The 123,617-nt window shown below is 40.4% G+C and overlaps 4 protein-coding genes, 1 non-coding gene and 2 pseudogenes across 5 annotated transcripts; 3 read left to right on the top strand and 4 right to left on the bottom strand.

Annotated features, from left to right (window-relative positions):
* Positions 1-6,589: 6,589 nt before the first annotated feature.
* On the bottom strand, positions 6,590-24,150 carry LOC124258085 (annotated as a pseudogene).
* An 11,614-nt stretch (positions 24,151-35,764) lies between these two features.
* Positions 35,765-52,270, bottom strand: LOC124258086 (actin-3, muscle-specific-like). The gene is made up of 12 exons (XM_046692156.1): positions 52,244-52,270; positions 51,577-51,747; positions 51,063-51,302; positions 50,400-50,538; positions 50,157-50,264; positions 49,501-49,692; positions 49,243-49,305; positions 37,578-37,691; positions 37,335-37,442; positions 37,039-37,230; positions 36,701-36,820; positions 35,765-36,527 (listed from the first exon to the last, which is right to left on the bottom strand). The coding sequence occupies exons 2-12, from the start codon at positions 51,706-51,708 to the stop codon at positions 36,322-36,324; spliced, it is 1,614 nt and encodes a 537-aa protein (XP_046548112.1). The 5' UTR covers positions 51,709-51,747; positions 52,244-52,270; the 3' UTR covers positions 35,765-36,321.
* Positions 52,271-57,101: 4,831 nt separating this feature from the next.
* LOC124258073 (actin-3-like) lies at positions 57,102-60,729 on the bottom strand. Its single transcript, XM_046692147.1, has 8 exons — positions 60,706-60,729; positions 60,293-60,456; positions 59,782-60,019; positions 58,873-59,011; positions 58,629-58,736; positions 58,333-58,524; positions 57,993-58,112; positions 57,102-57,819 (listed from the first exon to the last, which is right to left on the bottom strand). The coding sequence occupies exons 2-8, from the start codon at positions 60,415-60,417 to the stop codon at positions 57,614-57,616; spliced, it is 1,128 nt and encodes a 375-aa protein (XP_046548103.1). The 5' UTR covers positions 60,418-60,456; positions 60,706-60,729; the 3' UTR covers positions 57,102-57,613.
* Positions 60,730-65,593: 4,864 nt separating this feature from the next.
* On the bottom strand, positions 65,594-68,549 carry LOC124258087 (annotated as a pseudogene).
* Positions 68,550-78,621: 10,072 nt separating this feature from the next.
* Positions 78,622-93,533, top strand: LOC124258080 (protein phosphatase 1 regulatory subunit 36-like). Its single transcript, XM_046692152.1, is given in 18 exon segments — positions 78,622-78,723; positions 78,906-78,985; positions 80,379-80,450; positions 80,641-80,728; positions 80,730-80,778; positions 82,664-82,733; positions 83,780-83,878; positions 84,649-84,789; positions 85,861-85,903; positions 86,432-86,514; positions 86,793-86,848; positions 87,561-87,669; positions 89,832-89,861; positions 90,110-90,199; positions 90,765-90,854; positions 91,839-91,949; positions 92,118-92,158; positions 93,122-93,533. Coding segments are annotated over 18 exon segments (1,353 nt in total). The 5' UTR covers positions 78,622-78,690; the 3' UTR covers positions 93,190-93,533.
* On the top strand, positions 79,027-79,099 carry Trnav-uac. The gene has a single exon. It is a non-coding gene; the product is annotated as a tRNA-Val (tRNA).
* A 19,878-nt stretch (positions 93,534-113,411) lies between the features above and the next one.
* On the top strand, positions 113,412-122,561 carry LOC124258072. Its single transcript, XM_046692146.1, has 8 exons — positions 113,412-113,619; positions 114,875-115,039; positions 116,558-116,763; positions 117,636-117,821; positions 118,263-118,430; positions 119,710-119,810; positions 121,377-121,464; positions 122,226-122,561. The coding sequence occupies exons 1-8, from the start codon at positions 113,535-113,537 to the stop codon at positions 122,559-122,561; spliced, it is 1,335 nt and encodes a 444-aa protein (XP_046548102.1). The 5' UTR covers positions 113,412-113,534.
* The last annotated feature ends 1,056 nt before the right edge of the window (positions 122,562-123,617 follow it).

The raw sequence follows: 123,617 nt of genomic DNA, 5'->3' as shown, positions 1-123,617 counted from the left end.
CTTCTAAAATGCTCATCAAAGAAGTCAAACGTCCTGACTTAGACTATGTACGTCACTCACAAATAATAAACAATGAAATAATGAGAGATTTCAGGGGAATGAGGCTCACATTGTGATGTACATTGTTAATATGTACTTAATGACAACATATGGTGATTTTTCTCCTAAAAGGTTTGTTGCGAACATACTTAATGTATATTTTAATAGAACAGTACTCTTTACCTATGGATTATTAACCCAGAACATTGATTATAGCTTTTGCATCGGTTAATTGTTTCATCTTAAGTTAGTAGGTTGTTCATCTGTGAAATGCCCCAATACATTTAGCTGAGGCCTCTTTTTCGGTCTCTGCTAACAATACTCTAACAGCAGATGCAATACATTATATTTTATCACTTTATTATTTTAAACGGGGGCGGTGGGATAGCCCTAGTGGTTAAAGGGATCGATTCCCAACATGGGTACAAGCCCATTTCCCCGCCGTGATATTCCTTGAATATTTCTAAAAGCGGCGCAAAAATACAACTCACTCACTAGTATTCTAAACACACGACACGACCTGGCTGCGAACGTTCAACAATATGGGCGGGGTGGGGTAGCCTAGTGGTTAAAGCGTTCGCTCGTCACGCCGAAGACCCGGGTTCGATTCCCGAAATGGGTACAATGTGTGAAGCCCATTTCTGGTATCCCCGCCGTGATATTGCTGGAATATTGCTAAAAGCGGCGTCAAACCAAACTCAGTCAATCAGTGAGTCAAAAATATGAATGTGTGTCACTAATGAATTATGTACAGGTTTAAACAAAATAAAACGATTATTTTCACTTTTGAAGAGTGTGAAACTGCATACCATATCAGTGAATGCTTATAATTCCGCATTACGTCAAGAAGCGGGTCACGAAACATGATTTAATTTCAGACCCTGTATCTACTCACGTGGACCTTAGGTCTACCAGCAACTGTTGGAAACACAGCACGTGGGTCTCATCTCCAGCAAAGCCGGCTTTACACGTCCCGGATCCGCTGTCAATGACAACAGCAGCCTTATCTGCGTCTAACTCAGACATGATGTATTGATGGCTGCACTAGATGGCTTGGTGAAACTTCTGAAATAAAGGATCGAGTTATTAGCTTACTTACGGTACGTAATTACAGGTTTTGAAATGACACCTGAATAAATCGCAAATAGGAATGAAATATACACACTATTGTCTGTCTATACTCCAGACAGTCAAAATCCAAACAAGAACGCTGGCTTGTCTTTAATGTACCACCCGTTGGTCTTCAACAACCCAGACTCGCTGACTTTGTTGATGCATGTCATCGTATCCAAATTGCTTAGATCGATGCTCATGCTGTTGATCACTGGATTGTCTGGTCCAGACTCGATTATTTACAGACCTCCGCCATATAACTGGAATATTACTGAGTATGGCATTAAACAAAAACCCCAAACAACCCCCAAAAACAACAACAACAAAACAACCCCCAAACCCCAAAGAACTTTAATGCAAAACAATGTAATCATAAACATAACACAAAAAGGCTAAAGAACATGAGAAAAATATACTACACAGATGCGAAGATGCAAATAGACCCATGGATAAACATCGGGTATGTCCAGGTCCGGATAAACATCGGTATTTCCGGGCCAGGATAAACATCGGGTATCTCCGGGTCAGGATATACTACTGGTATGTCCGGGTCAGGATAAACATCGGGTATGTCCGGTCAGGATAAACATCGGGTATCTCCAGGTCAGGATATACTACTGGCATGTCAGGTCAGGATATACTACTGGTATGTCCGGGTCGGGATAAACATCGGTATTTCCGGGCCAGGATAAACATCGGGTATCTCCGGGTCAGGATATACTACTGGTATGTCCGGGTCAGGATAAACATCGGCATGTCCGGGTCAGGATATACTACTGGTATGTCCGGGTCAGGATATACTACTGGCATGTCGGGTCGGGATAAACATCAGGTATGTCCGGGTCAGGATATACATCGGATATGTCCGGGCCAGGATATACTACTGGCATGTCCGGGTCAGGATATACTACTGGCATGTCCAGGTCAGAATATACTACTGGCATGTCCGGGTCAGGATAAACATCGGGTATGTCGGCCAGGATATACTACTGGCATGTCCGGGTTAGGATAAACATCGGGTATGTCCGGGTCAGGATATACTACTGGTATGTCCGGGTCAGGATAAACATCGGGTATGTCCGGGTCAGAATATACTACTGGCATGTCCGGGTCAGGATAAACATCGGGTATGTCCGGGTCAGGATATACTACTGGCATGTCCGGGTCAGGATAAACATCGGGTATGTCCGGTCAGGATATACTACTGGTATGTCCGGGTCAGGATAAACATCGGGTATGTCCGGGTCAGGATATACTACTGGCATGTCCGGGTCAGGATATACTACTGGTATGTCCGGGTCAGGATATACTACTGGCATGTCCGGGTCAGGATATACTACTGGCATGTCCGGGTCAGGATATACTACTGGCATGTCGGGTCAGGATATACTACTGGCATGTCCGGTCAGGATATACTACTGGCATGTCCGGTCAGGATATACCACTGGCATCGAGGTCAGGATATACTACTGGCATGTCCGGGTCAGGATATACTACTGGCATGTCCGGGTCAGGATATACTACTGGTATGTCCGGGTCAGGATATACTACTGGCATGTCCGGGTCAGGATATACTACTGGCATGTCCGGGTCAGGATATACCACTGGCATGTCCGGGTCAGGATATACTACTGGCATGTCCGGTCAGGATATACTACTGGTATGTCCGGGTCAGGATATACTACTGGTATGTCCGGGTCAGGATATACTACTGGCATGTCCGGGTCAGGATATACTACTGGTATGTCCGGGTCAGGATAAACATCGAGGGATTTCCGGGTCAGAAGTGACCACCTGTGCATCATACTCGAAACGGGTGGAGTAAATTAGGAGATAGGATGGGCTAAGCTGCACGGGTTTGGGTGGATTCAAGTAAAGGGTTTGGGACTAAACTAGGGTTCGGCCAGACTAAACAAGATGATCGAGTGAATCCTGAGCTATAAATAGATATGATTTGTCCCAGGTAGCAGGACGTTGCACATCACCCGCAGCGCGTGGGGTGTGTGAGAGACTTTATCTGTAGAGTCAACATCACCCTGGCCTATATTGGGCACATTACGTCAGTCACTCAAACTGTTACGGCGTTCGCATGTTGAGTGAGTGGTGAGTGAGTATGGTTTTACGCCGCTTTTAGCAATATTCCAGCAATATCATGACCGGGCACACCAGAAATGGGCTTCATACTTTGAGGCCATGTGGGGAATCGAACCTGGTCTTCGGTGTGACGAGCCAACGCTTTAACCATTAGGCTACCCCACCGCCCCTCGCATGTGGACATGGAATGCTCATCTGTCCCTTGCTATTCTGAGTTCATACATGTATGTTGATTTGTAAATATTTATAGGGGTGGAGACCTGGACTACCTCAAGTATAGTCGAACATTCAGGCATACATTTTGAATATAATATGCATTGTAGTGGAGTGAGTGAGTGAGTTTGGTTTTACGCCGCTTTAGCAATATTCCAGCAATATCACGGCGGGGGACACCAGAAATGAGCTTCACAATATGCATTGTAGACTTACATAGCTGAGATTACCAGTTATGAACAATTCACTCAGATGACTTACATGTCTTTCTGGATGTTTGAAATGTTATCTGTGTTTCGCACATAGCGGTTGCGAGAATTGATGCTCATGCTTTTGATCACTGGATTGACTCGATTAGTTACAGGTCACCACCGTATATACCGTTAAACAACAAACAAACAAAACATAACGGTTAAAACAGCCAATTATTCACTTCTTGTATTTGTAAACACGCCCCCAAACACGATACACGCACATATCATACTGTGTGTGAGACAACTATCATCAGTAAATAGCGCGTTATAATTACACGTTTCATTTGATCACATTCCAGACATTCCTACTGTGTCGAACTTCATATATCCTATTTTATTAGATTAGAATATTATGTGTTAGTTACGGGAAAAGTTCAGCATTATACTCACTGTAACGTTCACACTGGCTATGACACAATCCACGCAAGTTGCAACTGGCATAGGGAACAGGAAACGATAGGATAGTTGTACCTCGACCCATACAGGGACACTGCAAGTAGCCCGAGTAGCCTATTTGTAACCTACCAGGTAAGACAATTCAAACACAAACCAAATATTGTCGCCAGAGTACAGGTGTACAACTACAATCGTGACCCTCGTCATGAAAGGCATCCAGGAATGTGCCAGGAAGTGCAAGGTTGATAAAGATTACACGCGGAATATACAGGCCAGTTTGGTTGATATACGGCCCCTCATACTGCCTGTATGAAGCGCGTAGCTGATAAGGGTTAACATTAGTAAACAATACTGCATTGCGAAACAACCATATTAGGGTGACAACGAGAGCTACGCTTACAATGACAGCACTTCCAAATACGGATAACTTTAGGTACACAAGGTAATTAGTGAAGCGGGAGAATTTTCTAAAAAATCCATTTCTTCACCGATTCAAATTTGAAATAAAAGTAACTCATAACATATAAAAACAATATACGGTTGCAAAAATCTAGATGTTTATTTTAAAAAATTATTGTCCGAACAGTGATTCGAACCCCTGTGGTATCTGACTCATCACAAAACAGAGACCATCTAGATATCTTGTCTTACATCACAAACCCAGCATATCGTTCTTGATATACCTACTTTGTGAAACTTCATTTACACACGATTAAAAACCAATGCATTTATCTTTGCAAGGGTCTATATAAGATTGTACCATACATGTTTTATAGGACGTATATTTTGTATAGATTAGCAGAATTTTGAAAGGCGGGATCATTGTATTTCTGGTTCACATGATCCCATGCAAATTACCAGATGAAAGAAAATAACAGTGGGGATATTTCCCTCTTGAAGTTGTTGTTTTGAAAACATATCACAAATAGATTCCTTCTTCTGTAACAATTACTTCCATCTAGCAGATCACCTAAACCTGTTCGTGTACGTTTCTTTGTTAATTCTCTGTACTCCTCCCAAGCATATCTTAGTATTAACGACGCATTAAGTAAGAAGGAGATGCATTTCCTCTTGGTTGTGAGTTTCATGGTCACAGCTGAATGTGTTTAGTTGATAAGTTTCACTTACACGTTTTAATAATCATATGTGGAAGACATTTTGCAAAACACTGAGTAATAATAAGAATAAAACGATATGTGTTCACTTGTGTTAGTTTCATATTTTTCCACTTTTGAAAAAAGTGTTGTTGATGCAACAAAAAAGCGAATAATGGTTGAATCTTTGCATTAATGAGTCTATCTTTTAGCTTTAAACCAAAATGTTAATGTTGTGGATTAAGCTGTAAAACCCATGGTGCATATTGCTTCTATCAGTGACGCTTATAACTATAAATAGCAAGTGAAAACTCGTGTTAAGAGTTAAGCCCCTTGAGAAATCCTCGAAACGGGGACATTCTCAAACACAATTTGGCTTGGCTCCTACAATGCTACGTTAAATTAAGGACTCAAAGCTCTCTTTTAGGTACTGTGTATAATATACATGAAACACGGATCTGTGATATTTATGACGACTGTTCGTGCAGTAACAGGACATGGATGGTTGTCCCTAGATGAGATGTGAAGTTCTGAAACATAAAGTAGGATTTGGGAAGTTGGTGGAGTTTTGTCAGACACTCTTTGGCCCATTGATGCAGCTGCTGGTGCTATCAGCAAAAATGTGTTTGAATGAAGAAGAATCAACGCCAGCAATATGTATGCAGTTTTCATAAACTGTCTTGAACGCAATGGAAGTCATCTGTGACGTCAACAATGCAGACGCGTCACTGGTTATTGTGTCCGCACAAGTACTGACGTCACAGACTAAACACGTCAACAATCAGCTGACATAATAGATAATGGGTGTCGGCAGCGTGAGCAGCGACAGGCGAACGTTTTGCTCGTGATGATGTGTGCTACAAAAGGCAGTCAAGACTTGGTAGGTGAGTGTTTTTATCCTCTTATGTGAATTCGTTTTGCATCTAAATGACGCCAAGGGAAAAACACCGACATACTTGTGTACATATTGGACGACTGTGTAGATTTGGTAACTGCATCTTCTTTAATCTTTACCCTCAGCAGCTCATTTGTAGTAGTGAATGAATGAGTCAGTTACAAACAGTGTACTAGTTAGAACGACAGGTGTTTGCCTGTATCAGAAAACTGCAAAGAAAAAGAGATGGTCGATCCACATGCAGTGAGTTGGAAAATATACGACGGGTAAAGCGCAGCAGTCACAATAGTAGTTGTTAAATTGAAATTGTAAGTAAGATCAGTAAAATGTTAAAGTTAGTTCACATAAATATGGCATGTTGACATTTTCTTCTCAACCCAAAGAGCAAGGGACGGTGGGGTAGCCTAAAAGTAAGAGCGTTCACTCTTCAAGTCCTGAATTCGATTCCCAACATAGGTACAATGTTTGCTTCTAATGTTAACACTTGGATGTCAGGATATCAAAAAGGCAAAAGGACAAAACAAATCAGACTGAAACATTTATTTAAGTGACATAACCTATAAACATTGTTGATAGATGAGTAATATGTACAGATGAATTCATGTGATATGTACACATGGACTGGTGTATATGTGATATGTTGTACAGATGAATCGATAAATATATGGTATATACAGATGGAATCATGTACATGGATATATACACAATGTTTGATAAAATCAGAGCCCTTTCCGAATCATGTAAAACGTGACGCCTTTTACAAGGCACAGTAATGATTGAGATCATTAATGATATTGCACGATGTTCTCTACCAACATAACAAATAATACAATCCACCGATAACGCAGTGCGAGAACTTCAAGTCCAAATAACAACTTCTGTGTGTAATATTCTCTGTTAACATGTTGTATGGTTCTAGCGTTCACTTGCAACGTGAAGACATTGCTGTTACGGTTGAAATTTCAGACGTTGGGAAGGACACCTCATTCAAATTGAAAGGCTTATAACTTCACCCCTCGTTGTCAACCTTCTGTCATGATATGGCGCTCAGAAACATTTCCTGTGAACAATGCTTGGTCCAGATTCATCATACTCCTGCTTGGAGATCCACTGCTGTTGAAAGGTTGAAAGCGAGGCCAAGATGGAGCCGCCGATCCACACCGAGTACTTCCGCTCAGGTGGAGAAATAACCTTGACCTTGATTGTAGATTTGTATGATGGCGCTCAGTTCCTTCGCCATACGGTCTGCCAGACCTGTAAAATAACAGCGTTATTATTTGCACAAAATGTGACAATCACGAATGAGAACAATTTACAATGCAAAGGGGTGAAATGCTACAGAATCGATTACAGTGCATTTTGTCCATGAATAACCCTGTCTAATCCCAGACACGGCCATTGCCTTGGCAGCTACAGCAAGAGCTCACCTGGATACATTGTTGATCCTCCTGACAGAACCACGTTGCTGTACAGATCCTTCCTGATGTCAATGTCACAGTTCATCACCGAGCTGTTGACCATCTCGTGGATGCCTGTACTCTCCATACCTGGAGGGAGAACACATGGTTGAGAGAAAGTGTTGTGATTATATACTACTGTTTATTATACATCAAGGACCAGCATCAAGTATACATGTTTATCACTGAACGCGATCGGTTATCGCCAGTGTTCATAAAGATTCCATCACTATATATGTCTACTGTAAAACAGAAAATGAAAACATTTCCGTTAGAACTGGATTACCCCATCATCCTGTAACACTTACCCGTGAAGCTCGGCTGGAACAGACACTCGGAGCTCGGAACCCTCATTGCCGATAGTTATCACAGACCCGTCCGGCAGCTCGTATCCTTTCTCAATGGCGCTGGACTGTGTAGCTGACACCATCTCTGACTCGAAGTCCATGGAACATAGCAGAGCTTCTCCTTGATGTCTCGCACTATCTCCTTTCTCAGCTGCAAACACGACATTTCAACTTGTCACAAACACGATACACGTGCAAAATAAGTGTATGGGAAAGTGTTATTGATAAATATAGCTATAAACATATGGATCTTATACAGTGCAGATTGATCACTATTCCGCGACCGAAACAATTCGGTCATGAAGGCTGACAGAGATGATACAAAACGATGCTTTTGAGATTTACAATTCACACAGAAATTATTACTTTGAAAATAAAATAAATATTGAAATGGCCTTCTGGCTCAATTTCAGCTTATCTAAACCGAAGAATCATACATTACTCAAAAGAAAAGAGTTGCGCGATTATTAACTGTTAAAGAGTTGTCCTATAAGGTTTGCTCAAAGAATAAGCTGAGTGATTATCACAGTTTGACGAAAAACTATATCGTAAATGTGAGTCATGGTAAGGTAACGTATGGAATATAAGTAATATGAAGCCATGTGTGGACGACTCACATGATGTAGTAAAGTTGTATCCTCTCTCGTGTAGAATCCTGCTAAGGTAGGAGGTCAGGTGACGGCCAGCCAGGTCCATTCTCTGAACAGCGTGGGGCAGGGCGTAGCCTGAGATAATCACAAATTAGGGTTATACAATAAGTATCGTGTCACTGACAGAAAAACATGTTATGTGGAACTTCAAACCTTGAGAATATGAAATAACACTTTGAAGTCTATTTTGAAATACCCGGATTTGTGCTCACCTTCATATATATGGGCACGACGTGCGAGACGCCATCTCCCGAGTCGAGGACGACGCCAGTGGTTCTCCCGAGGCGTACAGCGACAACACCGCCTGGATGCTCACATAGAAGGCGGGAGTGTTGAATGTCTCAAACATGATCTGTAGTGAGGAAACAAGCATGAGTCACACTAAGATATAATTTAAGGGTACCCCATGTGTAAACATTTCCTATATGCTACAATTCTTCTGTTTTAAAAAGATGTACAATTTCAGCTTGATTGAAACACATCAAACACGTCGCCTCATTTAGTAACATGCAACCATGAACATATTCCCAGTGAATGTTGTTATATGCCGCTGTCAGCAATATTCCAGCTGCATCACGGAGCCTGTTCAAAATCGAGTCCAGTTAAACAAGTGGTTGACATCAAGAACAACTGTCAAAGGACGGTAACTCATGGACAGCCATGTGAATCATTGTCAATACAGGAACTGCATTAGACTGTTCAAATTTTGGAGAATGTATTATTTTGCTGATCGGTAGGAGAAGAAGTGTGCCCTTAAATCTCCACAATGGTAAAAATGTTTACATGTTTGATGCCAGTTTATAATTTGTATAATGTATATGATTTAACAGTGAGACCTCCCCCTTGTCTGGTCATTGTAACAACGTGACCCCTACCTGCACCATCTTCTCTCTGTTAGACTTGGGGTTGAGTGGTGCCTCCGTCAGAAGTACTGGGTGTTCCTCGGGTGCCACTCTCAGCTCGTTGTAGTAGGTGTGGTGCCACACACGTTCCATGTCGTCCCAGTTGTTGACGATGCCGTTCTCAACGGGATATTTCAGACTGAGGATACCTCTCTTACTCTGTGCCTCGTCCCCGATGTAGCAGTCCTTGGTTCCCATCCCGGCCATGTAGACCTGTAGGAGGGATTTCAGTGGATGAGGACCATTTAGTAATAGTAATTCATACCACCTTAGCTGCGAACGTTTAACATTCTAAATGAACGTCAGTCACAAATAATGAACTCGTATTACAAAAAATATAAATAACTGTTGTAATTTATTGCGACTTAACCATCTGTTTTGTTACATTAGCAAATATTCATATTTACTATCACGTCAAACCTAATCTTGTCGGAGCTAACGATACAAGGATGTAGTGAAACCTTATTTATTAAAATGACGACACTATCTACTCACGTCGTAATTGGGTCTACCAGTGATGGCTGGAAACACAGCACGTAAGCGCCATCCCCAGCAAAGCCGGCTTTATTAATATCCCAGATCCGTTGTCAATGACAACAGCAGCAATATCTGTATCGTACCTCAGACATGATGTATTGATGGGTTGTACTGTTTATCTTGGTGAACTTCTGAAATAAAGTGATCGAGTAACTAGCATTATCCTAAGACCGTGGAAACAACAGCAGTTTATTAGAGGACGCGGCATGCATTATTGTCAAGTATACCGTAACCAATATCCTCATAATATGATATCACAAAATGATTTCTAAAGTCTAAAAGTTGAAGGCATGCTATCTGTCGGTATATTATTGTAAATGTTTTTGCGATATCTGAAAACCGGATTAGTATTAAACGTTGAGTTGAATACATTCATTATATACCGATATAATGTGTCAGGTAGTCTCTCATAGCTAACTACATACCATCTGACACTTGAGTGTACCGTTACTGTCAAACACTCGTTTAATTAACGCCAACGAGTGATAAAGCTGGCATATTACACTCACTAACTGACCCAACAAGAGAAATCACATTCGCACGCTGTAAGTGTAGGAGTTTGCTACAATTATTCCGATTCCAATAATCTTAATTTCAGTGTATAACAAATAACGTTACGTTTCACCTACCTGTGGTAACTCCTTGCTGTTTCTAGTTCTCGATGTCTTTGATTCCTCCACTATAAACTGCTGGGTATTTATACACGGGTACTGACCTGTTTCCTGGAATTCTCATATCGATTATTCATGTTTTTTCTCCTTGTATGGAAGGAAATCCCCGATAAATATAGAAGTCGCCCAACTTCCAAGAAAACAGGTGAATCCTGATCTATAAATAGATGTGATTAGTCCCAGGTAGCAGGGCGTCGCATATCGCCGACAGTGTGTAGACAGTGAGATACTATATATATAGGTAAATGAGGTAAATATCACCCTGACCTATATTGGTCATAACACGTTAGTCACTCAAGATGATGATAGACTTTTGCGTATCGATAGTTGAACTGAATTTTGCAACATCACATGTCAGTGTTTGCATCTAGAAGAAAATATTCTAGAGGATCTCCTGTCCTTCAGAGGAATGTCTTCAGACTCCTTCTCTGGATCCATATCTGGACGACCTCTTTGAAAGGGCTAAGGAAAGTCGTTCGAGAAAAAAGTTTTGACCAATCCCTTCAATTTATTCAAAAGCGGATTCTGAATTCCATGGGGCCTCTATGTCACCTGTGGCATAACCTTGATAAGATCCGCAGAGGTGAATCCCCGCCGATTTAGACATCTTTGAGCTGTTGGAATTGGTAGAAAACCACCTGTCTTATCGGTCAGGCTAATGTCTCCATGAATTACAACAGAAGGCTAAACATTCTGGCTAAACTTTCTAAGGATGTCAAGAAGGCTAAACGTCTCATTCTCAAGCATGACACAGCTTTGTCAGAGGCTAAGGGCAGACTCTTCGGAGATGCCTTTTATGACGTCATGCTGAAGGAGGTAAAAGGCAATAAAACCAAAGCCAAATTGATATTTGATGCTTGAGACGTTCAGCTCGCAGACCCTACTTTCAGACACCAAAGGGCCCAGTCACCCTGATAGACAGCCCTTTCAGAGAATGCCCTCAGGAGGAAGACAGTCTACTGGGGGCACATTCCACATCAAGCCCTCCTTCAACAGAGGTTTCAGAGGCAACTCTTCCAGAGGCAGAGGAAGAGCCAGTCAGTCCGGTCGGAATCGCAGACTCTCTTATATCAGGTGGGTCAAATGTCAGCAACGCCTGTTCCCACAATGCTCCTCCTTCCTCAATGCCACATCTACAGGTTATCCCAGCAATTCCTAGAGCTAAACCTGGATCTTCTGTTTTACAAAGGAATCCCTCATAGGGGTCGTCTGGTACACTTTTAAAAACTGGCAAAAGATCACTTCAGATCCTTGGATGCTTCAGACAGTTTCGGGTTTCGAGATTCCTCTGTTGTCAAAACCAATTCAGAATCGCGTGTTTCAGCCAAAACTAAAGCTCACAAGACAGTTAGCCTTGAGCCAGGAGATCAATCAATGCTTTGCAAACATGTGATAGAGGTTGTTCCCCAGTCTGCTTCGATGGACTCGGATCAGTTTCTAAGTCCTATGTTCATGGTTCCCAAGAAGGATGGAGGGCAGAGGCCAATCATAAATCTCAAGGCCCTCAATGCTCACATTCCTTACAAACACTTCCAAGCTGGAAGGACTACACCTTCTAAGGGACTTGATCCGCAAAGGGGACTACCTTTGCAAGCTGGATCTGAAGGATGCTTACTTCAGCGTCCCAATGGCACCCCACATGAAAAAAGCTACTCCGCTTCTCTTGGAAGGGTGTTCTGTATCAGTTCCGATGCATGCCATTTGGACTTGCCCCAGCTCCAAGAGCATTCACAAAACTTCTTAAGCCCAGTGGTAAGTTTGGCACGGCGAGCAGGCATCCACTTGATTATATACCTGGACGATATCTTGTGTATAGCTAGGAATCGCCGACCCTGCTGAGTCAACACAGGGGACACCCTCATCTTTCTCCTCCAGTCCCTAGGCTTTGTCATAAACTGGAAGAAATCAGTTCTGTCACCAACCCAGTCGATCACTTTCCTGGGGTTTCAGATAAACACGGTGGATCGTTCTCTGATCTTACCAGAGGAGAAGGTAGAGAACATTGTAGCAACCTGTCGTCACATGATGAGAAAGAAACAGGTAAGGATTCGACAACTGGCAAGTTTGATAGGAAAACTGTCAGCTTCAATGAGAACAATCTTACCCGCTCAACTGCATTGTCGTTACCTGCAGATGCATTCGAGCAGGGAGCTTTTGCGTTCTCAGAGTTACGAGTCAATGATTACACTGCCTTCGGTTTGTCTGGAGGAACTGAAGTGGTGGATGACCAACCTCACCAATTTCAACGGGAAGCCAATCATGGCAGCTCATCCAGATGTAATTCTCAGACAGATGCATCAAAAAAGGGATGGGGAGCAATACACGGCCAGAGATCAACAGGAGGCCGCTGGTCAGAGATAGAGCAGAGTATGCACATAAATGTTCTAGAGCTGAAGGCAATTCATCTGGCACTCTTGACCTTTTGCAAGGGGATCAAAGATCAATCTATTTTGGTCCAAGTGGACAATCAGACAGCCATGGCTTATGTGAACCGATTTGGGGGGACAAAATCAGTCAGTCTGTTGCAGATCACAAAGCAGATATGGGGTTTCTGTCTCCAGAACCGTCTGTTCTTAACAGCAGTCTATCTGCCAGGGGTAGAGAACATTCATGCGGACTGGGAGTCTCGCCACTTCAACGACTCGAGCGATTGGATGCTCAATCCAATCATCTTTGCTCAATGCAACCAGATACTGGGTCCCTTCTCAATGGACCTTTTTGCATCGAGACTGACTTTCCAAATGAAGCGTTTCTGCAGCTGGAGGCCAGACCCCTTGCACAATCAACAGATGCGTTTCTAGTGAATTGGAACCAGGGATTCCTTATGCCTTTCCCCGTTCTCACTGATAGGCGGGTGTCTGTGGAAGAGATCAGAAAGGACAAAGCGGAGCTGGTCTTAATAACTCCAGTGTGGCAAGGTCAGTCCTGGTATCCACTCCTCTTGGAGATGGCGGTCACAAAGCCAATCCTCCTCCCACAGATGAGGGATCTGTTAAACTCCCCGCAAAACCTGCCTCATCCACTGATAGAAAACAACACTCTGAGGTGTTTAGCGGCATGGAAGGTTTCAGGCGTAGCATCAAGACCAGAGGAATTTCAGGGGCGACTACACAGCTGCTCTCCTGCCAATGGCGACCTGGCACACAAGGCGCTTACAATGCTTCCTGGAATAGGTGGACTGGCTGAGGTGCAATCAGCGGGGTTTTGATCCCTTTTCAGCCTCTGTGGAGTCTATCTTAGACTTTCTCACTCACTTGTACCACGAGAATAGTCAAGTACAGGACCATAAATACAGCTAGATCAGCTTTGTCTGCTTTTCACTTACTATCGAGGGGCTATAATGTGGGTCAGCACCCACTGGTCAGGAAATTAATGTCAGGGATTTTTAATCAGAATCCTCCTCAGCCCAGATACTCAGTGGCCTGGGATGTAGATTTAGTGCTGCAATATTTGAAAAAATTGAAAGATAATATATATTTGTCGGATAAAAACTTGTCTGGGAAGTTGACAATGCTTCTGATGCTAACCTCTGCTAGCAGGTCTTCAGAGTTATCTTCCCTGGATATCAGACACATGGTAGACAGGGGCACTGAAGTAGAATTTACCCTGATTAAACCAACCAAGGTGACTAAGACAGGAACAAAACCTCATCCCTTGAGTTTCAGTGCCTATAGAGAAGGACCCTGCACTCTGTAGTAGTTCGATGCCTTAGAGTGTACTTAGAACGCACAGAACCTTGGAGAGATGAATGTAGGTCTGGCCTTCTCTTGAGCTATGTGAAACCATAGAAGCCGGTTTCATCCCCAAGTATTGCAAAATGGGTGACAAATCTTATGAGAGGAGGCGGGTATTGACACTTCACACTACAAAGCTCATTCTGTCAGAGGAGCTAGTGCTTCAAAGGCATTTGCCAAAGGTGCTTCTCTGTCAAGAGACATTTTGAAGTTGGGAAACTGGACCAAGGCCTCTACTTTCAGAACCTTCTATCTAGAGAAATACTATCAGCAGTGGCAGCTGCTTGTCAAAGATACTTGACACTACCGGGCTTTGAACTACCAATATCACATCTACTATGTTTTATGACATGAGAGGTGGAAATTTCACAAGCACACGTAGTGTGTAAAGTGAAATTATAATTTCATTAGTAAACATAGTAGATGTGATATTCTACTCCTGTCTCCCACCCTGGATTGCCTAGATTGTTTGGCATTTCTCAGAGTTATTGCATTGCTAAGATTTAACTTCATTCCAGGAAATGTTTTGAATTTATGTCAATCTTAATGGATTTTAATATTTTACAGTTTTGGATTGATCTGAGGTGATTCAACAAGTCATAGCTGATGATGCTATGCTCTTTACTTACAGTTGAGTGCTGTGGGTCTGGACTACAGCGGAAGCTAGCCAGGAAGGAGGAGGGCGCTCCACTGGATGACTTGTGGCCACTGACCCCATCTAGGGTTTTCCGTTTGAAGTTCAAATTCAATAGATCTGTATGATCTGATTAAATGTTTTTCCTTTACTCTGTGTTCTTTCTAATTTCGTCCCTTATGAAGAAGGGTTTATGGGTAATTTGCCTCGTGAGATCTCGCACAGCGAGACTTCGCTAGCTTTAAATATGGCCTATTCGGATATCATGATGAAGATACCAATATCACATCTACTATGTTTACTAATGAAATTATAATTTCACTTTACACACTACGTGCTTGTGAAATTTCCAATCATATACACACTGTAAAGGATAATTGCTTTTATATTTCGCAGGAGTCTACATACGATTTCATCCTACGTGATTATATATAATGTATATCTTGTCTAGACAAGCAGAGTTCTGGAAATGCGGGAACGTTGTATTTCTTGATCACATGATCACATGCAAGTGTCGATGGAAGAAAATAAGTGTTGGAATATTTCCGTCTGGAAGTTGTGTTATGTTGAAAACATATCACAGACTAGATTCCTTGTTCTACTGCGATTACTCCATCTAGTTGATCACTTAAAACTGTTACTGTACGTTTCTCTGCTAATTCTCCGTTCTCCTCCCAAACTACCCGTGAAGGTCCGGGTTAGAATGAGCCTTCAGTAACTCATGCTTGTCGTAATAGGCGACTAACGGGATCGGGTGGTCAGGCTCACTGGCTTGGTTGACACATGTTATCGGTTCCCAGCTACGCAGATCGATGCTTATGCTGTTGATCACTGGATTGTCAGGTCCAGACTCGATTATTTATGGGTGTCCCATCCCCATCCGTTTCAAGCAGATAGTCATGAGTAATCCGACTGTGGCCAATACGACATCGTCGTAAAATTACATCATCACGTCTTGACTGACAGGTATTAGGTAAGGACCACGTGCATTTCTTCTTTTGTGTGTTAGGGAAGGAATTCGAATTTAGTTCTGAGTGACCCGAAATTTCAAAGCCACAACTGAATGTTTTTGGTTGAGTGGTATCACCTACAAATGTTTTGATCATCATATGTTATATAAATGACATAAATTTCTAAATCACTGAGTAATCTAAAAATAGAACAATATGTGTTCGCTTGTGTTAGATGCAACAAAAGGAATAATGGCTAAATCTCGCACCTCTTTGCATCGATGGGTCTTTTAGCGCTAAACCGGGGCGGTGGGGTAGCCTAGTGGTTAACGCGTTCGCTCGTCACGCCAAAGGCCCCGTCGTGATATTGCTGGAATATTGCTAAGAGCGAAACTAAACTCACTAGCGCTAAACCAAACTTTAAGGAGAACGCGTTGCAAATATTATTTTCTGCTTTTAAATGACAATGTAATGAATATATGTTTTTGAAATAAAACTCATTCCGAGTATGCACTTACAATGTTTATTAATGCAAACTTGTTCTCGTCACTATATGGCTGGAATAATGCCGATGTGACGCAAAACCCAATTCAACTCAACTCTATCAGTATTATAGTGCTGTATTAGATAGTGTATCTTGATATTTATCGTGACTATAGTATCTTGTGTAACATGTTTATATAATTGCCCTTTCTGGCGTATATGCACTTCTATACATGATTCTAACATGCTATAAGCTAGATTGTATATATATACTGAAAGAACTTAGTATGCACCCGCTGACATATCTCACGATTGAATGAGCCCCGATATTAACCTTCTAGAGAATATCGGGACATGATTGGTCGTCGTGCAACAAAGGGATCCTCCTGTACAGAACCTGGCCCAACTGGAAGCTGCTTTACACGAGGAATGGGCGTAGACTGCCCCTTCATGGGATCTGGAGGCTGACAGCGGGTATGAGGAGAGTGCTGTCTGTCATACAATCACATAGAGGTTACACTCGGTATTGACCTTGAATCGTGTAAGGCATGCAAAAGGTCATTTTGAATGTTCACATTCACCAATAAATTCAACATCCAACATTCCAGGGTGCCGTTCCACTAACCCATCTTACCTAAGATCAATCTTAGCAAGTTACGCCAATTTTACAATCGTCTTAGCTAAAAGTTACACCCGTTCCACTAACCGATAGTAGCCGGTGCCGATCTTACAATCCGATCAGCTTAGATCGAGACTCTTTCGATGCGAGAGACAGAGAAATGCGAGGCACGAGAGTATTCTCCTTTTGCATAGTCTAGCAGACGAAGGAAGTAGTTTTGGAACCAAGTGAAAACGTGGAAAGAAAAACCTCAAGAAAAAATATTAGGGTAGTGAGCACCTTGGTTTCAGGTGCAAGTGCGTGTGAATGCTGGGTATCAGGCATAATATGTGGCTGAACCTTGTCGATCAGAATAAACAAGGCGTGACGAGGCATCCTCTTTAAAGTATCTAGAATCTGTAAGTGGTCTTGAAACCCTCCACCAAATTAGCGCACATAATCAAACATATTTGTATCTTTTTGTTTCAGAACATTGTTCACTTCAAGACCCGTCCCTATGCTTAACCATGACGTTGCAATATTGTTGTACAAATGTATTACACCGACTCCCTCGGCTGTGTTCCCATGACGACAGTGGTCGGACTGGCCTCACATTTGTAAGGCTTCAGTGCAGTGTTTGTTTACATCACAGAAATAAACATTCATTTCTTGGGGGTTCTAGGGGACGCTCACAGTGAAATGGTCGCTCTTCTTCTTCACATAGAATATGAAAGCCACCATTTTGGTTTCTCTACGATTGATTTTAGCGATCCTGAGTTGGTCATGAGAAACTTAGACTTTGGATCTTAACTTTAGGATTGACTTGGGTACGATTGGTTAGTGGAACGGTATCCCAATCTTAACGTCACGCTAAGATTGGGATTTTAGGTGTTTACGATTGGCGTAGGGCTAAGATCGGTTAGTGGAACGGCACCCAGGGCCATACTTCTACATACATGGTTTATGTATGAAGATAAGTGTATTTTTTAAGATGAACAATTATCATAATAAGTTCAACATGGATTCCAATGACTTTGTCTTTTTTTATGAAAACTAGTTGTGAAAGCCTATCATTGGAAAAATACAGTGGGTGCTTAATTAAGTTATTTGTGTATATTCTAGAGAAGACTAATTATGTGGTTGACTCATAAACTGACGTTTTTTTTACTCAGATCTTGTGTTGTAAGGGTTGGTTGTGCATATTGGTACCTCTGCCTAGCAAGCTGATTCTCCAATACTGGCGTTTTCATAAAATAGAGGTACTTTGTATTGCACTGAACGATCGGAATGAGCGTAGCAGAAATAAGAGACAACGTTTACTATACTCTGTTGTTGTTCTTGTCTGGATAAGATATATAGTCCATGGACAATCGCTTCTGATAGTTATTTTTCTAATATTTACGGTCATATCTGGTACAACATTTCATGGGTTCACATTTGTGCAGCATATAACGTTCTATGAGGTATTGTGAGTAAAATGTATGAAACAGGGATATATGACATTCATGACGACTGTTGAATACAGTAACATGGCACAGACGTATGTCCCTAGATGAGAAGCGAAGTTCTAAAACAGAAAGAAGCACTTGTGAAGCGGGTGAAGTTTGGCCAAACACTCCGTTGCCCATTGATCAGTGAATAAATTTATTTGCTTGCCGGAAGAAGAATCGAATGAATGCAGGTCTAAACCGCGATGGAAGTCATCTGTGACGTCAACAATGGAGACGCGTCATTTTGATAATAATAATAAACACGTATGTCCCTGGATGAGATGCGAAGTTCTAAAACAGAAAGAAGCACTTGTGAAGCGGGTTGAAGTTTGGCCAAACAACCCGTTGCCCATTGATCAGTGAATATATTTATTTGCTTTCCGGATGAAGAACCGAATGAATGCAGGTCAATGGAGGTCATCTGTGCCGTCAACAATGGAGACGCGTCATTGCTTATTGCGTCCTCATAAGTACTGACGTCACAGACAAAACGCGTCAACAATCATCTGACGTCATAGATAATGAGTCTATCGGCAATGTCGGTATGGTAGGCGACTTGCAGACGTTTTGCTTCCCGAGTGTGCTACAAAAGTGTCAAGTCTTGGTAGGTGAGCGCTGTTAATCTTCTTATGTGAATTCATTTGCATTTAAAGAAAGCCTAGGGGGAAAAACACTGACATATGTATGTACATAGGTTTTCTTTCCTAAAACAGCTCATTAGTAGTAGTGAATGAATGAGGTTACTTTAGTTTGAACGAAAGGTGATTGTGTTAGCCGGTGTCAGAGAACTGCAGAGAAAAGAGACGGTCGCTCTTCATGCTCTGAGTCGGAAAACATACGACAGGTAAAGCGCAGTAGTAACAAAAGTAGATGTTAAATAGAAATTCTAAGTAAGATCAATATATGTGAAAAGTATGAAGAAAATATGTTTAACGAACGACGTAGGTATTATTTCGTTTGATATACGCATACACATTTTTGGAGGTGATCGGTCTCTTGATCACTTGTTTTACAAGTTCATATTTTCACTTTCACAGTTTTAATAATCAGACACATTATAGATATATATCTCTTTTGCGTCATGAAGTTGAAAGAAATGTCTTAAAAGTTAGTTCACATAAATCTATCATATTGACATTTTCTTCTCAACCCAAAGCGTGAGGGGCGGTGAGATAGCCTAATGGTTGAAACGTTCACTCTTCACGCCGACTAGCTGGATTTGATTCCCAACATAGGTACAATGTTTTCATCTAATGTTATTAAAATGTTAAAATAATTAGATGCCTGGATATTAACAGGCAAATGGACAAAACAAATCCGACTGAAACATTTATTCAAGTCACATAACCTATAAACATTGTTGATACACGAGTTAATTTCATGTAATATGTACACATGGACTGGTGTATATGTGATATGTTGTATATGTGATATGTTGTACAGATGAATTGATAAATATATGGTATATACAGATGGAATCATGTACAAGGATATATACACAATGTTTAATAACATCAGAGCCCTTTCAGAATCATGTAAAACATGACGCCTTTTACAAGGGACAGTACTGATTAAGATGAGTAATGATATTGCACGATGTTCTCTACCAACATTACAAACAAATAATTCAATCCACCGTTAACGCAGTGCGAGAAATGTATGTGTGCTATGTTCTGTGTTAACATGCTGGATGGTTTGTCCTTTCGCTTGCCACGTGAAGACGTTGATGTTACGGTTACAATTTCAGATCTCGTGAAGGACTCCTCATTCCCATTGAAAGACTTATAACTTCACCCCTCATTGTCAACTTTCTGTCATGATATGGCGCTCAGAAACATTTCCTGTGAACAATGCTTGGTCCAGATTCATCATACTCCTGCTTGGAGATCCACTGCTGTTGAAAGGTTGAAAGCGAGGCCAAGATGGAGCCGCCGATCCACACCGAGTACTTCCGTTCAGGTGGAGAAATAACCTTGACCTTGATTGTGGACGGTACAATGGCGCTCAGTTCCTTCGCCATCCGGTCTGCCAGACCTGTAAAATAACAGCGTTATTATTTGCACAAAATGTGACAATCATGAATGAGAACAATTTACAATGCAAAGGGGTGAAATGCTACAGAATCGATTACAGTGCATTTTGTCCATGAATAACCATGTCTAATCCCAGACACGGCCATTGCCTTGGCAGCTATAGCAAGAGCTAACCTGGATACATTGTTGATCCCCTGACAGAACCACATTGCTGTACAGATCCTTCCTGATGTCAATGTCACAGTTCATCACCGAGCTGTTGACCATCTCGTGGATGCCTGTACTCTCCATACCTGGAGGGAGAACACATGTATGAGAGAAAGTGTTGTGATTATATACTACTGTTTATTATACATCAAGGACCAGCATCAAGTATACATGTTTATCACTGAACGCGATCGGTTATCGCCAGTGTTCATAAAGATTCCATCACTATATATGTCTACTGTAAAACAGAAAATGAAAACATTTCCGTTAGAACTGGATTACCCATCATCCTGTAACACTTACCCGTGAAGCTCGGCTGGAACAGACACTCCGGAGCTCGGAACCTCTCATTGCCGATAGTTATCACAGACCCGTCCGGCAGCTCGTATCCTTTCTCAACGGCGCTGGACTGTGTAGCTGACACCATCTCTGTCTCGAAGTCCATGGGAACATAGCAGAGCTTCTCCTTGATGTCTCGCACTATCTCCTTCTCAGCTGCAAACACGACATTTCAACTTGTCACAAACACGATACACGTGCAAAATAAGTGTATGGGAAAGTGTTATTGATAAAAATAGCTATAAACATATGGATCTTATACAGTGCAGATTGATCACTATTCCGCGACCGAAACAATTCGGTCATGAAGGCTGACAGAGATAAAACAAAACGATGCTTTTGAGATTTACAATTCACACAGAAATTATTACTTTGAAAATAAAATAAATATTGAAATGGCCTTCTGGCTCAATTTCAGCTTATCTAAACCGAAGAATCATACATTACTCAAAAGAAAGGAGTTGCGCGATTATTAACTGTTAAAAGAGTTGTCTTCAAAGGTTTGTTCAAAGAATAACTGAGTGATTATCACAGTTTTACGAAATACTATCGTAAATGTGAGTCTATATCATGGTAAGGTAACGTATGGAATATAAGTAATATGAAGCCATGTGTGGACGACTCACATGATGTAGTAAAGTTGTATCCTCTCTCGTGGAGAATCCTGCTGAGGTAGGAGGTCAGGTGACGGCCAGCCAGGTCCATTCTCCGGACAGCGTGGGGCAGGGCGTAGCCTGAGATAATCACAAATTAGGTTATACAATAAGTATCGTGTCACTGACAGAAGAACATGTTATGTGGAACTTGGAAACCTTGAGAATATGAAATAACACTTTGAAGTCTATTTTGAAATACCCTGATTTGTCTCACCTTCATATATGGGCACGACGTGCGAGACGCCATCTCCCGAGTCGAGGACGACGCCAGTGGTTCTCCCCGAGGCGTACAGCGACAACACCGCCTGGATGCTCACATAGAAGGCGGGAGTGTTGAATGTCTCAAACATGATCTGTAGTGAGGGAAACAAGCATGAGTTACACTAAGATATAATTTAAGGGTACCCCCATGTTTAAACATTTCCTATATGCTACAATTCTTCTGTTTTAAAAAGATGTACAATTTCAGCTTGATTGAAACACATCAAACACGTCGCCTCATTTAGTAACATGCAACCATGAACATATTCCCAGTGAATGTTGTTATATGCCGCTGTCAGCAATATTCCAGCTGCATCACGGAGTCTGTTCAAAATCGAGTCCAGTTAAACATGTGGTTGACATCAAGAACAACTGTCAAAGGACGGTAACTCATGGACAGCCATGTGACTCATTGTAAATACAGGAACTGCATTGGGCTGTTCAAATTTTGGAGAATGTATTATTTTGCTGATTGGGAGGAGAAGAAGTGTGCCCTTAAATCTCCATAATGGTAAAAATAATTAGATGCCAGTATACAGCACGGTTTATAATGTGTATAATACCAGTGTATGAAATAAGCCAAAAACCCAGCCAGACAACTGGGCTGGTAACTTCAAAAGCTTACCAGCCCAGAAGAGATTTAACCAGTCCTTCTTAAATACTAAATAGACACTGCCAATGGACACGTTATCTTAATATATTTTTTCACCCGTCCATCGAGCTGGCTAGCTGTAAAATTAGACCGTCCGGGCAGAAATCTAGCCCGTCTCGGGCGGTCGGACGGGCCTTATTTCATACACTGATAATACATATGATTTTAACAATGAGACCTTCCCCTTGTCAGGCCATCTCAACAACGTGACCCCTACCTGCACCATCTTCTCTCTGTTAGACTTGGGGTTGAGTGGTGCCTCCGTCAGAAGTACTGGGTGCTCCTCGGGTGCTACTCTCAGCTCGTTGTAGTAGGTGTGGTGCCACACACGTTCCATGTCGTCCCAGTTGTTGACGATGCCGTTCTCAACGGGATATTTCAGACTGAGGATACCTCTCTTACTCTGTGCCTCGTCCCCGATGTAGCAGTCCTTGGTACCCATCCCGGCCATGTAGACCTGTAGGAGGGATTTTAGTGGATGAGGACCATTTAGTGATAGTAATTCATACGACCTAGCTGCGAACGTTTAACATTCTAAATGAACGTCGGTCACAAATAATGAACTCGTATTACAAAAAAATAGTACTTATTGTGACTTAACTATCTGTTTTGTTACATTAGCAAATATTCATATTTACTACCACTTCAAACCTAATCTTGTCGGAGCTAACGATACAAGGATGTAGTGAAACCTTATTTATTAAATCATGACACCATCTACTCACGTCGTACTTGGGTCTACCAGTGATGGCTGGAAACACAGCACGTGGGGCGTCATCCCCAGCAAAGCCGGCTTTACACATCCCAGATCCGTTGTCAATGACAACAGCAGCAATATCTGTATCGTACTCAGACATGATGTATTGATGGCTGTACTGTTTGTCTTGGTGAAACTTCTGAAATATAGTGATCGAGTAACTAGCATTATCCTGAGACCGAAATAACAGCAGTGTATTAGAGGACGCGGCATGCATTATTGTCAAGTATACCGTAACCAATATCCTCATAATATGATATCACAAAATGATTTCTAAAGTCTAAAAGTTGAAGGCATGCTATCTGTCGGTATATTATTGTAAATGTATTTGCGATATCTGAAAACAGGATTTAGTATTAAACGTTGAGTTGAATACATTCATTATATACCGAAATAATGTGTAAGGTAGACTCTCATAGCTAACCACATACCATCTGACACTTGAGTGGACCGTTACTGTCAAACACTGGTTTAATTAACGCCACCGAGTGATAAAGTTGGCATATTACACTCACTAACTGACCCAACAAGAGAAATGACATTCGCACACTGTAAGTGTAGGAGTTTGCTACAATTATTCCGATTCCAATAATCTTAATTTCAGTATATAACAAATAACGTTACGTTTCACCTACCTGTAGTAACTTGACTGTTTCCAGTTCTCAATGTCTTTGATTCCTCCACTATAAACTGCTGGGTATTTATACCCGGGTACTGACCTGTTTCCTGGAATTCTCATATCGATTATTCATATTTTTCTCCTTGTATGGAAGGAAATCCCGATAAATATAGAAGTCGCCCAACTTCCAAGAAAACAGGTGAACCCTGATCTATAAATAGATGTGATTAGTCCCAGGTAGCAGGGCGTCGCATGTCGTCGACTGTGTGTAGACAATGAGATACAATGGGTAAATATCACCCTGACCTATATTTGTCATAACTGACTCAAACTGATGATAGACTTTTACGTATCGATAATTGAACTGAATTTTGCAGCATCACATGTCATTGTTTGTATATTGACATGGAACATTCAGCCTTCCCTTGTTTTTACTTATTAATTCTCTATTTAAATGTGTAAATATTTTCAGGAATCACAATTTGAGCTCCTTGTACAGATCGAGAGCACTGCAATGATACATAAATTTGAAATATTCTAATTGAATTATGGAATGGAAAATCACAACATTGAAACTCACGCAAATAATTTAAAAAACATTTAGGAAAGATTCGTTCGTATGTATCACATCTGTCTGGGTTTCCTAAATTGTGTTAGGAATGTTTTAATACAAATATTAGTACTGTTTCGCACACTACCGTAATAAACAACGTCAATTTTCATTCGTCCTATTGGTAAACATACTACCCAATCATGATACATGTACATTCAAATGTCAAACTTGATGTGGGGACAAAATTCACCATAAGTGTAAGTGGGTGTTATATCCCGTGTTTCATTGTTTAAACGCTTTCACGGCTTTCCGGAAACTTTGAATATGAGAATATAGTTATGTAGAAATTTTGACTTGGTAATATGAAAAGTCTACGCAGACCGCAATAATGACACAAACCCACACAAATAGCAACTGACACAGTCTACCCATAAACGATATGAGAGTTACTTCCCTTGGTACTGTGGTCCTTGACGACACAGGGACACTCACAAAGAAACCACTGACTATTTGTAATCTGTGACGTAAGCCAGTTACACGTTTTGCCTTTCGATGTCGACAAAGTAGCTCATCATTTTAGAATATATTCAGGAATATGTCAGAAAATCAAGGCTTCAGAAATAAAACGTTGAGCATCACGGTAAATAAAGGCTACTTTAGTTGATATACGACCCCTCATATTGTTGCTGACTGTATAAGGAGCGTGGCTGCCACTGCTTGATATGGAAGTAAACACGCGGTGTCTCGGCAATCAGTACACCATCGCTAAACACCCATGTATGGATGCTAATGAGGGTTAAAGTTACAATGACAGCAATTCCAAATATGGATAGCATTAGCAGTATTTCACCCACATAGACATAGAGCATAACAGTGTATGGACTTGTCACAAACCAATACATTCAGCCAGGTTTACATTTACTCTGTGTATATCTTTACTATGTGTATATCTTTACTATGTGTATATAATCATATACACACTGTAAAGGATAATTGCTTTTATATTTCGCAGGGAGTCTACATACGATTACTTCCAACATGATTATATATAATGTATATCTTGTCTAGACAAGCGGAGTTCTGGAAACGTATTTTTTTAAGATTGCAACATAAAAAATATTCTGTCCTAAGAAAACAAACCGCTGTTTATTCAATGCAATAATGTAAGACCTAAGAGCTTGGTTTTTATAATCATAAGTCCACACGACCGAAACGAGCCTATTGTTTTGTGTGCCGTGTTACTGTACTCCCCTGGCCACATTAAAATGGAATCGTCTGACCTACTTATTTTCTTGGAAGTAGACAGTTACGCAACAGTTTGAAATGGCGGACGAGCCAGTGTTTACATTTTGCGAAAGGTTGAAATTCGAAGAGACAGTGGAAAATACTTGACTGACTGTCGAACCTGAACCCTGCAGAATCGAAGAATACATCCTTTTCTGATCGACCTATGACCTGTAACTCATCAAAGACTGTTGATTTTTATGACAGTCTTTGATGTCGATCATGATTTCACGTACGTGCCTCCACCCCGGCATGCGACGAAAGAGTGACAGTGCTGCTTTGTGTACATGCGACTAACTTGGGATTCCTTGGAACATTGTTCTCATCATTTTGGACTGGATTGTGGCCAAGCTTTTCAAAGTGTACGAACATAGCAGTGACAGCCTTGCGGGGAAGGTGGCAGAGAGCGGAATTCTCGTGGTTAAATTTTTTGATATTTTGAACGATGCAACAGGACATGATGGATTATGAGTGGCATAATGTTTTTGTTTCGCCTGACCGTTATCTTGCGAATTTCCCATTCTAAACGGAAACAAATATACCATTTACCAGGTAGGTTAATGTTTACGAACGTTTTGCCGCACAAATAGGGATAGACAGGGATGTATTTTTACAAGGTTTTCTGATTTATATGTTAGATATTGTTTGTATATGTTTGGAGCTGTGTATTGTAATTGAGTTTGAATATTTTTATAATAGAAGATAATAATTATGATAGTGAGGTTCCCTAATAATTGTGGAGGAGAAATCGTATAATTGTATTTTTCGAGTTTTAATAAATGTTTCATCACCATTTCCATCACGTCTGTTGTGTTGATATTAGTCATGTTGGTGGCCAAGCTGAAGTAGTGCGGCAGTGTTGTATACATGCGCAGTGAAGCGCCGTGAAATCATACGCATTTTCAATCCAAATTGATACCGTCTGATTTTATTGATTGACCAATCAAATTCGAGCATTTCACTTAGCCATGGTAGAATATGTGTTCACTTGTGTTAGATGCAACAAAAGGAATAATGGCTAAATCTTGCACCTCTTTGCATCGATGGGTCTTTTAGCGCTAAACCGGGGCGGTTGGGTAGCCTAGTGGTTAAAACGTTCGCTCGTCACGCCTAAGGCCCCGTCGTGATATTGCTGGAATATTGCTAAGAGCGAAACTAAACTCACTAGCGCTAAACCAAACTTTTAGGAGAAGGCGTGGCGAACATTGCTTCTATATAAGTATTTAACATTGCTTCTATCAGTATTATAGTGCTGTATTAGATAGTGTACTTTGATATTTATCGTGACTATAATATCTTGTGTAAGATGTATATATCATTGCCTTTCCTGGCGTATATGCACTTCTATACATGATTGTAACATGTCATAAGCTTGATTGTATATATATACTGAAAGAACTTAGTATACACCCCCTGACATATCAAAACCCTGGGTGGGTGCTGTATATTCTTGGGAAGACTAATTATGTATGATCACTCTGTGGCTGACTGATAAACTAACGTTTATTTACTTAGATCTTGTGTTATAAGGATTGGTTGTGCACATTGGTACCTCTGCCAAGCAAGCTGATTCTCCAATACTGGCGTTTTCATAAAATAGAGATACTTTGTATTGCCCTGAACGATCGGAATGAGCGTAGCAGTAATAAGAGACGACGTTTACTATACTATGTTGTTGTAGTAGTATGGTGACCGCACATATCCGAGGTGACGTAACGTGACGCAACCTCGAAAATATGCGGCCACACTGACGTCATACACGTATGACGTCACGACGATAGGTCTCGTGACGTCACGACCTACAAACGAAGGTAGTGACGTCACTTGATGGTGACGCAACCTCGAAAATATACTACCACACTGACGTCATACACGTATGACGTGTCACGACCTACAAACGAAGGTAGTGACGTCACTTGATGGTGACGCAACCTCCAAAATATACTACCACACTGACGTCACGCGCCCTACAGCGACGGTGTTGACGTCACGTGGTCATTGAACTGTCACAAATAAGGGTAATGGTTGTTTAGTACGTGTTCGTACATGTACGTGTGTGTGTGTGTGTGTGTGTGCGCGCGCGCATGTGACATCTACTAATGACGTCACACAGACCAAAATGATAACCATAAGAATCCATCCGTCAAGCTAAATTCTCAATTGCTCTCAGACGCGTTTTTACCTCTTAAATGCACCATTAGCGTGCCAATAATATTTGAGTTTTTGAAAGGAGGCTAGGGAATCTCGTGCTGTCTATGTAAAGCTCTCTACAATACTAGACCGCAAGAAACACCTAGACACTCTTAATCACACGACCACCCCGTCTGTGTAAAGCTCTCTACAATACAAGACGGTAAGACGGTGATATTCTACATGAAACAAAATGTGAGGTAGAAAACGGCAAAGCAGCAAGAGTGGTACTGAGTGTTACGTTCTTTACCTCGTATCGTAAACCCAAAGCGGGAATGAATAATAATTTTGAAGGAGGTCTGTAAATGTCGTACTGCCAATGTAAAGCTCTCTACAATACTAGGCAGCAAAACAAATGTAACAAGACACTCAAAAAATAACACACCCTCCAGTTTATGTAAAGCTCTCTACAATACAGCACGGGAGGGCGGTTATATTCTACCAAATACAACAAAGAAGATATTGAGTCGGACAGTCTATGTAAAGCTCTCTACAATACTAGACCGCGCGAACACCGTATCCCTCGTTGTTTAAACCACCCCAAAATATACCCACGAGGTAGACAACGTCAACACTTTTATATAAAACACAACAGAGACTAGTAAAAACAACATTTCACAAATTTTATTCGTAAATATGCACATCTACATTTCTACTCACAAATCAACTCAGTTTACAAAACAGTTCTCATGTCAGTATCAAACCTGACGGGGCACGTGATTTTGAGAAATGCGCACGACGGGCTGAACCTGTTGTGTTCAAAGTCTATGTCGTCTTCTGCACACCATTTCCATAGTCTTAATCCACACCATGCACATACGACCTTATCCGCCACGCCCGTATAAAAGAATCCTCTCCGGGCTAGCTGTCTCCCCTTTTGAACCATTTGTTCTGGCCAGTCCTGGAAAGAAACCATCCTGGCGTAGCCGCTGAGCATTGCTTCGTAACAGTAATTCTGACTTAAATCCGTCAGTAGCCTCCTAGATTCCCCCATGTGTCTCCAGCGTGTACCAAGAACTGTCTATCACCGTTTCTCCTCCATTCTCCCTGTTGCGAAACGGTAATTTTGAATCCACATCATCATCGCTGAAACGTTGGATACCATATTTCCCGTCCACAGACAAGGTGTCTTCGTTTCCAGAGTCCTTTGATGGCGATACTTCTCCCTTCTTATTGAAGAAAAGATTACATCTTTCTCCATCGCTCTGATCATTATACGAATCGGGAACGTAGCAGCAGGACATCGTTGTACGGAGCACTCAAAATATACAACCTCGCTCTCGGGCAGACGGCTTCCAACTACTTACTGCGTGCTGGGGTGCGTGATTCTCTCGACACCATCAGCGGTTACGTGCGAAAAGAATAGGGGGGGGGGTGTGACCTAAGGGCGCATCGTCCTACCATTGGACGGTAAGGGGTCAAATCCCGGCCCTGGACATAATTATACCTATTACATCAAACACAGTCGTTATCGCTGCGAGTACCTGTCAGCGTAAGCGCTAAAAGCCGGGCTTGACACCTCTTTGTATGGTTGCCTAGTAAGACCGGTTTTGCGACGAGATGACGGCGTGGGAAAAAAAAAATCGACAACATTCCTACAGCTCTATCAATAGTCAAAATCCATAGCTCTTAAAGTTCTCGAGTATATTCTTCTTGGCATTATCATACCATCTGAAAACCATGGAATCGTTTGCAAGCGCGTTACTTTTACTGAAATGACTAACTATATCGTGGTTAGAAATACCTCGAGATCGCCAGCTACCGAAATATAAACAATGGTGACCGCAAGCTACTGACGACAGACTTTGCACACGAACACTGTTGTAGGAATAATGCAAACGACCGTATTTTGTCACAAAATCGTGAAATTCGGGCCATATTCGCGTGTAATCTATACCGTACGAGTCGTGCATGTGTAATCTACCGGGTGCCTCTACGCTTAAAGCGAGCCAGTGACTTCCGGTTAGAACGACGGCGTGTTCCAAATAAGCTATGCCCTGACGAACGCCCTGTCACACGTCATGGTGGCTCTGCGTCTTAGTATACAATCATCCTCCAGCCTGTCACTTCAGGGGACCAAAGAGACCACACCACCACCAACAACAACGACGGCGCAGACCACCCGACCGACCAACAAGCGGCAGCAGCAATTCGCGAACACCACCACGAAAAAAACACACTCACGGCGACGACAACCACGAACCACCCGCCGAAGAAGCCAACCACGTACCAAAAGAGAAAACTCGGCGACGACGCAACGACGAAGAAGCAGAAGAAGAAGAAGAAGAAGAAGAAGAACCCTACAGCATCACCGTCGCCTATGCGCGACACCGAGGACGGCGAACAGCACCCGAGGGAGGGAGAAACCAACGTCGAGATAGACATCGAGTTGCAGAAGCTCGTGGCCGAGCTGATAGGCAGTGCAGCAGGCTCCGATACTGGTGCCTGAACAAGCGCACGCCCTCCCTTCTCGGCGTGTCGATTATAACAACGATGATGATAATAATATATTTTGTTTTAAAAAAAAAAAAAAATAAACGAACGGATCGCGTGTTCCGTTGGAAATGTATATTCCGCTATTTCTGTCATTATTCTCGCATACCCCCAACAGGGTATGTCGAGATCTGGATCTTTTTAGAACTTTCCCCCGTCATACTTTTAGATCAGTTAGTCGTACATTGCGTGCGACGATGGATACTTTTAGGAATAGCGTGTCATACTTTTGGAACGGCATGTCATACCTTTTGGTGCGATTATTCGTTCTACCCATGCTTTTAGTAGTAAAATCTATGGAACGGATCCACGGCTAATGACACGATTTTGGAAGGGGTCTGTCATACTTTTGGAACAGCGTGTGTGTAATTATTAGAACAACGCGTCATACTTTTGAAACGACGCGTCATACATTTGGAGCGGTAAGTCGTGCATTGGGAAGGACGTGTGACACTTTACGGACACTAGAAAACCATGGACAGTAATACCCGTTTTAACAAAGACGTCACGGTAATGCTTTGATAAGATTATTTATACGCACAATATTAGCGGTTAATTTACGCCATTCCTCCGTGGAGATAGAAATACCTAAAATTGTCTCTTTACCAGCTATAAATTGTCTGATATCTACGATGGGTAAATTTTCTTTCAAACAAACGGAAACACGTTTTGTTGTCGAAAGGCGTAGCTGATTTCGCATACACTCGTTATCCGTTAGATTCACACCTGTTCCCGCGACAAATGACCCGGGGGGTGTTGTTCCGTATGAGTGGAGCGGTAAAGCTATCAGCGTGCAGCACGCAATATATTATTATCATCATCGTTGTTATAATCGACACGCCGAGAAGGGAGGGCGTGCGCTTGTTCAGGCACCAGTATCGGAGCCTGCTGCACTGCCTATCAGCTCGGCCACGAGCTTCTGCAACTCGATGTCTATCTCGACGTTGGTTTCTCCCTCCCTCGGGTGCTGTTCGCCGTCCTCGGTGTCGCGCATAGGCGACGGTGATGCTGTAGGGTTCTTCTTCTTCTTCTTCTTCTTCTGCTTCTTCGTCGTTGCGTCGTCGCCGAGTTTTCTCTTTTGGTACGTGGTTGGCTTCTTCGGCGGGTGGTTCGTGGTTGTCGTCGCCGTGAGTGTGTTTTTTTCGTGGTGGTGTTCGGTGGTGCTGCTGCCGTTGTTGGTCGTGGTCGGGTGGTCTGCGTCGTCGTTGTTGTTGGTGGTGGTGTGGTCTCTTTTGGTCCCCTGAAGTGACAGGCTGGAGGATGATTGTATACTAAGACGCAGAGCCACCATGACGTGTGACAGGGCGTTCGTCAGGGCATAGCTTATTTGGAACACGTCGTCGTTCTAACCGGGAAGTCACTGGCTCGCTTTAAGCGTAGAGGCACCCGGTAGATTACACATGCACGACTCGTACGGTATAGATTACACGCGAATATGGCCCGAATTTCACGATTTTGTGACAAAATACGGTCGTTTGCATTATTCCTACAACAGTGTTCGTGTGCAAAGTCTGTCGTCAGTAGCTTGCGGTCACCATTGTTTATATTTCGGTAGCTGGCGATCTCGAGGTATTTCTAACCACGATATAGTTAGTCATTTCAGTAAAAGTAACGCGCTTGCAAACGATTCCATGGTTTTCAGATGGTATGATAATGCCAAGAAGAATATACTCGAGAACTTTAAGAGCTATGGATTTTGACTATTGATAGAGCTGTAGGAATGTTGTCGATTTTTTCCCACGCCGTCATCTCGTCGCAAAAACCGGTCTTACTAGGCAACCATACAAAGAGGTGTCAAGCCGGCTTTAGCGATTACGCTGACAGGTACTCGCAGCGATAACGACTGTGTTTGATGTAATAGGTATAATTATGTCCAGGGCCGGATTTGACCCTTACCGTCCAATGGTAGGACGATGCCGTATAGGTCACACCCCCTATTCTTTTCAGACGCGTAACCGCTGATGGTGTCGAGAGAATCACGCACCCCAGATGCGCAGTAAGTAGTTGGAAGCCGTCTGCCCGAGGCGAGGTTGTATATTTTGAGTGCTCCGTACAACGATGTCCTGCTGCTACGTTCCCGATTCGTATAATGATCAGAAGCGATGGAGAAAGATGTAATCTTTTCTTCAATAAGAAGGAGAAGTATCGCCATCAAAGGACTCTGGAAACGAAGACACCTTGTCTGTGGACGGAAATATGGTATCCAACGTTTCAGCGATGATGATGTGGATTCAAAATTACCGTTTCGCAACAGGGAGAATGGAGGAGAAACGGTGATAGACAGTTGCGGGTACACGCGGAGACACATGGGGGAATCTAGGAGGCTACTGACGGATTTAAGTCAGAATTACTGTTACGAAGCAATGCTCAGCGGCTACGCCAGGATGGTTTCTTTCCAGGACTGGCCAGAACAAATGGTTCAAAAGGGGAGACAGCTAGCCCGGAGAGGATTCTTTTATACGGGCGTGGCGGATAAGGTCGTATGTGCATGGTGTGGATTAAGACTATGGAAATGGTGTGCAGAAGACGACATAGACTTTGAACACAACAGGTTCAGCCGTCGTGCGCATTTCTCAAAATCACGTGCCCCGTCAGGTTTGATACTGACATGAGAACTGTTTTGTAAACTGAGTTGATTTGTGAGTAGAAATGTAGATGTGCATATTTACGAATAAAATTTGTGAAATGTTGTTTTTACTAGTCTCTGTTGTGTTTTATATAAAAGTGTTGACGTTGTCTACCTCGTGGGTATATTTTGGGGTGGTTTAAACAACGAGGGATACGGTGTTCGCGCGGTCTAGTATTGTAGAGATTTTACATAGACTGTCCGACTCAATATCTTCTTTGTTGTATTTGGTAGAATATAACCGCCCTCCCGTGCTGTATTGTAGAGAGCTTTACATAAACTGGAGGGTGTGTTATTTTTGAGTGTCTTGTTACATTTGTTTTGCTGCCTAGTATTGTAGAGAGCTTTACATTGGCAGTACGACATTTACAGACCTCCTTCAAAATTATTATTCATTCCCGCTTTGGGTTTACGATACGAGGTAAAGAACGTAACACTCAGTACCACTCTTGCTGCTTTGCCGTTTTCTACCTCACATTTTGTTTCATGTAGAATATCACCGTCTTACCGTCTTGTATTGTAGAGAGCTTTACACAGACGGGGTGGTCGTAATGATTAAGAGTGTCTAGGTGTTTCTTGCGGTCTAGTATTGTAGAGAGCTTTACATAGACAGCACGAGATTCCCTAGCCTCCTTTCAAAAACTCAAATATTATTGGCACGCTAATGGTGCATTTAAGAGGTAAAAACGCGTCTGAGAGCAATTGAGAATTTAGCTTGACGGATGGATTCTTATGGTTATCATTTTGGTCTGTGTGACGTCATTAGTAGATGTCACATGCGCGCGCGCACACACACACACACACACACACACACGTACATGTACGAACACGTACTAAACAACCATTACCCTTATTTGTGACAGTTCAATGACCACGTGACGTCAACACCGTCGCTGTAGGGCGCGTGACGTCAGTGTGGTAGTATATTTTGGAGGTTGCGTCACCATCAAGTGACGTCACTACCTTCGTTTGTAGGTCGTGACACGTCATACGTGTATGACGTCAGTGTGGTAGTATATTTTCGAGGTTGCGTCACCATCAAGTGACGTCACTACCTTCGTTTGTAGGTCGTGACGTCACGAGACCTATCGTCGTGACGTCATACGTGTATGACGTCAGTGTGGCCGCATATTTTCGAGGTTGCGTCACGTTACGTCACCTCGGATATGTGCGGTCACAATACTACTGTTGTGCTTGATTGTGAAGGTGATATGGACCATGGACAATCGCTTCTGAGAGACGACATTTTCTATACTCGGTTGTTGTTGTTGCCTGGATAAGATATATAGTCCATGGACAATCGCTTCTGATAGTTATTTTTCTGATGTTTACGGTCATATCTGGTACAACATTTCATGGGTTCACATTGGTGCAGCATATAACGTTCTATGAGGTATTGTGAGTAAAATGTATGAAACAGGGATATATCACATTTATGACGCCTGTTGAATACAGTAACATGGCACAGACGTATGTCCCTAGATAAGATGCGATGTTCTGAAACAGAAAGAAGCACTTGTGAAACGGGTGAAGTTTGGCCAAACACTCCGTTGTCCATTGATCAGCAAATAAATTTATTTGCTTGCCGGATGAAGAATCGAATGAATGCAGGTCTAGACCGCGATGGAAGTCATCTGTGAAGTCAACAATGGAGACGCGTCATTGCTTATTGTGTCCTCATAAGTACTGACGTCACAGACAAAACGCGTCAACAACCAGCTGACGTCATAGATAATGAGTCTATCGGTAATGTAGGTAGGGTAGGCGACCGGCAGACGTTTTGCTTCCGGAGTGTGCTACAAAAGTAGCCAAGTCTTGGTAGGTGAGCGCTTTTAATCTTCTTATGTGAATTCATTTGCATTTAAAGAAAGCCAAGGAGGAAAAACAATGACATATGTATGTACATAGGTTTTCGTTCCTAAAACAGCTCATTAGTAGTAGTGAATGAATGAGTGAGTTTTAAAACAGTTTACTTTAGTTTGAACGAAAGGTGATTGTGTTTGCCGGTGTCAGAGAACTGCAGAGAAAAGAGACGGTCGCTCCTCATGCACTGAGTCGGAAAACATGCGGCAGGTAAAGCGCAGTAGTAACAGAAGTAGATGTTAAATAGAAATTGTAAGTAAGATCAGTATATGTGAAAAGTATGAAGAAAATATGTTTAACGAACGACCTTGGTATTATTGGGTTTGATATACGCATACACATTTTTGGAGGTAATCGGTCTCTTGATCACTTGTTTTACAAGTTCATATTTTCACTTTCACAGTTTTAATAATCAGACACCGTACAGATATATATCTCCTATGCGTCATAAACTTTAAAGAAATGTTTTAAAAGTTAGTTCACATAAATCTATCATATTGACATTTTCTTCTCAACCCAAAGCGTGAGGGGCGGTGGGGTAGCCTAATGGTTGAAGCGTTCACTCTTCACGCCGACTAGCTGGATTCGATTCCAGACATAGGTACAATGTTTTCATCTAATGTTATCAAAATATTAACAATTAGATGTCAGGATGTTAACAGGCAAATGGACAAAACAAATCCGACTGAAATATTTATTCAAGTCACATAACCTATAAACATTGTTGATAGATGAGTGATATGTACAGATGGATTCATTACATGTGATATGTACAGATGAATTTATTACATGTGATATGTACCCATGGACTGGTGTATGTGTGATATGTTGTATGTGTGATATGTTGTACAGATGATTCGATAAATATATGGTATATACAGATGAAGTAATGTACATGGATATATACACAATGTTTGATAACACTAATGCCCTTTCAGAATCATGTAAAACATGACGCCTTTTACAAGGCACAGTACTGATTAAGATCATTAATGATATTGCACGATGTCCTCTACCAACATTACAAACAAATAATTCAATCCACCGTTAACGCAGTGCGAGAAATGTATGTGTGCTATGTTCTGTGTTAACATGCTGGATAGTTTGTGCTTTCACTTGCAACGTGAAGACGTTGCTGTTACGGTTGCAATTTCAGATCTCGTGAAGGACTCCTCATTCAAATTGAAAGGCTTATAACTTCACCCCTCATTGTCAACTTTCTCTCACGATGTGACGCTCAGAAACATTTCCTGTGAACAATGCTAGGTCCAGATTCATCATACTCCTGCTTGGAGATCCACTGCTGTTGAAAGGTTGAAAGCGAGGCCAAGATGGAGCCGCCGATCCACACCGAGTACTTCCGCTCAGGTGGAGAAATAACCTTGACCTTGATTGTGGACGGTACAATGGCGCTCAGTTCCTTCGCCATCCGGTCTGCCAGACCTGTAAAATAACAGCGTTCTTATTTGCACAAAATGTGACGATCATGAATGAGAACAATTTACAATGCAAAGGGGTGAAATGCTACAGAATCGATTACAGTGTATTTTGTCCATGAATAACCATGTCTAATCCCAGACACGGCCATTGCCTTGGCAGCTGCTGCAAGAGCTCACCTGGATACATTGTTGATCCTCCTGACAGAACCACGTTGCTGTACAGATCCTTCCTGATATCAATGTCACAGTTCATCACCGAGCTGTTGACCATCTCGTGGATGCCTGCACTCTCCATACCTGGAGGGAGAACACATGTATGAGCGAAGGTGTTGTGATTATATACTACTGTTTATTATATATCAAGGACCAGCATCAAGTATACATGTTTATCACTGAACACTGTCGGTCATCGCCAGTGTTCATAAAGATTCTATTACTATATATGTGTACTGATAAAACACAAAATGAAAACAGTTCCGTTAGAACTGAATCATCCATCATCCTGTAACACTCACCCGTGAAGCTCGGCTGGAACAGACACTCCGGAGCTCGGAACCTCTCATTGCCGATAGTTATCACAGCCCCGTCCGGCAGCTCGTATCCTTTCTCAATGGCGCTGGACTGTGTAGCTGACACCATCTCTGACTCGAAGTCCATGGGAACATAGCAGAGCTTCTCCTTGATGTCTCGCACTATCTCCTTCTCAGCTGCAAACACAACATTTCAACTTGTCACCAACATACTAAACCGGCAATCAATTCCTTTATCACAGGTTTGTTCAAAGAATAATTATGGTGTTCAGGAAACTCACAAGATGTAGTAAAGTTGTATCCTCTCTCGTGTAGAATCCTGCTAAGGTAGGAGGTCAGGTGACGGCCAGCCAGGTCCATTCTCCGGACAGCGTGGGGCAGGGCGTAGCCTGAGATAATCACAAATTAGGTTATACAATACGTATCGTGTCACTGACAGAAGCACGTGTTATGTGGAACTTCAAACCTTGAGAATATGAAATAACACTTTGAAGTCTATTTTGAAATACCCGGAATTGTCTCACCTTCATATATGGGCACGACGTGCGAGACGCCATCTCCCGAGTCGAGGACGACGCCAGTGGTTCTCCCCGAGGCGTACAGCGACAACACCGCCTGGATGCTGACATAGAAGGCGGGAGTGTTGAATGTCTCAAACATGATCTGTAATAAGGAAACAATCACGAGTCACACTAAGATATAATTTAAGGGCACCCCTATATGTAAAAATGTCCTATATGCTACAATTCTTCTGTTTTAAAAAGATGTACAATTTAGCTTGATTGAAACACATCAAACACATCGCCTCATTAGTAACATGCAACCATGAACATATTCCCAGTGAATGTTGTTATATGCCGCTGTCAGCAATATTCCAGCTGCATCACGGAGTCTGTTCAAAATCGAGCCCAGTTAAACATGTGGTTGACATCAAGAACAACTGTCAAAGGACGGTAACTCATGGACAGCCATGTGACTCATTGTAAATACAGGAACTGCATTGGGCTGTTCAAATTTTGGAGAATGTATTATTTTGCTGATCGGGAGGAGAAGAAGTGTGCCCTTAAATCTCCATAATGGTAAAAATAATTACATGTTTGATGCCAGTATACAGCACGGTTTATAATGTGTATAATACCAGTGTATGAAATAAGCCAAAAACCCAGCCACACATCTGGGCTGGTAACTTTAAAAGCTTACCAGCCCAGAAGAGAATTAACCAGTCCTTCTTAAATACTAAAAAGACAGTGCCAATGGACACGTTATCTGAATATATTTTTTCACCCGTCCATCGAGCTGGCTAGCTGTAAAATTAGACCGTCCGGCAGAAATCTAGCCCGTCTCGGGCGGTCGGACGGGCATTATTTCATGCACTGATAAAACATGATTTTAACAGTGAGACCTTCCCCTTGTCAGGCCATATCAACAACGTGACCCCTACCTGCACCATCTTCTCTCTGTTAGACTTGGGGTTGAGTGGTGCCTCCGTCAGAAGTACTGGGTGCTCCTCGGGTGCTACTCTCAGCTCGTTGTAGTATGTGTGGTGCCACACACGTTCCATGTCGTCCCAGTTGTTGACGATGCCGTTCTCAACGGGATATTTCAGACTGAGGATACCTCTCTTACTCTGTGCCTCGTCCCCGATGTAGCAGTCCTTGGTTCCCATCCCGGCCATGTAGACCTGTAGGAGGGATTGCAGTGGATGAGGACCATTTAGTGATAGTAATTCATACCACCTAGCTGCGAACGTTTAACATTCTAAATGAACGTCAGTCACAAATAATGAACTCGCATTACAAAAATATAAATAACTGTTGTACTTATTGCGACTTAGCCATCTATTTTGTTACATTAGGAAATGTTCATATTTACTACCACTTCAAACCTAATCTTGTTGGAGTTAAATATACAAGGATGTAGTAAAACCTTATTTATTAAATGACGACACTATCTACTTACGTCGTACTTGGGTCTACCAGTGATGGCTGGAAACACAGCACGTGGGGCGTCATCCCCAGCAAAGCCGGCTTTACACATCCCAGATCCGTTGTCAATGACAACAGCAGCAATATCTGTATCGTACTCAGACATGATGTATTGATGGTTGTACTGTTTGTCTTGGTGAAACTTCTGAAATATAGTGATCGAGTAAGTAGCATTATCCTAAGACCGAAACAACAGCAGTTTATTAAAGGACGCGGCATGCATTATTGTCAAGTATACCGTAACCAATATCCTCATAATATGATATCACAAAATGATATCTAAAGTCTAAAAGTTGAAGGCATGCTATCTGTCGGTATATTATTGTAAATGTATTTGCGATATCTGAAAACAGGATTTAGTATTAAACGTTGAGTTGAATACATTCATTATATACTGATATACCGTGTCAGGTAGACTCTCATAGCTAACTACATACCATCTGACACTTGAGTGGACCGTTACTGTCAAACACTGGTTTAATTAACGCCGCCGACTGATAAAGCTGGCATATTACACTCACTAACTGACCCAACAAGAGAAATCACATTCGCACACTGTAAGTGTAGGAGTTTGCTACAATTATTCCGATTCCAATAATCTTAATTTCAGTATATAACAAATAACGTTACGTTTCACCTACCTGTAGTAACTTGACTGTTTCAAGTTCTCAATGTCTTTGATTCCTCCACTATAACGTGCTGGGTATTTATACCCGGGTACTGACCTGTTTCCTGGAATACTCATATCGATTATTCATATTTTTCGCCTTGTATGGAAGGAAATCCCCGATAAATATAGAAGTCGCCCAACTTCCAAGAAAACAGGTGAACCCTAAGCTAAAAATAGATATGATCTGTCCAAGGTAGCAGGGCGTCGCATATCGCCGACAGTGTGTAGACAGTGAGATACTATATATATAGGTAAATATCACCTTGACCTACATTGGTCATAACACGTTAGTCACTCAAGCTGATCATAGACTTTTGCGTATCGATAATTGAACTGAATTTTGCAACATCACATGTCAGTGTTTGCATGTTGACATGGAATATTCAGCTAACTCGTGTTGTTTGTTATTAATTCTCTATTTTAATGTTTAAATATTTTCAGGAATCACAATTTGAGCTCCTTGTACAGATCGAGTGCACTGCAATGATACATAAATTTGAAATATTCTAACTGAATTATGAAATGGAAAATCACAACACTGAAACTCACGCAAATAATTTAAAAAACATTTAGAAATATCCATTCGTATGTATCACATCTGTCTGGGTTTCCTAAATTGTGTTATAAATGTTTTAATACAAATATTAGTGCTGTTTCACACACAACCGTAATAAACAACGTCAATTTTCATTTGTCCTATTTGTAAACATACTACCCAAACATGATACATGTACATTCAAATGTCAAACTTGATGTGGGGACAAAATTCACCATAAGTGTAAGTGGGCGTTAATATCCCGTGTTTCATTGTTTAAACGCTTTCACAACATTCCTGAAACTTTGAATATGAGAATATAGTAATATAGAAATTTTGACTTGGTAATATGAAAAGTCTACGCTGACCGCAATAATGACACAAACACACCCAAATAGCAACTGACACAGTCTACCCATGAACGATATGAGAGTTACTTCCCTTGGTACTGTGGTCCTTGACGACACAGGGACACTCTCAAAGAAACCACTGACTATTTGTAATCTGTGACGTAAGCCAGTTACACGTTTTGCCTTTCGATGTCGACAAAGTAGCTCATCATTTTAGAATATATTCAGGAATATGTCAGAAAATCAAGGTTTCAAAAATAAAACGTTGAGCATCACGGTAATAAATGCTACTGTAGTTGATATACGACCCCTCATATTGTTGTTGACTGTATAAGGAGCATGGCTGCCACTGCTTGATATGGAAAAAAACACGCGGTGTCTCGGCAGTCACTACAACATTGCTAAACACCCATGTATGGATGCTAATGAGGGTTAAAGGTACAGTGACAGAACTTCCAAATATGGATAGTATTAGCAGTATTTCACCCACATAGACATAGAGCATAACAGTGTATGGACTTGTCACAAACCCATGCAGTATATCTTTTCAGCCAGGATTACATTTAGTGTGTGTATATCTTTACTGACTGACTGACTGATTGAGTTTGGTTTTACGCCGCTTTTAGCAATATTCCAGCAACATCATGGCGGGGGACACCAGAAATGGGCTTCACTCATAGTACCCATGTGGGGAATCGAACCCCGGTCTTCGGCGTGACGAGCCAACGCTTTAACTATTAGGCTACCCCACCGCCCCGTATATCTTTACTATGTGTATATAATCATAGGATAATTGCTTTTATATTTCGCAGGGAGTCTACATACGATTACATCCTACATGATAATATATAACGTATATCTTGTCTAGACAAGTAGAGTTCTGGAAACGCGTGAACGTTGTATTTCTTGATCCCATGATCACATGCAAGTGTCGATGGAAGAAAATAAGTGTGGGAATATTTCTGTCTGGAAGTTGTGTTGTGTTGAAAACATATCACAGATTAGATTCCTTGTTCTACTGCGATTACTCCATCTAGTAGATCCATTAAAACTGTTACTGTACGTTTCTCTGTTAATTCTCCGTTCTCCTCCCAAACTACCCTTGAAAGTCTGGGTTAGAATGAACCTTCAGTAACCCATGCTTGTCGTAAGAGGCGACTAACGGGATCGGGTGGTCAGGCTCACTGACTTGGTTGACACATGTTATCGGTTCCCAATTACGCAGGTCGATGCTCATGCTGTTGATCACTGGATTGTCAGGTCCAGACTCGATTATTTACAGACTGCCGGCGTCCACCATATAGCTGGAATATTGCTGAGTGCGGCGTAAAACTAAACTCATTCACGCACTCTCCTCCCAAACATCTCATATGCATAACGTAATGCATGACATTAAGTAAGGACCACGTGCATTTCTTCTTTTGTGTTTAAGGGACGTTATTGGAGTTTCGTCTGAGTGACCCGAAACTTCAAAGCCACAACTGAATGTTTTTGGTTGAGTGGTATCACCTACAAATGTTTTAATCATCATATGTTATGTAAATGACATAAATTTCTAAATCACTGAGTAATCTAAAAAATAGAACAATATGTGTTCACTTGTGTTAGATGCAACAAAAGGAATAATGGCTAAATCTCGCACCTCTTTGCATCGATGGGTCTTTTAGCGCTAAACCGGGGCGGTGGGGTAGCCTAGTGGTTAAAGCATTCGTTCGTCACGCCAAAGGCCCCGTCGTGATATTGCTGAAATATTGCTAAGAGCGAAACTAAACTCACTAGCGCTAAACCAACTTTTAGGAGAACGCGTGGCGAACATTGCTTCTATCAGTATTATAGTGCTGTATCAGATAGTGTATCTTGATATTTATCGTGACTAAAATATCCTTTGTAAGATGTTTATATCATTGCCCTTCCTGGCGTATATGCACTTCTATACATGATTCTAACATGTCATAAGCTTGATTGTATATATAAACTGAAAGAACTTAGTATATACCCCCTGACATATCTCACGATTGAATGAGCCCCGATCTTAACCCGATGATTGCACGTCGTGTGCAACAAAGGAATCCTCCTGTACAGAACCTGGCCCGATTGGAAGCTGCTTTACACGAGGAATGGCGTAGACTGCCCCTTCATGGGATCAGGAGGCTGACAGGGAATTTGAGGAGGAGAGTGCTGGCTGTCATACAGTCACATAGAGGGTACACTCGGTATTGACCTTGAATCGTGTAAGACACGCAAAATGAGATTTTGAATGTTCAGATTCACCAATAAGGTTGAAAATAAAACTATTTTATTTGATATTAAAACTGACAGCTTAACCTACTTAGGCTTGATTTGCAGGTAAAGGGACATAACTCTTGGGAACTTAATTTCCCCAGCCTTCAACTCTGGTCCAAGGGAGATAACCCTTTTTATTAAGACGCTAAGGGCCTTGTTTATGTTTTGTTAATGAGCTAAGGGGCATGACAGTTTCAAGGTCACCTTTGAACCATAGCAGACGAAAATAATATGCAGTGAGAATTTGCATTAAAAAGAAATGGAAGACACAGATTCCTTCTGTATCAGTGAGTGGGGTTCTTTATTAGGACTGAGTAGCATTACTCTGGACATTCTTTCCAAGGAAGCAATTGTGTCAAAGCAGTGTTTACTGAGATTATCAACAGATGATGTGCTTGCACTGAAACTGCCTCTTGGGCAACGTAATGCTCTTTTGGAAGCCGTGAAATTGCTGCGGCAACCTTCAACCACTACATTTCAGCAAGAATGTGGAACTAATATTGACAGCAGTGCTGGAGTAACAACTAGGGATTTGTCTAAGATGGTTGAACTCAATGACTTACTAAAGGGAATGTCTGATCTCCATTTAAAAGACTATCTGAACTTCAATAAATGTGAAGAAGAGATCTGTGCCAAGGACAAATCACGGAAAGGTGAGAAACCCCATTTGATACCAGACTTTATCACTAAACCAAAATCATCTGTATCCAGTGATGAAACTCCCATTTTTAGTGAGGGTGACAATAAGCTGTTCATGAGAAGTAACTCTAAGCCAACGCCAGAACAAGTCTCCTTATCTCAGTGGATTTCTGCTAATGCTAGGATATTACGCAAGCTGATCGATGAGGGTAAAACTGACATGACTGTAATGTTACTTGATGACAAACATAGAAGGCGACTATCAGATGAAGGTAGCACAAGTTGGAATTGTGTAAATTTCCATGACATGTTCTACTACCTAGAAAAGAAATCTACTGCACCAAGCACAAGAAAGCCTCCCACAAGTTCAGCTCCTCATCATAGGAACAGACAAGTTGATCAGTTTGGGAAACTGATATGCATTAACTTCCAACACCCTTCTGGTTGTAAGTTTCCAAACTGTAAATACAGTCACACATGCATTGTACCAGGATGCAATGAGAAACACCCACAGTTCGAACATCACAAGGACAAGGAGGTGCCTCCTCGTTTTCGTCCCTCCATGTATTGATAGCCCCCTGGGTAAATGCTTGCCAACTTGGCAAGCTGAACTGAAGAATGACAAAGACTCAGAATTCATCCTTGATGGTGTTGTTAATGGTTTTCAGATTATTTCTCAGGATGCAGAACTTAAGCCTGTTAGGTGTAAAAACTATAAATCAGCTACAGATGAACATTCAAAAGCATTAGTTGAGAAACAGATTATTCAGGAAATTGAATGTGGAAACTATCTTCCATGTAAAAAACCTGTGACTATTATCAGTAGTTTAGGAGCCATTCCCAAAAGTGATGGCAAGGTAAGACTGATCCATGACTGTAGCAGACCAGTTGGTTACAGCCTTAACTCACATGCTACTACTACCAGCTTTACATATGAGACTATAGATAATGCCTTGAAACTGCTACCCCCCCCGGAGGATATATGGCCAAAGTTGACTTAAAACATGCCTACCTCAGTGTACCCATACATCCGGATTGCTATGCAGCTACTGGGTTGTCATGGACTTTTTCAGGTGGAATAATACCTAACTATTTTGTGGACACAAAACTTCCCTTCGGTGCCTCAATGAGCCCACAGGTTTTCAATCGTCTTTCTACAGCTATATCGAGGATGATGAAATGTAGAGGGTTTGTGATAGTTGCCTACATGGATGATTTTTTGATCATTGGTAAATCAGAAGCAGAGTGTCAAAACGGTTATGATACCCTACTTACCCTGCGAGTTAATCTTAGATTTACAATTAACTATGAAAAAGTGGAAGCACCGTGTCAGAAGCTGGTATTTCTTGGAATTGAAATAGACAGTGTGTCATTACCTCATGATAAACTTGATTCGTTGAAAGTCCTCTGAGGTCCTGGTCCAGTAAGAAGAAAGCAACAAAACGTGAACTTCAAGTGCTTGTGGGAAAACTTAACTGGGCATCTCGTGTTGTGTATGGTGGACGTACTTTTCTTCGTCGTCTAATCGATATCATGAACTCTTTAAAGCGCAGCTCACATCATGTGCGACTGTCACAGTCCTCTAGAAAATATATTCAGTGGTGGAAAACCTTTTGCCAAACCTTTAATGGTATCTGCAGCTTCCTAGATGCTATTTCGGTGCCGTGCATGATTTCTCCATTGATGCTTGTTCTACTGGTGGCGCAGCATATTACAAGAATGACTGGTTCTACTGCAGCTGGGAATCTGATTTTCCCAATATGTCGAATGAACACATCAACTTGAAAGAACTATTTGTTGTATATCTTTCAGCTAAGAGCTGGTGCAAGAGATGGCGCAATAAACGCATTGTTGTTTACACTGACAATGTCACTGCAAAAGCATGCATCAATAAGGGAACTTGCAGTAATCCTCTTGCAATGTGGTGGCTTCTTGACTTGTTTTGGCTGTCGGCGGTGCATAATTTCCGTCTATCAGCTAGACATATCCCTGGTGTCCTTAACTTCGCAGCCGACTCGTTGAGCCGACTACATGATCCTAGTGATCTAAGCAAAGCAGTGCCTTACCTTCAGGCATTACCTCATGACTGTGGTTCATGTAATTCCTTGACCATGCTGATGATCTGGGACCAACATATGACTGATAGGGCATTTACTTTTTTGCAGGCCCAGTGGGAGAACAATGGACACTGCTTAGATCTGAATTGTTGCAGCTAAAAAGTCATTGTTATGCGGATTCAACTAAAAGGACGTACTCATCAATGAGGTGACAGCATACCTGCGTTTTTGCCTCTACTTTGGATTGAGACCTGTGCCAGCGGATACACTAACCATCCTACTGTATGTAGTGTTTTTCTCGGGCGGACACCAGTATCCCCAATTATGTGAATGTTGTGCGCCTTATGCATGTGGAAGTTGGACTCCCAAACCCGACAGATAACTGGGAGTATAAACTCCTACTCAGGGGTGTCAACCGGTTGAAAGGTGTACCACCCAAACAGAAGTTGCCTATCACTGTTCACATCTTGCAGGAGATTCGGAACAGGATCGATACATCTGTTGCCTTCTATAAGGCATTCTGGGCAGCCTGTGTTAATGCCTTCTTCGGCTTTCTCCGTAAATCTACATTGTTGCCCCGGAAAGAGAGCGATACACTCTCTCATTGTCTCCTCATGTGTGATGCTAGCTTGTCTGATGACAAAAAAACTGCAACCATAGTGATCAGACACACCAAGACAATTCAGTTTGGACAAAGAGTACTCAGGTTGCCCCTCCACTGGATTCCGGGCTCACCCCTGTGTCCAGTGAAAGTTCTAGACAACTTACTCCAGCTGTTTCCACCGTCCATCTCACAACAAGGTATTCCACTTTTTTCCTACTTGGACAATCATAGAAACATTAAGTGCCTGACTTACAATACCTTTGTGAGTACCCTCAAGAAAATCTTGACTGTATGTGGATACAAGGCAGATGACTTTAGCGGACATTCCTTCCGAGGAGGAGGTTGCACATTTGCCTTTAAAGCTGGACTGTCAGCACCGTTCATTAAACTGAGAGGTGACTGGAGATCCAATGCATATGAACGTTACATCACTTTAGATGATGAGTTACATGAGAGAGTGTCGCAAGTACTCAGTTTGTATGTACTTTCTAGTTAACTGATCTTTGGGGGGTTTGGAGAAAATTGCAGTGTTCGTACTGATTAATTACATGTTTGGATTTGTTTGGATTAAGTTAAAATAAACTTGACCCTTTTCCCCCCAAAGATCAGTTGTTGTGTTATCATTAGTATTGCTTACACGTTTTGATAAACTATGGAAGGTTTAATTCAATATTATACATTCCAGGGCCATTCTTGTGCATACATGGTTTTGTATGAAAATCAGTTTATTTGTGTTTTAAAATGAGCAATTATCATTAGAAATTCAACGTGGATTCCAATCATTTCTTCGTTTTTTTATGAGTCAAAGGATCATGCGGGTCAGAAAACCTCATTTTTTTTCCATCGTGGTTAGCACGAGACGTTTTATGTACGTGTTGAAAACCTATCCTTGCAAAAATAATAAGTTCTTTGTGTATATTCTAAACTAGTTATGTATGATCACTCTGTGGTTGACTGATAAACTAACGTTTATTTACTCAGATCTTGGGTTGTAAGGGTTGGTTGTGCACATTGGTACCTCTGCCTAGCAAGCTGATTCTCCAATACTGGCGTTTTCATAAAATAGAGATACTTTGTATTGCACTGAACGACCGGAATGAGCGTAGCAGTAATAAGAGACGACGTTTCCCATACCCTGTTGTTGTGCTTGATTGTGAAGTTGATATGGACCATGGACAATCGCTTCTGATAGTTATTTTTCTGATGTTTACGGTCATATCTGGTACAACATTTCATGGGTTCACATTGGTGCAGCATATAACGTTCTTTGAGGTATTGTGAGTTAAATGTATGAAACAGGGATATATGACATTCATGACGACTGTTGAATGCAATAACATGGCACAGACGTATGCCCCTAGATGAGATGCGAAGTTCTGAAACAGAAAATAGCACTTGTGAAGCGGGTTGAAGTTTGGCCAAACACTCCGTTGCCCATTGATCAGCAAATACATTTATTTGCTTGCTGGAGTGAGTGATTGAGTGAATTGGGTTTTACGCCGCTTTTAGCAATATTCCAACAATATCACCCATGTAGGGAATCGAACCCGGGCCTTCGGCGTGACGAGCGAACGCTTGAACCACTAGGCTACCCCACCGCCCCTGCTTGCTGGAAGAAGAAGCATCGAATGAATGCAGGTCTAGACCGCAATGGAAGTCATCTGTGACGTCAACAATGGAGACGCGTCATTGCTTATTGCGTCCTCATAAGTATTGACGTCACAGACAAAACACATCAACAATCATCTGACGTCATAGATATTGAGTATATCGGCAATGTAGGCAGGGTAGGCGACTGGCGGACGTTTTGCTTCCTGAGTTTGCTACAAAAGAACATGTAGTCAAGCGTTGGTAGGTGAGCGCTTTTCTTCTTATGCGAATTCATTTTTGACATTTTCTTCTCAACCCAAAGCGTGAGGGGCGGTGAGATAGCCTAATGGTTGAAGCGTTCACTCTTCACGCCGAATAGCTGGATTCAATTCCCAACATAGGTACAATGTTTATTAAAATGTTAAAACAATTAGATGCCTGGATATTAACAGGCAAATGGACAAAACAAATCCGACTGAAACATTTATTCAAGTCACATAACCTATAAACATTGTTGATAGATGAGTGATATGTACAGATGGATTCATTACATGTGATATGTACAGATGAATTTATTACATGTGATATGTACACATGGACTGGTGTATGTGTGATATGTTGTATGTGTGATATGTTGTACAGATGAATCGACAAATATATGGTATATACAGATGGAATCATGTACAAGGATATATACACAATGTTTGATAACATCAGAGCCCTTTCAGAATCATGTAAAACATGACGCCTTTTACAAGGCACAGTAATGATTGAGATCATTAATGATATTGCACGATGTTCTCTACCAACATAACAAATAATACAATCCACCGATAACGCAGTGCGAGAACTTCAAGTCCACAAACAACTTCTGTGTGTAATATTCTCTGTTAACATGTTGTATGGTTCTAGCGTTCACTTGCAACGTGAAGACATTGCTGTTACGGTTGCAATTTCAGACGTTGGGAAGGACACCTCATTCAAATTGAAAGGCTTATAACTTCACCCCTCATTGTCAACTTTCTCTCACGATGTGACGCTCAGAAACATTTCCTGTGAACAATGCTAGGTCCAGATTCATCATACTCCTGCTTGGAGATCCACTGCTGTTGAAAGGTTGAAAGCGAGGCCAAGATGGAGCCGCCGATCCACACCGAGTACTTCCGCTCAGGTGGAGAAATAACCTTGACCTTGATTGTAGACGGTACGATGGCGCTCAGTTCCTTCGCCATACGGTCTGCCAGACCTGTAAAATAACAGCGTTATTATTTGCACAAAATGTGACAATCATGAATGAGAACAATTTACAATGCAAAGGGGTGAAATGCTACAGAATCGATTACAGTGCATTTTGTCCATGAACAACCATGTCTAATCCCAGACACGGCCATTGCCTTGGCAGCTATAGCAAGAGCTCACCTGGATACATTGTTGATCCTCCTGACAGAACCACATTGCTGTACAGATCCTTCCTGATGTCAATGTCACAGTTCATCACCGAGCTGTTGACCATCTCGTGGATGCCTGTACTCTCCATACCTGGAGGGAGAACATATGTATGAGAGAAGGTGTTGTGATTATATACTACTGTTTATTATATGTATCAAGGACCAGCGTCAAGTATACATGTTTATCACTGAACAATATCGATCATCGTCTGTGCTGATGACGATAAATGTTTAAAAAACACAAGTTCCGTTAGAACTGGATTATCCATCATCCTGTAACACTTACCCGTGAAACTCGGCTGGAACAGACACTCCGGAGCTCGGAACCTCTCATTGCCGATCGTTATCACAGACCCGTCCGGCAGCTCGTATCCTTTCTCAATGGCGCTGGACTGTGCAGCTGACACCATCTCTGACTCGAAGTCCATGGCAACATAGCAGAGCTTCTCCTTGATGTCTCGCACTATCTCCTTCTCAGCTGCAAACACGACAGTTCAGCTTGTCACAAACACGATACACGTGCAAAATAAGTGTATCGGAAAGTGTTATTGATAACTATAAACATATGGATCTTATACAGTGCAGATTGATCACTATTCCGCGACCGAAACAATTCGGTCATGAAGGCTGACAGAGATGAAACAAAACGATGCTTTTGAGTTTTTCGATTCACACAGAAATTATTACTTTGAAAATAAAATAAATATTGAAATGGCCTTCTGGCTCAATTTCAGCTTAACTAAACCGAAGAATCATACATTACTCAAAAGAAAGGAGTTGCGCGATTATTAACTGTTAAAAGAGTTGTCCTCAAAGGTTTGTTCAAAGAATAACTGAGTGATTATCACAGTTTTACGAAAAACTATCGTAAATGTGAGTCTATATCATGGTAAGGTAACGTATGGAATATAAGTAATATGAAGCCATGTGTGGACGACTCACATGATGTAGTAAAGTTGTATCCTCTCTCGTGGAGAATCCTGCTGAGGTAGGAGGTCAGGTGACGGCCAGCCAGGTCCATTCTCCGGACAGCGTGGGGCAGGGCGTAGCCTGAGATAATCACAAATTAGGTTATACAATAAGTATCGTGTCACTGACAGAAGAACATGTTATGTGGAACTTCAAACCTTGAGAATATGAAATAACACTTTGAAGTCTGTTTTGAAATACCCGGATTTGTCTCACCTTCATATATGGGCACGACGTGCGAGACGCCATCTCCCGAGTCGAGGACAACGCCAGTGGTTCTCCCCGAAGCGTATAACGACAGCACCGCCTGGATGCTTACATAGAAGGCGGGAGTGTTGAATGTCTCAAACATTATCTGTAATAAGGAAACAATCATGAGTCACACTAAGATATAATTTAAGGGTACCCCCATGTTTAAACATTTCCTATATGCTACAATTCTTCTGTTTTAAAAAGATGTACAATTTCAGCTTGATTGAAACACATCAAACACATCGCCTCATTTAGTAACATGCAACCTTGAACATATTCCCAGTGAATGTTGTTATATGCCGCTGTCAGCAATATTCCAGCTGCATCACGGAGCCTGTTCAAAATCGAGTCCAGTTAAATATGTGGTTGACATCAAGAACAACTGTCAAAGGACGGTAACTCATGGAGAGCCATGTGACTCATCGTAAATACAGGAACTGCATTGGGCTGTTCAAATTTTGGAGAATGTATTATTTTGCTGATCGGTAGGAGAAGAAGTGTGCCCTTAAATCTCCATAATGGTAAAAATGTTTACATGTTTGATGCCAGTTTATAATTTGTATAATGTATATGATTTTTACAGTGAACCTTCCCCTTGTCAGGACATCTTAACAACGTGACCCCTACCTGCACCATCTTCTCTCTGTTAGACTTGGGGTTGAGTGGTGCCTCCGTCAGAAGAACTGGGTGCTCCTCGGGTGCCACTCTCAGCTCGTTGTAGTAGGTGTGATGCCACACACGTTCCATGTCGTCCCAGTTGTTGACGATGCCGTTCTCAACGGGATATTTCAGACTGAGGATACCTCTCTTACTCTGTGCCTCGTCCCCGATGTAACAGTCCTTGGTTCCCATCCCGGCCATGTAGACCTGTAGGAGGGATCTCGATGAGTACCGTTTGGTAATAGTAAATTCATACCACCTAGTTGCGAACGTTTAACATTCTTAATGAACATCAGTCACAAATAATGAACTCGTTTCACAAAAATATGAATAGCTGTTGTACTTTTTGAGGATTAACCATCATTTTTGTTACTTTAGCAAATATTCATATTTACTATCACTTCAAACGTATCTTGTCGGAGCTAACGATACAAGGATGTAGTAAAACCTTATTTATTGAATCATGACACCATCTACTCACGTCGTACTTGGGTCTACCAGTGATGGCTGGAAACACAGCACGTGGGGCGTCATCTCCGGCAAAGCCGGCTTTACACATCCCAGATCCGTTGTCAATGACAACAGCAGCAATATCTGTATCGTACTCAGACATGATGTATTGATGGTTGTACTGTTTGTCTTGGTGAAACTTCTGAAATAAAGTGATCGAGTAAGTAGCATTATCCTGAGACCGAAACAACAGCAGTTTATTAGAGGACGCGGCATGCATTATTGTCAAGTATACCGTAACCAATATCCTCATAATATGATATCACAAAATGATATCTAAAGTCTAAAAGTTGAAGGCATGCTCTCTGTCGGTATATTATTGTAAATGTATTTGCGATATCTGAAAACAGGATTTAGTATTAAACGTTGAGTTGAATACATTCATTATATACCGATATAATGTGTCAGGTAGTCTCTCATAGCTAACTACCTACCATCTGACACTTGAGTGTACCGTTACTGTCAAACACTGGTTTAATTAACGCCACCGAGTGATAAAGCTGGCATATTACACTCACTAACTGACCCAACAAGAGAAATCACATTCGCACACTGTAAGTGTAAGAGTTTGCTACAATTATTCCGATTCCAATAATCTTAATCTCAGTATATAACAAATAACGTTACGTTTCACCTACCTGTAGTAACAACTTGACTGTTTCCAGTTTTCGATGTGTTTGATTCCTCCACTATAAACTGCTGGGTATTTATACCCGGGTACTGACCTGTTTCCTGGAATACTCATATCGATTATTCATATTTTTCTCCTTGTATGGAAGGAAATCCCCGATAAATATAGAAGTCGCCCAACTTCCAAGAAAACAGGTGAATCCTGATCTATAAATAGATGTGATTAGTCCCAGGTAGCAGGGCGTCGCCTGTCGCCTACAGCGTGTAGACAGTGAGATACTATATATATAGGTAAATATCACCTTGACCTATATTGGTCATAACACGTTAGTCACTCAAGCTGATGATAGACTTTTGCGTATCGATAATTGAACTGAATTTTGCAACATCACATATCAGTGTTTGTATGTTGACATGGAATATTCAGCTTTCCCTTGTTTTTTCTTATTAATTCTCTATTTAAATGTGTAAATATTTTCAGGAATCACAATTTGAGCTCCTTGTACAGATCGAGAGCACTGGAACTATACATAATTTTGAAATATTCTAATTGAATTATGGAATGGAAAATCACAGCATTGAAACTCACGCAAATAATTTAAAACACATTTATGAAAGATTCGTTCGTATGTATCACATCTGTCTGGGTTTCCTAACTTGTGTCATAAATGTTTTAATACAAATATTAGTACTGTTTCGCACACAACCGTAATAAACAACGTCAATTTTCATTTGTCCCATTTGTAAACATAGAAGCCAAACATGATACATTCAAATGTCAAACTTGATGTGGGCACAAAATTCACCATAAGTGTAAGTGGGCGTTAATATCCCGTGTTTCATTGTTTAAACGTTTTCACGACATTCCTGAAACTTTGAATATGAGAATATAGTTATGTAGAAATTTTGACTTGGTAATATGAAAAGTCTACTCTGACCGCAATAATGACACAAACACACACAAATAGCAACTGACACAGTCTACCCATGAACGATATGAGAGTTACTTCCCTTGGTACTGTGGTCCTTGACGACACAGGGACACCTTCAAACAACCAGGGACTATTTGTAATCTGTGACGTAAGCCAGTTACACGTTTTGCCTTTCGATGTCGACAATGTAGCTCATCATTTTAGAATATATTCAGAAATATGTCAGAAAATCAAGGTTTAAAAAATAAAACGTTGAGCATCACGGTAAATAAATGCTACTGTAGTTGATATACGACCCCTCATATTGTTGCTGACTGTATAAGGAGCGTGGCTGCCACTACTTGATATGGAAGAAAACACGCGGTGTCTCGGGGGTCACTACAACATCGCTAAACACCTATGTATGGATGCTAATGAGGGTTAAAGGCACAATGACAACACTTCCAAATATGGATAGCATTAGCAGTATTTCATTCACATGGACATAGAGCATAACAGCGTATGGACTTGTCACAAACCCATACATTCAGCCAGGATTACATTTACTCTGTGTATATCTTTACTATGTGTATATCTTTACTATGTGTATATAATCATATACACACTGTAAAGGATAATTGCTTTTATATTTCGCAGGGAGTCTACATACGATTACATCATACATGATTATTTATAATGTAAAAACGTTGGAGTCAACTTTGTGTGCAGACTCTTTCAGTGTTGTCACAACCCCTTGTGTACAGTACACAACCCTGTGCACTTAAAAGAACCCACGAATCCGTTGGTATATGACCAGATGGTGGCCACATGAATACGTGCAAACACCTAGTTGCAGGTACAGCAACGTGCAGTGAACTTGGACAAAATACTGTTACTATGTGTCCCAGTCCACCCAGCTGTGAATGGGTACCTCGTTAGGATGAGAAAGCCACAATAACTCGGTGCGCCTAGTGGCTGCAAGAGTTGTATACTCCCCAGGGAGTTGAGATTGATAATACGATGTGCCATTGAGATTGACATCCAATGATCGAGGGAAAAAATATATTAGCGCCTTGAGCAAGCACTAGTTGCCTGGATATGTGCGCTATATAAGTATCATATAATAATATATCTTGTCTAGACAAGCAGAGTTCTGGAAATGCGGGAACGTTGTATTTCTTGATCACATGATCACATGCAAGTGTCGATGGAAGAAAATAAGTGTGGGAATATTTCTGTCTGGAAGTTGTGTTGTGTTAAAAGCATATCACAGAATAGATTCCTTGTTCTTCTGCGATTACTCCATCTAGTAGATCACTTAAAACTGTTAGTGTACGTTTCTCTGTTAATTCTCCGTTCTCCTCCCAAACTACCCGTGAAGGTCCGGGTTAGAATGAATCTTCAGTAACCCATGCTTGTCGTAAGAGATCGGGTGGTCGGGCTCACTGACTTGGCTGACACATGTTATCGGTTCCCAATTACGCAGATCGATGCTCATGCTGTTGATCCCTGGATTGTCAGGTCCAGACTCGATTACTGACAGACCGGCGGCGCCTGCGATATAGCTGGAATATTGCTGAGTGCGGCGTAAAACTAAACTCACTCACTCACTCTCCTCCCAAACATCTCATATGCATAATCGACATCAAGTAAGGACCACGTGCATTTCTTCTTTTGTGTTTTAGGGAAGGAATTCGAATTTAGTTCTGAGTGACCCGAAACTTCAAAGCCACAACTGAATGTTTTTGGTTGAGTGGTATCACCTACAGATGTTATGTAAATCACTGAGTAACCTAAAAAATAGAACAATATGTGTTCACTTGTGTTAGATGCAACAAAAGGAATAATGGCTAAATCTCGCACCTCTTTGCATCGATGGGTCTTTTAGCGCTAAACCGGGGCGGTGGGGTAGCCTAGTGGTTAAAGCGTTCGCTCGTCACGCCAAAGGCCCCGTCGTGATATTGCTGAAATATTGCTAAGAGCGAAACTAAACTCACTAGCGCTAAACCAAACTTTTAGGAGAACGCGTGGCGAATATTGCTTCTATCAGTATTTTAGTGCTGTATTAGATAGTGTATCTTGATATTTATCGTGACTAAAATATCTTGTGTAAGATGTTTACATCATTGCCCTTCCTGGCGTATATGCACTTCTATACATGATTGTAACATGCTATAAGCTTGATTGTATATATATACTGAAAGAACTTAGTATACACCCCCTGACATATCTCACGATTGAATGAGCCCCGATATTAACCTTCAAGAGAATATCGGGACATGATTGCAGGTCGTGTGCAACAAAGGGATCCTCCTGTACAGAACCTGGCCCACCTGGAAGTTGCTTTACACGAGGAATGGCGTAGACTGCCCCTTCATGGGATTAGGAGGCTGACAGGGAATATGAGGAGGAGAGTGCTGGCTGTCATACAGTCACATAGAGGTTACACTCGGTATTGACCTTGAATCGTGTAAGACACGCTAAGTGACAATTTGAATGTTCAGATTCACCAATAAATTCAATATTAAACATTCCAGGGCCATTCTTGTGCATACATGGTTTTGTATGAAAATCAGTTTTTTTGTTTTTTAAAATGAGCAATTATCACAAGAAATTCAACGTGGATTCCAATCATTTCTTAGTGTTTTTATGAGTCAAAGGATCATACGTGTCAGAAAACGTCATGTTTTTCCATCGTGGTTACCACGAGAAGTTTTATGTACGTGTTGAAAACCTATCCTTGCAAAAATAATAAGTTCTTTGTGTATATTCTAAACTAGTTATGTATGATCACTCTGTGGCTGTGATGAACTATCGTTTATTTACTCAGATCTTGGGTTGTGTGGGTATGTTGCGCAAATTGGTACCTCTGCCTAGCAAGCTGATTCTCTAATACTGGCGTTTTCATAAACTAGAGATGCTTTGTATTGCACTGAACGGCCGGAATGAGCGTAGCAGTAATTAGAGACGACGTTTCCTATACCCTGTTGTTGTGCTTGATTGTGAAGGTGATATGGACCATGGACAATCGCTTCTGATAGTTATTTTTCAGATGTTTACGGTCATATCTGGTACAACATTTCATGGGTGCACATTGGTGCAGCATATAACGTTCTTTGAGGTATTGTGAGTTAAATGTATGAAACAGGGATATATGACATTCATGACGACTGTTGAATGCAATAACATGGCACAGACGTATGCCCCTAGATGAGATGCCAAGTTCTGAAACAGAAAATAGCACTTGTGAAGCAGGTTGAAGTTTGGCCAAACACTCCGTTGCCCATTGATCAGCAAATAAATTTATTTGCTTGCTGGAGTGAGTGATTGAGTGAATTGGGTTTTACGCCGCTTTTAGCAATATTCCAACAATATCACGGCGGGGGACACCAGAAATGGGCTTCACACATTGTACCCATGTGGGTAAACGAACCCGGGCCTTCGGCGTGACGAGCGAACGCTTGAACCACTAGGCTACCCCACCGCCCCTGCTTGCTGGAAGAAGCATCGAATGAATGCAGGTCTAGACCGCAATGGAAGTCATCTGTGACGTCAACAATGGAGACGGTCATTGCTTATTGCGTCCTCATAAGTACTGACGTCACAGACAAAACACGTCAACAATCAGCTGACGTCATAGATAATTAGTACATCGGCAATGTAGGCAGGGTAGGCGACTGGCGGACGTTTTGCTTTCTGAGTGTGCTACACAAGTACATGTAGTCAAGTGTTGGTAGGTGAGCGCTTTTCTTCTTATGCGAATTCATTTTTGACATTTTCTTCTCAACCCAAAGCGTGAGGGGCGGTGAGATAGTCTAATGGTTGAAGCGTTTACTCTTCACGCCGACTAGCTGGATTTGATTCCCAACATAGGTACAAATGTTTTCATCTAATGTTCTTAAAATGTTAAAACAATTAGATGCCTGGATATTAAAAGACAAAGGGACAAAACAAATCCGACTGAAACATTTATTCAAGTGACATGACCTATAAACATTGTTGATACACGAGTTCATTTCATGTAATATGTACACATGGACTGGTGTATATGTGATATGTTGTATATGTGATATGTTGTACGGATGGATCGATAAATATATGGTATATACAGATGGAATCATGTACAAGGATATATACACAATGTTTGATAACATCAGAGCCCTTTCAGAATCATGTAAAACATGACGCCTTTTACAAGGCACAGTACTGATTAAGATGAGTAATGATATTGCACGATGTTCTCTACCAACATTACAAACAAATAATTCAATCCATCGTTAACGCAGTGCGAGAAATGTATGTGTGCTATGTTCTGTGTTAACATGCTGGATGGTTTGTGCTTCCACTTGCAACGTGAAGACGTTGCTGTTACGGTTGCAATTTCAGATCTCGTGAAGGACACCTCATTCCCATTGAAAGACTTATAACTCCACCCCTCATTGTCAACTTTCTCTCACGATGTGACGCTCAGAAACATTTCCTGTGAACAATGCTAGGTCCAGATTCATCATACTCCTGCTTGGAGATCCACTGCTGTTGAAAGGTTGAAAGCGAGGCCAAGATGGAGCCGCCGATCCACACCGAGTACTTCCGCTCAGGTGGAGAAATAACCTTGACCTTGATTGTAGACGGTACGATGGCGCTCAGTTCCTTCGCCATACGGTCTGCCAGACCTGTAAAATAAAAGCGTTATTATTTGCACAAAATGTGACAATCATGAATTAGAACAATTTACAATGCAAAGGGGTGAAATGCTACAGAATCGATTACAGTGTACTTTGTCCATGAATAACCATGTCTAATCCCAGACACGGCCATTGCCTTGGCAGCTGCAGCAAGAGCTCACCTGGATACATTGTTGATCCTCCTGACAGAACCACGTTGCTGTACAGATCCTTCCTGATATCAATGTCACAGTTCATCACCGAGCTGTTGACCATCTCGTGGATGCCTGCACTCTCCATACCTGGAGGGAGAACACATGTATGAGCGAAGGTGTTGTGATTATATACTACTGTTTATTATATGTATCAAGGACCAGCATCAAGTATACATGTTTATCACTGAACACTGTCGGTCATCGCCAGTGTTCATAAAGATTCTATTACTATATATGTGTACTGATAAAACACAAAATGAAAACAGTTCCGTTAGAACTGAATCATCCATCATCCTGTAACACTCACCCGTGAAGCTCGGCTGGAACAGACACTCCGGAGCTCGGAACCTCTCATTGCCGATAGTTATCACAGCCCCGTCCGGCAGCTCGTATCCTTTCTCAATGGCGCTGGACTGTGCAGCTGACACCATCTCTGACTCGAAGTCCATGGGAACATAGCAGAGCTTCTCCTTGATGTCTCGCACTATCTCCTTCTCAGCTGCAAACACGACATTTCAACTTGTCACCAACATACTAAACCGGCAATCAATTCCTTTATCACAGGTTTGTTCAAAGAATAATTATGGTGTTCAGGAAACTCACAAGATGTAGTAAAGTTGTATCCTCTCTCGTGTAGAATCCTGCTAAGGTAGGAGGTCAGGTGACGGCCAGCCAGGTCCATTCTCCGGACAGCGTGGGGCAGGGCGTAGCCTGAGATAATCACAAATTAGGTTATACAATAAGTATCGTGTCACTGACAGAATCACGTGTTATGTGGAACTTAAAACCTTCGAGAATATGAAATAACACTTTGAAGTCTATTTTGAAATACCCGGATTTGTCTCACCTTCATATATGGGCACGACGTGCGAGACGCCATCTCCCGAGTCGAGGACGACGCCAGTGGTTCTGCCCGAGGCGTACAGCGACAACACCGCCTGGATGCTCACATAGAAGGCGGGAGTGTTGAATGTCTCAAACATGATCTGTAATAAGGAAACAATCACGAGTCACACTAAGATATAATTTAAGGGTACCCCTATATGTAAAAATGTCCTATATGCTACAATTCTTCTGTTTTAAAAAGATGTACAATTTAGCTTGATTGAAACACATCAAACACATTAGTAACATGCAACCATGAACATATTCCCAGTGAATGTTGTGATATGCCGCTGTCAGCAATATTCCAGCTGCATCACGGAGTCTGTTCAAAATCGAGCCCAGTTAAACATGTGGTTGACATCAAGAACAACTGTCAAAGGACGGTAACTCATGGACAGCCATGTGAATCATTGTAAATACAGGAACTGCATTGGGCTGTTCAAATTTTGGAGAATGTATTTTTTTTCTGATTGGGAGGGGAAGAAGTGTGCCCTTAAATCTCCATAATGGTAAAAATAATTACATGTTTGATGCCAGTATAGAGCACGGTTTATAATGTGTATAATACCAGTGTATGAAATAAGCCAAAAACCCAGCCAGACATCTGGGCTGGTAACTTTAAAAGCCTACCAGCCCAGAAGAGAATTAACCAGTCCTTCTTAAATACTAAATAGACAGTGCCAATGGACACGTTATCTGAATATATTTTTTCACCCGTCCATCGAGCTGGCTAGCTGTAAAATTAGACCGTCCGGCAGAAATCTAGCCCGTCTCGGGCGGTCGGACGGGCATTATTTCATGCACTGATAAAACATGATTTTAACAGTGAGACCTTCCCCTTGTCAGGCCATCTTAACAACGTGACCCCTACCTGCACCATCTTCTCTCTGTTAGACTTGGGGTTGAGTGGTGCCTCCGTCAGAAGTACTGGGTGCTCCTCGGGTGCCACTCTCAGCTCGTTGTAGTATGTGTGGTGCCACACACGTTCCATGTCGTCCCAGTTGTTGACGATGCCGTTCTCAACGGGATATTTCAGACTGAGGATACCTCTTACTCTGTGCCTCGTCCCCGATGTAGCAGTCCTTGGTTCCCATCCCGGCCATGTAGACCTGTAGGAGGGATTTCAGTGGATGAGGACCATTTAGTGATAGTAATTCATACCACCTAGAGTGCGAACGTTTAACATTCTAAATTTACAAATAATGAACTCGTATTACCAAAATATGAATAACTTATTTTTTTGTGGATTAACCATCTTTTTGTTTCATAAGCAAATATTCATATTTACTATCACGTCAAACCTAATGTTGTCGGAGCTAACGATACAAGGATGTAGTGAAACCTTATTTATTGAATCATAACACCTTCTACTCACGTCATACTTGGGTTTACCAGTGATGGCTGGAAACACAGCACGTGGGGCGTCATCCCCAGCAAAGCCGGCTTTACACATCCCAGATCCGTTGTCAATGACAACAGCAGCAATATCTGTATCGTACTCAGACATGATGTATTGATGGCTGCACTGTTTGTCTTGGTGAAACTTCTGAAATAAAATAATTTTGTTACTGATGTTAAGAATGGAACAATACATGCTGTCCGAGACTGGTTCATATATCCCCGCCGAGTGATAAGGCTGACATAGTGCTGACTCTTGCGTAAAACAACATTCACTCACTGACCCTAACAAGTCAAATCACAACCGCTCATTGTTAGTGCACCAGTTTGCTACACATATTCCGATTCCATTAGTGTTAATTTCAGTACATAACAAACAACGCCAGGTTTCACCTACCTGCAGCTGTAGTAACTTGACTGTTTCCCGTTCTCGATGTCTTTGATTCCTCCACTATAAACTGCAGGGTATTTATACCCGGGTACTGACCTGTTTCCTGGAATCCTCATATGGATTATTCATAGTTTTCTCCTTGTATGGAAGGGAATCCCCGATAAATATAGAAGGCATTACTCCAAGAAGAAAGGTGAATCCAGAGCTATAAATAGATGTGATTTGTCCCTTGTCAGGGCGTCGCATGTCGCCTACAGCGTGTAGACAGTGAGATAATATATATGTAGGTAAGCATCACCCTGACCTATATTTGTCATAACACGTTAGTCACTCAAGCTGATTGTTGTTTGTTATTAATTCTCTATGTTAATGCGTAAATATTTTCAGGAATCACGATTTGACCTCCTTGTACAGATCGAGTGCACTGCAATGACACATAAATTTGAAATAATTATAATTGAATTATGGAATGGAAAATCACAACATTGAAACTCACTCTTATGAAGGCTTCATTCGTATTTAGGCCTATTACATCTGACTGGGTTTCCTAAAATGTGTTAGGAATGTTTTAATACAAATATTAGTGCTGTATCGCACACAACCTTAATAAACAACGTCAGCTTTCATTTGTCCTATCTGTGAACATACTACCCAAACATGATACATTCATATATCAGACTTGATGTGGGGACAAAATTCATCATAAGTGTAAGTGGGCGTTAATATCCCGTGTTTCATTGTTTAATCATTTCACGACATTCCTTTAAATATGAGTATATAGTTGAGTAGAAATTTTGACTTTTAAACATTGCACTACACTGACCGCAATAATGACACAAACACAAACAAATATAGCAACTGACACATGAACGATATGAGAGTTACTTCCCTTGGTTCTGTGGCCCTTGGCGAGACAGGGACACTCTCAAACAATCAGGGACTATTTGTAATCTGTGACGTAAGCCAGTTACACGTTTTGCCTTTCGATGTCGACAAAGTAGCTCATCATTTTAGAATATATTCAGAAATATGTCAGAAAATCAAGGTTTCAATAATAAAACGTTGATCATTACGGTAAATAAATGCTACTTTAGTTGATATACGACCCCTCATGTTGTTATTGTCCGTTTAAGGAGCTGCCACTGCTTGATATGGAAGTAAACACGGGGTGTCTCGGCAATCGGTACACCATCGCTAAACACCCATGTATGGATGCTAATGAGGATTAAAGGTACAATGACAGCACTTCCAAATATGGATAGCATTAGCAGTATTTCACCCACATAGACATAGAGCATAACAGTGTATGGACTTGTCACAAACCCATACATTCAGCCAGGTTTACATTAACTATGTGTATATCTTTACTATGTGTATATCTTTACTATGTGTATATAATCATAGGCTAATTACTTTTATATTTCGCAGGGAGTCTACATATGATTACATCCTACATGATTATATATAATACATATCTTGTCTATACAAGCAGAGTTCTGGAAATGCGGGAACGTTGTATTTCTTGATCACATGATCACATGCAAGTGTCGATGGAAGAAAATAAGTGTGGGGATATTTCCGTCTGGAAGTTGTGTTGTGTTGAAAACATATCACAGACTAGATTCCTTGTTCTACTGCGATTACTCCATCTAGTAGATCACTTAAAACTGTTAGTGTACGTTTCTCTGTTAATTCTCCGTTCTCCTCCCAAACTACCCGTGAAAGTCCGGGTTAGAATGAACCTTCAGTAACCCATGCTTGTCGTAAGAGGCGATTAACGGGATCGGGTGGTCAGGCTCACTGACTTGGTTGACACAATTTATCGGTTCCCAATTGCGTAGATAGATGCTCATGCTGTTGATCACTGGATTGTTAGGTCCAGACTCGATTATTTACAGACCGCCGGCGCCCGCCATATAGCTGAAATATTGCTGAGTGCGGCGTAAAACTAAACTCACTCACTCTCCTCCCAAACATCTCATATGCATAATCGACATTAGTTGAGTTGAGTTGGGTTTTGCGTCACATCGGCATTATTCCAGCCATATAGTGACGAGAACAAGTTTGCATTAGTAAACATTGTAAGTACAGAGTCGAAATGTATTTATTTTAAAAACATATATTCATTTCATTGTCATTGAAAACAGAAACCGTCATAGCACTAATTTTAAAGGCAGGCAATTTGTTAGTCACATTACACAGTTACAATTTATGATACAGATCAAGTTCCCTCATGTAGTTCACTATCAGATGAGCGCTCACGCGAGAGAACAGATCTTTCAGATTTGTTGCATCATAATGTGAATCCCTTGCAGGCGATAAGTCCACACAGTCAAGCAGAATACATCCGTTTTCAGCAGATAGTCATGAGTAAACCGACTGTGGCCAATACGATATCGTCGTAAAATTACCTCATCACGTCTTGACTGACAGGTATTAAGTAAGGACCACATGCATTTCCTCTCTTGTGTTTTAGGGAAGGAATTCGAATTTAGTTCTGAGTGACCCGAAATTTCAAAGCCACAACTGAATGTTTTGGTTGAGTGGTATCACCTACAAATGTTTTGATCATCATATGTTATGTAAATGACAAAAATTTCTAAAACACTGAGTAACCTAAAAAATAGAACAATATGTGTTCACTTGTGTTAGATGCAACAAAAGGAATAATGGCTAAATCTCGCACCTCTTTGCATCGATGGGTCTTTTAGCGCTAAACCGGGGCGGTTGGGTAGCCTAGTGGTTAAAGCGTTCACTCGTCACGCCAAAGGCCCCGTCGTGATATTGCTGGAATATTGCTAAGAGAGAAACTAAACTCACTAGCGCTAAACCAAACTTTTAGGAGAACGCGTGGCGAACATTGCTTCTATCAGTATTATAGTGCTGTATTAGATAGTGTATCTTGATATTTATCGTGACTATAATATCTTGTGTAAGATGTTTATATCATTGCCTTTCCTGGCGTATATGCACTTCTATACATGATTCTAACATGTCATAAGCTTGATTGTATATATAAACTGAAAGAACTTAGTATACACCCCCTGACATATCTCACGATTGAATGAGCCCCGATCTCAACCCGATGATTGCACGTCGTGTGCAACAAAGGAATCCTCCTGTACAGAACCTGGCCCAATTGGAAGCTGCTTTACACGAGGAATGGCGTAGACTGCCCCTTCATGGGATCAGGAGGCTGACAGGGAATATGAGGAGGAGAGTGCTGGCTGTCATACAATCACATAGAGGTTACACTCGGTATTGACCTTGAATCGTGTAAGACACGCGAAATGACATTTTGAATGTTCGGATTCACCAATAAATTCAATATTAAACATTCCAGGGCCATTCTTGTTCATACATGGGTTTGTATGAAAATCAGTTTGTTTGTTTTTTAAAATGAGCAATTATCATTAGAAATTCAACGTGGATTCCAATCATTTCTTCGGTTTTTTATGAGTCAAAGGATCATCCGGGTCAGAAAACCTCATGTTTTCCATCGTGGTTAGCACGAGAAGTTTTATGTACGTGTTGAAAACCTATCCTTGCAAAAATAATAAGTTCTATGTGTATATTCTAAACTAGTTATGTATGATCACTCTGTGGCTGACTGATGAACTAACGTTTATTTACTCAGATCTTGTGTTGTATGGGTAGGTTGTGCACATTGGTACCTCTGCCTAGCAAGCTGATTCTCCAATACTGGCGTTTTCATAAAATAGAGATACTTTGTATTGCACTGAACGACCGGAATGAGCGTAGCAGTAATAAGAGACGACGTTTCCTATACCCTGTTGTTGTGCTTGATTGTGAAGGTGATATGGACCATGGACAATCGCTTCTGATAGTTATTTTTCTGATGTTTACGGTCATATCTGGTACAACATTTCAGGGGTGCACATTGGTGCAGCATATAACGCTCTTTTAGGTATTGTGAGTTAAATGTATGAAACAGGGATATATGACATTCATGACGACTGTTGAATACAATAACGTGGCACAGACGTATGCCCCTAGATGAGATGCGAAGTTCTGAAACAGAAAATAGCACTTGTAAAGCTGGTTGAAGTTTGGCCAAACACTCCGTTGCCCATTGATCAGCAAATAAATTTATTTGCTTGCTGGAGTGAGTGATTGAGTGAATTGGGTTTTACGCCCCTTTTAGCAATATTCCAACAATATCACGGCGGGGAAAACCAGAAATGGGATTCACATATTGTACCCATGTAGGGAATCGAATCCGGGCCTTCGGCGTGACGAGTGAACGCCTGAACCACTAGGCGACCCCACCGCCCCTGCTTGCTGGAAGAAGCATCGAATGAATGCAGGTCTAGACCGCAATGGAAGTCATCTGTGACGTCAACAATGGAGACGGTCATTGCTTATTGCGTCCTCATAAGTACTGACGTCACAGACAAAACACGTCAACAATCATCTAAAGTCATAGATAATGAGTATATCGGCAATGTAGGCAGGGTAGGCGACTGGCGGACGTTTTGCTTCCGGAGTGTGCTACAAAAGTACATGTAGTCAAGTCTTGGTAGGTGAACGCTTTTCTTTTTATACGAATACATTTTGACATTTTCTTCTCAACCCAAAGCGTGAGGGGCGGTGAGATAGCCTAATGGTTGAAGCGTTCACTCTTTACGCCGACTAGCTGGATTTGATTTCCAACATAGGTACAAATGTTTTCATCTAATGTTCTTAAAATGTTAAAACAATTAGACGCCTGGATATTAACAGGCAAAGGGACAAAACAAATCCGACTGAAACATTTATTCAAGTCACATAACCTATAAACATTGTTGATAGATGAGTGATATGTACAGATGGATTCATTACATGTGATATGTACAGATGAATTTATCACATGTGATATGGACACATGGACTGGTGTATGTGTGATATGTTGTATGTGTGATATGTTGTACAGATGAATCGACAAATATATGGTATATACAGATGGAATCATGTACAAGGATATATACACAATGTTTGATAACATCAGAGCCCTTTCAGAATCATGTAAAACATGACGCCTTTTACAAGGCACAGTAATGATTGAGATCATTAATGATATTGCACGATGTTCTCTACCAACATTACAAACAAATAATTCAATCCACCGTTAACGCAGTGCGAGAAATGTATGTGTGCTATGTTCTGTGTTAACATGCTGGATGGTTTGTGCTTTCGCTTGCAACGTGAAGACGTTGCTGTTACGGTTGAAATTTCAGATCTCGTGAAGGACACCTCATTCCCATTGAAAGACTTATAACTCCACCCCTCATTGTCAACTTTCTGTCACGATGTGACGCTCAGAAACATTTCCTGTGAACAATGCTAGGTCCAGATTCATCATACTCCTGCTTGGAGATCCACTGCTGTTGAAAGGTTGAAAGCGAAGCCAAGATGGAGCCGCCGATCCACACCGAGTACTTCCGCTCAGGTGGAGAAATAACCTTGACCTTGATTGTAGACGGTACAATGGCGCTCAGTTCCTTCCCCATACGGTCTGCCAGACCTGTAAAACAAAAAGCGTTATTATTTGCACAAAATGTGACAATCATGAATGAGAACAATTTACAATGCAAAGGGGTGAAATGCTACAGAATCGATTACAGTGCATTTTGTCCATGAATAACCATGTCTAATCCCAGACACGGCCATTGCCTTGGCAGCTACAGCAAGAGCTCACCTGGATACATTGTTGATCCTCCTGACAGAACCACGTTGCTGTACAGATCCTTCCTGATGTCAATGTCACAGTTCATCACCGAGCTGTTGACCATCTCGTGGATGCCTGTACTCTCCATACCTGGAGGGAGAACACATGTATGAGCGAAGGAGTTGTGATTATATTCTACTTTTATACTTGTATATCAAGGACCAGCATCAAGTATACATGTTTATCACTGAACGCTATCGATCATCGCCTCTGTTCATGAGGATTCTATTACAATATATGTTTACTGATAAACACAAAATGAAAACAGTTCCGTTAGAACTGAATCATCCATCATCCTGTAACACTTACCCGTGAAGCTCGGCTGGAACAGACACTCCGGAGCTCGGAACCTCTCATTGCCGATAGTTATCACAGACCCGTCCGGCAGCTCGTATCCTTTCTCAATGGCGCTGGACTGTGCAGCTGACACCATCTCTGACTCGAAGTCCATGGGAACATAGCAGAGCTTCTCCTTGATGTCTCGCACTATCTCCTTCTCAGCTGCAACCACAACATTTCAACTTGTCACAAGCATACTAAACGGGCAATTAATTCCCTTATCACAGGTTTGTTCAAATAATAATTATGGTGTTCAGGAAACACTGACAATTATCGGACGATGAATGGCAACTCACAAGATGTAGTAAAGTTGTATCCTCTCTCGTGTAGAATCCTGCTGAGGTAGGAGGTCAGGTGACGGCCAGCCAGGTCCATTCTCCGGACAGCGTGGGGCAGGGCGTAGCCTGAGATAATCACAAATTAGGTTATACAATAAGTATCGTGTCACTGACAGAAGAACATGTTATGTGGAACTTCAAACCTTGAGAATATGAAATAACACTTTGAAGTCTATTTTGAAATACCCGGATTTGTCTCACCTTCATATATGGGCACGACGTGCGAGACGCCATCTCCCGAGTCGAGGACGACGCCAGTGGTTCTCCCCCGAGGCGTACAGCGACAACACCGCCTGGATGCTCACATAGAAGGCGGGAGTGTTGAATGTCTCAAACATGATCTGTAATAAGGAAACAATCATCAGTCACACTAAGATATAATTTCATGGTACCCCAATGTTCCAAACACGTCGCCTCATCAGTAAATGCATCCATGAACAAATTCCTACTGAATGTTGTTATATGCCGCTGTCAGCAATATTCCAGCTGTATCATGTAGACATGTGCAGAATCGTGTCCAGTCAAACAAGTGGTTGACATTAAGAGAGCCAGGTGAAACATTGTACATACAGGAACTACATTAGGCTGTTTAAATACTGGGGAATGATTTTGCTGGTCGGAATGAGAAGAAGAAGTGTGTCCTTAAATCTCCATAATGGTCAATCTTTGTGCCAGTATATACCACGGTATATGATTTAAATAATACATATGATTTTAACAGTGAGTGCTCCCCCTTGTCAGGCCATCTCAACAACGTGACCCCTACCTGCACCATCTTCTCTCTGTTAGACTTGGGGTTGAGTGGTGCCTCCGTCAGAAGAACTGGGTGCTCCTCGGGTGCCACTCTCAGCTCGTTGTAGTAGGTGTGGTGCCACACACGTTCCATGTCGTCCCAGTTGTTGACGATGCCGTTCTCAACGGGATATTTCAGACTGAGGATACCTCTCTTACTCTGTGCCTCGTCCCCGATGTAGCAGTCCTTGGTTCCCATCCCGGCCATGTAGACCTGTAGGAGGGATTTCAGTGGATGAGGACCATTTAGTGATAGTAATTTCATACGACCTAGCTGCGAACGTTTAACATTCTAAATAAACGTCAGTCACAAATAATGAACTCGTTTCACAAAAAATATGAAGAACTGTTGTATTTTTTGTGGATTAACCATATTTTTGTTTTATAAGCAAATATTCATATTTACTATCACGTCAAACCTAATCTTATCGGAGCTTACGATACAAGGATGTAGCAAAACCTTTTTTTTTAATCATGACACCATCTACTCACGTCGTACTTGGGTCTACCAGTGATGGCTGGAAACACAGCACGTGGGGCGTCATCCCCAGCAAAGCCGGCTTTACACATCCCAGATCCGTTGTCAATGACAACAGCAGCAATATCTGTATCGTACTCAGACATGATGTATTGATGGCTGTACTGTTTGTCTTGGTGAAACTTCTGAAATAAAGGGATTGAGTTACTAACTTAAGAACAGGACAACAACAGTTTCTTAGAGGAAGCATATTGTCGGGTATTTACTCATATTGCTACCAATAAAGTAAAAAATAGTATGATATCACAAAAAGTCTGAAAATAGAATGTACTCTATTAATCCAAATTTTATAGTAAATGTTTCATAGATATATCAAAACAGGAACTAGTTGTAGATATTCTTTTCTTGACTCGGGACAATCGCAAAAAAACCTATAAAGGGTGTCGGGTAGATTCGATTAGTTCACTATGTGCCAACTTGAGTGGACTGTTACTTATGCTGCCAAACACTGGTTTAATTAACGCCGTCGATTTAACAACACTCACTCACTGACCCTAACAAGTCAAATCACAACCGCTCATGGTTAGTGCACCAGTTTGCTACACATATTCTGATTCCATTTGTCTTAATTTCAGTATATAACAAATAACGTCAGGTTTCACCTACCTGTGGTAACTTGACTGTTTCCAGTTCTCGATGTCTTTGATTCCTCCACTATAAACTGCTGGGTATTTATACCCGGGTACTGACCTGTTTCCTGGAATACTCATATCGATTATTCATATTTTTCTCCTTGTATGGAAGGGAATCCCCGATAAATATAGAAGTCGCCCAACTTCCAAGAAAACAGGTGAATCCTGATCTATAAATAGATGTGATTTGTCCCAGGTAGCAGGGCGTCGCATATCGCCGACAGTTGGTAGATGTGTGAGATACTATATATGTAGGTAAACATCACCCTGACCTATATACCTATATTGGTCAGAGAGCGTTAGTCACTCAAACTGATGATAGGAATCACGATTTGAGCTCCTTGTACAGATCGAATGCATTGCAATGATACATAAATTTGAAATATTTTAATTGAATTATGGAACGTAAATTCATAACATTGAAACTTATTCAAATATTTTCCAAACCTTCATGACCGATTGATTCATATGTATTACATCTGTTTTGTATGTTTCTTAATATGTGTTAAGATTTCTTAAATCTTATTGCTGTTTCGCACAAAACCGCTATATACAACGTAAATTTTCATTAGTCATATTTGTAAACGCTGTCCCCAAACACGATACATTCAAATATCAAACATGATGATGGGACAAAATTCATCATAAGCCCTTAAGTAAGTATTTCGTGTTTCTTCGTTGAATCTCTTTCATGACGTTCCTAAAACTTTAAATATGAGAGTAGAGTAGACATTTTGACTTGGTAATATGAAAACACAGCATTAATCTCTGCGCTGACCGCAATAGTGACACAAACACACGTAAATAGCAATTGACACAACGGGGAGTTACATCCCTTTGTGCGGTGGCCCGTGACGACACGGGGACACACTCAAACAACCAGAGATTATTTTTAATCTGCCAAGTGAGTCATTTAAAAGCTTGCCTTTTGATGTCGACAAAAGAACCTCATCGTTTTGAAATATATTGGGAAATGTGTCGGAAAAAGCATGGTTTCGAAGATAAGACGTTGAGGGTCATGGTAAATAAAAGCTACTTTTGTTGACATACGACCCCTTATATTGTTATTGACTGTCTAAGGCGCGTGCCTGCCACGGTAAGTATAGGCAAGTTTAGTTAATATACGACCCCTCATATTGTTGTACAAGGCTCGAGGCTGCCACTGCTTGATATGGAAGTAAACAAACTGTGTGTCGACAATCAATACCGCGTTGCAAAACAACCATGTATGGGTAAACGAGGGCTACATTGACAGGGGCAGCACTTCCAAATATAGATAACATCAGCATTATTTCACTGCCCTCAAAACATAAAACATATATCATTGTTGGGACTTGTCACAACCCGAAACATTTGGCTATGTTCATACCTTGACATATTTACTATGTATACACAATCATTAACACACGGTGTGTCCGTGTGCGTGCGTGCGCGCGCGCGGATCCGGGAACCAACAAGTGAAAAATATAGTCCAAATTTTAAACCTCAGTGTATTGATGAGTCCATCATTTAGTTAAACCTAATGATTCAAGGTTGTGGATTGAGGTTACGTGGTTTTTTTGCGTCGTCTACTGGGCAGTTGTCAAATGATTCGTTGTGTGTTAATAGTACCAGTGCACTACGTTTATGACGAACGCGCTTCCTGACAATATAACGGAGTCTTTTTCGATCCTGGCCACTTTCTGTATATCATACGTTCAATGAAGTCTGGTATTAACGAATAAATAATTATGGAGTTATAAAGTAGTGGCCCCTTTCACTTTAACCGTAATTTACTGCAACTATTTCTTTATTTCTGAACTGTAGGCCAGAGTCCCGTAGTACACGTAAAAACAGTTACAATGGGTGTGTGGTACAAGCGCGTTTGCGTTTTAACAGTGCATGGTGTATAAACGGAGCAATATTCTGAAGTAGCTGTACATTTTCTGTTGACATTAGTATGCTGAATTTGTAAAATGTGGGACAGGACGTGTACTTAGATGGTATATAATAAAGTATTATATACCGTAGTTTACTGTATTCATTTGGCAGCGTGGGGACCTACTTATAAGGCACTTCATTCATCTTCAGATACGTTACACACGTTTTCCTTGATGTTTATTTAAGGTTTTGTCGCAACATCTGCTGGGTAGTTGTCACAATAATTCGCAGTATTCAGTCGGCCGCAGCAGGGTCCTCTTCTGTACGTTTCTTTCAACGGTGTCTTCTCATGAAGTCACCAGTAGGGGAGAACACTATTCGCACTAAGTCACTGGCGATTTTGCTTTGAAGTTTCTAATCCAATCAGGATTAACGGATTAGGGATTAACGGATTAGTCAGTTGGGCACTCGAGCGAGAGGCGCTAATGAGCTGAACGGTTAACTGTAAATTACATGACATTTATTAGTGAACTCTGTTCAACAATTTTATGACAAATATAAATAGATGGTCGGACCACTTTCGTCTCTAAGTCCTACCATGGCAAATGCAAAGTTCATACCAGCTTCGAGAGGCGGCAGATATCTTTGTTCGGGTGGTTTCATGTAAAGAGTCAACAAAAAGGAAACGTGATGAAACCTTAGTATGGAAGTGTACGACCAATGATTGCCATATGACCGTGACCACCATCAGTGATATCCTCACGCAGACCCTCCCAAAACCACAACCACCCACCAGTGGAGACCGACATCAAGGTGAGAGAGACCATGGAGACACTAAAAAGAAAAGCCAAGGCCACGATCAGACCTCTGCCGCTGCTGTTCCAGAAAAGAAGTAGACAGTATGCGGGGTGATGACTGGACACCGGAACACGCCACCCTTGTTGGCAACCCTTCTCTACTGATGACCACAAATGTTTTCTCTTAAACGACATAGGTTTCCTGGAGCTTGGTTTCCATTCCAAGTGACCAATGTGTTTTAAGTAGTTTTGCTCTTCCAAGTACCAATGTTTTTAAGTTTTTGGAAAAATGGCCGTCATGGCTGCCTTTTGTCTTATATAGTAATATTCTACAACTAGAAATCTTTCTTGGTCACTGAAGTAATTCTGTACTTTGTTTCATAATGCTGTGACACATGTAAAATTAATTACAGATGCTGCATCTATCTCACTATGCAGATGTATCTATAAAATGAACATAGTTTTTACAATGGGTACCCTCCATTAAAATGCCTCTAACTTTTTACCTACCCTATAATTTGGGATTACATAGTACCTAGACATGTTCAGTAGGCTCTCCTGGATCAAACTGTGTAGTCAGACCTTTTATGTATAATTGTATGATACAGAGCATCCTAAGCTGGTTCACGTCTCCCTTTGCGCGCGCCAACTTGCGCCAAAGCTATATTGCGACATGCGAGACGGGGCCCAGCTGATGTTTAACCTAGCAACAATCTATGGTGTCATCAATGGAACCACGTCACTGATTTTTGTTTAATCATAAGTTATGACATCATAGACAAAACACGTCAACAATCAGCTGACGTCATAGATAATCATTCAGTCAGCATTGTACGCGACTGGCGGACGTGTAGATTGCTGTGTGTACTTCAAAAGCAGAATCTAGATGTGACATGTATAGAATCAGGTTTGGTAAGTGAGCGCCTTTATTCTTAGACGTTTGCATTTAATAATTAAATAAGGCTTACTCGTTAACACCGACAAACATGCGTACAGTCGGACAGTTGCGTAGACTTGGTGGCACATGTACAGGTAAAGATGGACCGCTGCGAGCAAGCGGATTAATGTGACTTGACTGTGTGTGTTGGGACGAGAGAGTTAGGAGGAGACACTTTAGCGGGTAGCGACCGTTGTCAGAGGAATCCACAGTTAGTAAGGAAAAATATTCTGCTGTCATCTTCTGTAACCATCATACAATGTGAAGGACACGGCATATAATACTTCGTTTATTTAGAAAATGCATAAGGAAAATAAAAGCATGGTTATCATATGAACCCGCGTTTACTTGGAGGAAGTTGGTGACTGTATATTTAAGGCTTTGTAGCTTCACCTACTGGGCAGGTATCCCAATGCTGCGCTGTTTTTTCCACAGTATTCACGTCGCTAGACCGACTTCGCCTACAAGACAGTTGTCTCTCGATGTTTAAAGGTCACATAAACCCTAGGGGTACAAATACATAAATCACTAACTGGCATCGTTATAAATGAAACCCCGTAATTAAAACTACTCATTTCGACCTTTAATTGACTTAAAATCGACCTTTTTGACAACAGTGCACAATTCTCACCCGCGAACGAAATTTCAACCAATCAGAGCGGCGCACCTCTGTGACGTCATATGAGGAATAGCTTTGAGAGCCGATGCAGAATACACCTACATTTTAGGGGTAAATTATCGTGTTTACAGGCTTGTATAAACCTGAAATCGTGACAATTGTTGTGGAAAATGAAAGCTATATGTTCTCACAATCTACTGTCATTTAATTTTGTCTCCTGCTTTGCCTAGTTTCCGAGTTACAACTTGTTTTCATAGATGATTCTGTCAAAATCGATTGGTGTCGTTTTTTTGTATAATGACTGATCCAAATTGATCCCATTTCTGTGTTTTTTACCTCGATATTTAATCATGTCATGTAAAATCTGTTTGTATTCTCAAAACAGTGTCGGCCCATAAGTTTTCACATGCAATACAACAATTAATACTCCCTCGTTGTAACCCGTGTTAGGTGGTATAAACCTACACATGTTATTTGTCATCATTCACTTGATGGTCAGTTAATGAATTTATAACAGGTATAATTAGTTGTAACACACACTTAGATTACCCGACAAAGGTTCCCATTTGGCATTTCTTGTGTCTGGAGTAAATATTCAACATTATTAACATCGATCAAAGGATTAACCGATAACACGCTGATTGATTAATTACTTTTATCTTACACAGCGGAATTGTCAAAGGTAGTGTTTATGTATGTAGATTTTACTAATCTATACTGAATACACTCTGTCGTGTCGGTGTCTGCGTAAAAACAACGTCCTTCTTTCAAAGGATTAACCGGCAATACATTGATTGATTGCCGATTATTGGCTAACTAAATTACTGTTTTTAAAGAAAGGCGGACATTATGCAATTAGTTGCCAGGTGTGCTATCTTGGGTGACCAATGAGACTATACACCAATACCTGAAAAGATTTATCACTTTTTTCGTATATTAAACTGTTAAAAGACACATCATTTGGAACAGTTTTGTGGATATTGATGGATACATTCCTCGAACAAGGTAATGGCCTGATATTGTTCCTATAACTTTAATCTGTTTTAATTTTAATATTTGCATTTTGTTTTATTCATTTGTCGTAGCATTCAACAGAATCATTGTTTTCGCCGTGAAGTGTAATGAGACAGACAACATGCACTAGGGTGTGTGTGCGAATTATGATTCACATTGGCAAACTATAAAATGTCTAGATATTACAGTTCTGTTATAAATTCACTATAAGTATCAGCAGATCGTCTGCTTTTATTTTAGTTTCAAAATGCATACAAGTGTGAAAATAAACTAATTAGGATTATAAGACCAAATATAAAGACGCACATTGACTAGTATCTACATACTGGTGAGTGGACATTAACCATGGAATGTAGCAAAGAAATTTATCGCGCAGTATTGTGACTTCGACCCCACCTCGCTTCCGTGGAAGAAATCGTTATGTTATAAGTTGTGTCATGCAAAATCCGTTTGGTTATGATTCGAATACATATTTAACAACGAGTAGAAAGTAGTCTTGATTTTCTAACTTGATGAAAACAAACTATAATCTCATTAATTCTAACAGATTTTTTATTTTTAAAAATGGCGACGCCCTGTCGGGAACATCCGCCAGTCTGAGGATAAATGGTATTTAGGTTTGTTTTCACCGAGTTAAAATCAAAACTATTTTCTACTGGTAGTAAAATATGTATTTTATTGATGGCCAATAGGATTTTGCATGACATATGCGTATATCATAACAATTTCTCTCGTGGCAGCGAGGTGGGTGTCAATATATAATACTACTTACAATATTATTGTTACTTCGACCACAACCTCACTTCCGAGGAAGAAATCGTTATGTTACAAGTTGTGTCATAGAAAATCTTTATGGTCATCAATCATATGCATATTTTACTACAACCAGTAAGTAGTTTTGATTCTTTAACTTCCGTGAAGCGATCTGAACATGAGTAAGATATCGTTTCAGGCTTCCACAACGCTCGCTTCGCACTCACAAACATAACCCATTTAGCACGAACTGCGGGGTCCTGTGGAAATCTGTGCATGGGGACACCATCGCTCGACCCCTAGGAGCAATTGACGACAAAGCAACGATTCGGCATGTCGTCGTTGATGTCGAGAAATCATCAAAATGATGAGCGTGCTACACATTTTCTATACAACTAACTGAAAATCGTTCCTCATATGACGTCACTGCAGTGCTCTGGCGACAGAGTTACGTAACCTGTCTGTGGTTCTGTTGGCGGGCGAGAGGGAAGCAGGCGACTTTTGGCCACTTTTAATTGCTCGGTATTAATTAACCACAAGTTTTAAAGAATAAATTTGGTGTTCCGCATAAGACTAACCACAAATCTTTCATATGTAATGGTTAAAAGAGTAACAAAAACAAAGTTTAGTGGTTCTTTAAGTGTTTTTGACAGCATTCAGTTGGCAGTTTGGGGATTTTCTTGGACTACATCAAAGTTGCTGCGACAGAGACAAGATGTTAGTCTAGTTTTCAAATTATTCGTGTGATTCGCCAAAACGCTACACTTACAGTTTAATATCGCGACGCAATCGCTTTCTTGTAATGCTTTCAAGCGCGTGGAGATATTTTACAGGTGCTTCAAATATTCTACAAAATTATTTTAATTTGTCCTGCGCTTTTATGGATAGTATCAGCTTGCAGCATGGTCTAAAACCCGCTCGTTTCACTTTCACAGGGTATGCGCTATATTAAGGGGCATATATTCCAAATATTTTGTAAGCACTCACTGGTTGTAGAATCATCGTTGTTTTCGCTGTACTGTTACCATCGTACACTAGAACTGGATTGTGAATACATCTGTGTAGCTTTATGGAATGAAGATAGGTTTTGTTTCTTCTAGCCCCAAACCACCCTAACTGCGAAAAAGTAGATCTCCTTACAAAAACGAAATGTGATCACTGTTCGTTTTCTGAGCCCTGACCCCTGACCTCGAGATCTGTTTAAATATACTACCCATCAAAGTTTAGACTCACTGAAAGCACTCACTATATGTTATGTATATGTATGTGGTTACATCGAAGATGAATTTCTCCACCAACTTGGGGAACCAACTGAAAACCTTATGCAGATGAATTGCACAAAGGATGATGCTTCAAATTGCGAAAGGCATGAGCAAATGTCGTGCATGTGAACAGATTCGTTTTGGTGTAAAGTTTTGTTAAGAATTCGCCAATTTTCACAGATTTTAATCATTTACTGAACTCATGACAATAATCTTTTCAATGTTACGAATATGTTTTACAATACACCAGTTCATAACTAAACAGTACCTTTAAACAGTATGGAATATTTTGCAAAAGCTAGTTTAGAACAGTGGACAAGTAAGTGGCTACATTTACACTAGTGAGTCTAAACTTTTGATGGGTAGTATATATTAAAAAACCCAAACATTCCCCAGCTGCAGTGTGTATTGTGTTTGGCATGTCACCTGTCAAAAGCAGAATTAGTATTTTCAGGTGTTTCCCGAGACAATTCCTTTCATTCGATAAATCCTAAGAAGAATGCAAATGACTAGCCGATATTTACGGGTCCTAGTCAGAATGGCCACACGTCACAATGGCCATAAAACATCCAAGTCAAAATGAAAATAAACCAGATAAATATTTCATGATATGTTGTAATGTTTATATTGTATTAACAACACCACATTACACAGTAATAAAGAACTACAATGAATTACTATTATTCACTATAATAATAGACATTATTTCATACATCTGAGAACAGGGGAATTACCTTTTGGACAGTTGTGTATCCACTAGACTCCATCAGTTGAGGTTTTCCTTCTGTGAGCCGGTCTCGAGAAGGGTGAACTGCTCTTCCACTTCAAGAGTCTCGTCTTCGTCTTCCTCGATGGATAGTTCCATTGATCTCTGATCAGCGAAATCGATGACTTCTTCCACACCACCACATTCCACATGCATATCAGAAGTGTCAAGTTCGGCAGAAGAGCTTCCTAGTGTGACTGAGAATCTACCAACTTCGATCTGAACTGATGAGTTTCCAAAGTCGGAACATCTGCAGCATGTGAAGGGAAAGTCAGCTCCATTATTTACAAGCTGTAGATAGTCAGGTCTTAACACTCCGGTATCATAAGTGCTGTGAGTCCACCCATTACAGCCATCACACTCAATTGCATGCTGTTTTATCAAATTATTACATAAGAAAACATCTCAAAGTACAGGATAAATAAACCCATCTTAAAATATAAGTAACAATCACAAAGTATTTCAAGAACAATACTCATTAATATGAAAAATAAATAATGTATGGCCATTTTGACTTTTTGGTATGGCCATTTTGGCTAGGGGTTGTGGCCATTTTGTTTCTTTTGTGTGGCCATTTTGAATAGGGTCAGAGTGGCCATTTTTTCGTGTGGCCATTTTTACCTGTTCCCATATTTTCTTTTGATAGCCATGATATCTTGGATGAAAGAAGCGGTAAATTAAAATGAAATGTTCACGGGTTCGTAATACATTTACATTAATTGAAATCTTAAAGAAGAAGCGAGATTTAACATTCTTATTCACTCACAATATCCAGCGATGTAAAGGTATAAATGTTTTGGTTAAAGCGTTGGCTTGCCACGCCGAAGACCCGGGTTCGAATCCCCACATGGGTACAATGTGTGAAGCCCATTTCTGGTGTCCTCCGCAGTGATGTTGCTGGAATATTGCTAAAAGCGGCGTAAAACCCAACTCAGTCAGTAGAAATGTTTTGGATGCAATGTTATCATGGCATGAATTTGAGTGAATGTTCACTGTTATTGTTCAGCTACTTTAGCTACTGCTTACATTCGGAATGGAATGACATTTTCTAACAAGGTATAGTCTAGTTGCAGTGAAAACGTACCGATGAATTTCACTTTAAGCAAAAAGTAAATCAAATAAAGTGAAATTAACATTGCGAATCCTCATAATTTTACCTTGCCAATTGAACATTTGAATCTCAGACTTTTATTCATCGATTCTCAATCTTAATTTCACTTTATTCGATTTACTTTCTTGTATAAAGTGAAATTCATCGGTACGTTTTCACTGCAAACAGACTATAGTAGTAAAATGATAGTAGCTTCCAAATTGCGCTGAAGGTATCAACGACATTTTGAATATTGACTATACAATGTAGCAACAATTTAGGACACATGTCAGTAATTGGTTAACAAGGAGGAAGACACACTGCAAATGCAATTTCAAATGACTGTACGTTCATTTTGTTAGCCTGGTTTGGACCGAAACACTGTTCTTGGATATTGAAACTACACGCATAAACACACCATTAAAGGGAAGTAACTATTGGATACAAATTACCTCCCTTTAGTAATGTTGCTATGGAGAACGCCGTCGAAAATACTTTCCTCGCTTGAAGAACAGTAATTATTGCTATGGCAAAGGTGGCGGCTGAGATTGTGGAACTGGTAAGAATAGAACTATGCAAATCATGTTTCTGAGACCTTCATTACGTTATTAAAATGGAAATAAAACATAGAACGGAACTGTTGGATTGTGAACCTTGTAGTCTTGTAATCGAAAAGGAATCTGATCGATAACTGAACAGTTAAAACAATTGGTCCATATTTTCTTTGTGTTTGCTTTTTAGCCACCTTTACCAGGACCCACAAGCGGTCGTTGGGTATGGCGGGATGGCGATGGAGGACGACCATCATTAGAATTCGTTAGGTGAGAAACCTATTCCTTGAAATAACCGGATCTGGCAAGACGGTTCTGTGGTGTAGTGGTTATCACGTCTGCTTTACACGCAGAAGGTCGCGAGTTCGAACCTCGCCAGAACCTCTTTTTTTTTTTTTTTTTTTTTTTTTTTTTAAAGATGTGATTTTATGGAAATTGTTGAAACGACGTAACCAGCTCATTCAAGCCTGCTACACGGTGTAATATAGTTGTGAACAGTCAATGGAAGATCTATATCAAGTTAATCACTGAATATAGTATCATATATGTACATATTAATGTCTATTGAAATGTGAAAGGTGACACGCTTAACAGAAGGTATATCATATTATGAAAGTTTGTACGCACATGAGTAACATACAAAACAGTGTGTTCCTAGTTATATCCAAGAAAAACTGACTACGCTTTGAGCCATTGGTTATTTACTTACTTGATATTTCCCTTGTGTTTTCAACATATTTTCTCCCATTTATGGCATCAAGTTAAAATGTTATTTCCAGTGACATCTAATGCAGGGATTTACCGTGAGTCCTGTATTTGAGGGTCCCTGGGACTCATACTCTTAATTTTCAAGGGTCCTGGACAACAAAATGGGGGTCGTAGACACTTAAATATTATTATTAATACTGTATTGTATTGTGTATCATGATCATCACATTGTTACAGTAATTAAATTGCAAATAATACCATAACCCAGCTAGTAGCAAACTCAGTGATAACTTATTGTCACTTGATTGGAAGTTTTTACAAAAAGTATTTGGTCTGAGTCCCTGTGGATGCGCACATATATTTTGTTGCGTTTATTGTCAATTTGTATGTGTATAGGACGCAGGAATTCGCGTCCTGTAAATCCCTGCTAATGTTTTGTGGAGTCTCAGATTTCACATAACCATGGACCAATCAGAAATCAGTCAGCCCCTGAAACATAATATATTTCCTGTCCCTTACCTTACTGAATGCTATAGCCCTAAACGAATCAAGTCTAGATTTTTGTCGGCTTCTCAGTCTCCCTTCTCACACAGGGTCTCCTTTCCAATTTCCTTGTCTTTATAAAAATTGCATAGTCTTTTAGAGGCTAGGAGTTAAACCATCCCCGATGCATTACACAGTCTCACTTTGTTTTATATAAACTGCAGAGTTATACATAATTTTGTCGTCTAGGCTTATTGAAAGCCTTATATGCTTAGAAATTGTAGTTTATACCAAGATGTCAACTTGTCAAACTGTATGTACAAAGTTTTGGGGAAAACTGGACATTATGGAAGGCAACAACCAAGGTAAAAGCTGGGTTTACCAAGAGATTCCATAATGTTTGAAATACTGAATCAATAGTCTTTACATTGCTCTTATGGCATGCTGAAATCCTGTAACAATTGTTTTCCAGTAACAATGCTAATGCAGACAGACAGGACAAAAGAAGAAAAGCAAAAGAGCATGGCAGGGGTAGAGGAGACAGGTATGTGTAACAGCAGATATTATCACACACCAAAGTCATCAATACATGGTAACATATTCAAATTTCATTTAATAGAATGAAGATTTTTTTTTTATAAATAGCATAAAAAGTACTGGTATATGCTCTGATACTGATGCTCTTGTGTGTTATTTCTTTTCTGACGTGCTAATTGACATTGTGTCTTTTACAGAGTGGCATCCAGTGTGGCTCGAGGTCAGGGCCAGGGGCGGGGCAGGGGTCAGGCTCGCACCAACACCACAAAGTCGCCACACCCATCTAAAAAAAGACGCAGCAGAAAATCCATACATCACCCTTGAGAATGTTAAAGGTGCTTCTCTTTCCATAGTTGATAATCACTTCCTGGGTTTATTCAGAGTTTCAGTTTGACCATGTTTTGTGTATTGAATATTTTTATAGGTATGTATCCTTTTGGGTACTAATTTGTTTTTGATTAAAAATTATTAAGAACTCTTAGAACACTGACGATCATAAGTCTATCTTACTATGGGAGTTGATCCCTTTGTACAACAGCACCATAGCCAGTTATCATGGAGGGGTAGGTATGACTATGAGATTGGCCTCAGGGCTATCAATTCTTGTGCTGTCCCCTCAGTATTATGTAACATTTTGATTATGCATCCTAAAAGACGTGTACACGAAACATTTTTACATACCCTCCTCCTTGGTTAAACGACAACTTTCCTATTTTAAAAAAATAGTACTTCATCATATTTTTATCTACTCCTTCCCTTTCAGGGACCATTTTTGTGATAAATTTGGGTGATTCCCCTCCTTCACTGTGACATTTTGTCATGACACCCCCTACCGCCACTAATCTCACTGTCCCTGACCCCCCCTTACAACAGATGTTCTTAAAATAATTTAGGAAGTTTAAAACAGTGCCTCAAAGATAAATCACTCCCAAACAGGCATTATGGGATAAACAGCTCACGTTTCCTTACCCACTATGCTTCATTCAAGTTTTCACTGGAAAGAGAATCATACATCATGAACATCGGGAACAAACAACTAATACGAGTTTACTTCAAGTTAACAGCATCGTTAACTTACTTCCAAATAAACAACCAAAGTACCAGTAAAGATACCACTGCGATCAACCACTATGTGTGAACTATCTGTGTAATTATAACCTTAATGAAGACGAGAACCACGTACATTTGTTTATTACTCGCCCATGGAAGATACTGCAGTGTAATATTTTTACGACAATATTACACTAGTGTAATACCGCTAGACATATGACGTCATAATGTTTTACAGTTATGACGTCACAATGCTTATACCTCTGTCACAATTGTATTAGACCTTGCTTGACTCGTGGAAAGCTGAGAGTCATCACACTTCGTAGGCAGTTTCTATCAGTTCATGTTTGAGAGTAATAAACAGAATACTAAACTCGCTTCCGTGAAATACCATTATTATTAAACTCGTGAAAGATTTAGCATCAAACTCGCTTTCGCTCGTTTGATACCATATCATTACCTCGTTAAATAAAAATGGTATTACACGGAAGGTCGTTTAGTATCCTCTATATTTTTTTGTTTGTGACAAGTATAATCAAGCCAGAACTCTATATCTTCAGAAGCTGCAATCAGTGTACAGAGGCCCACTAACCATTGAGGCATTATTTCCATGTTGCAAAACAGTATTGTACAGCATCTAACAGCTATCTTTATTAATCAAATATTTAGATAAGATCTGTATGAAATTCAAATTTTATGATCACATGTAATTTATGTTGTATTTGTCAACTGTATCGTAGGACTTATGGCCCAAATACTACTGAATAAAGTTCTGTTCTTAAGACAATACAGTACAGACTTTTATGGAGTTAAAACAAACTTGTAGGTGTACATTACATTAAATTAATTGAAATTCATGTTAAATGAGAAATATATTCATAGGCGGATCCAGAAATTTTCAGGGGTGGGGGTGGTTTCAGGGGATTCAAACCCCCTGAACCCCTCCCCTGCATCCGCCACTGATATTCACTGAGATATATATATTTCACTGGAGAAATAGAAACCATGGCCAATCGAGGAATAACTGAAATACAGTTTTATGTGTTTTTGGACCAAATGATAAATGTCTATTCATGTTTCTGGATTACCAAGTGTTGTAAGTTTTTCACATTTGTCTTCCATCCCATTTCTGTTTTTGATCAGTTCACATTTAAATTGTATTCTTTGCAGTTGTTGCATTTGAGAGAATGATGGAGGCAGATCAGTGTCTCATCCCAGAGTCATTCGACAGTCTACGAGGGTAAGCTTTGATGAACTGTGTCTTTAGAAATGGTGGCAATTTATTGATATTTCTGTTTGTAATACCAACATTTGGAGTGTATTACTTAATGAGCAAATTGCGACATCAAGTTTTATGTTCAGTTAGAGGATTGTGATGATATTTTCATCTACATAGATGATACTTTCTTCTATGTGGATGACCCATCTGCTTTGATGAAACTTACATCTATGTTGATGATACTTTCAGTATGTTGGTCGTCATTTTCATTCAGTTTTATCTGTATTTTCACAACTTTCCAAAATCATTTAAAATTGTCAGACTATCAGCATTGAAATAGGAAATCACCTTGAAATAAATTCATCCAAGAAAACTTCAACACATTTAAAAGAAGTCCATATTATTTGATATTCAGGTAGTACCTCATTAAACACATATCAAATTTGAAAATCAAACAAATTGGCATTATTAGTTAAGCCAAAGGTTATATGGAAGAGACCCAGAACTGTTGTTGATAACTCAAGAAAGTATGGTTACAATGTAAGTCTGTAATATGATAGTAAGTAGATAATAATTTCTAAGGAGATTATCATATCATATATGTAAATGTAAGTATCATCAACACAGATGAGAGTGTTTTCATTTGATATTATATTTTATAATATTGCACTGATATGTTTCAATAGAGGACAGTTTGGAATTCTTTATGGAAAAAGAATTATACATACTGGTTCATAAGACTGATATGAATAAGCAGACTTCATTTAATATTTGTTAACACAAATAATAATTCAATTGGAAAACATCAATAAATGATGCTGGATGTGTGCTGAATTAGTCAAACATTCTTTGCATTTCTGATATTATCTAATATAATTTCTCCATGTTATAAATGTTAAGTGGATCTTATGCAAAAGATGGCCACAGAAAACAATTGCAAATCAGTCCTTTCACCAGTCCTACTTTATCCAGTGTGTAAATTGAAAAAATATTTTCCCAGAGGATGTTTGGATGCAATTTAGTTCAGCTTTGTTACGTTGTAGTAGATAAAGTGTCATTGTTTCCAGGACCAAGCAGTTCGACACTTTCCTCATGTATCTACTGAGCTACTTCAACTGTTTCTTTGAGAAAATGAACCAGGAAAACAAAAAGAATCCAATGTATATGTGAGTATTGGGTTAGATGCACAATTTCTGACAAATATCATGTCTAATCACCCATTTACTTGGTAGTTCCCTGTAAGTGTGAATGAAGGGAGATAACCCTTCCTTTACCCAGCTTCAATTGTTTACCCTTGAAGTTTACAACAACAGCAATAACACCACTGCAACCATTACCACAGTCACCATAAGCAGGAAGTATTCATCAATAAACGTTTAGAAATATTGCTGCTGCTCTTCCTCGCTGCTGTGCCTCCTCCACCTCCTCCTCCTGCTGCTACTACTACTACTATGAGTTTGGTGTCCTGTAAGTTGTCACTAACAGCTCAGGGACCATAAATTGGGCGACACTTTGCAGTGTTGCGGATCATGGAGAGTAGTTGAATGGGTGACTGTCAGTTTGGCAAGCTTGACTCCTGAGAGTTTCTATGCTGATTCTACCCTGTACTGAAACCTGACTGACTGACTGAGTTTAGTTTTACGCCGCTTTTAGCAATATTCCAGCAATATCACGGCGGGGGACACCAGAAATGGGCTTAACACATTGTGCCCATGTGGGGAATCGAACCCGGGCCTTCGGCGTGACGAGCCAACGCTTTAACCACTAGGCTACCCCACCGCCCCACTGAAACCTGTGTTACATGTGGGCTTCCCTATGCAAATGACTTTGTTCAAAATAGGACGATTGTAATTTGCTCTATGTCTACTTGCAAATAAACCTGTACCTGGAGATGTCGTGAATGATGCTATTGAAAGTAATTTTTGTATGTTTGTAGAGAGCCTAGCCTGTCTGAGAAGATGGCCTATGCAGATGCTTGTGCGAGACTGGACGTTGCCCAGCGTCTACTGGGTCAATCTTACTGTGTGCTGGTGTTGGGGCTCGGCCTGGAGGATCAGCATCACATGGGATGTGGACAGTATGTAGTAACCATTTGCTGTATGTAGTTGCCATCTGAAGATCACATGTGAAATGATTGATTGGTTATGTCAGCAGAAAGACATGTGTTTAATATTTGGCCTGGAAACAGCATTGTTCTTGTCCTTTGCCAGAATATGATTTGAAGCTCTTAAAGAATATTTATTTGCTGTCGAAGTATACCAATTTCAAGTCAGTTCAAGGGGATGGTGCTTCAGTTACTGCAGAGTTGTGTTCCTTAGGTGTGCCAGAATATCATTATGATAGGTGTGAAAGCCAGATTCATGCTGATTAGGTTTCTGGGCATTTTTGGCAACATGTCCATGCTTGTTTGTTCTGTCGAAAGTATTAAACTTCTAAAACCTGCACTACTCTGGACATTCCTCCCAGAACAAGCTGATATAATGATACATATGTACTGAACAACATTAGAAATGCACCACACTAAAGTGCACCGACTATGTTCAGATATCATAGGAACATTTCAGTCTGACGGGGATATTTTGTTTTATATGGGTGGTGCATTTCTAATGTTGTTCAGTATATATATGTAGGTACACTGAAATACTGTCTATGTGTCTTGTGATACCCCATGACGCCCTGTGACTTAGGAGTCTCTAAGAAAGAATAGGTCAAAAGCATCACTTAATTATCACTGGACTGAGTGAGGAGGGTTTTAATCACTTTTTGCAATATTCCCGCAATATCACACCAGGGGACGCTAGAAATCAGTTTCACATGTTTTACCAATCCCATATGATTCACATGTTTCCCCAATGTGGGGAAATGAACCTAGGTGTTCGGTGTGACAAGTCAACGCTTCAACAACCGGCTACCCTACTGCCACTAATTATTTTGAGAGTAAAGATGAGGATGTACAATGTGTGGTCTGGCTGCTTGTATGTCAGTGTTACTGGATGGTGTGGATGAATCACTCGTTAGTCTGGTCCAGAAAAGAGTATTTACATGCCTACCATTATTTAGTTGACTAAACACTGCTAACTGTGGCATAAAACATCATTCCCTTACTCTTATGTTTGTATCAATGCTATAAATATGTTTCTCCTTGTAGGTCTCGAGTTTCCTCCACATACAAAGATCGGTCAATGTTTGAGGTGAGCAGAATCAACTTCTAAACCTCACTATATCAATAATAGTCTTGCACTGAGTGCACATGATTGAAAATTCTAGCGCGACATTGTGTGATACTCGATTCTGATTGGCTGAGAGCTCATCAAAACCGTACTTAAATGGCAGTTTAAGACCGCTAATTAAAGTGACCGATTCACCGCGTATGAATACAACGAACTCGTTGACCCTATTGTTTGTAAACAAACATGTCGGACATCGGCAATTTCTACCTCGGCAGCATCTTTGGTATTTTTGAAGTAAAAAGCGAATGGTTTGAAGAAGAATTTCTTGACCCTTATCCCAGTGAAGAAACTACGAAGCTGAAAAATCCGCTAAATGTTTAATTTAAAACCTCACGCTAACGCGTTCGGTTTTTAAATTACATTTAGCGGTCTTAAATCAACGATAAAGAACCGCAAAATTGAAAACAGAGTAGATTTATCTTCTAAGCATATAATATGTTTTACAATAACTGTTGAAAATATCATGACACTGTTTTATATCTTTTTCAGAGATTTTATGTATATTGTACATATATTGTTTGGATCACTTTTCGGAGGAAAGAGTTTGACATTGTCAAGAAAGAGATTGGAAGGTACTGCTTTATTTGTTACAATGTCACACCAGTAACTGTAGATATGAACAGTAATCTGTTAACAGCTATATACATTAGACTTAATTCATAACTTCTTTGATTGGAGGTATAGGACTTTGACAGCCCAGTCATCTGAGGCACATCCCCGGTTGGATGTAAGTGACTTGGACTTATCATCACTTTATTTGTCTGAATGGTGCTCCATATATTAAGAGCTATTAATAATGGCACAAAATGCCAGATGGTTTGTAATGGAACTACTATAATTGTCATTTCAGAATGTTGCGATCTGACACGTTTAATCCAGCTATAAGAGTGAAGTATGCCCCAGAAGGTAAGTGGAATGTTTGCTGAATATTTCTTTGAACTTCTTTGGAAGTTAAAGGGAAACAATTAAAGGTTTAAATTTAAGGCTTAAATATAATGTCCTTTTCTGACCTACTGCAGGTTTCAAATCTATAGCAAGGATCAATGATTATTGTAAGCCTTTTTCTTTATACTAGGTCTAAGTTTCAAATTTTTCCATGACCAAATGCAGATTTATGGATAAAATAGGTAAAAAAGAACTATTTTTCAAATGTAGCCGAACAGTTTTAATCTGTGGCCCACATCTGTCAAAGGTTTGCTCATGCTGTAATTAAACAAAATATGCTACTTTGGGCACCGTGAGCTAAATATAAAGGTCCCTAGTAACCTATGTTTGTTTTTACGATTATGTCCATTATAGGTCAAATTATGCATTCATAATATCAATCACTCGTTTGTCTGGTCTAGGCTAGATTATTTCCACCAGGTCTCATAAAGCTGATTAACGTAATGTTGGGAAAACCTCTAAAACAATTATGCAGGTCTTGAAAAGAAAAAGATGGACTAGTCCAAATCACACAAACACGTCATGGATTGTGAGAGATCTTTTTCATCATTTCCAGCATTTTGGCCCATTGCTTTTACAGTTGAACATCTCATAATCAGAGACTTGCATGTAGGGAATTGTATGAAGTATGTGTTCTGTAGTTTGTCACTGAGTGTTACATCTCACATAACAGAACCAAAAGAGGAACAGAAGCCAGAGAAGGTGATCAAGGTGGAAGACCAGATACAGGCGAGGATTGAGGAGAAGAAGCTGACTCCAGCAGAGTATCGACGACTGCATCCGTAAGTGTGTCACATCCTGCTCTACTCGATGTCTTCAGGGATTTACAGGACGCGATTTCCTGCGTCCTATACACATAAAACTTGACAATGGACAATTTGTTTGCGCATCCACAGGGTCTCAGAAAAAGTCGAAATACTTTTTGTAAAAATTCCAATCAAGTGAAAATAAGTTATCACTGAGTTTGCTACTAGCTGGGTTATGGTATTATTTGCAATTTAATTACTGTAACAATGTGATGATCATGATACTCAATGCAATACAGTATTAATAGTAATATTTAAGTGTCTGCGACCCCCATTTTGTTGTCCAGGACCCGTGAAAATTAAGAGTATGAGTCCCAGGGACCCTCAAATACAGGACTCACTGTAAATCCCTGATGTCTTGTTCTCACTTTATACTTGTAAATTTAAATCATCAATGCCAGAGAATGTCCAGTCTTGATTATCCAATGAAACCAATTATAATGGATTCTTCATCGCAGTGTTTCAGAGGTAATTCTGGCTCCATCAGGTGAATGACAGCAGGTCACTTGTGATTCACCTGGTGAAGGAGCAAGAATTAGCTATGGAACTTTGTGATAAAGAATAAAAAAAGTTGCTATCCATAAACCGTGTCATGTATTCATGTTTGTCCAACTTCTTAATGCCTTTCAAGAACTTCAGTTGTTATGGATGTAACATGAAAATGATATGAATGAGAGAATCTGTGATGACCCAAGGTGTACGTAGTACAGACGATACTGGTAATAAATTTAATACATTTGTAAAGAAATTGACTTTGTTATCCCCCGCAGCATGTTTAGCGCGAAGCGGGGATATAGTATTAGCCTCCGTACGTCCGTAGGTCCATACATACGAATTGGAATATCTTAAGAACTGTTAACTAGATTCTTTTCATATTTGGTACCTAGGTTCATCACAGTATAAGAAAGGCCCAAGTCAGGTTTGGTGACCTTGACCTTCATTTCAAGCTCACAAGGGGACGTTTTACCTGCATGTTAAGCTATCTCAAGAACCGTTGGCTGGATTTTCTTCATATTTAACACCAAGCTTTATCTAGGGAAGGCGCAGGGCCCAGTCAAATTTGGTGACCTTCACATAATTTTCAAGGTCATAGGGACACTTTGAATATTTCAGCATGTAAACCTGCATGTTAAACTATCTCAAGAACCGTTGACTGGATTGTCTTCATATTTAACACCAAGCTTTATCTGGGGAAGGCGCAGGGCCCTGTCAATTTTGGTGACCTTCACGTAATTGTCAAGGTCATGGCGACACTTTGAATATTTCAGCATGTAAACCTGCATGTTAAGCTATCTCAAGAACCCTTTACTGGATTTTCTTCATATTTGAAACCAAGCTTTATCTAGGGAAGGCGCAGGGCCCTTTCAATTTTGGTGACCTTCACGTAATTGTCAAGGTCACAGAGACACTTTGAAGATTTCAGCATATTAACCTGCATGTTATGCTTGTCAGCGAGATACCTCAAGAACCATTCCTGTAGTTTCTTCATATTTGACACCAAGCTTCATCTAGGGAAGGCGCAGGGCCCTTTCAATTTTGGCGACCATCACGTAATTGTCAAGGTCACAGAGACACTTTGAAGATTTCAGCATATTAACCTGCATGTTATGCTTGTCAGCGAGATACCTCAAGAACCATTCCTGTAGTTTCTTCATATTTGACACCAAGCTTCATCTAGGGAAGGCCCAGGGCCCAGTCAATTTTGGCGACCTTCACATACTTTTCAGGGTCACGATGACACTTTGAAGATTTCAGCATGTTAACCTGGATTGTCAGCAAGATATTTCAAGAACGGTTCACTGGATTTTATTCATAGACTTTCAAGACTTCCCTTTTTGTTTTTCAATAAGCAATTTCTTTAGTACCGGTACTATTTTTGCATATTTCATACACTATGACATTCATGTCAAGGTCAAAATCAGACTTGAAAATATGTGTGTGTTTGAACACCCAAAGAGCAAGATATCAAGAGAGGTTGACTGGTCATGTTTTTGTTGACATTTAACTTAAACTTTCATTACTTTATAAGTTTGATTTGATAATTTGCAGCGGGGGATTAAGTCACCTTAGTGACAATGCTTGTGTATTCCTTAGGTATCGTACAACTACAATCTCTTATCTGTTTGGTTCTGTTTCAGGAGGAGACCAGCCATCAAATCAATCATTAAGTATGTGTCTTGTTTTGTTGTATGGATCAGTAACATACCGTAATACAGTGAAAATCAAAACAGTCCATGTTTCATTGCCTTTAAGGTGTAGACTTAGGCAAATTTAATGCTTGTATTTGAGATATTTACTATTTTCTGTTTGAGAACTTTTCAAGATTTACTTTAAAAAAATTGAAATGTTATGTAAAAACAGTTTCTGCAGAATTTATATCAGTGACAGTATTGATGGTCATCTGTTTTCCTTTCAGTCAACGCTCCCCGGCTGTTGTGTCTATACTACCGTCACCCAAGGAAGAAGCCCATTGGCTGTTCAAGAGAACAAGGCCTGTCTCTCCAAAGTAAGAAAGTTGAATGTGCTGCAAAGGACTACTTAAGAATACCTCATCCTTTAACACCAGGACAACAGTTTTAATGTTAATTTATTATATTTGGCATACTTACCAAGAAAATCCTTTGATGATAAATTTTAATTGTTCTGGCCATTCATAGGCTTTTCAGCCATAGTGTAATTTGATATGTTTGGAACATGATGTCTTGGATATCTAGGAAGACCATACACATACTTGCTACCTGTAATATTAATGTTATGTAATGTTGATTTAAGTGTCAGTTTTTGAATGTTACTTTCACAATAAACCACTGTAACTAGGTCCCAAGCAGCCTATGCATTTCAGCATGACAAAATGGACAGATGGTCTGTCTTGGAACTTGGTTGTTTATATGTCAACACATCCTAATTCTGAGGATGGATGCTCATGATGTCAATCACTGGGTGAATTGGTCCAGACTTGGTTGTTTAACGACCATGCCATCATACAGCTAGAATATTTCAGAGTGAGACATCAAACAAAAAACAACAAACAAACAGTACTTCCACTCAACCACTTGTCTGTATACTTCCAGCTCACTAGGTCGACAAGGCCATGACGAAGAGGATGAGGAGGAAGAGCAAGAAATGATACAGTCTCTTACCATCAACTCAATGAAGCTGAAGTAGGTGCTTCTACACATCTGTTGGATACTCATTGATTAAGTAGCCAGTGGTTGGTCATTATAGAAGATGATCTATATATTGACAGTGCAGCACTCACTTAGAGTTAAACATAGCTAGGATTTTGATAGTGTTACTCTGAATTCCATTCTGTACAATATGGATAAAAATGCAACTGTTTTTCTGGCAATGGTTCTTTTGGAATATTGAAGTGTGGTAAATGTGGGGCTGTGTATTGGTTGAAAATTGTATGGCCATCAATTGTGATACAGTAATCTGTTCAGTGATACGTAATTCAGTATTGGGAAGTTTTTTGACAATGACTCGCATTAATTGTGCATGGAGATCCTATATTCTACATACTAAAGTTAGTATTACTCAGCATGGTCAGGGGTGGTGGGGTAGCCTAGTGGTTAAAGCGTTGGCTCGTCACGCTGAAGACCCGGGTTCGAATCCCCACATGGGTACAATGTGTGAAGCCCATTTCTGGTGTCCCCCGCCGTGATGTTGCTGGAATATTGCTAAAAGCAGCGTAAAACCAAAACTCAGTCAGTCAGTCTGCATGGTCAGTTCCCGCCATTTAGTTATGGATACAGGGGAGATAACAATGTGACAGAAACGTCACTTCAGACCATTGTTTTGCCATTTTAGTTTCAAAGGGAAACATCATTTGTGAATGTGTGTCTGTGTAAATTTAAATGAACTGTTAAACAGTGAAACTTATTCAATAAGTTTTGGTCCATTATACCAGAACCAATAAAATATACATTGTTTGAACAGTGTTTTGCAGTATACTGGTATACCAGTAATAATATGCCTTGTAAAATGACATTAGCCAGGCATCAGAATATACACTTTATTGCTATCGTCTGAAAATACAACTTCCTTTGATAAAGATGATTAGATATGTTTTAAGTGTTCCGTTTCTTTAGCTTTTCTGTGTATTTTAAGTATGGTTGTTTGAATTGAGTGCGGTAACATTTCAGGATTGGAATCATTGGGGAAGCTTCTAGTGGATTCAACAAAGTGACACTGATGCCTCTGGGTACTGAGAATGAGGAAGAAGAGGGGGAAGGAGGAGAAGGACAGCAGAAGGAGTATGTTCATTTGTTACTGCAGTACACTCAAGACAAACTCATTTGGCTGCCTGTAATAGATATTTTTTAATGTACTTTGTATATATAAAGTACTGTTATAACTTTGAAGTATACTTAACAAATAATATAATAATTTCATTTCTGATTTCTTGTTTTGATTTCTTGCAGAATGTCAGAAGATGCCAGTGGAGACAAGAGCCAAGCTGCAGGTGAGTTGTATGATATAACAGATTGATTTGTAAACTTCTCTAGGCAAGGGAGTTAACTGATTATATAGGTCCTGTATCCACCCTTACCCTACTAAACTGGAATAATGGAGTTATATTTGACTGGGCTAATAAGTCTATGCATGGTCCATTAAAAATCAGCACGATTAGTACATCTGATTCAGAAACAACAAAGCCACTTCTGAGATTTCAGTTGATTGTGACATTTGCAGAGCATGCATTAACTGGTCGCTGACAGATATGTTGGGTTGCACAGATAACTTGATGCACTTAGTTATGTGAAACCTGTATTATTACAGTATAGATCTTGGTAATCATTCAGATTGTTTTGACTTGGTTCCACCCTGTGAAGGAAATGCAAGTGAAACGAAAGTTTGAATCTGATTCATCAGGTTGAGGTAGATAGAAGGGACATAACTCATAATAGCTACTGTGCCACAATGATTGACTTTCGGCCATGGCTGGACTTTTAGAGTCAGTTAACTCTCTTGCCCAGGGAAGATGTAAATAAACTGACAGACATACTCACAGGCAGGAAAGTGGTTATGTTACGCACAATGATTAATGTACACAGAGTTAGACAGAGACAGCCTTGGTGGTCTAAATAAACTGGTAGAATGTCTGCCTCAGGTGAGCAGCAGGTCAGTGGTTCAGTCCCAGGCTGAATAATATCAATAGACATTTGAACTGGCTTTGGACAGTGAAGGGCTAAAGCAAGAACTGGTTAGCTCTGAGTCAGTATGCTGTGTCTTAGTGGGCATACATCCTGTGACATGGTACCTAATTTGGTTAGCACTATAAAACTGGCATTAGTCTGGACTATTAAATATAGTACAAGCAGTCATGCTTACATACAGGTCGTTATATACGTGCAATAACCTTGAACCCAATGTTCAAACCCATTTCACCACAACTTACATTAACTGCCATTGTGTGATGTTTCAGATCGAGGAATGAGTCGACAGCAGACGTCTATTTCCCATGTGACAACCGAAGTCAATGATGATGACTAGATTGGATGAACTATGTTCGTCATCCGCTCAAAGAAGTAACAGTGCATCGCTGTTGTATGCTGCATGTGAAGTTATACAAGTTCCAGACAGACGTCCGGCCTGATATCAGAAGAACAAGGCCATCAATATGGCTGCCCCATGATAGTGGTGATTGTGTCCATTGATCTGAGTTGATAACGATCATTATATATTGGTCACATTCACTTTTATAGACTAAATATAAAAAAAATCAATGCAAACAATGATCTATGAAATATAAGTACATATTTGTCTGGCATTGATCAATATCGAGTGATCTGTTTGTGGAGTGATACATTAAGCATGGCATGGGAATTAGAACATGGTCACTGTACTGAATGTAAGAGGCACTTTGGCTCTTAGAAAATGGACAGGGCATGGTCACTTATTTACAACCAACACAATATGCTATTTCTGTTTTCAGTGATCAAGCAGTAATAAAGTAACTCAGTTGTTGAAACTGAAACCTTTTCAATATGTGTTACATGGCACTTACATTTTCCCCTTCTTTGCTGCTGTTTATATTTTCACAAAAAGTCGAATAGAGTTGATTGGGGTAACTGGTCGGACCATGACCCATATTATGATGAATGCGGTACATGCCATTGCCCAACTTTACAGACAGATGGACTACAGATATGCATGGTTGATGAGTATGTGTTTAAAATTGTCTCTTTATTGCTCTGGAATTGCATGCAGTGGTGAGTATGCACAACAAAACAACAAATTTACAAAATGAACATTTTTCTCAATGAAATATTGTCTGTGATATTTCACCATTTTGTTGATTGACATCTTTGTTTATAATATTTATTGTACAGTATTAACAAGTCTAATATTTCAGTAGGAAAATAGCTTTGTGTCTTTGTTAGGACTATGTTAAAATGTGTTTGCAATTCTGGTTTATTGTAAACTTGTATTATAGAAATAAAACTATTTTGGTTGCACTGATGTAGTTTGGGAGTTAATTGATTGGTGGGAAGATATTACCAATAGTGAAACCGATATGAATATGATGTTAGTATTTCTGACTGAGCATTATAACTTTTGCATCATGCCAATGAGCTGGTTGGATCAAATTGTTTCATAGTATAGTTTGCGAAAAGGCAAACTGTATCATAAATTTCATGCTGGTTAAGTTGAAAATGACATCATCATTTGTTCATAATATCACAAAACATAATGTCACAACAAGAGAATACAGACAATATTTTTTCCACTTTGTATAAGTGCTCCTAGAAAAAGGAAAGAAGGTAACACAAAAGTAGTCACAACTTCATGTAGAAAGTGACCATATTTAATCCACTCAGTATCCATTTTAAACTGCAGCATTATATCTAGGTGGCTTTGAACTATATAATCAGCATAATCTGTTGAAACGAGTTCATGCAATCACATACTCATATGATTGCACTTGCTTTATTCCACCATATAGCTAGAATATTGCTGAGTGCAGTGTTAACAACATGCCAACCAACGTTGGTTAATGAGTGGAATAGCTTTTAAGATGACAGTAAACCACCTTTCTGTCTCCCTGCTCGGGACATGGTCTGTCATACAGACCCTGAAGCAAATATATACAAGAAAGCCCACGCAAGTCTAGAAATGTGGTAAGTCCAGATTTCCACAGCTTCAGGGTCTCTGAAAATTAGTCTACTCGACAGAAAATCTATATTTCCTTGTTGCAAATTGTGTATTTGCTATGTAATATCAGATATCTGTAAAACAGATACGACTGTCATCTGTAAATGTTACTTTGAATCAATGCATACTTATCTTGAAAAATATTTTCTTATTTCTGTTTAAAATATGTGGTTTTGAGGATGAGAATTTAACAAATTGTATCCTTGCATCCATTATTTGTTCGCACACTACACTAAGTCTTTTTGATATTCAGACAACTGCAGGCAGTGGCGTAGCCTGGTGGCTAAAGCTGTAGCCTAATGGTTAAAGCGTTACGCCGAAGACCCGGTTTCGATTCCCCACATGGGTACAATGTGTGAAGCTCATTTTGTGGTGTCCCCAATCGTGACATTGCTGGAATATTGCTAAAAGCGGCGTAAATCTAAACTCACTCACTCACTCGCTCAGACAACTGCATCGTCGGTCAAGCCCCTTCAAAGGTTGGGTATTATCAGGGAGACTATATAAGGTTTGTTGTAGAGTATCCCTGGTATTATATCATACATCCTCTTCCCCATCCTGGACCCGCCTCTAATGGTTGATCGTATCAGTAGCCTCATCCATTATGTGATGAATGATCTCAATCTCCCGTCTGTGTTAAGGCGTTTGGTGCATCAATCGTATCTTTACAATATCGGAAATACTTTTGACACATATATTGATGGAGTCACAGTCTCTGTGAATAGAGGCATCTGTCCCACTAGGGGACTGTAGTGTATCACCATCACATATCACCATACAACATCTTCTTTAGACTAACAACTAGTCTCTGAAATGAACATATTTTACTGAAAAAAGTTCATAGTAAAAAAATATAAAATATAATGAAAAGGAGCCCTGAGACTTTCTTCCTGAAGCTGAGGAAATCTAGACCTGCCACATTTTCTAGACTTGTGTGGGCTTTCTTGGATATATTTGCTTCAGGGTCTGTACGAGAGACTACATCTTCTTGTTTCACACACTTTAATCGCCCAATAGAAACATTAGAGGTACATCGCTAGGTTGGAAGATGGCCGCCGAGTGACGTCACATAGCACTCGCTTATATTTATACTCGACCCTAAAGTAATCTCTAACCCAGCCATGCGGCAAGCCCATGCACGTGAATAACATGAATATCCTCAATACAAAGTTCAACCAATCAATACATTACAGGGACCTTGGCCAGATCGATTTCTACGCAGACGATCTTAATCCGATCGATTTGTACATATACGATCGGAATTTGGTTTATGATTTATTGAGCCCAGGTGACGTATACATGCAAAGTAGTCCTTGAACTTCGTTGGTAAAGTGTTCTGATCTGGGTCTCCTTTCACGAAGCAGCCTTTGCTAAGGTTAACCTTAACTCCCATTCCTTAACACTGTATCAACGTTACTATATACCTTAGTGCTTTGTGAAAGGAGGCCCAGATCTGGATCTGGGGAGGTGTTGGAAGGTGAAAGGTTCACGCTCCTGTTAACAGTGTTCCAGTTATGTCAGGGCCTGCCAACTTAATGTTGGAGAAAAGCCCGAAATATTCCACGTCTTAGACCTAGTGGTGTGCCAGTGCCTTAAAATAGTTTGGAACCCATGAAGATCCGGATTGGAATTGTTCTTCAGTAACCCATGCTTGTCGTAAAAGGCGACTAACGGGATCGGGTGGTCAGGCTCACTGACTTGGTTGACAAAAGTCATCGTAACCCAATTGCGTAGATCTATGCTCATGTTGTTGATCCCTAGATTGATCACACAGACCGTTGCCATATAGCTGGAATCAGAGCTACAGATAACGTTTTGGGTCATTGAGTTATGTACTCGCTTGTGTTCATCTCAATTGGGTATCCTAATTTTCCTTTGAGTAACCAAATAAATTGTACTCGCCTCACCCAAACTCAGTTGGGTATTTTGCCATTTTCCATTAATTTTAAAAATATAATAAAGTTTAAATGTTAGTGTTTGTTATTTATATTTGATCTGTAATATCATGAGAAACGATAAGAAGGACTGCAAATTGTCAAGTTCATGTCCTGAAATAGAACCTCTCAATATACCTCAGTTATTTTATCTATCAACCAGTACACAAGCTAAGATTTGACTTTTTTGTGTGTACGCATGTAAGATCAAATCTATTGAGTATTTACAAAAATTCAAGCGTAGGGGAGACCGGGGTCAATTGTAACATTTTTTACTTAACTTCTTGTAGTTCGATCCCAGACGACCGCTCACAAAGTTAATCGGTACTAACTAGTACATTGGCTTCTTGGCTTTAAACCTCAGTGTCGTTTCAAGTTCACTATCATGTCGTTACAAAGTTATTACGTATCAAATGCAATGAGTACAAGTATTACAATTGACCCCTAGCACGGGGCAACTGTAACAAAGAAGGTTCAAATGTAACAATTTGTTTATTTTCCAAAACACATCCAAACATAATGTGGAAAGATGTTATCTTGATCAGTTGAGGTGTAAATGGATTAACAATAAACCTTTATCACCATCGACATTTAAAATGTTTTTGGGTTATAATTTTGTATTGGTATGCCCAAAACATAATACAAAGACAAACACCAAAAACTTTCACCCGAGGCTAAAACTATCAACATTACACTGAACATGTTCTACTATGATAAACCTAGTAAAGAACTAACATAAAACCTTCACCATAATTTGTTTTATTATCATAACACAAGGGAAAATTACATGGGGGCAATTGTAACACCGTGTTATCTACATTTTACACTTGAAAAGTTAATTTCATACCCAAACACCATTTACTGCATTAAGAACGCTTTAATACGTTTTGTGAAAAAATTACTTACCTATGTGAAAAACGATTTTTCGTCAACTGTATCTCGCCATAAGCGAGCAGATGAAAAACGCCTGGATGAGTACCGCAGGAAAGTAAAGGGAAATAACTCTACTCACCTACACACTATGCTTGAGCGAAAACCTTTAGAGTAATCGCCCTTGTTACAATTGACCCCGGTCTCCCCAACCTGTACCTAACAGACTTAATAGGAATAGAGTTTTCACATAAATTTTGCGTAATTTACGCAGATACGAAGCTTCTGTACCTCTGGCTGGAATATTGCTGAGTGCGGCGTAAAACTAAACTCACTCACACTCACTTTACATTCATTGTGCAGGTCGTGAACACGTGGTCGTTGATTCAAATCCTCTTAGTCCCGATGATGTTTCTTGGTGTGTCAGCAATAATCCCCTTGTCAGTGGGTCTTACCAAAGTGGTAAACATCGGAGACCTGTGAAAACTGTATCCCTTTCCGCACGCTCAGAGCGGCGTAAAACTACACTCATCCAATAGTGACAAATACGAAGGAGACAAAAGATTACCTTTATTTCCAGTGGAGAGCTGAAGTGTGTGAGTGAGTATTTTTTACGCCGCTTTTAGCAATATTCCAGCAATATCACGGCGGGGGACGCCAGAAATGTGCTTCACACATTGTATCCATGTGGGGAATCGAACCCCGGTCTTCGACGTGACGAGCGAACGCTTTAACCACTAGGCTACCTCACCGCCCCCGAAGAGTTGAAGAGGGCCCTGTTGTTCAACACTCGGTTATCTAAACCGCCAGTTAACTCCTAACGGACGGTTAAATCATTAACCGGCCGTTAGGTAACCGAACGTTAAATATGCGTTGTTCAAAACATGGTTAGTCATGTCGTTAGCTAACGTCGCCGTCAAAGTTTAACAGTGTGGTTAACGTCACTGGTTAGCTTCCATATATCCCATAATTCCGTTTACTTCCGGTTTACCAAAAATGGAAACGCAAAATGTCGCCTGCACCCCAAGAAAAAAGAGAAGTCGAAATTTAGTTTATCATAGGCATGCGAATTGTCGTAGCGCTACGAACGTTTTGTATTGGAACACAAGGTTCCAGCCGTTTGCATAATTTATATTTCAAAGACATATGATCCCAGCTCTGTGTGGGACTTACTTTCCAACAACAGAAAAGACATTTTAATGAAAAACTATAGCACAGCTATAGATAAAATATGATGAATCCATGAAAAAAATATTAATATTAGAAGCATGTTGTCCGTGGATAGAAAATGTATAAATATTACACACAGAGTTACGTTTAGACGGCTACAGTCTTAATGATTCTTTGAATTCCCACAAAACCTATCGCTCACTTTTCACTCCTTAAATTGTCATTACTGTATGGCCAAGTCGTGAAGATGCTATCAATATCATTTATTAATTATTTGCCAAGTCTGTCAAAAATTGTAATGCATGAACACACATTGCCAAATCTTTTAACATCAAACAATATAGATGTTGTGAAATTAATACCATTAGCTTTTTATCTGAAATATGCATTTAATGCCAACAGAAACTTAATATGTTACTAGCACGACGTGCAAGTAATCAAACTGTAATTGTACTATAGACCCCAGGGCAAACACTGCTGAATAAAATCGACCTATTATCCGACCTTACTGTTGACAGGAATCTGATGAATAATACTGTGCAATATCGTCATTACCTGAACGCCTTCACAGACGCATATTCCGGAAAGATGTCTTGAAAAACATGAAGCTGCGTCTAATTTATAGATGAACATAATTTCCTCGATACTCATTAATCAGATGAACCTTCATTTAGTTCAATTCACAAGTGACTGCAGAAAATGCATAATTCTTTTTAATGACTTCACGGTCGGAAAACATGTATTATATTTCATAAGTGTATTATAGAACGCTGTATTAGATATAATATCCTCGATACTCATTAATAAGGTGAACCTCCATTTAATGCATAGATAGTTCTTTTCAATGTCTTCAAGGACGGAAAACATGTATCATATTTCATAAGGGTACTATAGAACGCTGCAACGATTCGGCAGAGAAATACTATTGTGCCATTGTATTCCTTCTATGAACCTATCAGTGTATAACATTAGCATTCAGATATTGTTATAAAAAAAGTTAAAAATTCCAAATATTATCGTGTAATATGACAAGAGATACTAGTGTTGTGTTCTGCTGTGACAAAAGGTTTCGATATTCAAATATAACATTTAATCAAAGTGACTACAAAGTAGGCCTGCATATCACTCACAACAGAAATAGATACATAATAATATTTTGTTTATTTTCCTACATATCAGTTGCGAGAACAATGTTTATGCTAACTAAGTTTTCGTCAATTTATATAGCAGTTTTAAAAGATGATTTGCTTCAAATAAAACATTCGAAGAATGAAAAAGAAATTAGGCCTATTGCTGAAATGATTAGTAAAAATGTAATTAAAATCCATCTATGGGAAGAATGCTAGACGGACATATCCAAACAAAATCGGATAATTACTTGGAGTATAGACTTTCAAAAATAGCATATTAATTAACAATGATATCAGTTTTTCATCAACTCACTAATAATTCTGAAACGTTGCCGATAAACCTGGAATCGTGTTCAGATGTTTTCATAAATACACTCACACGAACGCCCAAGTGCACTTTGCGCCCAATTGGATAGTGTTTACAAAATCACGTTTCGCGAAGACCGGTATTGAAACGCAAATTACATCACATAAGGGGCGACAAATGACTGTCTGAATTCTAAGGCTGGGACGGGTACTCGGGTACTTGAATCCGGGTCGGGTACAGCTGGAATCGAGTCCTATTTCTAGGAATCGAGTGTCCGGAAAGGGAGAGAGCTCTGTAATGACAAGGGCAGACAATAGCTTGTCTTTTTCATTTTTGACGTAACACACATTTACATCACTGAGTGAGTGAGTGAGTGAGTAAAGTTTTACGCCACACTCAGCAATATTCCAGCTATATGGCGGCGGTCTGTAAATAATCGGGTCTGGACCAGACAATCCAGTGATCAACAACATGAGCATCGATCTTCGCAATTGGGAACCGATGACATTTGTCAACCAAGTCAGCGAGTCTGACCACCCGATCCCGTTAGTCGTCTCTTACGACAACATGGGTTACTGAAGATCAATATTCTAACCCTGAAATTCACGGGTCTTTACATCGTTGGTATTGTCCGATTAATGGAGCATAGTTTTAATGACTGTAATTTATCTGTGAATGAGCAGGGAGTAGTTAAGTTACAGTAGCAGCAGGAACGAAACGTTCGTTGTTATAACGAGGAATGTACTAGTAAGTAATGGTGTTAATCAGTTAATTAAATAGCTTTAGGTCAGTTTTAATGTCTTATTACCAACTGTTCAAGTTTTCTATAATAATTCAGAAAGTTGACCCGAATGTATTTCTTACATTTCCGGGTACTCGATTCCGATTCGGGTACGTACATGCGGGTACTCGATTCCATTTTTTCCTACTCGTCCCAGCCCTACTGAATTCCTCATACATATTAGAATCTAATTACAACTGGTCTTTGTCACCAATACCAAGCGTCTAGATAAACTGAAACGAAAGATATTGGGGGTGGAAACAAATGCTGTGCGCGAAAAACAACACGTGTTTGAAATGTAAACAAAGAAAATTTCAGACTTTACACTGTGTAGCATTTTCTCAAATTTTCAGACACCCATTTGCATGGAAAGAGCATAGTAGCAAGAAATAGGAAATTAAAAATAGATACAATACAGGAATGTGATGTGTTTACACGAAACTGTCAAGTCTCTGTGCTGCGTGACGCCATGACTGACGCAAAATCACGCAGAACGACACTGGTTTCTTCTCTTTCTTCACATATAAACCATACAACATCTTCTTTAGACTAACAACTAGTCTCTGAAATGAACATATTTTACTGAAAAAAGTTCATAGTAAAAAAATATAAAATATAATGAAAAGGAGCCCTGAGACTTTCTTCCTGAAGCTGAGGAAATCTAGACTTGCCACATTTTCTAGACTTGTGTGGGCTTTCTTGGATATATTTGCTTCAGGGTCTGTACGAGAGACTACATCTTCTTGTTTCACACACTTTAATCGCCCAATAGAAACATTAGAGGTACATCGCTAGGTTGGAAGATGGCCGCCGAGTGACGTCACATAGCACTCGCTTATATTTATACTCGACCCTAAAGTAATCTCTAACCCAGCCATGCGGCAAGCCCATGCACGTGAATAACATGAATATCCTCAATACAAAGTTCAACCAATCAATACATTACAGGGACCTTGGCCAGATCGATTTCTACGCAGACGATCTTAATCCGATCGATTTGTACATATACGATCGGAATTTGGTTTATGATTTATTGAGCCCAGGTGACGTATACATGCAAAGTAGTCCTTGAACTTCGTTGGTAAAGTGTTCTGATCTGGGTCTCCTTTCACGAAGCAGCCTTTGCTAAGGTTAACCTTAACTCCATTCCTTAACACTGTATCAACGTTACTATATACCTTAGTGCTTTGTGAAAGGAGGCCCAGATCTGGATCTGGGAGGTGTTGGAAGGTGAAAGGTTCACGCTCCTGTTAACAGTGTTCCAGTTATGTCAGGGCCTGCCAACTTAATGTTGGAGAAAAAGCCCGAAATATTCCACGTCTTAGACCTAGTGGTGTGCCAGTGCCTTAAAATAGTTTGGAACCCATGAAGATCCGGATTGGAATTGTTCTTCAGTAACCCATGCTTGTCGTAAAAGGCGACTAACGGGATCGGGTGGTCAGGCTCACTGACTTGGTTGACAAAAGTCATCGTAACCCAATTGCGTAGATCTATGCTCATGCTGTTGATCCCTAGATTGATCACACAGACCGTTGCCATATAGCTGGAATCAGAGCTACAGATAACGTTTTGGGTCATTGAGTTATGTACTCGCTTGTGTTCATCTCAATTGGGTATCCTAATTTTCCTTTGAGTAACCAAATAAATTGTACTCGCCCTCACCCAAACTCAGTTGGGTATTTTGCCATTTTCCATTAATTTTAAAAAATATAATAAAGTTTAAAATGTTAGTGTTTGTTATTTATATTTGATCTGTAATATCATGAGAAACGATAAGAAGGACTGCAAATTGTCAAGTTCATGTCCTGAAATAGAACCTCTCAATATACCTCAGTTATTTTATCTATCAACCAGTACACAAGCTAAGATTTGACTTTTTTGTGTGTACGCATGTAAGATCAAATCTATTGAGTATTTACAAAAATTCAAGCGTAGGGGAGACCGGGGTCAATTGTAACACTTTTTACTTAACTTCTTGTAGTTCGATCCCAGACGACCGCTCACAAAGTTAATCGGTACTAACTAGTACATTGGCTTCTTGGCTTTAAACCTCAGTGTCGTTTCAAGTTCACTATCATGTCGTTACAAAGTTATTACGTATCAAATGCAATGAGTACAAGTATTACAATTGACCCCTAGCACGGGGCAACTGTAACAAAGAAGGTTCAAATGTAACAATTTGTTTATTTTCCAAAACACATCCAAACATAATGTGGAAAGATGTTATCTTGATCAGTTGAGGTGTAAATGGATTAACAATAAACCTTTATCACCATCGACATTTAAAATGTTTTTGGGTTATAATTCTTGTATAGGTATGCCCAAAACATAATACAAAGACAAACACCAAAAACTTTCACCCGAGGCTAAAACTATCAACATTACACTGAACATGTTCTACTATGATAAACCTAGTAAAGAACTAACATAAAACCTTCACCATAATTTGTTTTATTATCATAACACAAGGGAAAATTACATGGGGGCAATTGTAACACCGTGTTATCTACATTTTACACTTGAAAAGTTAATTTCATACCCAAACACCATTTACTGCATTAAGAACGCTTTAATACGTTTTGTGAAAAAATTACTTACCTATGTGAAAAACGATTTTTCGTCAACTGTATCTCGCCATAAGCGAGCAGATGAAAAACGCCTGGATGAGTACCGCAGGAAAGTAAAGGGAAATAACTCTACTCACCTACACTATGCTTGAGCGAAAACCTTTAGAGTAATCGCCCTTGTTACAATTGACCCCGGTCTCCCCAACCTGTACCTAACAGACTTAATAGGAATAGAGTTTTCACATATTTGCGTAATTTACGCAGATACGAAGCTTCTCTGTACCTCTGGCTGGAATATTGCTGAGTGCGGCGTAAAACTAAACTCACTCACACTCACTTTACATTCATTGTGCAGGTCGTGAACACGTGGTCGTTGATTCAAATCCTCTTAGTCCCGATGATGTTTCTTGGTGTGTCAGCAATAATCCCCTTGTCAGTGGGTCTTACCAAAGTGGTAAACATCGGAGACCTGTGAAAACTGTATCCCTTTCCGCACGCTCAGAGCGGCGTAAAACTACACTCATCCAATAGTGACAAATACGAAGGAGACAAAAGATTACCTTTATTTCCAGTGGAGAGCTGAAGTGTGTGAGTGAGTATTTTTTACGCCGCTTTTAGCAATATTCCAGCAATATCACGGCGGGGGACGCCAGAAATGTGCTTCACACATTGTATCCATGTGGGGAATCGAACCCCGGTCTTCGACGTGACGAGCGAACGCTTTAACCACTAGGCTACCTCACCGCCCCCGAAGAGTTGAAGAGCTGGGCCCTGTTGTTCAATACTCGGTTATCTAAACCGCCAGTTAACTCCTAACGGCCGGTTAAATCATTAACCGGCCGTTAGGTAACCGAACGTTAAATATGCGTTGTTCAAAACATGGTTAGTCATGTCGTTAGCTAACGTCGCCGTCAAAGTTTAACAGTGTGGTTAACGTCACTGGTTAGCTTCCATATATCCCATAATTCCGTTTACTTCCGGTTTACCAAAAATGGAAACGCAAAATGTCGCCTGCACCCCAAGGAAAAAGAGAAGTCGAAATTTAGTTTATCATAGGCATGCGAATTGTCGTAGCGCTACGAACGTTTTGTATTGGAACACAAGGTTCCAGCCGTTTGCATAATTTATATTTCAAAGACATATGATCCCAGCTCTGTGTGGGACTTACTTCCAACAACAGAAAAGACATTTTAATGAAAAACTATAGCACAGCTATAGATAAAATATGATGAATCCATGAAAAAAATATTAATATTAGAAGCATGTTGTCCGTGGATAGAAAATGTATAAATATTACACACAGAGTTACGTTTAGACGGCTACAGTCTTAATGATTCTTTGAATTCCCACAAAACCTATCGCTCACTTTTCACTCCTTAAATTGTCATTACTGTATGGCCAAGTCGTGAAGATGCTATCAATATCATTTATTAATTATTTGCCAAGTCTGTCAAAATTGTAATGCATGAACACACATTGCCAAATCTTTTAACATCAAACAATATAGATGTTGTGAAATTAATACCATTAGCTTTTTATCTGAAATATGCATTTAATGCCAACAGAAACTTAATATGTTACTAGCACGACGTGCAAGTAATCAAACTGTAATTGTACTATAGACCCCAGGTCAAACACTGCTGAATAAAATCGACCTATTATCCGACCTTACTGTTGACAGGAATCTGATGAATAATACTGTGCAATATCGTCATTACCTGAACGCCTTCACAGACGCATATTCCGAAAGATGTCTTGAAAAACATGAAGCTGCGTCTAATTTATAGATGAACATAATTTCCTCGATACTCATTAATCAGATGAACCTTCATTTAGTTCAATTCACAAGTGACTGCAGAAAATGCATAATTCTTTTAAATTACTTCACGGTCGGAAAACATGTATTATATTTCATAAGTGTATTATAGAACGCTGTATTAGATATAATATCCTCGATACTCATTAATAAGGTGAACCTCCATTTAATGCATAGATAGTTCTTTTCAATGTCTTCAAGGACGGAAAACATGTATCATATTTCATAAGGGTATTATAGAACGCTGCAACGATTCGGCAGAGAAATACTATTGTGCCATTGTATTCCTTCTATGAACCTATCAGTGTATAACATTAGCATTCAGATATTGTTATAAAAAAAGTTAAAAATTCCAAATATTATCGTGTAATATGACAAGAGATACTAGTGTTGTGTTCGCTGTGACAAAAAGGTTTCGATATTCAAATATAACATTTAATCAAAGTGACTACAAAGTAGGCCTGCATATCACTCACAACAGAAATAGATACATAATAATATTTTGTTTATTTTCCTACATATCAGTTGCGAGAACAATGTTTATGCTAACTAAGTTTTCGTCAATTTATATAGCAGTTTTAAAAGATGATTTGCTTCAATTAAAACATTCGAAGAATGAAAAAGAAATTAGGCCTATTGCTGAAATGATTAGTAAAAATGTAAGTAAAATCCATCTATGGGAAGAATGCCGGACGGACATATCCAAACAAAATCGGATAATTACTTGGAGTATAGACTTTCAAAAATAGCATATTAATTAACAATGATATCAGTTTTTCATAAACTCACTAATAATTCTGAAACGTTGCCGATAAACCTGGAATCGTGTTCAGATGTTTTCATAAATACACTCACACGAACGCCCAAGTGCACTTTGCGCCCTATTGGATAGTGTTTACAAAATCACGTTTCGCGAAGGCCGGTATTGAAACGCCAATTACATCACTTAAACGGCGACAAATGAATGTCTGAATTCTAATTCATGAGCATCGATGTGAGCAATTGGGAACCGATGACATTTGTCAACCAAGTCAGCGAGTCTGACCACCCGATCCCGTTAGTCGTCTCTTATGACAACATGGGTAACTGAAGATCAATATTCTAACCCTGAAATTCACGGGTTTTCACATCATTGGTATTGTCCGATTAATGGAGCATAGTTTTAATGACTGTAATTTATCTGTGCATGAGCAGTGAGTAGTTATGTTACAGTAGCAGCAGGAACGAAACGTTCGTTGTTATAACGAGGAATGTACTAGTAAGTAATGGTGTTAATCAGTTAATTAAATAGCTTTAGGTCAGTTTTAATGTCTTATTACCAACTGTTCAAGTTTTCTATAATAATTCAGAAAGTTGACCCGAATGTATTTCTTACATTTCCGGGTACTCGATTCCGATTCGGGTACGTACATGCGGGTACTCGATTCCATTTTTCCCTACTCGTCCCAGCCCTACTGAATTCCTCATACATATTAGAATCTAATTACAACTGGTCTTTGTCACCAATACCAAGCGTCTAGATAAACTGAAACGAAAGATATTGGGGGTGGAAACAAATGCTGTGCTCGAAAGACAACACGTGTTTGAAATGTAAACAAAGAAAATTTCAGACTTTACACTTTGTAGCATTTTCTCAAATTTTCAGACACCCATTTGCATGGAAAGAGCATAGTAGCAAGAAATAGGAAATTAAAAATAGATACAATACAGGAATGTGATGCGTTTACACGAAACTGTCAAGTCTCTGTGCTGCGTGACGCCATGACTGACGCAAAATCACGCAGAACGACACTGGTTTCTTCTCTTTCTTAAAATGGGAGTGTATTTGGCAATTTCTCTGAGGTGAAGGTCGGTAGAATAAGAGTATACACAATCACCATATCCCGCCGATTACACTTTCAGTATCATAATGTAATCGTTCGGATATTTTTTCCATGAAACTAATTTAATTATCTACATTTAGCCTTGTTCAATATCATATCATACGTGGGTATAGGGTGTACGTGTTATATTCTTTGAAAGTGTTTGTTTGAATAATATTTACAGAAGAAATTCACACATTTAGTGTAGTAAAGCATATATAAACCTTTCCAAAAGTGTTAAAAAATGAAACGTAGGCATCATGTACTTGTACAACATGTATTTTAGTTCCTATGATGTGCATAGTTACAGTTTCGTATGTAACTCTTCCTCAGAATAATTTCCAATATCGCAGTTCAGTCCATGATACACCCTATGCTTTCTTTGCTGAACTGGCATCATGAAAGCAGCGTTAGCCATGAACGCCATTTGCGAGTTAACCACACTGTTAAAAAGTTAGCGGAGGTCCTTAGGTGTGTTAACTTAACGTCACGTTAACAGCCTGTTAAAAGTTAACAGAGTTTTGAACAACAAGATAACCCTCTGTTATTAGGTAACAGTCAGTGAAATGTACTTAACGGCTGGTTAAAAGATAACCGAGTTTTGAACAACCGGGCCCTGATAGTCTAGAATTGACATGAGACCCAAATCACTTTATGAAGTCTCATAAAGCTGATTTGTGCTGCCATGAATGATCGAATAGTCCTTCAAGTTTTCATGACGTCTTCTTATCAAAGCGAACAATATTGACTAAAGGCGATTCCCTGTCAGGCCATCAGTATAGTGTTCCTCATCTCCAACATCAGCCAACAAAACATCGGGCGGACGTTAACAATATATACAAATACAACAAAACAAACCAGACTCTCTCGTTGTGTAACATTTTTAAAAATTTATACTCACTTAATAATCCTTATATTCATTTATTATGTCAATCGAGCCGTTTGCTTCGGGATTTAAAAAATAAATGTCGATAAATTCTTTTATATAACAAAAGAGGATGCAGAATCGTAATTGATAATTTTGCAACTGATAGCATAGAAGATTAGATTGCGACGATACTGGTTTCAGGTACATAAACTGTTATTAATGATGCTTTTTTTAACAGTTGCGATAACACGATAAAGACGATGTGTTTGTGTTGCTGGGTTACCACATCTGTGAAGCACCGGTTTATCAATTAGTAGCAATAAGATGAGTAGGTTCCCCATCTGGGTTAATTGGCCCAAATAACGAGGTCGTTCCATTGTTGTCACAAGGCTTCGACAGTTGATGAGTACATAAAACCAGGGAGACTATATAACGTAGATTATCCCTGATAAAACATACATACAGCTCAATGTTTCATAAGGTCAGCGAGATTGTTCACACACGTTCTTCGATACGCAGATGTGTTACATATCACTGGTAAATACTAAAGAGGGGTGGGATGGCCTTGTGGTCAAATCGTTTCCTCGTTACGCCGAAGACCCGGGTTCGATTTTCCAAGTGGGGGGTTGCTGGAATATTGCAAAATGCGGCGTAAAACTAAACCCTCTCACTCACTCTTTGACTTCGCAGTGGCTGTTCAGAGTTACGTCCCCTTGGCGGGCGAGATGCATTGTGGGTTGAATCTTTGTCCGATCATGAATCTTGGATTGTCAGCACTAACCTATATTGGCCAGTTTCACCAGGGTGTATTTTGGTCGGATTTTATGAAGCTGACACCCCACCACCTAATGAAATATATATCGCACTATAAGTTGACGTGCCGTTTGGCGAACAACTTTGTTCAGTGTGAACCACATATCCCCCCCAAAAAAAACACACACCCCAAAACAGAAAAAAAACCCCAAAATACAAACAAAAACAAAACAACAACAAAAAAACAACCTATACCCCCCAAAAAACCTCACAAAACAAATAAAACAAAACAAAACAAAAGAAAAAAAACACACCAAAAAAACAAAAAACAAACAAAAACCCAAAACCCAAAACCAACAAAAACAACAAAACAAACAAACAAAAAACCAAACCAAACAAGCAACAAATATACAAAAAACAAAAACAAAAAACAAACTCAAACAAAAAAATCCAAAAAACCAAAACAACATAGACAACAAAAAAACCCAACCAAAAACAACAACGCAACGCGCGCGCGCGCGCGCGCACGCACGCACGCACGCACACACACACACGCACACACACACCTCAACCAACCAACCGAACAACCCCCATACATGCCGTGATACCGTTAGAATATTAAGAATATGGCTAATAGCGGCGTAAAACTTATTCACTCACATATTGAAAATAGAAATGAACTTGCATCTACCAGGTGGTGCCAGGTAACATTTTAATGAATTACGTCCTTAAGTTACATCGCCTTTCAGTTGGAACCATAGGCGCGAACAATTTTATTAATCCTGGACCCACATGTACAAAGCGACCTTACTCGGCGCTAAGATCGGTCTTTAGTTAATGTTAAAAGGGTGAAACTACTATCGTTCCCAAGCTGAGATCGTTTCGTGCCGGTGGCTGACCACCAGGAGTGAGTGAGTAAGTTGGGTTTTATGCCGCTTTTAGCGAGATTATACTAATATCACGGATTTTTTATTTAGGTCTCACCTCGATACATATCAATATTGAATATATACATTAACAAAATATACAGGTAAAATATATCGAGCCACCCACCATGGGGTTATGAGAGACTACATTGCAGATACAAAAACATATAGGCGAAAAAAACCCGTTTACAAATAAGTTTAAAAAAGGTATGGTTAAAAGATTAAAAGATTAAAACCTTGATACAATATGTACAAATCATCAGGTGTATAAGAGAGTGGAACGCTTGGATAAAATAGCATGGCAGGTTTTGGCAGCAGCATGTAAAACGACCGGATGTGAGAGTATAAGACCTACTTTATTAGTATCACAAAGACGCGTCAACCATCGCCTGTAGTGAGTGAGTGAGTGAATATGGTTTTACGCTTCTATTAGCAACTTTCCAACAGTATCACAACTGGGGACACCAGAAATGGGCTTCACACATTGTATTCATGTTGGGATTCGAACCCGGGTCTTCAGCGTGACGAGCGGACGCTTTAACCATTATGCTACCCCGCCGTCCCTGTCTCTAAAGCCAAACTGGAATTCGTCCAGGGAGACCGGTTTCCGTCTTCATTTGTTAATGATCTGAATCAAACAAGATACTAAGTACACTTGTACGAGTATCACCTAAGCAGGGGAAAACCTGTTCCGAGACTAGATCTATTATGTCAAAAGCCTCCAGTTGTAAATATCAAGATCATCGACCTGATCGTTTATATAAGTTGTATCGACGCAGGTTCCAACAAAGTGTTTGTTCAAGTAGACGTCAAAGTGAATTGATAAGTGGTGCAAGTCAGGGGATAATTAAATCAGAGGAATGAATATATTCTCGTTGATAGAGAGGAGCGTTATTGTGTTGAGTTGAGGGAGTCGTTGAGGCAACCTTGGAATAACCATTATAGTGGTGTATCGGAGGTGTGACGGTATAACCCATGTGAATCTGTGGTGTGTTCCAGATGTGACGGTATAACCCATGTGAATCTGTGGTGTGTTCCAGATGTGACGGTATAACACTGTGAATCTGTGGTGTGTTCCAGATGTGACGGTATAACACTGTGAATCTGTGGTGTGTTTCAGACGTGACGGTATAACACTGTGGTGTGTTCCAGATGTGACGGTATAACACTGTGAATCTGTGGTGTGTTCCAGATGTGACGGTATAACACTGTGAATCTGTGGTGTGCTCCAGATGTGACGGTATAACACTGTGAATCTGTGGTGTGTTTCAGATGTGACGGTATAACACTGTGGTGTGTTCCAGATGTGACGGTATAACACTGTGAATCTGTGGTGTGTTCCAGATGTGACGGTATAACACTGTGAATCTGTGGTGTGTTTCAGATGTGACGGTATAACACTTTGAATCTGTGGTGTGTTTCAGATGTGACGTTTTATCGACTTGAACTTTGTTGTTCCGGAGATATTACGCTATAACACTGACTGTGAAACTGTGTTGTTCCGGAGATATTACGCTATAACACTGACTGTGAAACTGTGTTGTTCCGGAGATATTACGCTATAACGCTGACTGTGAAACTGTGTTGTTCCGGAGATATAACGCTATAACGCTGACTGTGAAACTGTGTTGTTCCGGAGATATTACGCTATAACACTGACTGTGAAACTGTGTTGTTCCGGAGATATTACGCTATAACACTGACTGTGAAACTGTGTTGTTCCGGAGATATTACGCTATAACACTGACTGTGAAACTGTGTTGTTCCGGAGATATTACGCTATAACACTGACTGTGAAACTGTGTTGTTCCGGAGATATTACGCTATAACACTGACTGTGAAACTGTGTTGTTCCGGAGATATTACGCTATAACACTGACTGTGAAACTGTGTTGTTCCGGAGATATTACGCTATAACACTGACTGTGAAACTGTGTTGTTCCGGAGATATTACGCTATAACACTGACTGTGAAACTGTGTTGTTCCGGAGATATTACGATATAACACTGACTGTGAAACTGTGTTGTTCCGGAGATATTACGCTATAACACTGACTGTGAAACTGTGTTGTTCCGGAGATATTACGCTATAACACTGACTGTGAAACTGTGTTGTTCCGGAGATATTACGCTATAACACTGACTGTGAAACTGTGTTGTTCCGGAGATATTACGCTATAACACTGACTGTGAAACTGTGTTGTTCCGGAGATATTACGCTATAACACTGACTGTGAAACTGTGTTGTTCCGGAGATATTACGCTATAACACTGACTGTGAAACTGTGTTGTTCCGGAGATATTACGCTATAACACTGACTGTGAAACTGTGTTGTTCCGGAGATATTACGCTATAACACTGACTGTGAAACTGTGTTGTTCCGGAGATATTATGCTATTACACTGACTGTGAAACTGTGTTGTTCCGGAGATATTACGCTATAACACTGACTGTGAAACTGTGTTGTTCCGGAGATATTACGCTATAACACTGACTGTGAAACTGTGTTGTTCCGGAGATATTACGCTATAACACTGACTGTGAAACTGTGTTGTTCCGGAGATATTACGCTATAACACTGACTGTGAAACTGTGTTGTTCCGGAGATATTACGCTATAACACTGACTGTGAAACTGTGTTGTTCCGGAGATATTACGCTATAACACTGACTGTGAAACTGTGTTGTTCCGGAGATATTACGCTATAACACTGACTGTGAAACTGTGTTGTTCCGGAGATATTACGCTATAACACTGACTGTGAAACTGTGTTGTTCCGGAGATATTACGCTATAACACTGACTGTGAAACTGTGTTGTTCCGGAGATATTACGCTATAACACTGACTGTGAAACTGTGTTGTTCCGGAGATATTACGCTATAACACTGACTGTGAAACTGTGTTGTTCCGGAGATATTACGCTATAACACTGACTGTGAAACTGTGTTGTTCCGGAGATATTACGCTATAACACTGACTGTGAAACTGTGTTGTTCCGGAGATATTACGCTATAACACTGACTGTGAAACTGTGTTGTTCCGGAGATATTACGCTATAACACTGACTGTGAAACTGTGTTGTTCCGGAGATATTACGCTATAACACTGACTGTGAAACTGTGTTGTTCCGGAGATATTACGCTATAACACTGACTGTGAAACTGTGTTGTTCCGGAGATATTACGCTATAACACTGACTGTGAAACTGTGTTGTTCCGGAGATATTATGCTATAACACTGACTGTGAAACTGTGTTGTTTTGGAGATGTGACATATTAACGACTGTGATACTGTGGTGTTTTGGGGATGTGATGTTTTAACACTCTGAAACTGTGGTGTTTTGGAGATGTGATGTTTTAACACTGTGAAACTGTGGTGTTTTGGAGATGTGATATTTTAACACTGTGAAACTGTGGTGTTTTGGAGATATTACTCTATTACACTGAATGTGAAACTATTGTGTTTCAGAGATGTGATGTTTCAACTCCGTGAAAATGTGATTTTTAGAAAATGTGACGTTTACACACCCTAACACTGTTTGTTAAGGAGATGTGACGACTTAGTACTGTGTTTCAGGGATCTGACTGTGAGGTATCAGACCCATGACGTTTTAACTGTGAAGCTATGGTGTTTCAGAGATACGATGCTTTTACACCGTGACACAGTGTCAATACGGTGTGTTTAGGCGGATGCTACTATGGCAAATCATGAGATGCAGATAGTCATTGCTTTGTACCTGTGTGTCTACGGGACGGGGATATTCGGACTCTCCTGTGACAAAGGTAAAACACGCACGCGAGCTCCCATAACCTTTGTTTGTGTAAATGTTTTCATACAATATATCCTTGTGAGCACACATATCTTTGAATGAAGCGACACCACCCCTTGCCTCTCTCTGAAATATGTACACATAGGACCTTTGATTTTCGCAAGGCTACACTTATAAGTGATGTTATGAATTAAGCAGTGAGAATGGGTTTCAAGCAATATTTCATTTTTAGTGGTGAACCCTATGACAATTATTAATTCTGACAAGTTCATATCTGCTTCAGTAATTACATGTTATTGGTCTAGACTCTAGAGCTAAGAGGGTAGAATATACTTGTAGCTTCTGAGCATCTTGATGAATCAGATTAATAATATACACTATATATATAACGTATTACTCAAAGCATGTCCAATGAACTACAGTGCATGAAAGGATAATTCGTCTGTCAGAAATTAACCCGTTTGCTACAATTTATAAGGAAATAGGCCACAAGAAGAAACGTATTTATGATGCTTGGCGTTATGAAAACATACAGAAATATTTCCAAACTTCAGAGGAGACGGGGCGGTGGGCCAGCCTAGTGGTTAAAGCGTTGGCTCGTCACGCCGAAGACCCGGGTTCGAATCCCCACATGGGCACATTGTGTGAAGCCCATTTCTGGTGTCCCCCGCCGTCATATTGCTGGAATATTGCTAAAAGCGGCGTAAAACCATACTCACTCCCTCACTCACTCAGAGGAGACACATTTGTCACTACAGTTGCATGTCACTATCTGTTGAATATATTTCACACGAAACGGTAGTGGCAACCCTTTCAAGCCCTAAATATGTTTTACATTTGATGACAATGGTAACACACTTTACCCCTGAATATGTTTAATATGAAATCATAGAGCCAACGTATTTTACCATTGAATGTTTTTTAACATGAGTTAAAACAATAAATACGGAATGGATTTTGCATGAAAAAACAATATGAAACCATATTCATGAAACCGCATGAAACCATATTTACATGAAACCTTATTGACAACTCTGATTGCATAATTCGTTCAAATGAAACCTCAGTGGTAACATACTAGGAGTTGAATGTAAAACCGTAGTTTTACCACATTGGGAGTTGAATTTTATAACAAATTCTTCTTCTGCCAGTGCCGAGTTCGTTGGTTTCATCAAAGTCGTAAGCGTCTGTATGGCCGAAATACTGCTAAAATCGGCACAGTAACTCATTGGTTCACTCACTCTCTTTTCGTCTTGTTTGCCTCTTAGGTGTCAGCCACAGGGACGTCCTATCCAGCTGTATGACGTACAATAGCCTGAACTCTCGTCAGTCGGCGCTGGGCGAGACACAACGCCTTCTGATGGGTGTAGTTAATCAGATCCTCGCTGAGCTTGACTGGAGTTCCGTTACCGTCATATTTGATGATCAAACAGGTATGGGCTATACAACGGAAACGGAAACTGGATTCAGTAAACTGGTCAAATGGACAAGTGTGGAAAAACTATCTGTTATAGTGGACTAGTTGAGCGAAAATGTTATTTTTGTATGATTTCGCAAAAGTGACATCCGTTCAAGTTTCTCGCGCCAACAGTTTGGTATTTTGTGATACAGAAACAATAGGTTTTGAAAACTATACTGAATTCCAAAACAAATGCCAATGTTTCAAATGTTTGAACAAATGAAATAAGAAATAGATCAAGCGAAGTGGGTTATGTTCGATGCTCGGATAGTCCTTCTTGTTAGTTCAAGTGGCTGCTAATGCAGATTACACTCAATATTTAACTGTCATTTCCCAGACTCTGAAGTGACGTTACCAAATGGCGCTAACTTATATACTCATAGTGATTCAGCTTATGAGAGAGTGAGTGTGTTTAGTTTTACGCCGTAATCAGCAATATTCCAGCTATATGGAGGCAGTCTGTAAATAATCGAGTCTGGACCAGACAATCCAGTGATCAACAGCAAGAGCATCAATCTGCGCAATTGGGAACCGATCACGTGTCAACCAAGTCAGCGAGCCTAACCACCCGATCCCGTTAGTCGCCTGTTACGACAAGCATGGGTTACTGAAGATCAATATTCTAACCCAGACCTTCACGAGCAGATTCAGCTTATGCCTGTCGTATGGAGAGTTGAATAGGAGAGAGGACACTTGATTGACTGTGATCACGCCGGTGGAGGGGATCGGAGCTCACGTCAGTGTTTATCTGGTCCTAATATATATGACACGTCATCAGCAGAATCTGCTCTTGTATGTGAGAATTGTCAATACTGCTGCATCAAACTAAAATTAAATTGATATTATATATACTCAGCCTCAAAAGAAACGCGAATCAGGTAGAACTGCAGTGGTTAATAGGGATGTTGATGCTTGCTCATGAAAACATGCAAAGAAAACAACGCGAGTCCTTCAAGTAAACACACAAGTTATGCTTAATCATAAGCAGATGTGTTTTGTGATAATGTTAATATGAAGTCATTAAATTAGTATAATGCCTCACTCAGCAATACTCCATATGTATTTATATATATATGGCGGCGGTCTATAAGTAATGGAGTCTGGATCAGACAATCCAATGATCAACATCATGAGCATCGTTCTACTATGACTGCCTATGTCTGTGTTAAATCATAGTTGCTACGATATTTGTACTGGGCCGTGGGGTAGCCTAGTGGTTAAAGCGTTCGCTCGTCACGCCGAAGACCAGGGTTCGATTCCCCACATATGTACAATATGTGAAGCCCATTTCTGGTGTCCCCCGCCGTGATATTGCTGACGTATTTCTGACTTATTGTTGAAGGCGGCTTAAAACCTTACTCACTCACTCGAAGCGCTATTATATCTTATGCAGGGATGGTGTGGGTACAGGTATCCGGGTCGACAATAACATCTAAGTCATGCTAAAAAAATAACTGTTGCTTTTTATGTCAGATGAATGGTATTGTTACAGAAATGTTTGTACGAAGTCTGTCCGAGGCAGTAGAAAAGACCAGAGTCACTGAGTGCCGCTTGCTGCACGTGCCTGACAGTCTCCATGGCAACACAAGTCGTCATGTCCGGTCAAAGCTTCTGGAGTTCTATTTGGAGGATGAATCCCACCACAAAAACTTCCTGGTAGTTTGTGGTGGAGACTGCACAGTGGCCGTAATGGAAATTGTAAGTAAAATTTGTTTAATTTCTTAAAAGTACAAAGTGGCATTCTCTGAAATGCCCTGTTTCCAATACAATTATTGGCACAGCGTGTCCGTAACAGAGCGTCCGTGTCCGTCTTTTACACGACATCCAGTAGCTGCTGCCCCATGTGCATTTTGTCTCCTTTTTTTGTGTCGCATGCCTTGAGGGGCGGTGGGGTGGCCTAGTGGTTAAAGCGTTCGCTCGTTACGCCGAGCAAGGAACGGAATTTCAGAAATCTGAGTGTATTATCCAAGTGCGTTATAAACTATATAATCGGCTTTGATCCGGACTAGTACAAGCAGATACAGTTGCTGATCATTATACCCATGTGGGGATCAAACTTAACCACTCGGCCACCCACAGCCCCAGCGTCCAGATATTCAGTGGGCGATGGGGCGGTGGGGTCGCCTAGTTGTTAAAGTGTTCGCTCATCAGGCCGAAGACCCGGCTTCGATTCACCACATGGGTACAATGCGTGAAACCAATTTCTGGTGTCCCCCGCCGTGATATCCGTGGAACATTGCTTAAAACGGCGTAAAACCATATTCACTCACTCCAATGTACAGTCAAACACTGTTGTGTCGAAGTTGACGGGACTGAAGGAAATACTTCGAAAAATGATTGCTTAATAAGGAATAAACAGGGACCAAATGGTTACTTCGAGGAAACCATAACTTCGACACAACGGGTTTTGAATGTGTAACAAATCTTACAGTTGACCCTTTCTTCCCCACAAATGCCATAAGTCTGTGTAAGGTGTTTGGGCCCCTTTGGAAGTATGCAGCATACCCTGCAAAGAGAGGTATGTACTCTCAGCCCCGTCTCCTTCTCTGAAGTTACTTGCTTGCTTCCAGGCAAATTCTGTGGACGATATATCCTTGAAACGTACGTACATGCGTCATCATGCGCGATGGCTGCTGATGGTATCGGACAACGTCACTTCCGCTGTTGCCAAAGCTGCAAGTCGTCTAGATCACGTGACATGTATATTGGTGCCATTTGACCTCAACCCAGTGCAAGAGACAAACATCTCCCACACGGTACGTGTACAATGTGATAAACTTTCAAATTTAATACCGTATTGTTGTGGTATATATCGATTGTTACAGCATGGGTACAGCAAGGGACCCCCATCTGTATATATTACATATATTTGGGGCGGTGGGGTAGCCCAGAGGTTAAAGTTTTCGCTCGTCCCGCCGAAGACCCAGCTTCAATTCAACACATTGGTACACAGCTAAGCCCATTTTGGTGTTCCTCGATATTGCTTGAATTTTGCTAAAGGAGGCATAAAAACTAAACTCACTCACTCACCATTACGTATATTCGTTTGTGTGGAATAAGATATTATGCTGCAGACAGACAAGGCTGTACAGTCGCAGCGACTTCTTGTGGAGAGACGCAGAAATCGTGACGAACGTGGGGTCGATCACTGTTTAAGACACACTGTTATTTCAACAAATATGTTTGGTATCTTTCAGACATCACTTCGGGACATAGCACTTCCTTTGATGTCGTTGTTATGGTTACCAGGGCGACGGAATTGGAGTTGTGTTGGACATATATCTGGAGACAAGTTTGTTGGGGAGGTGTTCCCAAACATACCGCTGGGGTTCAATCAGAGACAGTTCGTTATTACAACCATGCCGGTGAGCTACAACACCAAGATATACACTGACCACTGACCTCTCAGTGAAACCTCTCAAAAAACTGTATTGATTCACAGTGACTATCGTTGAATTGTTTTACTGGGCTAATATATCGTCGATGTGCATTCTCAGTTTGATCTCTCATCTCATCAAAGAAACTGTATTGATTCACAGTGACTATCGTTAAATTGTTTAACTAGGCCAATAAATAGTCGATGTGTATTCTCAGTTAGTAAATCACATCTCTCTCCCTCTCTCCCTCTCCCTCCCTCTCTCTCTCTCTCTCTCTCTCTCTCTCTCTCTCTCTCTCTCTCTCTCTCTCACACACACACACCGATATTGCTTGATTTACTCAGAGTGCGAGATGCCTCAAGATGACATTATATAAAGTCGACTAGACTTGAGGGAATATGATCACTTGTACTAACCCTTGAACCCCCAAAAGGACCCTCTGGCAATGTAATTACCTTTAATATTCTCGATCAATATTAATTAATATTTATATGCGACAAAGACTTAGGGGAGGTAACTCTCTTCCGTTTGTAACATACGTCACGTGCAACCGAACGTATGCGCGGGAAAACGGTCAGCTATTTTAACCCTACGCAGATGGGCATATTGTAACCAAACCTGAATGATATGTATGACTTGTGAAACGACGGATACAACACTATTCAATTTCTCGGTCATTTACCATAACAGCAAACACCGTCAAACGCTCAAAGTTATCGCCCTTTCATAACAATCGGATATGCTCGGTTATCTCCGATAAACTGCTTTTAATAGGTGTTCAGTTTCGAGATATTGTATCGTATCACAATATTCGCATACACATATAAGTAAGAGATCCGGTATTTCTCAATTTAGAATATAACACCTGTACGTATACCTTACCTGTGAGCGGGGCACATGGGGTAGATAACGCCCAATCAGAAACGAGTTTGCATTGTGCTTGAGTGAACGTTTCAGTCAGTTGTTATGAAATTGTGTGCTTTAACTGTACCATATATACATGACCCGGAGGGAATATTCTGTAGAATAGCATATTCTGCATATTCCTCGTCGCAGACAAGTTCATCTTCGTTTTTGGTCGCCACGAAGAGCTGGAAAAATGCTAATGAGGCGTAAACGAATATTCATTCATTCATTTATTCATTCTTCGTTTTGGGGCCGTTTTCGAGTCCCTTATTCGTATCGAGATGTAATATATACCGTATATAATCTGTTTGTTGCGGTTGGACGATGCATATAAATTATAATCACATTTTTGTTTTCACAGTGGCCAGGATTTGTTATCAAATCAGTGTCGGGAACGAACACAACCTATTCTGGATTTTGCATGGATTTGCTGAAGGGTATCTCTGAGAGGCTGAATTTCACGTGAGTCATATGAATCGGGTCTGAAAGGAATAATATATGTATTTCTTTGTCTGTGATGTGCCGCACTCTGCGGTATTCAAGCAACATGGCAGCAGCCTGTAAATAACCGAGTCTGGACCAGACAATGCAGTGATTGTCATGATGAACATCGACCTATGCAAATGGGATACGATGACATGCATCAACCAAGTCAGAGAGCCTGACCCCATCCCGTTAGTCGCCATCTGACTACAAGCATGGGTTGCTGAAGACCGATTCTCTATGTCAGATGTGTGTATAGGCACGTGTTTTACCCGTTGCCTAACATAGGCCTACTTATTTTATTGTTTTAACCAGCGGACACCAGCAATCATACTGACACACCGACCATGGTACTATAACACACTAGCGTACGAACAAGCCACCCACCTTACTGTCACACCAGCTTCTGAGTACTGCCTGACAGTTTATATATCGAGATCTTACCCTTACAGATAGAGTAAGGTAGAGCCGGCCGATGCCAGCTACCGTAACACACCAGCAATCATACTGACACACCGACCATGGTACTATAACACACTACCGTACGAACACGCTGGCCATCCTTCTGTGTACTGCCTGACAGTTTATATATCGAGATCTTACCCTTACAGATACCGCCTGGTAGAGCCGGCCGATGCCAACTACCGTAACACACCAGCCATCATACTGACACACCGACGATGGTACTATAACACACTACCGTACGAACACACCAGCTTCTGTGTACTGCCTGACAGTTTATAAGACGAGATCTTACCCTTACAGATACCGCCTGGTAGAGCCGGCCGATGCCAACTACCGATACACACCAGCCATCACACTGACACACCGACCATGGTACTATAACACACTACCGTACGAACACGCTGGCCATCCTTCTGTGTACTGGCTGGCAGTTTATATATCGAGATCTTACCCTTACAGATACTGCCTGGTAGAGCCAGCCGATGCCAACTACCGTAACACACCAGCCATCATACTGACACACCGACCATGGTACTATAACACACTACCGTACGAACACGCCATCCTTCTGTGTACTGGCTGACAGTTTATATATCGAGATCTTACCCTACAGATACCGCCTGGTAGAGCCGGCCGATGCCAACTACCGTAACACACCAGCCATCATACTGACACACCGACCATGGTACTATAACACACTACCGTACGAACACGCCATCCTTCTGTGTACTGGCTGACAGTTTATATATCGAGATCTTACCCTACAGATACCGCCTGGTAGAGCCGGCCGATGCCAACTACCGTAACACACCAGCCATCATACTGAAACACCGACCATGGCACTATAACACACTACCGTACGAACACGCCGTCCTTCTGTGTACTGGCTGACAGTTTATATATCGAGATCTTACCCTACAGATACCGCCTGGTAGAGCCGGCCGATGCCAACTACCGATACACACCAGCCATCATACTGACACACCGACCATGGTACTATAACGCACTACCGTACGAACACGCTGGCCATCCTTCTGTGTACTGGCTGACAGTTTATATATCGAGATCTTACCCTTACAGATACCGCCTGGTAGAGCCGGCCGATGACAACTATGGGCGCGTGAGGAACGGCAGATGGACGGGCCTTGTTGGTCAGCTTGTGCGACGGGTAAATACCACCATTGTGTGTTTGTGTACACTGTGTCGGTAGGGTATTTTCTACCAAACATATGTCATAGTTCTCTCTGTCGCTTCATGTAGGTCAAGGCCAACGTTTGATTATACGACATATCTCGTACAAAACATTGACCGAGTTCCCTTTATACACCCATGTGTACACCCGCACTTGTGGGAATAATATTTGGAAATATGTCCACATACGATCAGATTACAGTGTTATGCATCAACATCTTTTTCTATATGGATTATGTTCATTGTGGCCGATTTTCACAAAAATGTACTTTATAAATTATTCGATGACCACGTCAAAAGCCCAGTCCGATTTTCTGAATATCGACAAAACTTGTTATGTTATACCAGAACATTCAAACTACAGATTCTTTTATTACTATCTAACTGCCGAAAGAATTCCCTTTGATTGATTGTTGATTTCAAGAGCGAGGTAAGATCTGTGCTGAGACAGTTATAGTGGCTGAATAAGGTTTTATGCCGCTTTTAGGAATATCCAGAAATATTTCAGCAACGTCACGGCGGGGACACCAGAAATGGACTTCACTCATTGTCTTAGCCGTGACGGGGAAACGCTTTAACCTTTAGGCTATACCACACCGCAATGACAAATATTAGAAAGATGGACGTTGTTTCCTGAACGAAGATACGTAGCCGAATGGGGGAAGGGTATTTATCATTTTGGAATGGCGATATAATAATTAGATACTGCAGGATGAAAACACTTTCTAAATATTTCAGGAAGTGGATTTTTCCGTTGCGGGACTGTCGTTTACCGTCGGCCGCGAGGCAGTGATCGACTACGTGTCCACGGCGCTCAACTACGACTTCAAGGACGTCGTCTATCGGAAGATAGGGTCAGATGAGGGGAAATGGCGTCTCCTCCTTGACGTCTACCACCCCCTGGTACTTGGGCTGGGCCTGGCTACCTACCTTATCGTCAGCCTCATGTTGTTCAGTTTCCTGGCAGCGCCATCGGCTTCAGGGACCTCACCAGCAGGACCACGCGCTCTTTACTCATGGAATCATTCTGGTACATGCTCGGAGCCATATTTCATAAAGGTTCGTCCCCTTTAGAATTCCTGGGTGGAATACGGTATTCTACGGTTATAACCCGCTCGAAAGGACTGCTACTAATTTTAGTTCGTTATAACCGTAGTTCGTCATAAACATCTTGACTAAAATATAAAACAAGTTCCCGGGACCAGTGCGATATATTCGTAAACGTACGTACTTTTACTGAGGTATCACTATATCATTTGTAGTCGAGTCAGCTAAAATGAAGTCGTAAGCGGCGTATAACGGGATCGGGTGGTCGGGTTCGTTGACATGGCTGATGCATGTCATTGTATCCAAAAGGCGTAGATCCATACTCATGTCAATCACTGGATTGTCTGGCCCAGAGTTGATTACCATTATATACAGTCCGCCGTCATATAATCTTACCCTTACAGATACCGCCTGGTAGAGCCGGCCGATGACAACTATGGGCGCGTGAGGAACGGCAGATGGACGGGCCTTGTTGGTCAGCTTGTGCGACGGGTAAATACCACCATTGTGTGTTTGTGTACACTGTGTCTGTAGGGTATTTTCTACCAAACATACGTCATAGTTCTCTCTGTCGCTTCATGTAGGTCAAGGCCAACGTTTGATTATACGACATATCTCGTACAAAACATTGACTGTGTTCCCTTTATACACCCATGTTCTCACACCCGCACTTGTGGGAATAATATTTGGAAATATGTCCACATACGATCAGATTACAGTGTTATGCATCAACATCTTTTTCTATATGGATTATGTTCATTGTGGCCGATTTTCACAAAAATGTACTTTATAAATTATTCGATGACCACGTCAAAAGCCCAGTCCGATTTTCTGAATATCGACAAAACTTGTTATAGATATGTTCATATACCAGAACATTCAAACTACAGATTCTTTTATTACTATCTAACTGCCGAAAGAATTCCTTTGATTGATTGTTAATTTCAAAAGCGAGGTAAGATCTGTGCTGAGACAGTTATAGTAGGTGAATAAGGTTTTATGCCGCTTTTAGGAATATCCAGAAATATTTCAGCAACGTCACGGCGGGGACACCAGAAACGGACTTCACTCATTGTCTTAGCC

Source organism: Haliotis rubra, unplaced genomic scaffold, assembly GCF_003918875.1.
Source record: "Haliotis rubra isolate DU_JTF1 unplaced genomic scaffold, ASM391887v1 Scf681, whole genome shotgun sequence".
Lineage (NCBI taxonomy): Eukaryota > Metazoa > Mollusca > Gastropoda > Lepetellida > Haliotidae > Haliotis > Haliotis rubra.
Note: the sequence above shows the minus strand (reverse complement) of the source record. Positions and strands in the feature narration are given on the sequence as shown.

Bases quoted from the DNA above. Each gene is read 5' to 3' on its own strand.
- LOC124258072 (XM_046692146.1), top strand. From the start codon at position 113,535: ATGGCAAATCATGAGATGCAGATAGTCATTGCTTTGTACCTGTGTGTC. The intron at 118,431-119,709 runs GTGAGCTACAAC...TTGTTTTCACAG, and splicing joins TCGTTATTACAACCATGCCG to TGGCCAGGATTTGTTATCAA. The intron at 119,811-121,376 runs GTGAGTCATATG...TTACCCTTACAG, and splicing joins TCTGAGAGGCTGAATTTCAC to ATACCGCCTGGTAGAGCCGG.
- LOC124258086 (XM_046692156.1), bottom strand. From the start codon at position 51,708: ATGTCTGAGTACGATACAGATATTGCTGCTGTTGTCATTGACAACGGA. The intron at 37,692-49,242 runs TCAGGAAGGATC...CATTCAACACTC, and splicing joins GATGAACTGTGACATTGACA to CCGCCTTCTATGTCAGCATC. The intron at 37,231-37,334 runs GTGAGTTTCCTG...TTGTGTTTGCAG, and splicing joins ATACAACTTTACTACATCTT to CTGAGAAGGAGATAGTGCGA.
- LOC124258073 (XM_046692147.1), bottom strand. From the start codon at position 60,417: ATGTCTGAGTACGATACAGATATTGCTGCTGTTGTCATTGACAACGGA. The intron at 60,020-60,292 runs GTATGACGTGAG...TCCCTCCTACAG, and splicing joins GCCATCACTGGTAAACCCAA to GTCTACATGGCCGGGATGGG. The intron at 58,737-58,872 runs GTGAGACAAATC...TGATTATCTCAG, and splicing joins CGTCGTGCCCATATATGAAG to GCTACGCCCTGCCCCACGCT.